Source organism: Bactrocera tryoni, chromosome 5, assembly GCF_016617805.1.
Source record: "Bactrocera tryoni isolate S06 chromosome 5, CSIRO_BtryS06_freeze2, whole genome shotgun sequence".
NCBI classification, from domain to species: Eukaryota; Metazoa; Arthropoda; class Insecta; order Diptera; family Tephritidae; genus Bactrocera; species Bactrocera tryoni.
Genome location: NC_052503.1, coordinates 55,091,425 through 55,235,603, shown reverse-complemented (window position 1 = coordinate 55,235,603; position 144,179 = coordinate 55,091,425). Strand labels below are relative to the sequence as shown.

Genomic DNA, 144,179 nt, shown 5'->3' with positions numbered 1-144,179 from the left:
ACCGAATTTTGCGTCACTCAAAATTCTCAAAATATTTGGTTTGAACTGTAGGGAATTCCTTAATTTTATCAATAACTTTATTTAAAATGTAACGACTTCCTCAAAAGGGAAGAGTATACAGAGCTTAAAATATATTTCCTTCAGAGTCTACGCGCCCTCCAAAATATTGTCGAAGACTATCTATGAGGGCATTCACTGCATCAAATGCGATTGTTGATGGGTGTTAATAATTATTAATACTATATCAGTGATACATATCTATCAGACTCAGTAATTATATTTCACTTTATTCAAAGTTAATTAATAATATACATATGTATATGGGTATAAAATAAAAGGCACATTCGTTTAGATCTAGTCAATACATTTTATGAGGCTTTGGACATCGATCTTATTGCTCATAGAGTCAGTTTTTGTTTTTAATATTCGAGATTTTATCTGAAGCTGGTTTATCAAGCATAAACGTTGTTTCAGTCGACAAAAATGCTTTGCTCGTCGATGTGGTTCATGTTTGCTTTACTGTTTAGCTTTTATTTGCGTTCTGTTCGTCCTGTTTCGATGATCAAATTTACGAATATTAAGTGCGTAACGCTGGATAAACCATTTGCTGATTTCGGCTATTGTAAGCTCAAAGCTTTGTCCCGCGATGACGTCGCTCTTTCGTTGCGCGTCAACCTCTTCGAATTGCCAGTGAATAACGTTAGCGTAAGTTTAAAATAAATAAATATTTTTGCAATCAGAATTGTAATTGGTCTTATTTCAGTTAAATGTGGAAGTGTTCAAACGATTTAATGGTTATCGACCCTTCTTATTCAACAAAACACTAAATTTTTGTGACTTTTTACGCCATAAAAAACGTGTCGGTGTCTTGGATATAGTCTTCAAATTCTTGGAAACTTATTCAAATATCAACCACACCTGTCCTTATAATGTAAGTGTAATGTATTATCTATAATAAAATTTATAGGGCGGTCCATACAAGTATATGCAAAACGAATAAGCCAAAAAGGAAATTTTCGGCATGTTACTGGATTTCATATGAGCATATCTTTCACAGCAACTATTTACGATTTCAACTTGGTTTCTTGGTTGGAATTGCAGTTTCACGATCCAGTTTTCTATAACATATTTTCACTCCAATAATAAAAAAAGACTTGTTCGAATTATGTGCATAACAGCCTGTATTCCCGTCAGCTTATGGACACTGATCACAGGATTGCTCGACGAAAGTGATCCCTAATTAAGGCGAGATACCACAACTTCCATCTCTTTCCATATCTTTTATTTCCAACGGAAACGAGATCACAACAAAACCACGAATGATGCCATCATTATTAAAATCAAGCATATATGGACCACCTTTCTTACTTATGATCAATTAATTTCAAATTTTCTTGTCATTTCAGAATGATATTATCGTCGATCGTCTTATTTTAAAACCAAACTATTTTGCCTTGTTGCCACTGCCAGCGGGGGAATATCGCATAAAAGTAACAGTTGGTGCTTATAATGATTGGAAAGCAATTGTTAATGTATTTCTACAAACTTCGGAATAACTACATACACATACACATATATTTCTTATGCTTTATGTTATATAAATATCTTTAATATATTTTCCAACATTTCATGAACTTTATAAGGTTGCTTAAAAGTTGTTTAGAGGAGGTAGACAAATTGAGAAAACTTGCAATCTTCAATGAATTATCTAAAGGGCTGAGCCCAGATGACTTTAAAGGGCACTGGTACAGCATATTTAGAAGGGATTGCTTGGGGATCGTTGTCGCACTTTAGCAACGCCTTTGTGGACAAATCTTTTCATTTTGATATTAACCTTGTGAAATCAACGAACAGCTTGAAACTTTTCTAAATATTCTACCGCAATTTATGAATAATAAATTGTGACAAAAAAGCAGCCGGAAATTGTAATTAAATTCCCTGGGTAAATGATATTTCAAAAAATGCATTTTGCTAAGTTGGTAAGACTGTCATTAATTATTATGCCAAAAAGCGTGATCTGTCGATCAGTTTGTTTACAGCAACTGCTTAAGTCGGTACACCTTGTAATGCGTTGTGATTTTTATAACAGATAAATATATCGAAGAAAAAATTTCTCACAAATTTCGTATTTCTGAACAAATTTCGTGGCGGAATTGTTGCGAATGATGGAAAAGGCTTACGGTGATTCAGTTTTATCAAAAACTGCTACAAAGCCTTCAAAGACGGTCGTTGAAGACATGTCTCATTCTAGACGACCTTTACCTCTTCAACTGATGAAAATATTAAAAAAGTGAAGGATGTGGTGCTTGAAAATCGTCAGTCAGATGTTAGAGAAATTGAAAAAGAGCTCGTCATCACTCGCGAGTCCTTTCGAATAATCTTTGTGGATGCTTGGGTGTGAAACGTGCTGTTGCTGAAAGAGCTGAATCCCAAAAAGTGCTTTAAAAAAGTGTTTTGAAGACTGGAAAAATGGTTGGCATAAGTATTATATATTACATCTGGTGGTGACTACTTTGAAGGCGACAATATACATATTGATGAATTATTAAAGATTTTTTGGTTTATTTACAACTAGAGGACCCAACCACGTTTTACTGTGGCTGATACATAGTTAGTACTACTAATACCATCTATATGATTTCTACTGTATTCGATTAATTTCTATTAAGATTATGACGATTACTTAAGAAGATATAGCATTTTTGGTGAACCAATCATTTTCAATGAATTTTGAACAAATGCTTATGATTTATTTTTTTTTTTTAATTTTTGTATTTATGATTTGTGTTGAATTTTAACATAAAGAGATAAAAATTATCCTAAGTCCTTACCCTGGTTCTAAGCTACTTCCCCACCAATTTTCAGCCAAATCGGTTCAGCCGTTCTTTGTTAAAAATGGTGTAACTAACACGACTTTCTTTTATATACATAAGATGTAGATTTGCGGGTACTTTTTGTTCAATTTATTAGGTATGTGCTTTATCAATTTTTAGTGCTAGAATACATTATTAGCAGGAAAAGAAGAGAGTCTGTCGGCAGCCATAGGAACTGGTTGGCTTAAACCGGTATTTGTAACTTGCTTAATTGTCCGATCTTTAGAGGATAGAGAGATTTATATAAAATAAAGTGAAAGAATCAAATGGAATTTAAGAAGCCTTCGGTCCGGATGGCTGTCGTACTCCTAGATAGAAAGGTTCATTCAAGAAATCTCGACGGGGAAAAGTGCTAAACGAAAGGTATAATAAAAATAGGTGTCTACGAAGCTTTAATGCTGGCTGCTGTTTTGCCCAAAAATATTTTCTTATTTTTCTTTCCCCGTTCGAGCCAAATATATTAGAGTTATTGTAATGTTTGCATTAGAACTGATGAAGACTAACATTAAGGGTTTTAACATTTTGGTTTTTAACATTTTTGGTCTTTCAGGTTATTTTTTTGTGAGCAGAATAAAATTTTTGATAAGATTATACTACTAAAGGCATTTCTTTCTTTCTATTTGATCATTAAGCGGATTCTATTGCTCTTTGAAAACCTTTGTACGGTGCATGGATTGAAAATCCAAAAAAAAAAAACAGATGCAAAAAATATGCAATGGCTGGAAAATATGCTTTAACATATGTAGTCTATGATAATTTTCGTGCAATGAGGCGTAGCAAAATAATTACAACCCACCGCTAGCTGTATACTACATACATACATATATACACAGAGAGTTCGCTGACATTTCTGTTTCTGCAATGGGGTTTTCTTGTGCTTTTGCATGTTTTTTAAGAAAGCCTTTTTCATATTTTGAAATGAGTTTGTTTATTAATTATTTATTCCTCTACTATTTGTATATATGCATCGACCTTAAATTTCCTAACGTTGTAGATTCTAGCCAAAATTCGCAAGAGGTAATCGCCAGTTGGCACCGGTAGTGATTGGAGTTGTTCAGGCTGGAGCACGAAGTCCCTGAGTGTGAAGTCATGCTAGAAATTATATGAATTATTGTAAAATGAAAGACAAACTAATTTGAATACATGATATCTTACGTTGAAAGGGCAAGAGTGGTTCATATTTGAATATAATTCCACCGCGTCCATTACCATCTTGCCAAATGGTATTCGCTTCTTGTTTTTCATAAACTGACAAAAATCTGCTGTTATATTAATCATGAAAGGACGATAGCCATTCGCCTTTCTATAAACGACCAAATTGCCACTGATGTTATTTACGGGCAATTGGAAAACTTGAATGTCAACGGTAAGAGCGACTTTGTTGCGAGACAAAGCCTTAAGCCCACATTTTCGGATATTCAGAAAGCTTTTATCGTAGTTTGCACACTTCAAATTCGTAAACTTTATATATGCGGCTGCCGATGTAAATTGCATAAGGATGTATAATCCAGTGATAAATGCACGAAAAGTTCCCAACTTCATTTCTTAAAACTCTCAAATTGGTGGTCGTGGCACGTCTAAAATTACAAGCACTATTCGTGTTTTTTTTTGGTTTTTACACGATCGTGATTATGTTTCATATGTATGTTGGTATACTTAAATCGTAATTGCATACATAATTTGAATACCGAATTCATTTGATTATATATTTTGATAAGACAATTGATTAATTTAAACAAGCCTTTATTAAGCAATTATAAAAAAGTAAGGCATACTATGTATGTGGTATGGGGACTAGACTACTCATGTTTGGAGCGCCATTCGCTAGCTTGATGGACATTTTTGACATCGTATTCATAAACCATTCATATTCATACACTCATCACCAGTAATGATGCGATTGATGAATGTAGGGTCTTCAGCTACGCTATCAAGCATCTCTTCGGCGGCCTCTACTCAAAGTCACTTTAGCAAAAGATTTAGGATATTTTGGTACGAGCCCTGCATTAGTGGCGGATTTAGAGGGGTAAATGGAGGAAATTTTCGGGATTTACGGGACTTTCAAGAGAAGTATTGGATGGTTTTTAACTGAGCTTGCTGCTTCCAGAAAAAGTATGTATGTGCTTTGAAAACCAAAGAATTGAAAATCGGGAACTAGATCACTGGCAGTGAATTTGCGGTCAAAATCAAAAGTCAAAACACAACCAGTTAAAGACTACTGCATTGTAAACGTTGAAGAACTGCGATGAAGATCTATACCCCATAGTTCATAGTTTTTTTCGCATGTTCTGCACACTTTCTGTGACGAATGCGAGCTCTGAACGCTCTTTTCGACACTTCTCCGCATGAAAACGTGGCTGAGAACGAACGTGCTTCAAGATAGACTGACCGGCTGGCTGCATAGGCATCATGACATTGAAGTAACTGAGTCTCAAAACTTAGCCCACAACTGTTTTGTTTTGTAAAATTTTTCTATTCAATGCAGTGTTATATAGTACATTGCAATAAAGTACATATGTGTTTTTTCAATTTAGTAGAATTTGATATTTAAAGATCGATTTGAAATTTTTCCACCGTGATATTAAACAGTATTTTTTAATACAATAATCATCATGTTTCAAGTAAATGTTTATTTCTACAAAAAACTCCAAACAAATTTTTCGCGTCGGAACCAAATCACAAGACATAAATAATATTGTTTTGGCCACAGCTATTATTCAAAAACAATTTTAGCAGCCTTCTTTCCTCTTGCAATAATCTCTTGAACTCAATTCGAGTTTTGTACTCGCGACATAGTTATAGTTCATAGTTTCTAGGTTAACAGAGATGAAATATATAATGTGTTGTCAAAAAAGTCTTGCGGTCTTTTTATTGCTTTTTTTTTATTGAAATTGAGATGAAGTTTTGATGACTCATGCCCAGCTCTTGACCGATGCTACGGCTGCTACTATGCCGGTCTCTTTCGACCAATTCAACGATTTTAGCGCAATTTTCGACGACAGGCCGTCCGGAGCGTGGCGCATTTTCGACCACCTCTACACCAGAACGAAAACGTTGAAACCATCGTTGTGCGGTGGAAATGGAAACTGTATCGGATCCATAAACTGCACAAATTTTATTGGCGGCTTGAGATGCACTTTTGCCTTTATCGTAGCAGTACTGTAAAATATGCCGCATTTTCTCTTTATTTTGCTCCATGTTTGCGACGCTATAACTCACGAACGACTTAAAAGAAACGACAATCAGTCAAACACGTGTTAGCGCGTGAAATGAGCTTTCCAAAAAGGTATAGCATGACCCGATGCGACGAATAAAAAAAGAACTACGCGCTTTCAGCGCCAACTAGCGAAAATACCGCAAGACTTTTTTGACAACCTAATATTACATATATTCTCTATTAGTGATAACGACTATTAGGTATTATACTCTGTGCGACATGTTGCGTGAGTATAAAACGAAGTCGTACACTGCCCTATGTTGTCGCCCGGAATAAGCCTAAAGATTGCTATCTAACGCACGTACTAGATATAAATATGTCAAAATACATCATGCGTAGAACATCATCTCTAATCATAACAAATAATAAAACAACAGTGTTATACAAAGCATTTTAAATGGATATTTAGTTATTCCCAAGTTTGCATAAATACATTGACAATTGCTTTCCAATCGTTATAAGCACCAACGGTTATCTTTATGCGATATTCCCCCGCTGGCAGTGGCAACAAAGCAAAATAGTTTGGTTTTAAAATAAGTCGATCGACGATAATATCATTCTGAAATTACAGTAAACATGAAATCTCTTTGATTATAACGGTAAGGCTAAGAAGGGTGGTCCATATACTGTTTTTTACTCAACTAAATTGGGTATCAGGAAAAAGTATAGTGGACAATTGATGGTTGTTTTGAAATGATGCAGATAATAGATGAGTACGAGTACTACAGGATCTAAGCGGAAGGTTTCGTTTTTGCTGGAAATAAAAGATATGGATGGAAGTTGTGTGATCTCGCCTCAGACGGCCAATTGACTAGGCCATTTCTTGAGATGACACTTTCACCAAACTAGGTTTTCAATGAATCGATGATGACATTCGCTGTGTGGTTTGTGGCGCCGTCCATATTTGTAATTTTTTCGGGATGTAATGGGAGGATTACTGCCTGACCAATAAGCCATTCAGCCAGAAATGAGCCTCATCGCTGAAGATGATTTATCGATGAAAATCCAGATCATTTTCAAGTTGTGGTCCAATTCACGAACATACGACGATTCTGGTGGTCAAGCGGCTTCAGCTCTTGTGTCAAACTGATCTTGTAAGGATGTAGGCCAAGATCTATTTGCCCAAGGCTTGAGAACGACGTGTAAGATACTGATTTGTGCGGTAGCAATATTCTCGTCACTACGGGCACTTCTTTGTCTTACTGTCCAGTCAAAATAAAACATGCTATAGAAAACTGGATCGCGCAACTGTAATACCAACCAAAGAACCAGTCTAAATGAAACCATGCAACATAAATAATGTGAATGATCTACTCATGCAAAAAGAAAAACAATAACAAATCTCCTATATTGTCTAGTATTTGGCCTATATAGGCCGCCCTATATTCTACTCTACAGTATTTGAATTATAACCCATACTTACGTTATATGGACAGGTGTGATTGATATTTGAATGCGGTTCCAAAAATTTAAAAATTATTTCCAAAAGGCCGATACGCTTCTTATTGCGGAGAAATTCGCAAAAATTCAATGTTTTGTTGAACAGGAAAGGTCGATATCCGTTATATTTCTTGAAAAATTCTACATTTAACTGAGAGGCATAAAACAAGAGCTGAAATTATTATTTTTTTAATGTTGCTTTTTTACTTACGCTGACATTATTTACTGGAATTTCAAAGAGTTTGACGCGCAACGAAAGTGCGACTTTATCGCGAGACAAAGCTTTAAGCTTACAATATGCGAAATCAGCAAACGGTTTATCCAGCGTTATACAGTTAACATTCGTAAATTTGACCATCGATATAAGATTGGTAGAATGAAGACAAGAGCCAAGCAACCAAGTAAAAATCAACCACAACCGCGGACAGCGCATTTTGTCGACTGAGACGAAAGTTCGGAAAAAAATTCGAAACCCTTAAGATAAAATCTCGAATATTAAAAAATATGCATATGTATGTATATCAACACAACGCTCATGTCCATGTGTCACGTTCATTTGTAGAGCATTATGAAGCGCGAAACAAATATTGGCTTGCTTTTCCGTATCTCATTTTCATTATAATTTACTTAAATAAAGCGAATTATAATTATTTTGTGAGATAATTGATTTCAAAGCCTGTTAGTTTAAACAGTAAGGTCACACGTTGTTGTTTGGAAATACTTGATAACCAAAAATATGTGTGCTTCCAGTCAAGTGATTCAGGCAGCCAGAAATTGAACAAATTCGTTGATTCCTGATAAGTGCTGTCCGGGCTCTGTGACAGGTGAAGCGGCTTTTGTTATGACCATTCCTGAATTAAGACCGGACGACAATGACCGCAAGAAACTTTGTAAAGAGACTGTTATACACGAAAGCAGTAAAAAATCAGAAAAGTTTTTGAAATGGTTGTAATTAAAGTTTGCCGAAATAGATCAAATGAGCGTCCAAATAAAAACTATGCGGTAGAATTGCTCGTGGTAAACCGAATCGGGAGCGTTGACCGTCGGAACGGTCAGCTGACAAGATTAAACCTTCTGTGTTTTGAAAAGAAAGAGTCTCATCGCTTATCTTGAAAAGAGAAAACAGCGACTATAATCTTCGAACATTTTAGAGACCAAATCGTAGAAAACTCGATCAATGATGTGCTCAATTCGCAAGGCATTGGTACTGCGTTATAAATCAAAGAAAACGTTGTAATGATTACATGAATTTTACTTCGCATTGCTTTCCTGACTACAGAATTCTCCGACTTTGAAGTTAACCTCATCGACTTTGACTGTTCTTAAATCTTAAGAAAACGCTTGTTGTAAGGCCTATAAACTACTGAAATTGCGCAGGTAATAATTTAATATCTAATGTTGTTGCAATTTTCCAGACAGGATTACTTTTACGTTTTGTACCAACCTTTTCATATTTTTTGCAGTCAAGAAACAAAATACTTTTGAAGTTTTGAAAATTAAAATTAATCAGTAAGAAAGGGCTAAGTTCAGATGCAACCGAAAACTTTGACTGTTGCAACTTGCAAGAATCGAATCCAGGAAAATACCTTAAGATGTAAAACGTCAACCAAAATATCGGAATCTAAGAAATTTTACCTGTAATGAAATTGAAATTTGAATTTTGTTATATTTTTTAAATCTTTATTTATTCTTGCAAATCCATTCCATCTCTTTCAAAGTAATCCCCTCCAATACACTACTCCTCCGTTCCAATACACTTATACCAACAAGTTTTCCAGTCATCATAGCACTTGGAAAAATCCTCCGTCGTTATGACCATCAGAGCCTTCTTCGATTCAGCAAAGCGGTGTCCTCGAAGTGGTCTTTTGAGTTTGCTGAACAGCCAGAAGTCAAATGGGGCTAAATCAGGCGATATCGATCTCGAATAACCAATGCAGTAGGAGATGATGCAAAAACCAAGAGTTTTCGGCCCACAGTTCTGACCTCTTGAGGCGAATAGCTTCACGTAAATGGCTCATAACGCTCAAATAGTATTCCTAGTTGACAGTTTGGCCCGGCGGAAGGCATTCATAATGCACCATACCACGATAATCGAAGAAAACTGTGGTTTCTTCGGTTTCGGCTTGTCTTTAGCATGATATTCGCAAACAAAATCTAATCGCACTTCTTTGTTCAATAAATTCAGACATAGTAAAAATCGAAGAATTGACTTTTATAGCCTCACAAAACGACGCGTATCTCAATTATTTTGACATGAAATTTAGCATAGATGACACTGTAGTACCAATTTACCAAAAAAAATTTTACCGATTCGAAAAACACGCGAAGTATAAATTAAAAATTCCTCTTTCAATTTGATTACAGTAATAACTCATATACTGAGCGACATTTCCGACATAAGGTTCGTTAGAAAAACGAAAATCATTATATGTAGTACATGGGAGTTGAGGTAGTTTTTGCCCAATTGTATCTATTTTAGGCACAAAGTTACACTGTTATGAGTAAAACACGCTCTGTAATTTTTCTTGAGATAACTCAAATATTAGCCGATATATTCAGCATAAAATCACCTGGAAGTTTGAAAATCTTCATATTAGTTATATGGGGATTAGGGTGGGTCGATTCCGGACTTTTTTCGATTCGGGATTTCTAATAAAGCGGAAAAGTTGCCTTAGTACTTCCTGATTCCAATACAACTTTTTGTTTTGAGATCGGATTGCATCTTCAACCCCAACTCCGGCCTTGAAATTTCGGAAATTCGCCTAAAATCGTGTAATTGTCTACCTAGCGCCTGAAATACGCATCTCATGGAAAAATGTATAAAAACAAAAGTTATTTGTCACGTCATTTGCTACCGAAATGGTGATCATGGCCGTAGGACGGACCGTTCCCGAGATACGAGCGAAAATGCGGCGCGCCACAGCGCAAGGTGAAAATCGGTGGAATCATTCGGAAACTACATAGAAGAAAGAATAGGTAGGCCATTACAGTGGGTTGTTTGTCTTCTACATTTCAACGAACTTCCATTTCGTGCTCTTTTCGAACACATAGACGGTGTCTCAAAGAGTCCAAATATATTCTCTGGCGACATAGGTAAACTGCTCCCTGATTGTGAGAAGTTGCCTGTTGTCAAATTTGAAAGTTTTCCATCCTGCCAATTACCTTCTGAGGTTACTAATCCGACCCAACTTAGCACAGACCAAGCTTATCTCTATAAAATATCAGAAGCTGTTATTTCCGGTCAATGTTCCTCAGATTTAGCGTCGATGCATCCAGGTAACATGTGCAAATCTCGCTGGCTCACCTGTGCAATAGAAATGGCTCACCTGAGATTATACATTCAGTAGAAACCAACAAAGGAAATAAAGATTTTGGTCAAGTACATACTAACAGTTTAATCACCTTTGTGGTTCTCAATAAGATTCAACAGTTCAATCAAAGATGGCTCGCGCCATCTCTGTGCTGCAATTCAAAGGTCGAGATACTTACCTGCTAAACTGCGCAAGGTTGTCGATTCATCCATTCAACAGAATGCTTTCTTTGCTCTTCCAGAAAACATTCTCTTTAGTATGATGACTGACGAACGGATAGAAGTCAGAAAGTTGGCCCTTGACCGTCTGCTGGCAGCCAAAGAAGCAGAGTCTGATACTGTAAATGGAAGGGTTAGATGTAATAAAGTGCCAAAGCTGAGTTTCAAAGCTAATAATTATTACGATATGATTAACTGGAAGACTATTACCTTGACTGTTCCACCAGTTCTTTATTCAGTTTCTAACGAAGAACTCATAAAAGGGCTGTCGGGAGACACTGCAGAGGTATGGAAATTTAGTGAATTCCCCTCTCACACCGTGGCAGTCGAGAGAACCGTCAAACTGGTGACAGAGGCATCTTCTAAAGTTATTGGCCCCCAATCTCGTGATCGTTTTATACGCTCTACACTGAAATCTAGGCAACAAGTGCCAAAGTTTAGTACAAAATCTGATTTTATCAATAAATTTGACACAGATTCAAACTAAAACAAGCCTGACATATGGTTGGTTGGTTGGGTTTGGCTTGGGAGGAACCCGAAGAGCAGCCACCTCCACGCGGTGGGTTCTGGGTGACCAATACAGGTTAGCTGAGAGCTGCAACAATGTTCACCTTGCGCTGTGGCGCGCCGCCTTTTCGCTCGGATCTCGGGAACGGTTCGTCCTACGGCCATGATCACATATACCATTTCGGTAGCAAATGACGTGACAAATAACTTTTGTTTTATACATTTTGCCATGAGATGCGTATTTCAGGTGCTAGGTAGACAATCTCACGATATTAGGCGAATTTCCGAAATTTCAAGGCCGGAGTTGGGGTTGAAGATGCAATCCGATCTCAAAAAAAAAAGTTGCATTGGAATCAGGAAGTACTAAGGCAACTTTTCCGCTTTATTAGAAATCCCGAATCGAAAAAAGTCCGGAATCGGCCCACCCTAATGGGGATTCAAGAAAGTATTGACCCGATTCACACCATTATTGATACACAGAAATATTATTGCCAAGAAAGGTTTCTGTCTGAATTATAATTGTACAAGGTGCTTTTCAAAGTAAACAGGACTTTTTGAATCTAGCGCCCCCTGGTGGCACTATCTATATGCCGACCGGTGTGTTAGAATCTGCTATCTTTATCGATTGTCCAGTGAGAATTTCATGACATTTCATAGATTGGAAGTGAAGTCATTGTGTTTTAAATCTCAGTATGTTTGTGTTATCGGTTCGAAAATGAGCTTCGAATAAAGAGCCAACATTAAATTTTGTTTAAATCGAACTGAACATCTCCAAAACATCGATTTATCGAATTTTAACCGAACATTTAGGCTTACGAAAGGTGTCTGCAAAAATTGCTCAGAATCCAACATTCGAAGGACGCTTGTGACCGATTATTTGACCAAAAATCACATTTTTACCATTAACCACTCCCCGTATTCATCTGATATGGCACCGTGCGACTTCTTCCTTTTCGGAAAAATGCATTTGCCCATGAAAGGAAAGCGTTATGCAGACGTAGAGGCCATTCAAAAGGCTTGCACCGACATACTGGCGGCCATACCGGCCAACGAGCTAAAACACTCGTTCGACATGCTTTTGGACCGTGCAAAAAGCTATATTGAAGCAGAAGAAGACTATTTTGAATAAAATAATTTGATTTTGCACCAATTGTTCTGGTTTTTTATAAGCCCTGTTTACTTTGGAAAGCGCCTTGTTTATCTCTCATATTGACCGACATTTTCGTACAACAGTCAACTAAAGATACTGGGATCCACTTATTTGGTACCTAGGGGCTTAAAACGTTTGTTTGGGATTGGGACAAGTTTTGTAGTGCAAAGTTTTAGCTCGTTATATTAATTGCTTCCTGATTTGTGAACTAGAAACTGAAAGAATCAAATGGAATTTAATATTCTGCTATTGGGGAAGCAGGCGTGGTTGTTGTTCGATTTAGTCCATTTTCGAAGTGTGACAGAGGAATCCTCCGATATGTGATTTCACAAAATGTGGGCTGTGACACGCCCATCGTCCAATTTTCACACCGGCTTCCATAAAGTCTTCTCATACAATCTCGGAGGTAAAATTTAATGTCTCTGACGTAATTAGTTATTGATTTATTACGCTTTTAGTAGTTTAACAATACCGTTATATGGGAAGTGAGCGGGTTTACTATCCGATGTAATCCATTTTCGCACTGTCGGTAGAAATTCTTATAATATTTGCCCTTAACGAATTTGTTTGTTGTAGCTTTAGTAGTTTAGGAGATGTGTACATCAAACTTGTTAGTGAGCAGGACCACGCTCACTTTTTCAAAATTTTTTACACACAGTGCTTAGTTATGACTCTTTATATGTTTTCAGATAATGGCGATTTGTGGGCGTGACAGTGGTCCGATTACGCCTATCTCCGAACTAGAACTCGCACACCAAATTTTATCAAGATATCTCAATTTTTACTCAAGTTACAGGTTACACGGAGGGACGGGCAGACAGACAGTCACCCGGATTTCAACTTTTCTCGTCATCGCAATCATTTATATAAAACTAACCCTATAGTATCTATCTTGCTTGGTTTTAGGTGACACGTACAACCGTTGGGTGAGAAAAACTATTGTACTCCGTAGCAACAGGTTGCAAGAGTATAAAAATTAATCAACTAAAATAAAATTTATTACTTACATACATATGGAAAGCCAAAATTAGTAATTGTCTAAAATTTAGTGCCCAGTTATTTAATAAAAAAAATATCCCTCTCCGACTAGTTTGGATTACTAACTATTTTGCGGAGAGAATGCAAATAGCATGGAACCATATGACGGAAGACGATTTGGAATTAGAGATATATTGGTTAAAATGTCATGTTAGCTTTAATTTGAATAATTTTTCTTAAACGAATTCCAACGATAGTAGTTTTATCTTAAGAACTCACATTTCTTAACGAGTTTTAGTATGAATATATGTTCGACAGTTTGCACGGAGATACTTTGGAACGTATTGCATTGCTTAAATATTTTAAGGGAACCAAGATACAGATGGTGGACGAAGTACCGAAGAGAACGTTAACTAAACTGGAAAAGGACTTTTTAATATCAGTAAAAGTTTTTGAACATCTTTTTTATTGCCTATTCTTGTTCCATCGCCTAAAGAAGAGTATTTCAAGCAGCATGACTGCCATTAAGTGAAGTGAGAATTCACTCTGATCGCACGAGCGGCAATATTAGCATTGAGTTCGCTAACTCTGGTCTCAAGGTTTCTCTCACTCCTCCTCCTCATAATCAAGCCATTTCATTATAAGGCTCATTTAGATGCCTAGTCATAATGTAATCGTTGGAAACTGCAGCCCTATCATACGAATAATGTGAATAAATTATACCCTTGTCTCCACTACTTTGGATTGAGAAGAAACTTGCTTTATCCTCTTGCGTTTTACCGCTGGTTCCATTGGTCTTGCGTGAATTCAAATAACTCAAAAAATCATTTGTGGTGCCAATTGTTAAAGCTAGCGAAAAAGATATGAAAACTCCACGCTAGTACTTTTCCACTGTCCACCACTTGAGTAGTCTGAAATTGATGTTTGGCCACCTAAAACCAATTTGTGACAGGCCTCAACCTTTCCATTTCTGTGAGAGTTATCTTGCTCATTCTTTAGGAGTTAAATATCACATGAATTCGTTTAAATGTGAATTACTTATTTCTAATAGAGAATATGGACAACACGTATATTATGTAAATTTACTGGAGTAAGAGTTGTTTATTAAATATTTTTTTAGTCACTGAAATAATGCAATGCAGATCCAAAAATCAACAAAAAACCTGATAAAAATTTGCGTAAATGATTAATTAAAAGCAGATTAGGAGCTTGAATATGCTTTCTCTGATATTTTAGTGGCTAAAACTAACTCTTTGCAATGAAAATTGATGATAATCCATGCTATGGAAATATTAGTATGACAAATTAATGAGGATTAATAAAATCATTTTCAAAGCTCGATATTCGACCAACTCATTGATTAATAAACTGTATGTAGTTATAAACTGGCATCTAAGTCTTGACACTCTTGAGTCATATACAATATATATATAAAAAATATACCGTCACCTAAAATGCAAAACAAAGTATGATCAAAAACATCAAAATTGAGTTTTTATTGATTACGATCTACTACTTCAAATTACATATGTATGTATATATGTTTAAGTACATAATGCCAACATTTTAAGGTTCTGCTATCAGATATAACCCAGTTTTAACCAATATTTAAATTTTGTTTCCCTCATGTTCCATTTTATATCGAGTTTCGTTTTCCCCTGTAAATTTCCGAAAATGTTGCTACGTTATTTTGAATTTTAGGTGACTTTTTTTTCGTTTCGTACTCGGAAAAATAGGTTCCTAGACACCTCTAAGAAAGCCTCTCCAAACATGAGTTTTTAATTGTAACGGGAAGGTCCTCCTACATACAGTTTTCTATTTTTTCTTATTATGAGATTGAAAAATTTATATCTCGCTTCCAACTACTGGATAAAATATCTTGTTCCTTGGATTTTGTAGGAAATTAAATGCTCTACAAAAAAGGTCCATTATGATTTTTTCGTCCTCCTTAATTTTGTTAAGATACCTTACGTTTTCGAAGATATTTCCGAAAACAAATGGTTGTAATGTAATGTAATTATCTTCTCATAATGGTCTGATTTTGATATACATACATATGTATGTATGTACATTAGAGTGATTAAAAAAAAAATTTATTTTTTTTTCGTTTCGTACTCGGAAAAATAGGTTCCTAGACACCTCTAAGAAAGCCTCTCCAAACATGAGTTTTTACTTCAAATACTATATGCATAAGTATTTTTTTTACGTGCACTGCCGCAAAATTCAACAACTGATGATTAGTGTTATTAAATCGAGATACCTAGAAAATTATTATATTTATCTCACTATAGTTATGTTCCGCTATATTTATGCTATTTTAATTTTGAATATGGGTTGGACGTGGGTTAGATCATGTAAATTATTTAGTTCGCGTTTGGTAGGTAGTCAGTCGACAAAATGGCTCGTTTGTGGTCGTGGTTATTATTCACCTTGTCGTTTGGATTTTGTTTGCACTCAACTCATCCTGTATCAATGATCAAATTTACGAATATTAAGTGCGTAGCGCTGGATAAACCATTTTCTGATTTCGCCTATTGTAAGCTCAAAGCGTTGTCTCGCAATGAAGTCGCTCTTTCGTTGCGCGTCAACCTCTTCGAATTGCCAGTGAATAACGTTAGCGTAAGTTTAAAATTATCCCAGTAATTTTATAAGGAAACATTGTAATTGGCAGTTTGTCATATGTATTCTAGTTAAATGTGGAATTATTCAAAAGATATAATGGTTATCGACCTTTCCTGATCAACATAACAGTAGATTTTTGTGAATTTCTTCGGCATAAAAAGCGTGTCGGTGCCTTGCATATAATTTACAACTTTTTAGAAAGATATTCAAATATCAACCACACCTGTCCTTATAAGGTAAGTGTAATGAAACATCTGTAACAGAATATACAGAGTGGCCCATATATGTAATGGAAGCGACTAGGCCATGTACCATGTATGTCGGCATGTTGCAAAACTACAAAAATAGAATGAACAGTAATGCGCTACTAAGCTTTGGAAATTCCTTTCGCCACAAAATACCAATAATAGGAGGTGAGATCGCGCAGCTTCTATCCATATTTTTTTTTGTTTAGCCAAAACAAAACCCTTCGTGGAGCCTATGTGTTGCTCACTCGTTTCCTGTGTCATTTTGAAATAAACAAGTTTAGTGATGCCCCCGTTCTTAATCACTTGAAGATCTATATGGATTATGCATTTTATTTCGTTCTTTTTAGAAATTGTACTGCCTTGCAAGGTATCTTTAAATCTAAAACCTACGCAATAGCTTCAAAGTAGTGTATGGACCACCCTGTTTATTTGTTATCAAATAAATTGCATAATTGTTGTCATTACAGAGTGATATTATCGTGGATCGACTTATTCTCAAACCAAACTATTTTACTTTGTTGCCACTGCCAGCGGGGGAATATCTGGTTAAGATAACTGTCGGTGCTTACAATGACTGGAAATCAATTGTCAATGTATTTTTTCAAGTTTGGGAATAAATATACCGGTCCACATGTGCATTTTGCATGTGATATCTAAAATCATTAAATAATCATTGTTCTTTCAGTATTCATAAAACGGATTGGTGATCGGTGGCACCTAGGTTGTGCTAATTTAGAAAGAAGAAGTCGTTCCAATATGTACATATGTGAGGAACTTTAAAGCCAAGCCGTACAAGCGATAACTAAATTGAGATATCGGATTAAGATTTGGTACAGTGCTCCTAGGAAAAAATGTGGAACGGGTTCGTAGATGAGCGTAATCGGACCACTGCCGATTAATAGAAAACGTATAAAAGGCCATAAGTGGTTAACCCTAACCCTTGGGAATGCCTACATTTTGATAAAAAGCTATATCTCAGGACACAAAAAATGGCGGTGGTCATCATGACTCAAAGGAGACAGAGTGTGAAATAGCGAAACCTTGTTTAGACCTCATGACATTTAGTTCTGAGTGGTCGTATCGGTTTCGTCATTGTGAGCCAATAGAATATACATATTTAATTTTCGTTTTTGTAGTTACGGTGGAAATTAGAAAAAAAAAAGTTCGATATGATAAATATATCAAAGTAATATTCTGGGCATAGATCTGTGGATAAAGGGTGCCGCGAAACCTAACAATCAGACAAAATTACAACTCTAAGCAGGGTTCGTTTAATAAAGGAAACATAGAGCGGAGTCCAAGAAACCCAAAAAAACAATATTGAATGAACTACTCCCCTTCAACCGAATCTATTGTGACACGAAATAATAATCTCCTTCTGCTCTTTTGAAATAAAAAACACAGTCATCGAATATTATAAGTGCTATTGGTTGTAATGTATTGAAAAATGACCCTAATGATCCACCAAGGAACAATATGCATTAGTCCGACGTTTAGAGCGTTCCATATCATCCGTAGGATCTCAGATTCTCAGACTTTAAATAAATACTTGCTGGAATCTTGAGGCTTAAATCGATTTTAAGCCAAATAACTAAAATATATATAAAATAAAAAAATATGGCTTCGGAACGCACTTGAAAAATGTGTATAGCATGTTGCATGCATCAGACTAATTATAATAACAATGCCCATTAAGTTTGTTGAACTGGTGTGCGTTGTTTTTAATAATTCGAGATCATATCTTATTCCGATATGCAATTTAAATATAAATAAGTTGTTCTGAAATCACTTTCCAGTAAAAAAATGTGTAGCTCACGCTTGTGGTTACTTTTTACCTAACGTCTAGCTTTTATTTGCATTCTATTTGGCTGTGTCGATGGTCAAATTTACTAATGTTAACTGTATAAGGATCAATAATGCATTCGCTGATTTCGCCCACTGTACGCGCAAATAATTGTCTCGCGTTGAAGTCACTTTTCGTTGTGCCTTAAGCCCTTTCTTCTTCTTCATTACGAGCGAAAAACGCGCTTACGCGGTTATAGCCTAGTTAACAAAATCGCGCCAGTCGTTTCCTCTTTTAGCAATGTGGCGCCAATTGGAGATTCCAAGCGAAGCCAAGTCCTACTCCACCGGTCATTCCAATTGTGTCAATTTCGTCGTATATCACATACAGATCGGAAAGCAGAACTAAAGGCGCGGTTGTTGAGACCAATGATATCAATATCAACGGTTTACGCCAGCATTTAATTCTGGAGCTCGAATTATTTTGAAGAAGTCGCACGTAAGGGAGTCGCCTTGACTGAAACTTTGTTTGGTATCAAACAGCTCGGAGAGGTCCTTCCCGATTCTGACGCAGCTTTTGGTATTGTTCAACGTGACTTTACACAACCGCATTAGTTTTGCGGGGATAAAGACAGCAGCTCATTTTCGATCAGTTTCATGATGGTGGGCTTTAATTTTTTACACATTACGATCGATAGAACCTTATAAGCGATGTTGAAGCAGCCTACATAAATTCCAATCGTCGGCATGCTTTTGTCCGACCATATTCTACAAAGAAGCTGATGCACGCTCCTTCTCAGTTCTTCGCCGTATTTGAATAACTAGGCCGGCAATCCATCGGCCATCGCCGCTTTGTCGTTCTTCAGCTGGGTAATTGCTGTTCGAACTTCTTCATGGTCGTGCAATGGAATGCCTTTTTCACAGTCATCAATTGGGGAATCTGGTTCACCATCTCCAGGTGTTATGCTTTCACAGCATTTTGTCTGCAAATGCGTCCCGCTTCCCTCTTCAATTCTCGGTATCTAGCGAGGTAGGGTTCGTTCGGGAGTCTGTTGTGATTGCAGCCTCTCGACGTCGAACCTTCCTTGTGTTTGTTGACGTGCGTTTTTTGCTGCATAGAGGAGGGTGCGTATCTTGGCTGCAACAAGATGGGAGTCCGAGACGTGTCCTCCGTTTATCGCAACATTATCGATCTTGTGGTTTTTCGATCCTTAGACAGCTAGCTGCTTGATTAATTTTCTTATGCTGAAATCTAGTACTAAAGATAACCATATTTCGGACCCCGGGCTCAACCCATTTGGGTATATTTCCTCATTGAGGCTGAATTTACCGACCGTTGTGCCAAATATACCTTTGCTCACCCTGGCGTTAAAGTCGCCAAGCACGATTTTAACATCGTGGCGGGTGCAGCTCTCATAGGTGCTCTCCATGCGCTCATAGAAGGCATCGGTGGTCACAACGTCTTTCCCCTCCGTTAGGGGGATGTTTTGCCTTCTCACTTTAGCTCGTTTTCAAACGGAGCATCAAACTATAAAGCTACATGCACTACTCAATGACAAGGAGAAAGTTTTCTGATGCCGAAATGCGATACCTTTTTTGTTAAGTGGACCCCCCTTACTTATTATCTAATAAATTTTGTCACTGTTATACGTACCAACCTAGAATGATTTTACCGTTTTTCGACTTATTCCAAAACCAAAATATTCCGCTTTCCTGCTTCTGCGAGCGGATTCTTCTGCTCTTCGTTCGAAGATTACAATTGGTGTTTATAACGGTTGGAAAGCAATTGACAATGCTTTTCAACAAGTTTGGAATTAATATTGTCAACATAAACATCTATTTAATAGTGATAAATAACATTCTTTAAGTGATCTATCATTAAGCATTAACAAAGATATAAAGATATAAGATTAACAAGAAAACAGGCAAAATGAGACGGAGTATTGTGACTTTGCGCTAACACAAATCACTTTAACCAAAGGTTAGTATTAATTTCATACGGACGTAAGTATGAATCTGCAAGCGAGAATCACGACCAATCTACGACACAGTGTTTTACTGTTCAACGTACATATGTACATATGTATGTATCTGCAATTTGAACTTCGTACATTTTTCGGCCTCATCGCCTGTTACCATGTTTTGCAAAGAGCCTGTAATGTTCAGAGCTAAAAAATAACCAAATTGAAACAGTATTAATAGGGGTAAGTACCGCAAACAATAAAAAATCGGTAATCAGAGCCTTGTAGTAATCCGACCCGCCTTCCCAAAATTTAGCGCAGTATAATTATTGGTATTGTGGTCAATAACAAAACCGGTTCTCTTTACATTTTGAGTGTTGCTCTGCATATTTTTATTGGTTTTCTTCTATATTTTCATTTAGATGTGCATCGACCTTAGGTTTCCTCTATTCCTTCCTTCCTGTTTAGCGACAGATACATTTTTCGGCCAATGTGGCCACTTTGCGCTGCACATCCGCCAGACACGCTGCTTGCTTGTTTGCCGCGCAACTGGTGTCGCTGTCCGCATGCGTAATCATTAATTCCAACGAATTCCGCCCAATTATAATCGCAAGGCGTTGACAATTGACTTGTGCACTATTAGTTAACTCATGTGACATTTCATTAAAAGAAGACGCACAAATGCTTAGCGTTGCGTGCAGACTGTTTTCTATTGCATATGCTGGCGAAACGCAGTCGACAAACAATAAAAACGAAGATTCTCCACACGCTGCGAAGCGCTGCCTGGAATACTAATTGAATAATAAAAGCCGGGGAATATGCAACAGAATAATTGTAAAAATTTTTATATGTATGCATAGTGTATACACACATGCCACAGGGAAGTACATGCGGTTTAGCAATAGCTAATAATTTTTCCACGGAATCCAGTGTGAGTACTTCCGGCTCACTTCCCACAACGTAATATTAGTCATAACTTTCATTCAGAAATTACGCACTGGTGCTACTTGTGTGGGTATTTATTTGAAATTAATGTATTTTAATTACCGCCAAGTATAAAGTAAATTTTTGTATGGAGTATACAGGTTCTATTCAGGTCAATTTTGGCATTTGTAATAATAGTAACCCACAAAATATTTTTGATTATTTTTGGTTTGTATTAAGAATCGAAATAGGTTCACACTTTCTCTTAGTTCCTACATATGCGGGTCTTACTATTCCGTGTATGCACACTTATCATATAAAAAATTATCCGATAACTCTATTTAGCTCCCATTTAACGATTCCACATATTTCCTGCCTGCCGTTGACTTAGATTTGAATATCTTGGATAACAATACGTAGAATAAATTGTTATTATTTATTATTCAGCTATATGCAATAGTGGTTCGGTCTGAACAATTTTTTCAGAGATTATACCGTTGAAGATATATGGTTAAATAAAAAGTTTTTCATACATGGACTTCGGGACAATGGTCTAGTTCGCGTATATTTCTACTTCTACTGGCATAGACACCGTTTACGCGATTATAGTCGAGTTAACACCCTCTCCTTCCCCCCGTGGGTACTGCGTCGAATAATAACTCTTGCCAACAGGTGCTACTTTCAGAGCTGGAGTGTTTTCGTCCATACGCACGACATGACCTAGCCAGCGCAGCCGCTGTCTTTTAATTCGTTGAACTTTGTCAATGGCGTCGTATATCTCATACAGCTTGTGGGATGCCCACAATAATGCCTGATTTATTTGAATAAAAAACTGATACAATGGTTTGGAGACTGAAATGGTAAGACGTGCTTGCAGCCGTGTTGATGCGCCAAGAAGAAGGAAAAATGGTGGTTCGTCAAGCTGACAGCTTATCCAGTTTTCGAGTTGCCATATTTATAATTTTTGCAGACATTACTTTGGGGTTGCGCCAGATTTTGTTTGGTACTCTTTATGTTGAATTGTTTGATTCGACGGGTTTGGCAATCCTCGGCGACGAAAGCTGATTTTAACCGGTCGATGGAAATGTTTACGTCCTTTCCTTGGATTTTGACTTTGAAGAATTTGTCGTCGCGTTCGACTACGGGAAATGGTCCCTCGTATGGTGGTTGAAGAGGCGGACGAATTGAGTCGTTGCGCATGAAGACTGGTGTTGAGCGCAAGTTCTTTTCTAAAAATGGTATGTGCGTTGAGTTGTTTGTAGTTGGTTACGGCTTTAGTGACTGCATGCGTATGCGTAAATTTTCGACGAACTCACCTTCGTTGCATTGTGTGTATATTTTTCAGAAGAGAAGTGACCAGGTAATCGAAGTGTATTTCCATAAACCATTTCTGCGGGTGTCGCTCTTAAACCATCTCTCCATGACGAACGAAAACCTAGAAGGATGAGCGGGAGAACTTCGACCCAGTTGTTTTAGCTTCTTGGCACGGGATGCGGCAATCTTTTCTGCGATCAATTTTGTTGTTTTAGCGGTGCCAGTGTGTGCCATGTTATGTATGGAGTCGAAAGCTGCTTTGCGAAACGAAGGAGTTAAGTACGGTCGGACTTGGCTGGTGTTTACGTCACACAAGATGTCTGTATCGGTGTCTGGAATTATAAAAGGTTTGATTAATAGGCTAGAATTCGAGGCTAGTAAGTTTTTGAGCTCTGAGTCAGACTTTTGACTCTCCGCAAGTTTGGCGAAGTCGATGGTGCTTGGAGTATGTATGGCATCAATACGTGACATTGCATCAGCTACTATGTTTTCTCTTCCGGGGATGTATCGGATGTCGGTTGTGAATTGTGCGATAAATTCCGAATGACGCATTTGACGAGGAGATGCCTTTTCGAGTTTTTGCGGGAACACATAATGCAATGATTTGTGGTCGGTGAGAATGAAAAATTCTCTTCCTTCTAGCATATGGCTGTACTCGCGTAGCAGTTTGAATACTAATTGTAGATGATGACGATGTTGATATCAAAATATCATCGAGGTATGGCCAGGCGAAGTCGTATTCACGGAAGATGTGATCCATGAATCTTTGGAACGTTTGGAACATGGAAATTCAAACATACCGAATGGCGTTGTAATTGCAGTCTTTGGTATGTCGTTCGGCTCTACAGGAATCTGGTGGTAGGCCCGACGTAGATCAAGTGTGGAAAAAATTTTGCAACCGTGCAGGGAATGAGTAAAATGGTGCAGGTGTGGCAGGGGATACTTGTCAGGCTCGGTGACGACGTTTAGTCGCCTGAAATCCCCACATGGTCTCCACTCGCCGTTTTTCTTCTTTGCCTTGTGCAGCGGGCTGGACCATGGGCTGCGCGATGGACGACAGATGCCTGCGTTCAGCAGCAGTTGTATCTCGGCTTTTGTGGCTTTTAACTTCTCGGGAGATAAGCGTCTCGGTTTGGAGGAGACTGGTGGTCCTTTGGTGACGATATGGTGCGTGACAAAGTGTTGTGGTTTTTTGATTGAAAATTTTTCCATCGTGATGTCTTCGGATTCCCTCAATAAATCCTGAAGCGGCTGATAATCTTTAGTATAAGATAAAGTGGAAACTACCTTTTTATTTGTTGATATTAAACACAGTCTGCTGGTGTTCGTGACGTCGTCGATGAGTTTGCGTTTTCGTAGGTTGACTGCTAAGTTGAAATGCGATAGAAAATCCGCTCCGATGATGGCTTGTGACACGTCAGCAATGATGAATGAATTCCAGGAATATTGGCGGCGTAGACCCAGATTGAGGAACATAGTTTTTTCGCCGTAAGTTTTTATAGTAGACCTGTTTGCTGCGTAGGGGTAGTTGTTGCTGTTTTTATTGTTGAGCCTGTCGTCGACTGCGATTGACCACAGACTAATTAGTTTAACTTTTTTGCGCAGGGGCTACGACATTCTTTGGCATCGTTGCCAAATTTGTGGTGATACCAGCACAAACCATTCGAATTGTTGTTTTGCATACCGGAACGTGACGGAGGACGGTTTCTGTTGCGACTTCTAAGCCAACGATTTATGTTCGCCTTTATTGAGGCTATCTCTGTCGTGATTTCGGCTAACTGCTGCTCGATGCTGGATTGATTGCGTGTTGCTGTGTTTGGAGTTTCGACCACGTGAACGTGTGAGGTGTCCTAACCTCACATATTTTGTCTGCGAGCAGGGCAACTTTGTCGAGGGGTTCGTTGCTGATGGAAATTATTAGTCGTATGTTGGAAAGTAACCGACTCATCCAAATGAACTTTAATATATTATCGTTAATCTCGCTGCCAGCTAAACTTCGCATTTCGCGCAAGAGCTGCGATGGACGCATATCACCAAGCTCTTGTTCTTGCAGTAGCTTTTTTACACGTTTCACGTTCCGAGTCCGCGAATTGCGTTATTATGCGATTTTTTAGCGTGCTATACAAATCACTGTTCGGTGGATTGAGAATTATGTTGCTTATTTGGGCTAGCACGATACTTTCGATTGCTTCCGCGGCGGTGTGGTACTTCGTTTTGCCGCTCGTTATGCCAGCCGCAATGAATTGCGACTCCACCTGTGCCATCCACAGTTCTGGCTTCGCGTGCCAGAGTGGTGGGATCCTAATTGAAACTTTGGCCACTTCCACGTTGCGAGTTTGGACGTCCTCTGCCCATTGGCCCCGATGCTGCAAATTTTGTGTTACCTGGTTTACCGCTTCTTCTTCCGTCATTTTACCTTTTGTCGGGGTCACCAATATGTGGGATGCCCACAATAACGCTTGATTTATTTGAATAAAAAACTGATACAAAGGTTTGGAGACTGAAATGGTAAGACGTGCTTGCAGCCGTGATGATGCGCCAAGAAGAAGGAAAAATGGTGGTTCGTCAAGCTGACAGCTTATCCAGTTTTCGAATTGCCATATCTACATATAATTTTTTCAGAGTAGCATTTGGGGTTGCCACTTCACTTTGGGATTGCCACAAGCTCATCGTTCCATCGAATGCGGTATTCGTCGTGGCCAACGCGCAAAGGACCATAAACTTTCGCAGAACATTTCTCTCGAAAACTCGTAACGCCGACTCATAAGATGTTGTCATCGTCCATGCATCTGCACCATATAGCAGGACGGGAATAATGAGTGACTTATAGAGTTTGGTTTTTGTTTGTCGAGAGAGGACTTTACTTCTCAATTGCCTACTCAGTCCAAAGTAGCACCTGTTGGCAAGAGTTATTGTGCGTTAGATTTCGAGGCCGACATTGTTGTTACTATTAACGCTGACTAAGATAGACGAAATGATCTACAACTTCGAAGTTATGACTATCAACAGTGACGTGGGAGCCTAGTCGCGAGTGCGACGATTGTTTTTTTGATGACAGGAGATATTTTGTCTTGCCCTTGTTCACTGCCAGACCCAGCCATGCTGTCAAAAAGAGCTTTGAAATCGATAAAGACGTTCCACATCTTCGTCGATTCTCTAAGTCTTTTCCAATATTTGGCGTATGGTGAATATCTGGTCAGTTGTTGCTTTGCCAGGTCTAAAGCCACACCGATAAGGTCAAACCAGTTTGTTGACGCTGGGCTTTAATCTTTCACACAATATGCTCGATAGGACCTTATACGCGATGTTGAGGAGGCTTATCCCATGGATCGGCACAGATTGTGGGGTCTCCCAGTTTGTGGATTGGGCAGAGCACACTTCAATTTCAATCTTTGATCATGCTTTCGTCCGACCATATTTTGCAAAGAAGCTGTTGCATGCTTCTTATCAGCCGTGTTTGAATAGCTCGGTCAGTTTTTCTTCATACAGGTAATTGCTATTCGAACTTCTTCCTGGTCGGGCAATGGAACGTCTGCTCCATCGTCATCGATTGGGGAATCAGGTTCGCCTTCTTCTGGCGTTATACTTTCACTGCCATTCAGCAGGCTGGAAAAGTGTTCCCTCCATAATTTTAGTATGCTCTTTGTGTCAGTAACTAGATCACCTCTGGGGGTTCTACAAGAGTATGCTCTGGTCTTGAAACCTTCTGTGAGTCGCCGCATTTTTTTATAGAATTTTCGAGCATTACCCCTGTCGACCAGCTTGTCAAGTTCTTCATACTCACGCATTTTGGCCTCTCTCTTTTTATGTCTGCAAATGCATCTCGCTTTCCTTTTAAACCCTCGTAATCTATCCCATCACGAACGTGTTGTGGTCGATCGTAACGTTGCGAGGTGGCAGTCTGTTTTCTCTCCGCTGCAACACTGCACTCCTCGTTGTACACTCAGAACGAAGCGTCGGAGACCCTATAAAGAATATACATATACATTATAAATGATCAGTATGTTGAGCTGAGTCGATTTAGCCATGTCCGTCTGTCTGTCTGTCTGTCCATCTGTCTGTGTATGTACGAACTAGTCCCTTAGTTTTTAAGATATCGTTTTGAAATTTTGCAAACGTCATTTTCTCTTCAAGAAGCTGGTCATTTGTCGGAACTGCCGCTATCGGACCTTTAACAATATATCTTCACAAAAGTTGGCACATGTTGTTTTCTAAGATAATAATGTGATATACAAAGAAATTGTTCAGATCGGCTTACTATAGCATATAGCTGCCATACAAACTGAACGATCGGAAAAAAAATCTTGTATGGAAAACTTTTGAATTTGACAAGATATATTTACAAAATTTGGTATAGATTATTTTCTAAGGCAACAATGTAATCTCCGGAGAAATTGTTCAGATCGGTTTACTATATCATATAGCTGCCATATAAACTGAATGATCAGAATCAAATGCTTGCATGGGAAACTTCCTCATTTGACAATATATCTTCACGAAATTTGGTATGAGTTATTGTTCATAGAAATAATGTAATACGAGTATCGGAAGAAAAATTGTTCAGATCGGATTTCTATAGCATATACATAGCTTCCGTATAAACTGAACACATACATATGTAGTTACTAAAAGAAATGCACCTGTGAAGGGTATACTAGCTTTGGTGCAGCCGAAGTTAACGTTTTTTCTTGTTTTTTTATAACTTTCGACGTGGATTAACTCAGCGAGAGTTCACCGAGCTTAATTCAATTTTTGACGATGAAGCTCCTTCAAATATCTGTGTTTATTGGTGTTATGGTGAATTTAATCGAGGTCGTAAATCACCCAAAGACGAATTTCAGGAGAGTCCTCCAATGAATATGATGAACGGTGGTTTTAGCTTTTGAATTATATATAAGCATAATTTATGAGTTTTATTTCAAGAAATCAGGAAAAATAACCACCTTGTCCTTCACAGGGACAATACTTCTCACACATCGACTGAAACAACTGCATTTTTGAACACTCAAAACATCGATTCGATGGGTTGTCCTCCGTACTGACTTGACCTTGAATTACCTCTTTTTATTCCCATTCATATATAATAAACAAAGTATGTGTCTGGTTGTGAACGAGGACAAGACGAAATATCTCCTGAAGTCTAACAAACAATCTTCGAATTAGCTTCTTGGCTCACACTTCACTGTTGACAGTCATAACTTTGAAGTCATAGATAATTGCCTCTATCATAATAGCAATATCAGCCTTGAAATCCAACATAGAATCACTCTTGCCAACAGGTGCTACTTTGGACTGAGTAGGAAATTAAAAAGTAAAATCCTCTCTCGACGAACAAAGACCAAACTCTATAAGTTCCTCATTATTCCCAAACTACTATATAGCGTAGAAGTGTGGAAATGACAACAAATGATGAGTCGGCATTACGAGTTTTCGAGAGAAAGGTTCTGCGAAAGATATATGGTCCTTTGCGCATTGAATACGGCGAATATCGCAGTCAATGGGACGATGAGCTGTACGAGATATACGGAGGCATTGACATAGGTTATGGTCATGCTGTCAGGATGGAAGAGGAAGACCTCCACTCTGTGAAGAGATCAGGTGGAGAAAGACTTGGCACCAAATAGCGACAACAGAAACGACTGGCGCACTATTGTTAAAGAGTATAATGTAAAGATAAAGGGGTTGCTATATATTATTAACAATGAAAGATACTCCCTGAGTTTCAGTGAGGTACTTGCAATCAAAAATATTTAAGGAGTGAAGTCAACCAGATGTTTGAAAACACAGCAATTTTTCATCCAATTTTATCTATTTTCAGCACAAAGATACATTAATATTAGAAAAATAAGCCGGAAACTTGAAAATTGGGCTATTGGGAATGTGGGGACTAAGAGATCAATCTGATTCAAGCTATTTTAAACATATTCTATACTACTATGTATTAGAAAAAAGCTTTGGGTGCAGGGACATTGCCATGAAACAGAATGGCTTTGCCGTTTGGTCCATATTTCGATCAATTCATTGTTCAAATTGACCATTTGTTGCCTGTAGCGATTAGTATTAACACTTTCACCAGGTCTTAGAAGCTCATGATATACCAAACCTTTCGGATCTCACCAAAACAGATCATTCTTATCGAATCGATCTTGTTGTGCAGTCGATGATAATGGTTGTCCCGAATTAACCCATGATTTTCTCCATTTAGAATTCTTAAAATAAATTCATTTTCATCACCAAGCAAAATCTTACAAATTTTCGCTTTTCCATTTGGCATTAATTCAATCAGATGCCATGCTAACCAAACAAAAAAAAGTTAGGATCGTTTACAACAAATGTTTCCTACCAATACATTTGTATCTTAACGTTAATTTCATACTAGTAGACCTGGTCAATGTTAAATCGTATTTCTTTATTGATCTCAGACTCGAATTACAAAAGTATTTCTCTGAGTCTACATCTTCATTCTTGTGATTTTTTTTTTAATTTTATTTAAGAAAAACATATACAATAGCATTTTTCCAGCTATAACAGTTTCCCATCTTTCCCACTTTGTGGATTCCATCCCAAAAAACCTGCGCTAAAATAAAAATGAGCTATTTTCTGATGGTTTCATTTTTCATGATATACAAAGTCTTAATGTCTATCTACAAAAAACATAACGGAGATAAGTAGTTCTATTGATGGCACCAAAAAGTCTGAACACAACAAAGGAACGTGATATGAAGATAAGGTCTTACGTTAGTGTAACAAAATGGCGCTGCCAGCACTAATTGAGCTCGAAGAGGCAGCGCTCTAACCTACCTACCTACTCCTACAATCCAACAAATAAATTCCTCTTCAGGCAGATTGCTTTTCGCCGCCTCCTAGGAGCATTAAAAAAACTTTCCCTGATTACGTCGACGACATTGAAAACCTTACCGACTGAATTACGGACGCTATGGACTTCAAACAAGCAGAAAGCTATTCGGCTAAGCTGTTAACACCTTCGATAAATCTTACACAGTGAATACCATCCTCGGAGTTCAATCACCACCTATAGCAGAAGAAGGGTCGAGCTGCCTCACGAATCTAGAGTCACCCCCGCACAACTTTTTCCAGGATACTATTATGTGTTAAACACCCATTTATCTAAAATTAACGCCAACATACCAAAAAATATGCCACGCATGCAAGTATGCAAATCCATTAACTCAAATTTTACATATAGGCGTCCGATATAAGTATGTATTATCAGCTTTCTTTCATTATTTTAAAGCCAATGTAAGCAAATAAAATTTTATAAAAGTCACCTCAACTTCAAAAGTTTCATTCCATTGAACTGCAACACAACATCTCTTTCCACATATTCAATCCCCTTGGCTCAATTCATTTGGCACCCAATTTCCTTGCCTTTTCTTGCCTTTAAAAGTTGTTTGAGTGGTTTCCAAAGATTATGCGAGGCCTTCTGGTACTAGGCAGTAATCAGTTCCTTATCTTCGAACTTGTTTGGTCCCCATGACTCATGGAATAATAATCAAGTTATGCCATCTTTCGACAAAACCTACTGGCTCTTTTTTTAACTTGATCAATGAAATGGCAATTTACGCGTTTGTTTTCCTATGGGGACGCCGTACTTATTTCTTGCACTTTGACTCAAATCACGTGGGTTGCATTTAGCCAAGCGACTGTTGTAACCAGCGAAAGGAGAACTAGCTCAAGTAGAGTGGAACAACTTTTGTAATCTGATTGCGGACCAAATAGGTCAATGGTACGTAATGCCATGCGCTGTTCTACGCAATATGGTCGCGATTCACTTTTACGTATTTCTTGTTGCATTGCAGCCTTGCACATTGAAATACTCAATGAAGTTTTAACATCACCCTTGCCCAGTTATTCAATCAACACGAGTATGCTTGCTACCCGTGAGCAACAGCCAGATTTAGACCAAAGGCAAACGCCTGATAGTATGCTTCGGGTATTTGCTTATGTAAAAATGTATCGCAGACACGCGTAAAGGTTCGCGTATTGACATATGTATATGTACATATATTCATATAAATATAAATAAATGCACGTGTATACGAAAACAAAGATCCATAAATATATTTTATGTATTAATTTTTTTTTGTGTTTTGCTCGAAAGTATACGCGATGATGCTGCTGCGTTTAAGTGAACTTGAACTTACGCCGTCTGCACATAAATAAACTTACACGTGTAGGCATACGCAAGCTTTTGCCAGCGCTTCTATGTGTGCGCGTGCTTGTGTGCTCGTAACGCTTGTGCGTACAGACGGTTGAAAAGAGACCGAAATCATTCATACAACCCACACGGTTCCAGGCAGAGTCATTGATCAAAGCGTGCGTGTCACATAGTCCCAGCCACACAAACACACATACTAACGGAAAGCTTTTGTTACTCGCCACCTATTACGACAGGAGGCAAGCGGTGACAGCACAGAATCCTTCTTTTGCGAAACACCAATCTGTATGTGGGTGGCATTGAGTTTGGGCACATTAGAAATCTGCTGCGAAGCCTAACAACAACTGCAATGTTGCGAAACTTGTAAAGAGGAAATAAGGGAAATATTGCAAAGCAATATTGTCCTTGAATTCGAAGTTCGGTTGCTTACAGGGCGAACTTATTTAATCGACCGTATTTATGTGGCGGGACTTTTTGCGTGGGCAGCACCCTTGCTGACGGCCAGTGGGAAAGGACAAGCCAATCTGTTAAAAATTTTATTATTTACAATGATAGAGGGAGGTGGAAATCGAGTATTCTTAAGACAATTTGCGTAATGTGGACCACTTTATGGCTGTTTTACTTTCTGTAATTATTTTCTTAGCCAAAAATTATTAAAGTATTAAAAGAATAGTTTATAACCAACTTTCATAAAACACAAGGTTACGACCACCTTGACGTCATTGAAGCAATATCGTCATACTTACAATGGGACGAATGTGAGAAACAAAAAATATTATTTATGTGATATTTATTATAAAGAGTGGCACTTGTAGGAAAAGAGCATTTTTTTAGTGGGCGTGGCCTTCCTTTAAATGGTCAAGTGTACAAATCTTTTAAATTACTGAAGTCAACTCAACCAAGCTTGCTGAGAAGAAGTCCTTTTAGCATTTCTTTATAGGCTCTGAAAATGGGTGAAATCAGATAAAAACAAAGCCCACTCCACATATTACAGTTAAGTTGAAAACTACTAAATGAGCTACAAGCATTAGATTTCACAATCAGGATGGCAAGGACGGGCTTTATGGGAACTGGTGTAAGAACTGTACAATGGGCGTGGCACCGCCCATATCTCAGGAACTACTTCAATAATTTTAACCAAACTTGGCATGTGAGGTTATCTAATGCAATGGAAATGGACGAAATCGGTTGACAACCCGCGTACTCCTACTTAAAAAACTTTTTGTTTCATCTGATTCTTTCACTTATCAGTATACAGAGTAAACATCAATAAAGTTACTAAAGTAGAACTTTGCTCAAATCGTGTCTTAAGGTATTTACTTAAGGTATATCTGATTATAAATTACGTCAAAAGGGTAAAATTGGGTCAACACTTCTTTTAGCCCCATATATATATGCCAAAATTTTAATAAAATTCCGAAAGAATGGATTAAACCACGGGAGAGTTCAATTTCAAGTGTTGCCAACACCTGAAGGTGTTTCCCAGGCCTCGATATTTGCATACACCCGAACTTGCCACTTCCTTACTTGTTTTCCCATCACTCACTCGGGCTTTATTCATATTTTTACATACAATTACCCAATGCATACTTCTTCCTCGTTTCGAATTTTTAAACGCGATATTTGAAAAATTCAAATTTTTGCCAGGGTGATCCATTTCGAGGTTCCCTACTTAAAAAAAAACAAAGAAACTGAAAATTTAACGGAGAATGTTTGTTGTCATTCGAAAGAATATTCTTTGGTATTTATATTTTGAAGATTATCTCTTTCAAATGTTGATCGCGGCTCCGTCTTAGATGGTCCATTCATTGAGTCCAATTTTCGATGACTACTTCTAGCATTTCGACTGGTAACTGGCGAATAATACGCATGATGTTTTGCTCCAAAGCCTGAATCGAAGCGGGATTGTTCGAATAGACTTTAGACTTTGCATATCCTCACAGGAAAAAGTCTAACGGTGTGATATCACACGATCTTGGTGGCCAATCGAGTGGCCACATGAGAAATTATCTGCTCACCGAAGTGCTCTCAATAAATCCATAGATTGACGCGATATGAGGAAAGTGACGCCGTTTTGTTGAAATCAAATATCGCCGAGATCACGAATTTTAATTTCAAGCACAAATATCGCCATTAACGGTTACGTTCTCACCGGCAAACCACACCAAACCGTTGTTTTTTCTGGATGTAATGGTAGCTCTTACCTATTCAGGTTGCTCTCCGTATCGAATGCGGCAATTTTGCTTATTTACATACCCATTGAGCCCGAAATGGGTCTCTTCGCTGAACAAGATTTGGCTCGAAACGGCAAAGCGATGTCGCTTGGGAAGCCACTCGGGCTTCAGTTCTTGCACAAACTGCATTTTGTATGCTTTCAATTTAAGAGCTTGAAGTAAAATGCGCCATGTCGTTCCATACGTCAGTCCGAGTTTCTGCGGAACGGCGCCTAATCGACTCTCCACGGTCTTTGTGTACGTTCTCAGCTACGACTCCTAGTTTTTCTTCCCTGCGTGCTGGACGTCTACTCGGTCAAATATTATCCAATAATGTCGCAAGATGGGTGATGGTGTTCGAATAGTACGCTCAGGAAGCCGATTATGTTGAACTGTGTAATAATGTTGAACGATTTTTAAACTTTGTTCATGCGTAAATCTTTCCATGATGAATGCCAAACAATACTGAACAAAAATAACATGACAGCTTGACACGACCCGGGCTTGATCTGTCAAAGGAAAGGCTATTGAAAAAACGACCTATATTTGGATCACCCGTAGAACTCGAGCCAGCATAGAGCCCCTAAAAATATTAATGAGGGTATATAAACAACTTCTTCTACTTCTAAGAAAAAGAGGACAGTGTAACACTCCTATTATATTTGAGATCTCTCCTTGAAGAAATAAGTAAGGTTGATTAGACAGAATGCAAAGCATGTGCTGATGATGAAACCTTTGCGTATTCCGCTATCATCATATCGGTCTAAATGAAATTCTATGCCCAGAAAATCTTACACACTTTTAAAGTCCAGCTTCAAACGATTTGTTCATTATTTCATTAATAACTTAAATATGTGTATAAATTTCTTGCATGGTTCCCAAACAGCCTTAACTGTACCCTACTAGTTAAATGTATCATATTGAGACGCCCACTTCATAAAGAGAGAGACATTTCCGCTGTCTTAGGTAAAACTTACGCACAATATTTGCTTATGAAGGTTTGGGTGTTTTGCCATTTTACTGACTTGTTCACCTAATTTTTAAACTTCGAAAGAATTTCCACAGCTACTACCAGTCTACAAGGTGTAAAAGTAGGCCCGCCCAAACATAGTGCAATACGTACCACACTCTTTATATCAAATGAAAATATACCATTGGCAGTTTATAATAATTTTAAGTTTGACTGCCACATCTATAGCAAGTACATATGTATGTATGGTATGTACTTACATAAATATCAGTGAACACACAGTAAGCATGAACGATGACTACCGTATTTGCAGGCCTAATAAGGAAATCCCAGACTATTTTAAGGTGTGGTAAATCGCAGAGGTCTGGTAACTTCCTTTTCTTCCTCTAATTTTAAAAATTCTACCTAGATGAATTTTCTTAAGCATTTTCTGCATTATGTGATGAATACAACTTTATACTCGGCTTAGACGGAGCAGAACAAAAAGAGAGAGAGGAAGGAGAAAGAGAGCAATAACTCTGTAAAATTATCTTATCAGCGGTTGCAGTCATTAATGAGATTTAATTTAAGTTACTGGTAAGGGCTTCAAAGGATGCTTATGTCCGAGCATTTGGCATGTGAAAAGTTTGCCACGAAGTTTTGTAACACCTAAAATAAAACCAAGAGTATATGACTATATATATAAATTATCAGCGGGACGAGCTGAAACGACCGCGCACTAGTCTCTCGGTTTCTCCCCAAGAGTCTGTTTTTATATCGGAACCATTATAGCCTATAGCTGACGTACAAAATGGTCGATCAAAGATCAAAGTCAAATCCTTTTATGCGAAAATGTATTATTTGATAAAATATCTTTATGCGATTCGGCGTGGAGTTTGATAAAAGAATGCTACAATCTCCGAAACTGTTCATATCGGATCACTACAGAACATAGCTTCCATATAAACTGATCAAACAAAATCAAGTTCAAGAATTTCGTAAAATATGTTTATTCCTTTGATTCGATTTGAGGGTTTTTAAGGTACATAAGTATATCAAACATTGTCACGTTGTCGACGAACTAGCAAAACGTTTTCCATTGGATTCAAACGGTAGTCTGCTTACGTTTTGAGATTAAATTCTACAAATGCTATACGCTGCAGTTGAAATTAATGTTTTTATTGGTTAATAAGAGAAGCTTAGTCTTATTTGAATTTACAAGCTCAATTGAACAGTTGGTACTCAGTTCCCAACATAATCCATATTGTTTATGTCTGATATATTCTGACTAGCGTAAATATTTGCACGAATGATAAAGTCGCATTTGAATTCGAAATATATCTACAGCAAATTATTTTACCTGTTCAATTTGTTAACTGGGATAGGCTTTGTGTACAACGCACTTCTTCTACGTGGGATGTACTGTTTTAGCATAAAAGGCCTTTATTATGCTTTGCTTAGTTGTAAAAATGTTCTTGATGTGCCTAACCGATCTTGTTCTTGTTGCGTTGGCTGAGGCAGCTTTGACTGTCTGGGGACTACTTCCATGGTTAGTGCTGTTGGTAGACAAATTTTCAATAAGAGAAGCTGTTATTAGAGACTCTTTTAGAATGTACTAGAGAACCCGTCCACGCTTCACTGTGGCTAATGGACATATATTTATAAATATACGTTCTCTGCTGATAGATAGTTAAAACTACTACTACCATCTATATGATTTCTATTAGTTGGATTATAACTATTAGTTAAAAGATATAGCATTTTCGTGAAGCAACTTGTGTTAGTTTGCAAAAAAATGGATCATAAAGCATTTCGTGTGTTAATAAAGCATTGCTTTTTTGTGTTGAATTTGGGCTCAGGAAAATCCACCGTTGAAAAGATATTTGCTAAGCTGGAAACAGGCGAATTGAGCAAAGTAGGTGCCTCGCAAATTCATAATCTAACAAAAACAACGAATAACTAATTCTGAGAAGTGCTTAAGTGCTCTCTAATCGGAATAAAGGCGAAATTTTTCGTCGGTGATAGAAACATAGCTGCATCATTTCCCACTGGAGTCCAATCGACAGTCATTCTAGCGGACTGCACCTGATGAACCGGTTCTAAGGCGTGGAAAAACGAAAAAGGCGGCTAGAAAGGTTATGACATCAATCTTTTGGGATGCACGTGGTGTAATACATACTCAACGACTTATTACTGAGCCAGTTATAATCTATTTCACTGCGTATTTTGTTGCAGTTCTTTTCTTCTATTTCAAATATTTAGCAATTGTATTGTTTTTGAGAAGACTCTGTTTAAAATTGTACGCATATATTCAAATGATTCCTACAAACATGAATTTTAAACAAATGCTTATTATTTGAAATATAATTTTTGTATTTATGAGTTGTATTAAACTTTGACATAAAGAAATAAAATGTATGCTATGTCCTTACTCTGGTTCTAAGCTACCTCTCCACCAATTTTCAGCCAACTCGGTTCAGCCGTTCTTCAGTTATAAATGGTGTAACTAACACAACTTTCTTTTATACATATAGATATGTATGTATATTCATAAATACATTGTGTTGATACCCTTCCTCTTTGAAGACATTTTATTAAGAATTTCATAGAAGTTTTTGAATATTTACATTTTTTATTAAAAATTAAATAAATACATTTTCTCTATGCGAAATATGTAAAATTTAGTTATAAAAGGTATTTCGTAATTAAAAAAAATCTAAGAAAACTCGAAAATTCACACAGCAAAAGTGTTGATCTTCTCCTTCTTTACTTGCGTAGACACCGCTTACGCGATTATAGCCGAGTTAACAACCGCGCGGCAGTCGTTTCTTCTTTTTGCTCCGTGGCGCCAATTGGATATTTCAAGCGAGGCCAGGTCCTTCTCCACCTGGTCCTTTCAACGGAGTGCAGGTCTTCCTCTTCCTCTGCTTCCCCGGCGGGTACTGCGTCGAATACTTTCAGAGCTGGAGTGTTTTCGTCCATTCGAACAACATGACCTAACCAGCGTAGCCGCTGTCTTTTAATTCGCTGAACTATGTCGATGTCGTCGTATATCTCGTACAGCTCATCGTTCCATCGAATGCGATATTCGCCATGGCCAACGCGTAAAGGACCATAAATCTTTCGCAGAACTTTTCTCTCGAAAACTCGCAACGTCGACTCATCAGTTGTTGTCATCGTCCAAGCCGTTGCATCATATAACAAGGCGGAAATTATGAGTGACTTATAGAGTTTGGTGGAGAGGACTTTACTTCTCAATTGCCTACTTGCAAAAGTGTTGACACTCCTGCAATAAAAAAAGTGAAAAGTAAGTTTACCATAAATACCTTTAATTAGACATGGCGTCAATAAATGGTTTTGTGTAATCTGAAGTGATATCTTGCTTTTCAACTTGAAGCAAGCTTTTTTGGAGTAATATGATATTTCCTTAAAACGTTTTTGCAAATTATCCAATAAATGCTCGATGGAAATGATATCTTCGCTCTGTAGAGGTGTTAATAACAAATGAAAAATCATTGAAGGCTGAACCCATTTGAACAGATTTTTATTACATGAAAGTTATGTCGCCTGGATGCAGTGGCACGCAAGTGAGGAAACTTCAGACCTGCCAGAACACTGCACTCCGGACCACGACGGGATGCCTTTTGATGTCTCCCATTGAACACCTCCACAGCGAGACGCTTATGCTCTCAGTTAAGGAGCTTAATGAACTCCTCTCCAAGCAGTTCCTGCTGGGATGCTTTCGTAGAAATCACCCTTGCAGCCATCTGCTTGGAGCGGAACCGCCTGCTAGGAGCATCAAAAGGTCTTTGCTCGACTACGTCGACGACGTCGTACAGTACGCCGACCGGACTTCGGACGCAACTAACTTCCGACAGGTACTGACCGCCCTTCACAGTGGATCCATCAACACCTTCACCGACTCCCTTCCCGTGAATGGCGTTCTTGGTGTCAAATCACCACCCATAGCAGACGAAGAGCTCCAGCTGCCGCGAGAAACGCGAGTGACCCTAGTGCAACTTCGTTCTGGGTATTGTAGCAGGTTAAACTGCTACTTATCCAGAAAAGATCCTGACATACCAAATGTATGTCCTGCATGCAACGAGTCTCCGCATGATACTGACCACCTCTTTGCATGCCCTACGAACCCTACTCATCTAACACCCTCCTCCCTCTGGTCCAACCCCGTCGAAACAGCACGTTTCTTGGGCCTTCCGTTAGATGATGTCGACGACAACACAAGAGACCCTTACCATCTTAACGGGGACTAGTAACTCCGTTAAAACAACAACAACAACAAATGAAAGTTACCCATAGCGATTTTCATATTTCTATATACCCAACAAACTACTGAAAATAATAAACCAAACTTGATGAAAACACATCAGAATACAGTGTGAGCATTGGTAAAATCGGAGAATAACCACGTACAAACCACATGCGCGTGCTATGGTTTTTTTTATTTTTTCATTATATTCCTATTGCCCGCTAAATCCTCTTTCGGGATCACGCCCAGTTAGAATTATCTACCTTCACTAGACTTCCAGAACAATATGCCTACTGTTTTAGCTTGTATTTGGGCCAGCGGGGCTGCCGTTACATTACTTCGCAGGGCCAAGCTGGACAAGAATGTCTTTTTGCAAACTTCCTGCGCTCAGCTGATCTTAATGTACCGTTATCTTATCCTCAGTTCTTGGATCGCTTATGCGGGCTACTCTTCCATTTTCGCCTATACCAGCATTGATTGCAGCAGGTGACTTATAATGTTGTTGGGGTTATTCGTTCCCTGGTAATTCTCTCCACTACATACAGTCAGCGTCATATTTCATCGTACGGCACACTAAAATAATTTTTTCCGTTTTCAGTAGACTCAAATGAAAAAAGTTCTTCCACAAATTAATTAAAATAAAAAGCAAAATATATTTCATAATTCAGTTGCGCACATTTTTTCTCAAAAAGAATGTAAACACTTGAAAGTATACTAAATGTTTAAAGTTGATGCGTCATAATTCATCGTACGGCACTTTTTACCGTTAGTTTTAGGTATTATATAGCAAAACAAAATAGCTTAAACATAGAAGTGGAATCAGTTTATCATGTGCAGTGAAGTGGACAAGTGTAAATAAGTACTATATATCCTATTTTTCCAATAATGGATAAAAGAAAAGAAACTTCCTCAGATTTTCGAAAAATAGTTATAAAATTACGAAAAGATGGAAAATCATTGGGTGAAATTGCTAAAACTACATCTAAATCTAAGTCTACTATACAGCATATAGTAAATTCGTTCGAAAAAAATAATACTTCCGAGTACAAAAAAAGATCTGGACGCCCGCGAGTACTTAATGATAGAGATGAACGGGCTGTTGTGGATATGGTACGAAAAAATCCACGCGTGAGTAGTTTGGAAATATGCAGCGAAATAGAAAGAGCTTCGGAAAAGTGTGTGAGCAAGTCTACAATTCAGAGAACATTACGACGTAACGGATATTCTTCACGAACAGCTCGTCGAAAACCGCTAATATCTGCAATAAATCAACAAAAACGCCTAGCTTTCGCAAATCAGCACTTGAAGAAGGGTCTTGACTTTTGGCAGACAGTTCTTTTCACAGAAGAAAGCAAATTCAATATTTTCGGATATGATGGACCTTCAAAAGTTTGGCGAAAACCGGGTACAACACTTGAAGCTAAAAATTTGCGATGTACTGTAAAACATGGTGGAGGCAGCGTCATGGTTTGGGGTTGTATGACAGCTTCTGGAGTTGGAAACATGGTGTTTATTAGCGGAAAAATGGACAAATTACAGTATTTAGAAATTTTTAAGCAAAATTTAAAACAGTCGGTTGAAAAATTGGGTTTACCGGATGATTATGTTTTCCAACAAGACAACGACCCAAAACATACTGCTATACAATACGCGAAAACAGCTCTACGCTCCTCCACAAAGCCCGGACTTGAATCCCATAGAACATTATTTGAAAAAGAGTCTTAAAAACCATAAAATTTCTTCAGTGGCCACTCTAAAAAAGGCCTTAATAGAAGAGTGGAACAAGATACCAACTTCCTTTACAGTTAAACTGATCTCTTCGATGCCAAATAGAATGAAAGACGTAGTAAATCTGAACGGTGGACCAACAAAGTACTAAATTTTAAGTTTTGAAACAAATGCATCGCTTATTAAATATGAATAATTGAAATTGATTACATAAATATGTAGCGTACGATGAAATATGACGCTGACTGTATGTATCTCGAGTGTGAGAAAAAGATATGATCGTAGACACTGCTGCAAAATGAGCAATTTTTGTCATGTGAAGGAACTACCTGAAACAGCCATGGACCGTCAAGAATTGCGTCAGATAAAAGTCTGTCTCCTCGTGTTGTCTTTCAATCCAGGCTGATATGATCTTAATGAGCCTATGCGCCCATTTTCCTTTTTCTGCCGCATCCCATAACCTTTGCCACTTTTCGAGACTCGCCTGTCTCTCCTTTTTTCGCTCGTCAGACGTTAGGAGCCTTTTCAAAGCTTTAGATTTTTGATATACTCTACTTTGCTCTGAGCTCATTAACTTAGCTCTGATGTCATTAAATCTGGCAGATATGATACTGGCCACTACTGGATACTTCATGTGAGATCGTTCTAAATGCACAGGCTGTTCTAATGGCATATAACCTCGACATTGCTTTTGCCTTATTGTCATTCGTTTTTTTTCGTTTGGCGCAGTGCTGTCCTCCATGAGGAATTGCGTACATCAGTGTTGACTGGCTGCCTTTGGCTAGCAGGAGCTAGTCATTATTTTTGACAAGGAGCAAAACGGTCAGGCAGATATTAAATGTTCATGGTGAGAGCTAGGTGTGACTCCAGTACGATTTTAAGAGCATATTTGAGGTCCGGTTAGATTATTGACAACCTGCATATATGTACATACCTATATATAATTATTGTATATACATATGTATGTAAATCGTTTTTGCTTTGCCTTAAGATAGGCATTGTAGCATTTATAAAGTGCTCATACAAACTACATACATTTGTATGTATATGTAACTTGGATAGTTTGTATATAGTTTATTGCACAACATTTCTCATTGTTTTTTGAATGTTCGTATTAAATTAAAACTTCTTTTTATATTTATTTTATATGTTTCTGCTAACTACTACCTTAAATTAGTTATACTCACATCATTCTGCTATTTTCATGTTGTCTTTAAAAATACATACATTTGCATGTATGTGTGTAAGTGTGTGAGCGCGGCCAATGTTATTTTTGCAGTTTGCGCAGACACCAACTTCTCTGCGTCTCCCTTACTTTGCTGTTGACCCTATTGTTTGTGTTATTCTAGAATGGTATTACTGTTATTTTTGTATTTGTCGAGTGCGTGGGCTTTTCATTCATGAAATTTTCTACTTATCTACATACATATATGTATGTACTACTCTCTCGTACTACGCTCGCATGCACAGACGCCAACTTAACGACGCACAACTGTATACATATACATATAAACTTTTGTATATGAGGCCAAATATGTGTGTATACAGTTATTTTGTTTTACACAGCTTTCTATGTGCATATGTATATGCCGTATATAGCTCTTACATAAACTAACACATCTCACTTTTCCACAAAGGCAAATGCTAACGCACAGAGAGCACCTGAACAAAACGATGTGCTGCCATTGTATGTGTAAGTGGGTGTGTGTTTGTGTGTCTGAGGTAATTTATAGAGGCAGCTTACTCGCATTGAGTCCTTACAACGAAGGCTACAAGCCAACGCCTGCGCTCCAAGACCTGTGCGTGTGTGTGTACCATCGCTCATTTGTGGTATATCCTTGAAATAGCACCCACACTGCCCTGCGCACACCCAAGGCCCCACGTACACGCGTTGGCTTTACTTTCGCCAATATCAGGGTCATGGATATAAATTTAAACTTTTCCAAGAGTCTCCACAAAAACAAATGCCTCTACAATAGTTTGTGTAAGTCAAAAAATGAAAACCCTCTCCCAACCTTGAGGTATGAACGTGAGAAAGTGTGGTACAGGTGAAAAATGCAATGAATGTTGTTGACGAAAACCTATTTTCGTACTTTACGAAATTATTTTTGAGCAGCTGCTTTCGAAATTTTTCCTAAATTACCATTTCTATGTAGAAATGAAGTTGATTTTACGTGGAATTAGGTGAGGGATCTAAAAATATGCCAATAAGATCCAAATTCTTAAAACACTGTTTCTGGTTTTAGGAAATAAATTTGATGGGCAAGAGAAGGCTACAGTTGCTGACGGTTCCTTTGCGCTAAATATGTACATTGATCCGATTCGCTGGACGTTGCAATAAATACAATTCAGGCCCGTTAAACAATTTGTCTTCAAGTTACTGGCCTCGAAATGTACATATGTACTTTCACTAGATCATACATGTAGCATGTTGTATATACTGGTACAACGCTTGGAAATTGTCCGAGATTATTACACAAATTCGTGCCATCCGAAGAGCTTACAAATATACGTTCCTCCCAAAATCACCTGCTTAGATAAGATCCATTTTTGGCTTAACGGCTTAATCAACAAACAAAATTGTCACCATTGGGGTGAGTCAAATCGTCGTGTGATTCACGAAACTCATTTGAACCCGAAAAAAATTGAATGTTTGATGCGGATTGTGGTGTGGCGGCATGATCGGGCCTTATTTCGTACGACATGGGGTAAGAAATGCAATTATCATCAAAAGCGACCATTATAACATGATGCTGATCGATTGAAAATAGACATCACCAACAAGACGATGCGCTGCCTCACGTTTCACGTCCAAACATAAACCCATTGCGTGCAAAGTTTGGCAACTCCATAATTTCCAGGCCTAGTCAAAGATCATGCGACTTAAAGCCTCTACGTTAGTTTCTCTGGGATAAATCAAAGGTATACGCCATTCAGCGACCTTTAGCCGAAGTTCCAGCCGAAATGCTGCACCGGGTCATCGAAAGTTGGCCTAAGCGGGTGGATATGTGCAAGCGAAGTCATGGTGGCTATTCAGACGACCTTTTGTTTTCAAATCATAAATGCCATAAATTATCTGCATAACAAAAAAAAAACAGAAAACAGAATTCATTTGAACTAAATTTGGGAGTCGCTCTTGTAGATAGACCCTGAATAGCATCATGCCTTCTTCTTATATCTTCATATTCTTATATCCTGTGAAAGTCCGCCAAAATATCAGATCTGCCTGCCAATCAGATGGTTGCTTATAAATAGAGGCAATTGCTAAGGGAGTAGCAAATAGACTATCAAACTTATGGGTAGCACGTTAATAAAGACTAACTCGCTCTAAAATCTTGAAAAAAAAATTAAAAAATGCTTTTACTATATTTTCAGACGTTTGGCAACTCTACTCCCACTAACGCCCCGTTGTTGACTCTGATGACTCCGACGAGTGATTTCGTACCAGCATGCTCTCATGGCACTTTGCGCTCGCGTTTACAACAGTGGAGACTTTTGAATTTGTTTCTGGGCCAATGCTTCGCTATCGTGTGAGATTCAAAAGCCTGAGTGGAGTGCATTGTTTTTGTCGACACTGTTTCGTACTGCCTCAACTACATATGTAGTAGCCACACAACATTTGCATACATCGATAAACGCCACACTCGCTACTATATGTATGTATGTATGGCGCGTTCGTGTATAGACAGAATTTTGCAGAAAAATTTCAATGAATCAAACTGCATTTCAAGGCGTGGAAATATCAATGAACTTTTTATGTATTCAGCATACATTCAACAACTTCCAAAACATTCTACTTATTTCGTGTGAATATAGTATATGTATATGTGAGTGTGTATGTATGTATGTATGTATGTAGAAAATTTATTGTGGGTGGTTGAGAGCAAAAGTAAATGTAGCTATTTGAAAATAATAGTGGTCCGTGGAATTACAATTACCATGGATTTTTTTAAATTGGAGGTGCTGATATACGATGTATGTATATACATACATATGTACATTTACGTACATACATATGTATGTATACCTGAGAGGGTTTTTCTAAATTACAATTTTATTTAGAAGACTTTGAAAAACAACTTGATTTTCAAGAAATATAGTTTTTAATCCTAACCATCGGTGTTGAAATATAAAAAATTAATTTTTAGTTTGATGTAAAAACATTTATTTCGGCAGATTAGATGTACTTGTTTGCAAAATTTATTTGAAAATTGAAAAACAAAAAACATATTATTTTTGGAGATTTATGGTTTGTAGAAAGATTACAAAATCTAGCAAAACAAGAAATCAATCGGAAGTGTGTTATATAAGATATGAGTAGGGGTTTTCTCGTTACCACCACCACCATGAAGATGATCATCGCGGTATAGTATTCTTGAACATAATATGTATGAATTTTAGGTTTTGTTAATGATCTTTAAAATATGTATATTTATGAGGTTGAGCGAAGTCACGGGTATTGCTAATTGGAAAAAAGACTAAAGAATGTGAAATTACCTTGTGTTAAAAAATAATCGTTGCAGTTTTAGTTAGTTTTGCAGTTATGATGGGCATCGACTTTCAAAATGTGAGCTGTGGTGAAAACGCTTTAAAATTTCATATAAAACGCTAAGGTTTATACAGGTATAAAAAACTCGTCACTTCGTCAATTTTGCTCCAATGGACTTGCACACTATTCAAACATATTTGTAACACATAATTGTTTAGTAAGGAAATAACTATATAAATCTATGTAAATTATCAGACTACGTACATACATACATATGTACATATGTGTAAGCCAGGGTTCAGGACCTTCGTGCTCTAAGTGAGGTTTAGAACTAATTACTAATATTTTTTATTTTAAGAGCGCTTTTCTTCAATGTGTGTATATAATTCCCATTGATTAATATTTAAAATTCAATTTCTATTAGAGAATCATAAATATAAAAAGATCGGCATCTGTTTCTCTAAATTATATAATTAGATATAAATGTATATTTATTCTTGGTATTTTGTAAGCAAATTACATTTAATTTAATTTACTTAAATTACCCACAAATTTGTTTATGCCAAATCATGTTTACACTAAATTTATCTCACTCCTTTTGTTCAAAATTAACTTATGAATTAAGAAGCAAAAGCTAGTCACTCACACGCCAACACATAAAATAATTCTCTCTCTCTTCGTTATTCAGACCAGCTCGTGCTAATTAAGCAATACAATAAAAAATAATTACAGGATGTGGAGAATTTTCAAAACAGAGTAGATAGTTAGATCGTCATTTCGAGGCTTATTAGATAAAACTATGAATCTTTATCGTAGCATACCGAGATATTCATATAAATTTATTCAGAACTAAAAATGTATGTTTTTTAAATTCAAGACAATATTCCTCTCGTAAGCTTCTAAAATTCTTATTTTTCTGAATTACTAACAAAACTATGCTAACAGACAGTTCTTATCTGAAAGTAGGTATGCTCCTTAATTGTTATTAAGTGTAAAATGAAGCCATAAATAAATATTTTGAATAAAATTACAATTATATTTTGCTTTATGGTTCTATATTTGACAAAAAAAACCGAAAACTGTTTTACTCTGCAACTAGCGTTCCACTAGCACATCACTAGCGCTCAATTAATTTCCACAATGTGTTTTTTCACTCACTTAACGCACGCTCTCATGTCACACTCTCTGACGCTCTCACAAGCAACTCAAAATCCAAGTGATAAATAGCAAAAAGGGCAATTCTCCCGCTACATGCTACTTGTGTATTCCAATACATACGAACGTACGCAACGAGATGTATGGAAGAAGAAGCAGAAAAGTGCGAGAGTTTATTAATTTTTTTTTTGTTTTTGTTCCTTATTATTCCACTGTGCAGCGTGAATCCACTTGGTGTTTCGAATGCTGTTGGCTGTGTCGTTGCTCACATTCGGAACATTTCAGTCATCGTCGCTGGTCGTGTTTTCTCGCTTAACAAAATATTGGTGTCCGTGTGTCGCGCTCCGTAGTTGCTTTTCATCTTTAGTGTTCCTCTTCAATACAATTCGTTGAAGTTGTAATCAAATATTTATTTTATAAAAACTGAAATAAGTGTACAAAATAAACGGCAAATCTGTTCAACTACATAAATTCTGCAGGTGGAATGAACGACAAGCGAGTTACAAGTGCATGAGAGTCAAACATTTCTTGGATGCAATGGAGAAAAAAGTATCATAATAAAAAGGCAAATCTCCAAAGCAAAGGTAAAGTAGGAGTGTAATAAATGCCAAGATGAACGACAAAGTGTAAAATGAGAAAAAGTGCACTTTTTTAGGCCCTTTGCAATGAACAAATATTAAATATCTTTGCAAAAAGCCGAAACGTGAAAACAATTGAAAGAGTGATTCGAGTGAATTACTGAAATTTTGTGGTGAAAAAGTGAAGAAGAAAAGTTTTAATTAAAATTTAACTAAAGGCCATACAAATAAAGCAAACACTGCATATTGCGTACAGTTTGAGAGGCACTGGCAGCGCTGTGTTCAGCAGTGGTTCGTTGTTCGTTATTGTATTAACCAAGCCATTACATGAGTTGCATGAGTAATTGTATGCGTTGCCAATAAGTTGCTGTTGTTGGCAGCAAAGTAGTAAAGTGTTGTGTTGACAATCGGCAGTGCGTCCAAAAGCAACAACTATTTTTACAACACTACTTGTGAGTGATTAGTGCGAAGTTTTCATAGCCAAATTGCAAAGTGTGTATACATTTTTGTTTAGAAATTAGAAAATGACAAATCGCTGATGAATTTCGGTGAGATAGCGAGGCTACCAAAATAAACCGCAACTTATGGGTGTATGAACAATTACATCAACAACAGCAACAAACCACATAAACGTGCAGAACATAAGTGAGGGGAGTGCAAACGTGCCTCTGCAGGCGAAATTCTTGGCATTCGCTGCAGTGCAGTGAGCAAAACGTATAGCGAGCGATCACGCGATGCGTCATTATTTTAGCGGTGCGCGGCTTTGAGTAATGTAACAGAATTAGCGCGGCGTGCAAACGAAACGCGTGTGCGCAGTGTACAAAATTAACGTTGACTATTGCTAGGTAAATTTATTAACCACAAAGCATCGTTATATCTACCATATAGAGTTTATTGAGATCAAAACCAGAACCAAAAAAGTTAATAGTTCCGTAAAAGTGACCAAACTCGTATTTAAAATTTAAAATAGGCATAATTAATTTCCATTATACAAATAAAGTGCAAAACAATTCTTCACTATGCCGGAAACACATTATGATTGCATTACAAAGGACTGCCTGCAGGCTGAATTGCGCGCCATATCCTCTTCCTCACACCACAGCCACACCCACCACCCGCATATCACATCGTTGCTAGGGCAAAAGCTAATCCTTTTAGACTGTCGCAGCTCGCACGAATTCAGCGAATCGCACATCCGTTCGGCGGTGAATTTCTTCATACCCAGCATTATGCTGCGACGTCTGGCGAATGGCAAAATCGATTTGCTATCAACAATTAAATCGACAGATCTGAAAGAGCGCATACAGAATGGTTATAAAGTGAGTCTGTTCATTTTGTACAATGATGCCGGCATGCAGGAGCAGCACCCGGCCGCAACGTCGTCCGGCGGTGGAGTTGGTGAAGTGGTGGCAGCGGATGCTCTGAATATTCTGTATCGCCGTTTGAAGCAAGACGGTTGCCGAGTGGTGGTGTTGCAAGGTAAGCCAGCAATTCGTAGACTGTTAAGTCGTCCGCAATGTATTTGATTCGCACTTCCGGCGGGAGCAGTTTAATTATGCGTTTCCGAACTAGAAAATGTTAATTTCAGCTGCAAGATTAGTTTAAGGGGGCCTTCATTTACACACAAAACATTAATTGATTAATTATATTTCTTGAGTTAAATAAAATTATATTCGAACTAAGTCTTTAGTGGTTAAAAGAAACTGTTACTAACAAGAAACGGCATAGAAAGTCAGTCTCGCATGCGGGGTCCCTAAGTTGCTGTTGAGTTCTCTTGAACCTAAGTAGTTTACATGAAAAAACAATTACTTTGAAATTACTTTGACATTTGGTTATAAAATGTTGTAAGAGAAATGATCAGCTAATCTTTAATGTACCGTTGAAACGAAAGTTGAGTGAGTTCTAACAATAAGTAAGTAATCCACCAAAAAACCTAGTCACTGTGCATTACTTACGTTTCGATATGAAATGTTGCAAGCTAAGGAGTAGCTAATCTTTAAAGTGCCGTTGGAACGACAGTTTAGTGATTTTTATAAAAAAGTATGAAACTTGTGGTTGTGTTGTTGTTATCTACATTTCTATTTAGAGGATCAGTACGCTAATTGTTACCGAAGTTATCTAACGTTGTGGAAAAGGGTGTTACATGAGTAGGGAGTGGGAGCGCAAAGATATACATAGGTGATGTCAAGTTAGTCAATTTTCACGACAATTCCTACGTTACAGAAAGAGGCCCTGATTTTAACCGTCCTGTCTGTTTTTTAGCGATCTAACCCTTTATAATATTTTATCGATGCATTTTAAACTAGAACCGAACCCATAACTCACCACTTGCTAGCAGCTCACAAAGCTCACAAGAACAATGGCCGTCATGAATAATAACTTAATGATGCTGGTAATCTCAATTGGTCATAATGCAAAATCTGAAATTAGAGATAAAGTAGCTCTCCACTAATCACTGATTTATTCAACTTGACCACTTCAGATGAATGGCCTAATTTGCATTTTAGACACCTCAAAACATTACACAAGCACACATCTCGCATTGAAAAACTTTCCATGCGGCGCATTGATTTATTAATCTGCTACTCAATGAAGAGAAAAATCTTGGCTTAACCTCAATATTCCACATATTACAAGCAGAAAGTAACAATGGAATACTTGCGCATGCGCCACTGAGAAATGGTCTCGTGGAACTTGTCAAATTGCTGCGATCTCACAAATAAAAAAAAAGACATTACAAAAAACAACACATGTTAGTAGTTCGTAAAAAAAAAATGTGAAGTGAAAGAAGAATTTACTAATATTGTCTGCACCGCTGTGTTTACATTTGCTGAATACCTGAAAAGGTTAATGACACACCGATGCACACCTTATCGCCGTCATTCCGTCCCGCTCAACACGCTGCCGCAGTGAGTGCGTAGCGTCGAATGGATGATGCAGTGCAGCACCAAAAACAACCATACACAACAATTTTAGCGTGCGTATGAGTGTATGCATATAGATAATCAGTGGAAAGCAGAGGCAAGGGTTTGACCGAAAACCAATATTCAATCACGAGCAAGAAACCAACAAAGCAAAGAAAAATGAAAACAACGTTAGACACAGCGTAATACCAATTCGTTGTGTTTTTTATGAACCAAAGTGTGGCAAGTTGGGCAGAGGTTTTTTGAAGATATTATATTCAAGCAATATATTTTTTGGTTGATAAAGCAGTGGGTATCTATTTCCTATCCAAGTCTTATCTATTGTCCAAAGCTATATAGTATATATATGGTATACGTAACCACATAACTGTTAATTAATAAATATGGTTAATATAGACTATATAATATATTATATACAACTTTCATATCGAATTGTGATTATAAATAAAAGCCTTATCTCATTATAACTATATATGTATGTATGTACGTATGTAAACGAACCAAAGCAGAAGTGATTAGTCAGGTTATGTAACTTTAAAAATATTCTATGATCATTATACTTACATACAACAACAACTAGGTATTTTCCCATCTTTGATCCTTGCAAGTTGCAATAGTATAAAATGTTCGGTTAAAGGCGGGCAATGGGGGTAGGCATATTTTATATGGGGGTTTGAACAGATACATATGTTCCGATTTATAAAATTTTTTGTGCTTGGGATCCAATTCATATTTGCATCACGACTAACACAAGTCTGTCCTTAAATATTTTTTAAGTGCTTAATTCGGATATGGTGTTGTATGGGTAGTAGGCGTGGTTTTCATCCGATTGCTTCCATTTTCACAATGCCACATAGGATCCACAAGATAATGTTATTTACCGAATATTGTTGAAATTAGGCGAGTTTTATTTTATTAGGCGAGTAGATCCGAGGAAATGCGGTTTCCCCAAAAAGTGGGCGGTGACACACCCATCGTGCAATTTTGACCAATAAAGCGCTCTTGTATCATCCTAGGAGTGAAATGTAATGCTTTTGCGCATTCTTTTGTTGATTTATTGCAAGAATGGTGTAGGGCTAATACCCGAAAACGTGATCAACTTTGGGAAATCCATGCATTATCTATACGATGATCTGGAGAGAAGCATGGTAAATAAAAGCAAAACTGCAAAAGTCTGGTGCAAAACTGGCACTTGATAGAAGAGTCTGTAAGAACATGATATCATGGTCACTGTCTGGTGGCGACACATGTCCGCGGAATAGGGCTGACAGATCGAGAACACAGCAGAAAATGTCTAGAGCAAGGCACCAGGGAAACAATGGAGCATCTATTGAGCACTTGTCCCGCATTGGCAAGACTACATTGTAAGCTTCAGGGTCCCCACGGTATGATAGACTGGAGGAGGCATCGATAGTGAGGCCGCAGAGTCTGTTAAAATTCGCGTCAAGCGCAGGCATACTAAAGGATGACTACTCTTCATAGACCTAGCACTGGAGCCATCTGGTATCGCAAAAGCTAGTATTTTCGTGGCTTATTGGTTTTCAATTAATGGCGTTTTGTGCGCGTGGTAGTGATCCGAAGAGTTTAATTAATCATAATTTTTACTCAAGTTATCGCTTGCTTAGACAGACAGACAGTCACTCGGAAGGAGAATATAATTTCGAAATTGTTATTATATTCGATTTCAGTAAAATCAACTCGAAGGCGCTTAAGTGTGAATACTTTCATTTATAATTCCCGCCTCTTCCAAGACAAGATGATTTTGTGAAACTAAAAAATTGCGATTTTAACATTATAACAGTACATAAAATGGAAATTCCTAATGCATTATATTTTGTTTGTTTGTTTCTGCCCTTAACTGTATTAAATGTACCTATGAATTTAATTATAAGTACCAATACCTAATTGAATATAGTAAGTAAAATAATATGATTACATAATACATACATTTGTATTTCATATTATTACTACTTTAATGCAGTCTTCTGTTATATTATTGGAGTAAATACTCAATTGTTACACACATATCTAACTTTTGCAAATACAATATATATAAATTAATACATGTGTTAATATAAACTTTAATTTATTTACTATTTCAATACTTGTACGTCTATAAAAGTAAGCTATATTATTGAATTATCTTTATTGTCGACTTTATTGCTACTGTTGCTTTATTTTCTTTGTTTAATTACAGTTCATTACCGTTGTATAATACAGACAATTTTTATTTAATTTTTCTTTCTTCAACTATGGGTGTCTTTATATACAGTTATTACTGAATGAATCGTGATACTTGTTAAATTGTTATCTTCCACTCACCGCCCACTTCTCGTCTCACTTTCAGTCCATTTCAGTTCTATCAATCAAATTGTTCTTACGTGTAGTTGTAAGTAAATTAACTGTGTGTATGTAGGTATGTTGTTTTTGTTCATTTCCGTCTTATCAGCCATATACCGACATTGGTTTTAATTCATATGGCATCATTCATACATATGTACCATATATCTCTATATAGACACGTATGTATGTACTAATATTTACTAACAGCAGTGTGCAAAACAAATTTATTGTATAAATCCCGACGGAAATACTATTATTGACTTTCGAACGAATGGAGTTACCTCACAGGGACTCAACTCGCATACTCCCTTCAATAGAATTTCGTTAATCAGATGGCTCAATTAACCACCGAACATTTATTAACGTGTTGTAAACTTTTCCTCTTTCTATTTCTGTTTCAACATAACAGACGATCCGTGCGATTCTGTCCTGTGAAATCTAAATTTGAGATTTTAAGTTAGGCACAATTTTTGAGACTTGAGACGGTTTTGCTATTCTGTAAGTGACAGTCACAAAATCTATTACATTTCATTATTCAGAGATGTTTTTGCACTTGAATGAAAATAAATATGTCGATAACATATATGAAATTTTTTATATTATAGTCAAAAAACATAATTATGAGTAAAAATAAAAATAAATGGTGACTTTGCTTCATAATATTTACGAAATTTATGTAAAATTTATTTATTTTTAACCCTTTCGTGTTCGAGTTGTTTACAAAATATAAAAAAACGACAATCGAGTAATACCTCTGATGATCTCTATTAAGTATATTCAAAATGGCAGACAAGAGTCCTTTTTAGTTTTGTGACCTGCTAACTACCAGGTCTCAAGTTTGAGTCAATATTTTGAGACTAACGCTAGAGACTGTTTAGTGAATAGTAACTAGTCTCAAATTGAGATTTTACCTCAAAATGTCTCAAATAGAGACTAGAGACTGGTTACAGAATCCCGCTATATGTTAATTATATCATTTTTGTGTTCTATTCGCCACTTGTCACGTTCTTCGAGTTGCAACAAACTGTTCTACCTTTAATTTTTAAATATATCCTATTAGAAATACATTCATTATGTGTGACCTGGTCTACGAAAAGGGAGCTAACGTGCGAAAACTAGTTTTCTGGGAAACAGCTGTTAAAATAAACAACTCGTTTCGTCATTTCTCGTTATCTCATTAACTATTTTTGACACCTAAGCCCCCTTTCCCTAGACCAGGTCACATATTACGCTTGTTCTCTTATAAAAACAAATCGAAGGAAAAGGGACTTTAAACTCAATATAGCAATATGAAAAAGAATATTAAAAGTTTTGATCCAAACAATGCTTTTAAGTTGCTTCAGGGATGTTTTTTGCATCTTTTCCCACTTGCAACGAAAAGTGGTCTAACTAAGTCAAAATGCGTGTTGCCGGTAATGAATACATACCATGTCCTTATCTTCAGTAAGTTGTACAGATAAGGCGTTCACTCACCATTTCTTCATATTTATTTCTATAGTATAATTGAATTATTTCGACTATTTACAAATGTTATTGGAATGAATCTGAGGACTTTTATTTTCGCAACAGTGTTGTATATTCATGTGTATATATTATACTAGTTTGTAATTAATACTCCACCTCTGACTAGATTTACATAAAAAGGTCTGATAAGGACTGTTTCAATAAAAATATATGAATATGTATGTGCCTTATATCTCTATATTAAATACTGATTTATTGCAAATAGTTTCTACCTTTTAGGTAAGTTTTAGGTATGTAAAGGCAACTGGGCAAATAACTGAACTCAATGAGCATGCCAACAAATCCACTCGCATAAGTCAATATGTTTGAGTAGAAATGGCAAATGGCGATAAGATAAACGACAGTGAACGAGTAAACAGTCGTACATCAACTCTTAACGGTCATATTTAATTTTATTTTACTTTTGTTTTACGATATGATAATTAAAGCGTTTATGAATTAACTTTTTCGCCGAATGTTAATGGTTTTCAAGGCATTTTTGCCGAGTTTACGATGCCTGCCAACAACCAACTGGTTTGCAATAACGCGTATACCCGACTGTGTACGAGAATCCAGAGTAAGAACTGGGAACACGATTGCTTTATGTAAATTATGAGCCGGGAAATGCAGCCTGAGCCAATTCTGTTGTTCTGCTCAATTTGGTAAAAGTAACCAAAGAACTCCTGATGCGGTTCAATATAGGATGTAATAAAAACCGGTTTATTTCGAAAATCGGTGAAAGATGCCGTATTTTTCGAAATAAACAAACACTTCAACATTAATTTATGATTTAGTAGTAAGCGAGTACTACCCTGTGCCGCGCTCGTTAGCTGCTTCGATGAGTAAGCTATATACAAATATTAGTAGATAAGTGAAAAGTACTAGGTGTTAGCAGGCGTTCTGTGTACGCATATTTTCATATGTATGTACATATATGAGCACAAATACTTACAGTGTCACATTCAAAGTGAATGGTTTATTGGGTGCACTCAAGGCCACTTAAATGAATGATAACGGCATTCATGCACACCAGCAGACAGAGGAAGTTTATTGTTGATATGTAAATAGTACTTTATTATCGCAAAGTTAAACTTCCGGAGAAGCTTTAGATTACGCGTGAAAAAGTAGAATTCATTCAATGTTGCATACACATATGCCACATATCCTATATTCTAGACGGATCCTTATCTTCGAAACGAACCCGGTTTTATATTCGTGTAAGAACTGTCCAGTCGGCAGCATTTCTTAACATTAATTGAAGAAGGTTTTCTCATACGACAGCAACAAAAAAATGCTTACTTTTCAAAAGATGAAACAGTTATAATGCTGAGCGTAAAACATTCAAAGACTCATATTGATCGTACATTTACCGGTAAGGTAATGTCTCGATAAGATTTTTCGAGTTTTCTAATTTTGCTGTTTTTGAGGTTGATGTAAGCCTCAAACGATCAATTTGAGAGGAAATCTAATAACTCACTTCGAGACTAACTGATTTGAAAAATAATAGTTTTCTATGTAGGTTTTTTCCAAACTTTCGCGTGAACCAGCTAAGACGAGAGTGACTGTGAGAGAAATTCATCTTTCTTTTCACTCAACAGTAGTAATCCGTCGACTAAGAACGCAATCAGCGAATTCCGCAAAACCGCAACCCGAATCAGCTGATACGACCTATCTTATGAAAGCGCAATGTAAATGATCAGCCAACACCGCTTCTAACGCCCGCTTTACCGTAGGATACCGTAGATTTCCACGGTAATTGTATTTTTCCCGTAGAAACGTGTCAGCTGATTGCTCTCTCACAACGCAGGGTTGCCAGTCTCGATATACTGTAGTAATTATAAAAATTGTCTTCAATATGTTTGAAATTTTCTTAAACTAACTCAAAATCAGAGTCGAATGCTATTGTTTATAAATATACAAACTATTTTTAAACGTTTGTTTTCAGTTTTGATATTTTATATTAATAAAATTGTAATTGAAAACTTAGATGTGTACAAAGCTACGACAAAACTAAACGACGACGACGGAATCTACCTTGTCGGTATTTAACTGAATAAAATCATAAATTAGGCATTACATAATATTTTATTGATTTGTATTATTAGTTCATATATTCTTCTTTTAAAATTAGTAAATTGTCTTACAATAGATATTGCCGATTTAAAAGGGTAATTTTTTATTGCCCGAATGACTCCCTTATCCTCTCGTTCGGTTGCTCTCCACGGCCGTCTACCTCTATGCGCTGTAACCAAAGAGCTTGATTTGCCAAATCAGCTAAATGTTCGGGAAACGTTAGTATGATTTATTCCAAACTTTTTTGCAATAGTCAAAACCGATTCTCTATTCTTAAAATCCTTATCAAATTTTTTTTCTAAAATGAACAGAATACTTATTTCGAGCCATTGAAATATCTTTCTCTTTAACATACAACCAACCGTACTGAATGACAAACTGCAACTGAATATGCATTAATATTTTTCTAATTAGGTAAAATTTTATATAATATTTTAGTAAGTTAATTTGTTTAATTTTTACTAATTTTAAAAGAAGAATACCTGAACTAATAATACAAATCAATAAAACATCACGTAATGCCTACTTTATGCTTTTATTCGGTTAAATACCGACAAGGCAGATTCCGTGCTTTAGTTTTGTCGCACACTGTATATATGCGTATTGAGCAATGACGACATTGTTCAAATGAATATAAAACAAGATGGCTGATTTATATGGGCTCAACTTTTGACTAATTTTGCTCGCTACGGTCGGCAACTGAGGAAGGGAGCTGCGGAATTCGCTGATCCAGCTATAAGGAAAGTACATTCTCAACGTTCAAAACACTCTCAGTTATATGAGAGTTGGTGTAAAGTTAGCAAAAAGTTTACTTTTTTTCTACTTTTATGCATGTAAATTGTAGATACATTGCTGCATGTTCAATAAAATTACTTTGTGTGTTCTGTAAAAGTCAAAGTGCACAAAAGTTGCTTCTAAAAATAAGAACAATAAACTATTCATTGAAAACTGCACGTCTGTCAACTGTGTCACTTCCACTTGACAATGAGTCCGTATATGGGCGCAACACACGGTTATGAAATAAGTTTATGCATATTCCATGGATGTGGATGGAGAAAATAGTGTCAACAACACTTTTAAGTGATGATACACATGTACACATGTCCACACATGAATACATACATTCACATGCACACAAACTCGATAAAGCATTGAAATTCGTGTTAAAATATACTTACACAATATCCAAGAATTGATGGGGACACATCTTTTGTTTCCAAACATACATACATACATATATCCATACATATGTGCACAAAGTTACACTTGTGTATAGAACGCACAGGCATACGTATCAGTGTGTGTGTGTGTGTGTGTGATTGCTATTAACCCAGTAGGAAAACTCTGTATTAGGAAGTTAGAACTCTTAAGGGTGCATAAAATTATTTTTAGTAAGTCAGAAATTAGATTTAAACATTTTTGGGGATAAAATGTGCACTTCTGCGTTTATTTACAGGTTTTAATTTTTTTTTAATATTATTTAAATTGCCTATTTAAATTATATTGCAGAAAATTGAATGTTGCATGAGTTCAAAGAATTGTATATATTGTCTTTTATCTGAAGGACAAACAATTAATCAGCTGATCTGCAACCAAAGGTACAACATTATATTGAAATGCTATGAATACGAAATAACCGATTGAGTGTCATACATAAAAATAGAAACTAGGAAAAATAAGAAGCCGTGGGATATCTTATCATTTTGTTTTTTTTTTTAGTTTGATGAAAACACTGATTTTTTACCAAAGAACATTTATCAAAAAAAACAAAATATTTCTAAATTAAGCTTGTATGAACCAACAAAATTAAAATTTTATTAAAACATGTTTTCAATGCTATGTTACTTCAAAATTTAAAATTTCACATAAAATTCAGGTTGTTCTATTTTAAATCAAAACATACTTGGCGATATTTTGTTAAGTTCCATACTTTTTCTAAAAATTTAATTAAAAAATATAAAATTTTGCAGCTAGAGGAAGATTGTACAATTTTTAACTGGTGATAACTCCAATTCTTAATATTTTGTGTTGTTTCACAAAGGTTTAATTTTAATGGGAAGTAAATTTATTTTACTTACATACTTTTTGTATAAACGTATGCCTCACATTTTGGCCTTAGATTTTCTTTTTTGATTGATGGAAACTCTATTTTGAAATGGAAAAAAGGAATTTTAATAATTTTTTTATTGAAACTGAAAACAATTTTAAAGTTTGTTTTAGTATGTTTTGTCTTTTGAGATTTTCTTCAATCCATTTATCATTTTTCCTACAGGGCAAATGGCTATTAGCTTTCAAGCACTCAACTCAGCACACTGAAGTTTGTTTGTGCCCTCTATGTAACGTCAGCTGTTATACTTACATATTGTTAGTAATAAAAACCGTTACGTTTTTATTGTTTTTTTTATTCTTTCAAAGTATCTACTGATAGCAAAAAAAAAGAAAACAGTGAAGTAATCTAAGATTAGAAATTTTAAAGCCAATAAATGTACAAAGAAAATCGACGCGGAAATCTTAAAGAGCACCAAAGTGGTGAAATTCTGCAATTACATACTATATGTACATATGTACACAATAACAAAATTATATGTGTGTGTGTTTTAATTATAAGCATTTCCGTTGACAAATTAATGAAGTGACACTTTAATTATTGCGTGTGACTCGCTTTATTGGTTATTTCCATAAGCAATTTAACCGCAACCCTTTGACCCGATTAATTGTACTTGTTAAAGCTCATCAAGCATGCTTGCTTACAGACAAGCCTATACATAAGTATGTATGTTTATGTATGTGCACAGTTTTGTGATACCCCAAACTGCGAATAAAGTGACGAAGTGTCTTGAAAATAAGCTGGCGTAACAGCTTTGTGGTGAAATATCAGAACTGCTAAATTCGACTGATAAATTCTGCAGATCTGCTAGGCTGCAGAGGATTTTATTTCGATTTTTACTCTTTTCCATATTTATCACAAATATTATTAGGGCAACTAAGATTAAAAACTTTTTGGAACAAAGAGTTCTTAAGTGTATAAAGTACCCGGAAATTGTATACGTATAAAACGTCAAATATTCCCAGATGTAATACGCTTATGCTAACGATTTTTCCAGTCCTCGAAACACTTTTCATAAGCACGCGATACCACCTTCAGCTCATTGAGCGAATTTTATTTTATCTCTTCGATCAACTGAAATTGCCGCAATTTTGGGGAACGAGAAAAAATCACACGGAGGCAAATCTGGTGAACATGGTGAACACATAAACAAATACACATTTTAAAATTTTGGAAAGAGACTCTTTATTAAAAATCGGATCATAAAATGCATTTATTCTATGTATTTTTTTTTCACTTAAAAGAAAATCGGTTGACCTAGTCGGAGGCTTAGCAAAGTGTTAAATATAGAGTTAATAAACGTCAAAATTTTAGTACTGCGACAGGTAGCAACTCTGGTGAATATATTGGTAGTCTTTTCGTATTTTGTCAATAGATGTCGGTGCAGCCATATATTAATTTGGGGAAGCTGAAAAAAAGTTACAGCTAATCAAAAATAATGAGGAAATTCGCTATATTTTGAAAATTTTGTATAAAAAAGGAAAGAGTGCCACGCAAACCACCAATGGAATTTGTGAAGTTTACGGAGACGATGCTGTATCAGTTCGTGTAGCAGAACAGTGATTCGCTTGCTTACCTTCCGGAAATTTCGAAATTTCGTTCTACACTGATGAAAGTTTTACACTGATGGAACAATGTCTCTAGCGAAAAAATGGCAAAAAGTGGTCGACCAAAATGGTACATATTTGTTTATTTATTTTTTAGTGTACTTATAATGTAAAAAAAATAATTTGAAGTTTGTTTAGAGATACGAAAAGACTTTTTCGACTACCCAATAGTTCACTGAAGTGTTCTTCAATATAAGTACTTTTCAATACTTTTTGTGATATGCACATTTTTATAAAGTATGTTGAAAGAAAATTGGCAACAATTCCACATTCCTAAAATTTTAATAGAAAATCCGTACAAGCTTCGATAGTAGCAAAACGCTTTTAGTGGTTTCGAAGTCTACACAAAGCATACCTATTTTTATATTATATAGTGTATGCGTTTGTATAAATTTATTTTAACTTACGGCATTTACTTTTACTATTATAAATATTACCGATTTTTTCTGAAAGCAATGGATTCTTTTGAGGCCGTTTAAACCGCTCGTCACTAGACAGTCATTTAAAAACAATTATAATTTTATTGCTTTAACGATTTTGTTTACGTCTACTATATGTAAATATTTATAGATTTTTTATTAAAAATAATACGTTGAAAATATGTAGTTTTACTTAATGAAAAAAATTAATAAATAATATTAAATAATTTCTAACTTATCAATACAAAATAAAAGCAAATACGGCGATAATATAAACAACAACAACAGAATGTCAAACATGACAGCCCACATGACAGCATGCCGGATTTCTTCATAGACAACAAATGTCGGCGCTTTTTTAGTTTTGAGCACACAAAGCAGGAAATTGGAATTGACAAAAATAAATATGAACTAACTTTTTAACACAAATCAAAAATAAATATATAATAAACATTTATATCAATCGGAAAACGTTCGGTAGTACAATGCTAAGCACAAAATTAAATCATATTAACAAGTGGCCGCTTTCGTTGACATGACAACAAATACAAAACAGGTTTTTCTTTGGTTTTGCGAGAGACACACAGAAAATCAAAAAAGTTTTACAAATTAAAAGAGAAGCTTAGGCCAGAACGGAGCCGAAGCACGAAGTGTTTAAAAAAGAATACAAAAGACCGGGGAACAGTAGCAAAATCGCGCCGATTGTGCATTGGAAGTGCAGATCACAATCTGAAAGGCAGACAAAATCAGCAAATGACCTTTGTGGCTCCATATTCTGTATATTTGTGCACATGTTCTTGTATATGCCATATTTAAGTTAGTGAGTGTACATACTTAGTTTGTTGAAGGGATTCTTATCGTGCGCTCGTAACAGATCCCGAGGGTAACTTTAGTGGGTAGTGCTCCCAACCTGTTGAAATAATTGTTAGTTTGAGTGGCGAAATTAATTTTTTATATAAAGACATATTTTATACAATATTCGATAGAGAAAAATAAAAATGGAGTTAAATATTTATTGTAAAAGATTATGTTGTTTTAGTATTTTTGAGATCCCAAAAACAAATGATTTGTCTTCGATTTGCAAAAATTTGAAGTGGCGAATTGAACAAGCGGCTGGCATGATTAAATTATAGACCGTTATAAACAATCAGACAGAGACATTTTAAAATAGCAACGTCTTATACGGAAGTAAAGATTTCGGTAATTTAGTTTTGGTCTTTTTTGGAAGAGCGTTAGATGGAAAAATGCTCTCGATACACATGTTGTATTGAACTCAAGAAGTATAGAGTACAAAAGGAGAAGAGACAAATAGTGAAATTGTAAAAAAATCGTAGTTTTATTTACTTTTTCATATGTATTTATGTAAAGAGGGCAAGACAAGACACACGAATGAAGCTCAAAGTGATGTATCGAAAACGAATTTGAGGTTATGTTTCAATGTGTAATGTAATGTTGTCTACTTTTAAAAACTAATAGTTTTTCCTCGGCCTTAGCAGGCGTACTTAAGAACTATTTATAATTTTATATAAAGCATTTATACATTTTTTTGAAATCTTATGCTTCTTCCTCTTACATAATAAATAAATGTGTATATAAATATAAAATCAGAGCTTATACGGTCTCTAGAAACAAGTTTTACCGTGCGATTCTGTACTGTGAAATCTAAATTTGAGATTTTAAGTTAGAGACAATTTTTGAGATTTGAGACGATTTTGCTATTCTGTGACAGTCACAAAATCTATTACATTTCATTATTCAGAGATGTTTTTGCACTTGAATGAAAATAAATATGTATGTCGAAACCAATTTAAAATTTTTTATAATATAGTCAAAAAACATAATTATCAATAAAAATAAAAATATATGTTGACTTTGTTTCATAACATTTACGAAATTTAGGTAAAATGGATTTATTTTTTACCTTTTCGTATTTGAGTTGCTTACAAAAGAAAAAAAACGACAATCGATTGATTAATATCTATGATGATCTCTGTTCAGTATATTCAAAATGGCAGACAAGAGCTCTTTTTAGTTTCTTGACCTGCTAACTATCAGGTCTCAAATTTGAGGACTAACGCTAGAGACTGTTTAGTGAATAGTAACTAGTCACAAATTGAGACTTTACCTCTAAAAGTCTTAAATAGTGACTAGAGACTGCTTACAGACTTCCACTATTAATTGAAAGCATGTTTCCAAATGCTATTACGATTACACAGGTAAATAACGGAACTGTGAAGTTCCCATTCTGTCACCAAAAATATCTACATACATACCTCCGCTGGAAATACCATGAGTTATGCTTTAGCAAATAGCCACTAAAGTATTTTGCATAAGAGCCGGTTTATACCTCGTGATTTGTATTAATTACAGTTACGTAGTGATTTGCTTTACATACAATTTGCATTAGTTAATGGTCGTGAAGTGGCAAAAGAAACGAGCTGACTTTACTCCCACGCTAAGCAATTGCCTAAGCAGCAAGCAACTAGCTAACAAAACAACCTCCACAGTTATGCGCACAAAAACCGGTACGAAAATTACAGAATGAAACGATTTCATGTTAAAATCTGTGTAACCAAAATATAATCATCGCCCCAAAAAAAAAAAAACAGTTAAAAGTGTAGGCTTTGAAAAATAAAAATTTCGAAATTTAATAGATATGTGCATATTTACTTATATATATATATGTATGTGTGTCTATGTTATTTAGATTTCGTACTTTTTCTTTTATTTCACGTGGGTTTGTGTGGGTAGTTGCGAAACAACGGCAGAAATTCTTATATAGACTTTGCTAGATATTCAGTTTGTTTTCAACTAGTGTTTATTTTTTATGCACTGCATGCTTATATAAACTTATATTTATATATCCACATACATATGTAAAATATATTTATTTAACAACATATATTTTCCTCTTTTCTTTTCTGCAAATTCAATTAAACATTAAAGTTTAAGAGAAACGTAAACAAACTAGATTTTATTGCAATCAAGTGTTGCCAGATGCTAGCTATGAAAATTAGCATAAGATGGAATGTGTTCCACAATTCACCTGTGAATTTATTAGAATTTTACCAAAATGTTTATCTGTGCTGAACATTCTTTTGCCTCCCTCTCTCTGCGAAAAACGCAGAAAGAAAACAAGAAAAAAGTTTAAATTTGACTGCAGCGAAAGAAGTTAAATAGTTTCCGTACACGAGCTTTTGTAGCCATTTGTATTGCCGCTCTACTCGTACGCTATAGAAGTACAAAATGAACTCTTTGTATAGAGATTGCAGCGTTGCCTTGGCCGATAGTTTGTGCCAAATTTCGTGAAGACATCTTGTCAAAAAAAAGTTGTCCTTATACCATGTTCAGACCGAAAATTTAAAAGATTAGATTACATTTAAGCATTTCATAACCCAACAGTGTTCTCACTGCCGTTAGAAAGATCAAAAAACAGCTGTTATTGACATTCAAGAATTCACATCGCTCAAAATTTATCAAAAGAAAAGATTGTCATATAGTATTTTCAAATAAAAGCCGTCTTGTTTTTAATATTTTCCATATAATAAGTAGAAATAATGGATGCATTTTTTCATTTGTTAAGTCGATTTTCAGGTGAAATTAGATTCATTGCTCTAACAAAAATTTGTTTGTTTACATTTTTTCCCCTTTGTAGTGTCTAAATCAGCTGTGATAATGTAACAGATTTCCAGTGCTGACAAGTAGATTGCGCAAAATTAGAGTCGCACAGAGAGATTTAGCGTGGATCAGTTTGAAATCATTTCAATGAAGTGATTTGAAACTGTCATTTTTGTATTGCGAAATCTTGATAAATTTTTAAGATTAGTGGGATAATCCATTCAACAGCCGAAATCGTGTGATTAAGTGTCGGTCTGAACATGGTATTACAAGGACTTTACTTAGTTCGATTCAGTTTATTTGGCTGCTTTATAAAATTGTGGTCCGAAATCGCTAGTTTCGATGAATGAGAAGCTCTTAAGAAGAAAAGAACAAATTTTTAAACTATATACCATACATGTGTATGTACATATCTTATAGGGGGACCCGGTCTGCCTGTTACATGGTTTGTGCAAACATAACATAGCCTATTTAGGGTTTGTATATAGTTTATGAAGCTCAGGGTGCTCTGAACCACATACATACATATCTACATTTTGATAACTGCAGCTTATTTTTGTTTTAACAAATTTCTAAAATATATTCGCTTCGAAGGCTTACACTGGCTTTTACTATTTTTTATTATAAAAGTTTGGTAGCCAATGTAGTTCTGTTTTAAAGGGTGATCGATTTCGAGGTGCCCCACTTTTTTAAAGAAAAAACATAATTCGAAAGAAGATTCTTTGACATTTATTCTTTGAAAATTATATACATATACGTAATAGACCATGCCACCCAACGTCTCACCTTAGAAACTGTTGTAGAAATCGATAATTTTATTGATTTTTCGGCTTGCGTAATGGCTTTATAGAGTAATAGATTCTAACTTAACCGTAAATATAATCAAATACATACTTGTGTACATATGTATGTATGGAATATACATAGTTACCACACCCAAGCGCTTCTAAACCCTCACAGATATAGAGTTTGGTACTTAATGCTGCCAGATGTTAATAATTCCAACACTTTTGCACACATTTTTTCATTAAATTCCACTTTATATTCGTGCCACGCTGTTCTCAACAATCAACAACAATTAAATATCTCATACAACTGTAAATATGAATGCACGAAATGCAAGAAAATATAATACGCACACATCTACACGCACATCTGTGCACACATATGGCATAATGGTATATACCCCGTAGGAAAATTTTGTGATTTTTGTAAACTTTCGTTTTTTTTAGCTCCGAGCGTTGCAATTTGTGCTAAATTATTGTGAGATTCTCACAGAATTTCCAAAAAAAATCACAATTCCACAAAATTTTCTCGCTGGAAATGCGAAATGATGAGAGAAAACAACAAAACAATTTCGAGTGTGTGCAATGTGATTTGAAGTTGGACTCAATGCTAAAATTTAAGTTAGCGCTGACAAAAATAAAAGCAAATGACAAACATACAGAGATCCATAGTTGCATTGTGTCGCGTCGCTGTTGCAATTGCAATTACGCATTTCAAAGTGCCCACTCACAATTCGCGTTATTTTTAAGTGTATTTAATATATGATTATGCAAATAAATTCGTTGAAACACACGCAAACAGACGTGCATGTGTTTGTGGCACCATATATAGCCAAGCGCACCACATGGCTGTTGGCGGTTAAATAAATGATTTCCGTTGCAAATGATAAATTAAATTGTGGCTAGTGGCTCAATGAGCGCTTGATTGGCTTAATGCACTGCCATGTCTGTGTGTGTGTGTGCGTGTGTGTGTGGGTTAAAGCGAATGTAGGTCTATACATTTATGAAATAAGATTTTTCTGCAGCTTTTACAACAACACCAACAATATGTGCATTGTAAATAATAGAACCACGCCCACTTACTGGAAACAAGGCGATTATTTCTAATTGATCGCACATTATGTTTTGTTTCATTGGCAGTTATTAATATTGCGGCAAAGCAAAATTACAAAAATAAATATTAATGGATTACAAACATTTGCTGAAAAAAACTTTATGGAAAATGCAACAACGATATTTAGAAATTATTTGTTTATTAATTATTATAAACATATTTACAATTATTAATTATTTTTTCCAAATATTTGTTTTGTTAAAATTTTTTTTTGTTTGCCATAAATAGTTTTAGGTCGAAAAAATAAACAATAACCGCAAGTTTTATAGAAAAAAATTTCGACATAACTGTAGCAAATTGTGAAATATGCATACCACTAATCACATGTGAAATTTCCAAAACAACCACATATACATATATACACACATATGTATATCTGTGAAATATAATAATAGCCACGTCTCCTCACATTTCATTTTTTTCGCATTCATCGAGAAATCCCACAAGAAATCCGCATTTATTTGCTTAAACATTATAAACCTTATCAGCTACCCAATTGAAACAAATAAAACCGGGTATTTTGTAGTTCTAAAAAATTGCTCAGCGACCAACAGTGAATTAGCAACATTTTTCAGAACCCACAGACTACCGCACCCCTTTCTGGCATTTCGTAGCGTCGATAAAGTGGCTGCCTGCCGTTGGTTTCAACACACATTGCAGAGAAGTCAACAACCGACACAGTAGCCCTTCCTTGTGCTTCGGGTGCAATGGCGCCCCACTCCGCCACCCATAACTAACGCGCGTGACAAAGCAGCGCAGCACAGAACAGTGTTGCCAATTAAGAATTTTGCAAAAATATTTGTCTGATATGTACATACTTACATATGTAAGGCTAATAGTAATTATTCGGTAATACAATATCAAAAAGATAATAACTGTAAATTAAACGGCCTCTTTATAACGACGATACAGTCACATTTTCTGTGAGAAGCTTCGCTACGCGTCCGACATAAATGAAATACTAAGAATGTTACTTAAACCTCTCAGCAAGATCAAATCAAGTTACACAGTAAATATTGTGATTCATTTTCCAGAAATCCCAATCTAGAAATATCAAGTCTACGGCAGTATCTTTGGCAATAAATCTTTGCTAAAATATACTCTCCTTATGAAACTTGACAATTTCTTTTAGCTCCAACAAACAAAGGCGAAAGTCTTTGGATATCTATATTAACCCAAAATAAAGGGTCAACAAATATCTATATAACAAATTTTAAGAACTGAAATGTCAGTCAGCGTCTTCTCTCCATAGTAAGAAATTGTTCCAGATAGGCTATTCACTGTTAAGCTAAAAATCTATACCATAAGAAGCTATCATCTAAAAAGTTAGGGTAAAAAGTTCGTATTTTTTTAAAGGTTAGCATGTTTTGTCATATGTAACTTGATTTTCTTATTGAACATAGTTATCAGCGAATGCATTGCACCGAATATATCGATCTGTGAACCTTTCGATAACATTTTCCAAGGAGGCTTAGACTTTGGCTTCAAAACATCATTAAGTCTTGGCGATTGCTTTCCTGCGATCCTCTGAAGTTTAAGAAAAAAAAGGGGCCAGTTGCGGAAAATATTTTATTCAGAGCTTACGCAGGCCTGAATATTCTTCATAAATGATATGCCCAAACCATTCCACTGACATCGTTAGAGTACGAGCGTTAGTAACTTCGATTAACATTTTTTAAAGTCATCCAAAATCAGTTTGTTGATATTTTAATGTTTTCGTATACCTTATTTTGGGTAGTTCGTATTATTCAGTTTTCATACGGTCTGTAAATCATGAATGCCTGCCCCAATAAAACTCATCTGGACACTTTTTTCTTTTCAAAGTAGCACAGTTGATTTACTGAAATCACTTTATCTCAGAAACCAATTATTCGACACAACGAAAACCAAATACATCAAACAAACGATGACTGCCCGTTAAAGATTGAGCCTGTGTAAACTTAGAAGCGATATGTACGAGTATAACTTCATTCATTCCCAAACCACTTAGCTCTATATTGTCACTGACTACTGCAGGTATTGTGTCGATACACACAAATCCATTCCTTTACCTTAATGTGGGTCGGAAGTCTCGTCCTTGGTAATAGACACACATTTTTATATCTTCAAGACCCTTAGAATAGCTTGACTGACAATGATTGCCGAAGTTATGTCAAATGATTATTTAAAATGACTCCACAACGGCAACACTGTGCACGAGGCATTACGCTGCAGTGCATGGACTGCATTTCAACGCCGCTGGCCTCGCAAGTCGCTAAATAAGAATTTCCTTTCTTATGCTCTCTCCACTCTTCGCTTTATGTTGCATTTTTACTGCACTTTTGTTTTGTCGGCATTTGTCAGCCGTCATTGTTGTTGTTGTAGCACACGCACATAACCTCGCTGCATAGTTTACGGATATCAAGTTGACGTTTACGCATCAACAGCTCAAGTTTTTGAAGCGCGGCCGCTTGGTAGGTCGTTGGGCTGAATGCTGTTCGTGGGCTCAGTTGTGTGACGGTGAGTTGCGCGTGCAACGACGCTTTCCTTTTGTTCAAGCTTCTTTCACAGCTGCTTACATACTATGTATGTATGTATGTGTGTATATATCTGCAGATGTGTGTATGTGTGTTGGTTGGCGCTCGTCTTCGGTGTCTCAAACGGTGCGTCCATAAATGTCGTTGGCTGCTGCTGCTGCTGTTGTTGTTTTTGTTGTCAACGTCCTCCCATTTACAGAAATTGAACCCAACATGCTCCGTCAAAGGCCATTGGAATTTCAATGCTACTTCTTGACTTCTTCTGCTTCTCATTCCGGTTCTTCCCTTCTCACTTTTTTATTAGCAGTGCTTTGTTGTTTGTTGGTTTTTTCTCCACTCTTTTCATTTTTGTTACTGTTAGTTTTAGTCATTGCCGCCGCCGTTGCTTTATTTAACTCTTTCTTGTAGTTGTTTTTGTTGTTTTCTTTGCTCACCTCTTTCTCATCTTCCTGCAGCTCGTGTTCGTTGGAAGTTTTATGCGTCTTCGCGGCCTTTGGCTCACGCGATTTTTCAAGGCAACACGTCCAAACAGACCCACATACATACATATGTGCCCCCATACATATTTATGTTTATTTCTTCATACGTGTATGTGAATTTGTTTGTGTGCCGCTTTCATCAGTTTTATTTCACTGATTGCTGTTGTTACTGCATTTTCATTTGGCTTACCTTATCGGCGCACAGCCGAACACCTTTTACGCCGAGTCGTTGATACTATTGGCGATAAGTTGGTCGCCGCTTAGCTGCCATTTCGGGTTGCTCCACTAAGCGCTCGAGTATTTGGTTGTTTACGGCCAAACCTCCATCCGGTAGCCACATTTCATTGACTACATTTCTCCGACTTGCTTTCTTTACACCTTGCAGATTTCTATTTCTGCCAAATTTAGTTCTTTGTAGCATTCCCCTTTTGAATGCTATTTGCTTATTTGTGTTAGTGGCGATATTTTTTGTAGCGTGCCAAAAACAGAAAGTACTTTTCGGGCTTTAAGCAAAAATTTTTAATTTGGCGCGATATTGAGGAAGTACTTTTACGGCGTCTTAATGTCTTCTTAGCTTAAAGACACCATCGTTGCGGCGTACGGCGTCTTTTCAAGTAGAAAACGCATTGAAGAAGCACCATTTTGAATGTTTTCAAATTAATTGCTTGGGTAATTCAATTTACACCGCAAAAAACGCTTGACACTTAAGTTCTTCAAATTTTATTGTTTTCGACTTACTACATACATACATGTGTATTTGTAGTGTTATGTGCAAAACATTATTAAACTAGTATTTTTGGCATGTTGCTACAACAAAAGTCGCTCTAATCAGCAATAACAAAGACTTTAAGTTTTGTCAGCCGCTTTCGGAAGATTTCATTAGCAGCCATGCTGTAGTTCAGGCCGAAGCATATTATATTCCAATTTGACATGTTTTCAATAGCCAATACGAACTCAGCTGCAAAATTTAAAAACACCAACAAAAGAGGAACGAACCTTATCACCTTGAACCTTACGGTCATCAAAATCAACACGTCAATAAATAAAGGAATTGGAGCTCGAGAATCTACGATTAACAGTGAGTTGGAATTGAAAGGATCAGTGAAAACCATTTTGCAAGATCACTGGGTCAAAGAAAAATGAAAACACGATTGCTTCCAAAATCGCTAAATTTTTTCGAAACACAAAGCCGCGTTAACGTCTGTGCAATGCTTTCAGAGTTCCAGTATGTCATGAAACGTGGCGATGAGTCCCGGATCTATGCTTACGCGCCGCAAACAGGCGATCAATCGGCCGAATATCATGACAAAAGTAAGCCCAAGTCGAAAAAACACGTCAATGTAGGTCAAAAAATAAGGTTATGTTGACATTTTTCTTCGATTATGGAGGTGTGTTCCTTCTGACCGGCCAAACTGTCAACAATGAGTACGCAACCATTAAATGTTTTCTCAATATGCTTGCAGATATCAGAAAAGTAGTATATTACCATATTTCATATTCACGTTTATAACACTTTACTGCAGATAACTATTTTTGACATAAGCTTTCAGGTATTCTATGTCACAACTCGTCCTAACTTCTTTGTTGACTCTCAAGCGCCCTCTAAATGCTAAGAGAAAAATAGATTAAAAAATATCAATTTCAGAAACTGGAAAATATGTCTCGTTCTTTTGTTCTAAGCAGATTTTTGCAAATGCATTTTACTCAAAACGACTCTTTTGAACTTGAGTACACTTTAGTTTGGAAAGTTTTCAACCAAGCATTTTGAAAATTAGCAGAAAACCGCTAAGAATACGCTGTTCTCATTTATCTCGTCTGAGTTCGTCCCTAAATATTAACTAAGAATGCTTGAAAATCAAGATATCCCAAAAAAGTAATAAATATTTTTTATGTCTCGGTATCTCTCTAAAGCTTGTGTTCATACACCTACTTCTAGATTCTAGTGCTAATAACTTTAATAATCTTACGTACATTTGAAAACATTAATAATTTCTTGTCACTTTTGTATTTCAGTCGACAGGTTTTCTATATGACAGAGTTCAAACTAACCTCTTTGCTGTCTCCAATTCACTCATCTGAATTTTAATTCTGATCACTTTGTCATTTTTTAGTTACACGCTAAAACTTATTAAGAAGACAGTAATGAAGTATACTCAACCGACAACAATATTAGATTTTTTATGTCTTTATTTTCAAGTGAAAACTATATAAGAAAGAGATTTAATTATTTGACACGAAAAAGCGAGAAGAAAAGTATTATATCTTTTATTTTCAACCAAATCTGACTAAGCATTTATGGCAAGTGAAATGAAAACTATTTTTTTCAACTGTCTTAAACCATACTTATTTTACATATTCCTATACATTTTTTATTGCTGTCTAGCACAAGTTTTAAAATATTTTTGCTGTGCTTAGCACGTGTTGGTCGAGTCAGCTGTACTTTTTATGAGCGTGGCTCTACAATTCGGTGCTGATTTTTTACTTGTTGCTCATACATGCATTCATACATGTACATATGTATGTGAGTGTGGAATTTGATAACGAAGCTGGGGTTTTATCAAACTTATACGCTACAAAAATATTAACAGTAATGTATGTGTTTCATCTTTTTGAAAAAGTAAATTATTGCGCAAAATAATGCTGAATAAAAGGGTTCTGCATGACTCAAAGCACGTGCTAACTACACTTGTGCTGATAAGAAATTATAATATATTCGCAACTATATTTTTAAAATGAGATGAATTATAAATTTATAAAGTTTGTAAAAATATAAACTTGATTTTTATTGACCGCAAACGATGAATTGAAGAAAACACGAGATATTGCAATGATTCTCGGAAAAATATGAATACAATAATTTCGTTGACGCAATACCGACCACAGGTGGACACCTAGTGAAGCAGTTAATAGAATATAAGAATTGAGCGACTAATTGTTCTCTATTTTCTACACACCAGGTCAATTAACTAATTGCCTAATTAGAGCAGTGACAAATTAATTTAAAATTCGCTATGTATTAGGTTCTCAAATATCTCCTTTTCGCCGCTTTGTCTTTTGAATTTCGCGGCTATGTATAAGGCGCTACAGAGCTCGTATCTGGCAATATTATACATCTTTGAAAGGTCTTGACGTAACCTACAAAACGACGCTATGCATGATTAGTTTGGATATTGCGTTCAACAGTTATGTACGTGTAAACATCGAGTTCTCTAAGATAAGATAAGATTAAGAAATGAGGAATGCACCGCGGCCTTAAGTCTATTGTGCCCTATCCTAAATCACAACGACTCACGTAGCCCCAGCATATTGATAAAGTCCAATATGCTGCTGGGTACTAGTGAGGCGATGTGATCCAAGGGCCTTAATCCTGCGTCTATAGACTGCTGTGAAGTCGATTAGCAGGTGTTCTGGTGTTTCAGGCTCCCTGTCGCAGAACCGGCAGTTAGCGCAAGAGGATAGGCCCATGTTATATAAATGCGTATTTAGCTTGCAGTGGCCGCTGTAGAATGCGACCAGTGGCCTGAGTTTGTCCCTAAGGAAGTTAATTACAAATTTAAACTTGCTGTGGTTGTACCCCGCAGTTAGCAACTTGGCATGTCGCATGCCATGCATTTGTTGCCAATGCCTTTCTCTGCCTACTCCTTATTCCTTGCGGAGCAACTTCTTCGTGGAGTCAACCTTTTTAGTAATGCTGTCCCTAGGGTGGAGGGCTAATGGTATAGTGCCACTTATCTCTTTCATCCTCTGGGACGATATTACCTTACCTTTGCCACACCCCTCTGCCGTTTTCTGCAGAAGTGTGTGCTTTGCTACTTGACCGATCACTAAATGAAGCGGTGTAAGTTCAAGCAAGACTTCCAGAGCTGCCATCGGACAAGTGCGCATTGCACCCGATATGCAGACACATGCTAGTCGTTGAAGCCCTACCGAAGTCTGCGATGCTTTTAAGGCCCAGGCCACCGCCCCATACGTGATTATCGGTCGCACAATCAAGACTTTCCCGCCAGCCGATTGCACACCATTAATGCTTTTGTCGCTTTGACCAAGGTCAGATCAACATGCTGCTTCTACCGCAAAGTGGAATCCAGCTTGAGACCAAGATATTTGACCTTGTTGGTCATCTCTATCACTCTAACCCCAAGTGTAAGGTTCCTGAGACCGGATAGGGACCTACGTCTCATGAACGGGACGACGGTCGTCTTGGAGGGATTGATGTTCAACTCAACCCCACTACATCACTCTTTTGCCAGGTTTAAACCTCTTTGTAGTAGGTCGCAGAGAGTGTCCTTAAATTTGCCTCTGGCTATAATCACAATGTCGTCCGCGTACCCTTGGCAGCGGATCCCATGGTCGGTTAGCAGTGCTAAAAGGTCGTCCACGACAAGACTCCATAGCAGGAGCATAGCACACCCCCCTGTGGGCAGCCCCTTGTTGTGCCAAGGCGAATCCTTGTATCTTCTACTGTGGTTTCAGTAATTCTGGTGCGCAGTACGGCCTCTATCCATCTGCGCACCGGTGCTGCCACATTCCTTTTCTCCAGTGCCCTGGCTACACCCCTGTGAGGTGTGTTGTCAAAGGCACCTTCGATCTCTAAGAAGGCGCAAAGCATCAATTCCCCTCTCTCCAGGGAACTCTCTATCTCAGAGGTAAACTGGTACAGAGCAGTATACTCTTCAGCGCCTTCGACCTTATTTCATGGGCTACGATATTTTCCATAGTTTTTAGTAAGAAAGAAGTTAGAATAATTGGCCTGAAGGATTTAGCCAGTGAATAGTCCTTCCTTCCTTCTTTGGGTATGAAGATCACCTTAGCAGTCCTCCATAATTCAGGGATGTACGCCATTGCGAGGCTATTCCTAGTTGGAAACTACTGCTTTTCAGATTAGTTCGATTCTAGTTCAGAACTAGTGAAAACTTGTCTAAAATTGCGCTTGAATTCTTCAACTTGTACCAGCGTGTAATTTGAGCGTTTTCGTTAAGCGAAACTTTTCTATGAGCTCAACCGATATGGTTGAAAAATGTCAGCTTGTTTGACTGTTAATGGGCCAACACTGAATGAATGCGTCCATATTTGGAACCTCGTAGCACAACAAGTCGTAATAGTGTTCATTTCAATAGGTTAACGAGTTGAAAAACTGCGTTTCTCTCGGAATAACACACCTTAGAATGTTGATTCGTGCAGTTATCAGCGTTGATATGTCAAATGAAAATCAGTATTTCAAATATTCAGATATTCAGATCGTTCCCTGAAGTTTTGAGTTGAAAAAATACAATTTTTATCTAAAGAATTCAGAAACATCATTTTGAACACATTTTTGTATATTATTTTGTATTTAAACTTTTACTATTGTATGCACTTAAACAACAACAAGTTTACTCAATGAATCTGTGTATGGTATTTATGATGCAATTAGTAATCAAGTCATACTAAGTTAGCCCATATTTGGAATACAAAAACAATTTGTGTTCAACTTGTGAGAGTGTGAGTGCCTAACGCTTTGGCACTTGCATAAATGAGTAGCATTAATTCCGAATAATGTTCACTATTATTCTTTGTTAAAACGTTCGCTACTTTTAAAACAGCAAATAGTACATAGATTCCCTGTAGGGAAAATGCAGTTAGGTATCAACGTTTCCCAACAAAGTTAAATACGAAATATTCCCAGAATGAATTGTCAAATTTATTCCTTAAAATCTCTAAACCGACCTGATCACTCAAACCTAATTTTAATTCTGAATTCTAGACATTTCAAATTGATAGGGGGTTAAAATCAAAGTCTTCTTCTTCTCTATTCTATTGGCGCTATTACACCGCCTTCGCAGTTCTAGCCGAGTTTACAACCGCGCGCCAGTCGTTTTTCCTTATCGCTGTTTGGCGCCTCCTAATTCGCTGAACTATGTTAATGTCGTCGTATATCTCGTCCACTCCCTTGGAAGGACCAGGTGGAGAAGGACCTGGCTTCGCTTGGAATCTCCAACTGGCGCTACGTAGAAGAAACGACTGACGCGGTGTCGTTAACTCGGCAATAACCGCGTAAGCGGTTTCTACACCAGTAAAGAAGAAGATATCTCTTACTGTTCATCGTTCCATCGACTGCGGTGTTCTCCGTCGCCAATGCGCAAAGACCATAAATCTTCCGCAGAACCTTTCTCTTGAAAACTCGTAACGCCGACTCATCAGATGCTTCATTGTCCTTGCTTCTGCATCATATAGCAGGACGGAAATGATGAGTGACTTGTAGAATTTGGTCTTTGTTCGTCGAGAGAGAACCTTACTTCTCAATTGCCTACTCAGTCCGAACTAGCGTCCGTTAGCAAGAGTTATTTTGGGTTGGATTTCGATGCTGACGTTTTTGTGAGTGTTAATACTGGTTCCAAGATAGACGAAATTATCTACGACTTGGACGTTATGACTTCCAAAAATCTTGTAGAGGATTGCACCTTCTCTATTCAGATTTGCAGCTCAAAAAAATTTCGGCAGGAGTAGATTGAAGAAGTCGCTCGGTAAAGAGTCGTCTTGTATGAAACCTCGTTTGGTATCGAACGGTTCGGAGAGGTCTTCCCCGTTCCTGACGGAGCTGTTGGTATTGCTCAAGGTCAGCTTACAGCCGTATTAGTTTTGCGGGGATACCAAATTCAGACATCGCGGCATAAAGGCAGCTTCATTTCGTGTTGTCAAAAACAGGTTTGAAATTGGTCTTTTCCGAGATTTGGCGCATGGTGTATATCTGGTCAGTTGTTGATTTTTCAAGCCCGAAGCCACACTGATAAGAGCCAATCAATTTGTTGGCGATGGGCTTTAATCTTTCATACAGTACCTGCGATAGAACCTTATACGAGATGTCCAATCGTCGCGCATGCTTTTGTCCGACCATATTCTACAAAGAAGCTAATTCATACTCCTTATCACTTCTTCGCCACCGCTTCGTATTTGAATAGCTCGACGGACAATGCATCGGCCCCTGCCGCTTTGTTGTTCTTCAGACGGGTAATTTATATTCGAACTTCTTCATTGTCGGGTAATGGAATGTCCGCACCATCGCCATCGATTGGGAATCGGGTTCACCATCTCCATAAATAAGGAAATTTATTTAAAATTTTCACAAAATGCATCGGTTTTTTCGCATCTATTACACTGTGCTACCAGCACTAATTAGAATGTTTCTTTGAATGATGCTTTTGTTAATAACCAAATAAATATATCCTCGTAAGGTTCAAAAAATGTATATTTCATGCATATCTAAATTTGTTGTACTTTCGTATCCGTCTCTACTGCAGGAATATAGGCGTATGTTTATACATACATACAAATGTCCGTCAGTATTAAAAATTCCAATTCGAAATATTTACATGTTTAAACTTGTTTCGCACGCACAGTGTTTAGCACAAGTTGTGCCACAAATGAGACAGGAAATTCGCAACAATCGACGACTTTGTTGGCGATTTCCGGTGTCGAGGTCGCTGCATTGTGGTCGCGTCACGCATTCTTACGCGACACAACATCGCTGCTACATACACATACATGCCTAAGTATGTACATATATATGGAAATGTATGCTTTCATTGATAGCGTCGCGTTTAATGTGGCGTCCGAACTATCCTATGCCTCGGCGGTCGCTCAAACGAAGCGCGCGCACAATTGTTGCCTCTGTTTTCGAACGCAAATTCGAGAATTTCACATTTACTCACTTCGCGGCGCTGCATACAACTTCTATCATAAAAGCAAGTCGCACTAGAAGAGGAAAAAGTTATACAACCACTCCAATGGAGCATGGTTAGGGCGCGCGGCTTGTTGGCGTTGCAGCAAGGGCGACTGCATTGATTAGCAGGCACATTTCGCGTTTCCTGTGGCGCGCGCACCGACGCCATCTATATTTGTACGTTTGTGTGTGTGCCTTCCGCCTGTCTTTTAGTTGTTGGAGTTTTGTTTTTCGCCAGCAGTTCCCCAGTAGTCCCTTTAAGTGTTCATACTTTACTTTTCAACTCGGCGCTGGTTTTGTTGTTATTGTTGCATGGTGTTGTGTTCCTCGGAATCAGCAATAAAGTATAAAATGAAAGTGTGCATACATAAATTTACAACAACAACAGCAGTGCATTCATTGGCCGAACGCGGTTGTCTTGTGCTCCTGCTGGCCATTAAACGCTGCATAGTTGTACCCACGAGAACGGCCGCGACAGTGCACTTCGCCCGCTAAACATGCTACGAAGAAGACGAAGACTGTCGTAACGGTCGGAAAGACGATGCGCACCATTTTATGAGATTTACAAGAAGTGATCTACATCGACTACCAAGAGAAGGGCCACCTAGTCACAAAGGCTCTACTATGTCGAAACTTCGGTCCACTCGATGTTGAGAAAAAACGGCGCGAAGAAGTTGGATCTCCTACCAAGACAACACACTTGTTCAAACTTGCAATAGGTCGAATGGGGCTGCGTACTTCTACTCTATCCACAGTATTCTACAGATTTAGCCAGCGACTTGAAAAATGCGCTGCACAGAAATTTGGGTCAAATGAGTATGTTGTCGTCAGCTGGGAGGCCCAGTCCGCAGACTACTAGAAAGCGTATTTTTGAGACGGATTGCAGAAGTTAGAATATGGCTAAGTTCATCGAGCTATTTGGAAATTATATTGGGAAATAAATCGCAATTTTTCCAAAATTTTCATCTTTATTTTGTAGCCTAAATATTTATCGGACCGCCCTCGTATTTGTGTATAAGTATGTATAGCGCACGCAATAAGTGCAAATTAAAGTGAAGTCCACACTCCGTCGTTTGATACTTTGCAATTCTCCGTCTGCATCTACTCAATTTTTCGCACACTACCATGTGTTCTATACACGCTTATGAGTCCAACTCCTTCTTTTCCCTTGCTTTACGCAGGTCGCTCTGCCCAGCCGCGTTCCTTGCTTGCCGCCGCCAACCGTTCGTAGTACCAACCAAGAGTCGTGAATTTAAAGATTTCCTGTAGTTTCTACAATATCGCCTGAGTTGTTCTTTGTGTGTTTGTTTTATGTTTGTCCTTCTTGCCTCTTCTTGCGCTTACCTTCGCAGTGTTACAAGTTTACGAGCAATTTAACTTTTGCTCTTTCCTCGCTGGTCATAATCTTGTTGATTGTTGACTCGGCAACGTCGCATCTTTGCAGCAATCTTGGCGAACTTTTGTTTTTCTTAGTCCAGCTATGTTGTTGTTGATCTGTATTTGCTGGCAAGTCACTTTTGTTTTTATATCGGTTGTTCTCTAACATTATACATTTTATCTCGTTTGAGTTCTAGTTTTTGCTGTTCATTTGTTCACTTTCAATTTCGCGTCGACTGCACTTTATCTGTGTGTTTTTGCTTTGAAATAACGCAAAAAATATCGAGAGGATAGACAGGTGTTTCTTCCCTTCAGATCTGCACAGCACCCAAGCGTATGCTACCTAATTACGGGAAAAGAAATGATCAGATTTAGTTAAGCATTGGCTAAGGAGAGAATATCTTATGAATATGATATCAGAGGACCAAAGTCGAGGTCCCTTATACTATTTAGGCAACAAAATGTTTAGCTCAATACAGCACACAGTATAGAAATGAAAATTCTTGATTCACCTGACTACCAAAAATATGCAAGCGATCAAAAAGAACTACCAATCAATTAAATTAGAGCATCAAAACTATCTACAGTTAACAGATTCCATTAGGTCAGCTTCGAGCTTCGATTTATCCTTTTGAATACTTTCATAAAGGTGAGAAATTTCTCGCCGATTAAGATGATGTTCATAAGCGTAAATAATTTTCAGTGACTCTTTTGTTCTAATCAAAAAAATCTCTATTCTCTGTCAAAAATGTCAAAAAGTTGTATTCAGTACCTACTTAACAATAACAAAGTGCATACATATATCTTATTTGCGTACAAATGACAGATTATTGTAATAAAAGAGTCACTAGACCCTCTGGGCTATCTTTCGCTATAGTACGCTAAATGTTAGATTCGAGCTCCTCGAGCATTGCTGGTTGATTTGCGTAAACCTTTGATTTACCCTCAGGGAAACTAATTTAAAGCGGTAAAATCGCATGATCTTTGACCAGGCCATTTCTCGAAATTACGGAGTCGCCAATCTTTGCAGGAAATATATCCAGCCATGAAACGTGAGGCGGCGCATTGTCTTGTTGGGAATAGATCACAATATGCACCAAATTTTTGCGGATGCAATTGCGTTTTCTGAACCTCATGGCGATTTGACTCATCCTAATTTTGTTTGTTGACGAAGCCATTAGAAATTGGCCTCATCCGAGAAGACGATTGTTCGATGAATGTGAATTTTTCGTAGAACCTGAATTTGCCTAATAATCTCGGAGAATTTCCAAGCGATCATGATGAAATTGCAAACCTGACTTGATTTTACACAAATTCGTAAACCAATATGGGCGCCACGAGCTGTTAAAATCACGGCTTCTCTATTGTTAGACGCTGTACTTTAAACCTTTGAGGATTTAGAGGTATCAGATCAGACATGATCCCTATACCCGATGCTATTTAGATCCGTTCATGTTAAACTTAAACATACTCAAACATTTATATTCATACATACATACATATGTATGTGTGTATGCATAAAACTTCCTAATCTGGTTTCTGAATCTTTGCTTACTTCATTTTCTAGTGATGCTACGCCTCCATTCAGTGGCCATGACTTTTGATGCTCAGCTCATTGACATTGACATTTGTTTATTTGCAATTCAATTCTATTTTGCTATGTTTTCGCTTTGAAATTAAAATTTGCGCATGCGAAAATGCAAAAAAATTATATACTATGTACGTACATACATATATGCATGCGATAACTCTATGGGTATCTAATATCCAACCCCATACTTAAATGCACTATTATGAGCGTGTTTGTTTGGTTGCGTTATGTAAATTTGTATAAGAAATTCGCAACTTTTGTCGCTGAATCGCACTTGATAGCACGTGACTTACATAACAACGAACGAAATTTGCGTCTATATTTTGCGATCTAACGTGACGAATTAATTTTTATAATGGTTTCTGTTTTTGGTTCCAGTATTTTTGTATTTTCCCATTTTTTATATTATGTACCGTTACAGTGCATTTCTAAATAAATGTCTTATTTATTGGAGAATCAAATAGTTAAAAGCTAATTTACAACTAGGAAGAACCGCAAAATACATAATTGCCTGGTTAAGTTCATTCAAACATCCGTTGAGAAGAAGTTTTTTAAAGAATATTTATAAAAATACTGTATATAATCAAAAAATTGGTATAAGTCTGGTATTTTTCTGACTAGCTTGAGGAAGAAATTTTTAATTTTAAACTGAAATATTTCCCGACTGATTAGTTCGTTCACTTCAGAGATGATAGTGCATATTCAGAGAGCCCTTCCGTTATCAAAATAAAAACGATTGTTGAATAATTAATCACAGATGAATGTAAACTAACTAACTTTCGCTTATCTCGACAATATGTTATTTTTTATTATCAAGAGAAGCATTCTATGTATTACTTTCTCTACTTTTACTCCCCTTGCCGGAACATAATTACTTCACCATCAACATTAATGATCAGTTGATAGTTAGCTAATTGCCTAACAGCCATCTGATCTCTTTTTAGACTTGCAATGAGAGAGAGAGAGAGAGAGAGAGCGCCACTATTGCATTTACTTGTGATATTGCTGAAAGATAAAAGAAGTTCCAGTTTCCTTGTGCGTTTTAGTTACATTATAACATGATAGATAGATATCTCTGCCGAATTATTACATCTGTGAGCAACTGATATACAACTCACTAAATAACGACTAGCGTATGAGTCCGTCAGATGGTAAAAAACAAAGCTTACAGTTGACAAATTGCTTAACATATTTCTAAATCAACAGTTTATAATGGAAAATCAAAATTGTCTCGAGATCGAGTGAAAATAATAATCTCGACGGGAATTTCGATAGTTTGTATTCCGTTGAGATCTAAAAACAGGAGAAACTCGCTGGAGGCCAGATCCGGATAATATGGCGGGTGTTAATTAAACTCGTAAAGGTAGGCTATAGTTTTCATTTCTCTAAGGCAGGGTGAGTCAGCCGATTCACTGTGCATTAACTACCCAAATTTTCATTTACGATATTCCAAACGATGTTTGAAATCTTTCGAGTGTCTGCTCTCTGGATCGATCTCATTTTACGGTCTTTCAAAATCATTATGAATTCGTTTGATAGGGCAACAGTTTCTTCCGGATGTCCACTGCGTTAATCGCCTTAGGACCTAAGGCTTAAGTTTTGATGCTGGAAAAATGATGGCTTCCCTTGGTGTAGAGCCCGCATAACACCCAAGCCGCTTTTTGGTACATCAGCATTTTTTTTATCGAAAAATAGTGTATAATTAAGGAAAAATTGATTATCTCACAATCCCGAGAGCTCTGAAATTGTGCTTCGTAAGTTAGGTCTACTGCTAGAAATTAGTCAATTCAGAGCAGGATGGGCTTAGATTGAATCGCAAACATACATATGTAGAACATGCAACATAATCATATCAGAGTTTCATTTTAAACGATAAATTAACAATCAAAAACACAATCTTCTTGTAATAACAAAAATCGAGGTGTTTTTAAAGTTTTTAAAATAGCTGCATTCAAATATTGCAATAAATATTTAAGATTTTTTTAACATTTGACACTGTTATGCAATATATTATACACGGTGTAAACGCACTAATAGTAAACATGCAGTGATAATTTGGCATCGCGCGGTGTGAACAGGAAATGGCTATTAAACTTGACCTCATTCAATTTAAATTCTGCGCGACACTCTTTCCACAAAAAATAAACAAAAACACACACGCAGAGAAATGTTTGCACACATTCGCACATATTTTTATATAACACATATGTGCATGCATATACATACGAAGGCTATGTACAAAGTATGTATGAATGATGAAAATGTTTTTCAATTGTAAAGCTCGTGGTCGCTGCAAAAGCACGACCATTTGCTTAAAACGACAAAATGATTATTTAAAATTTTAAAATATTCACCCAAATGCAATTCGCTTACTTTTAATATGCTCCAAAGAACCAGCTACAAAAAGCATACACAAAAACATAGAGTTTAGTGTACTTGTAGAACTTTCGAATTACATAAACGAATTTCAATGAACTTCACTTTGATGGCCAATAATGGGTTGCTCATTCCGAACAGCTTCACTACATTTCACAGTGCGCGAGGTAGAGGCGTTCTCTTTTGACTCTAAGCATAGAAAATGTTCGAGCATGCGCAGTGTGTTTTATTTTATATAGATATTATGTGCATACATACATACATATAAAGTTACACAATATGTATCCTGTTTATGCTGAGTATTCGACCATATCCAAAAAATCTGTGTACTCTCGCCTCCTCACGCTCCCTTTCTGTATTGCCAGCTACATCCTTGAATTCTCTGTGATTTTCGGTATAAGTTGTATGTATGTAAGTATTTGTGTAGCCATCGAATCAAAATAAAACGACTATTCATTCACGAATGCTCCACATGCCCGCAGCGAGCGAAGCGTTGCTTTTATCCTTTGTTGGTATAATGATCGTTGTTGTTCTTGCACGTTTGGAGTTCGGCACAACGTTCGTTAGCTTTTTTCCGTTACTGCGCCAGCCAGCAGTTACCAATAAATCCGGTTGGCTGTTGTATAAATGAATGAGCGGATTAACGAATGCATATCTGGCAGCCGGCGTCTCTTTGGTGTGTATCCAACATAAGTATCTTTGCTTCTTCCTCCATTCCTTCTGTTGCTCACACCATGCCAACAACATCACTTTCGTTCTTTTCTGTTTCATGCTGATGCTGCTGCAATTGTGTTGTTATGAAATAAGTAAGGTTCAAAGTCACACTGCATTGATTGCATGTAACTGGCATCCCTTGGCCGATGGTACTGTTGGAGAAAAATAATTTTGGAAACAGTTTTTAAAGTACTAATCAATAGTCTAATCACATAATGTCTAACTTTATTACTAATTCACTTTTATAGATAAATGGTCGAATTTTTTCTGCATTGCTGAATAGGAAAAGAATATTTTAAGCATTCAAAATGTGTTCACAAGAATTTAAGAAATATTAGAACCCTTTATATTTCTAACAATAACACCACAAAAAGTGACGAAAGTGACAGATGGTTCTACCTCGCATTCCTACCTACAGCTTTAGCGAAGGTCGTCCAACAAAATATTTAGCCGCACTGCGTGTAAACGATTGGACCATGTCCAGTCAGAAAACCTACCATTGCGGCGAGATTGACTTGGGTAAAAGCCAGCAGCTCGGAGCACTTCCTACGGTTCACTCTGGGTCAGCAGCATCACGCAGTGTTGGTTGTTACTGGCGCCTGCCGAGTTCACTGAAGATCCAACTGTTCAATGCCAGAACGCAAGAAGGCAACGGAAAAGCGATTCACTTCCAATTTCTTAGAAACTCATTTCGGATGAACTGATTAAAATATTTTTATACAATAACTTATGTTACATGCGAAATATTTTGTTGAAAACGATTTCCAGAAAAAAATAATTTATCGTAACTAAAACAATCAAAGAATATGAGTTTTCTTGTATGTATGTATATAGAGGAGGAGCCCGCACGAAGGCTGCTCTTTGAAAATTATAGAGAAAACGCTTAATCACATGCATATAATTTATATGATTATTTTTTATTGTACATAACTTTAATAAGGCTTCTTATTAATTGAATTCTGACAAATTTTTTTTCAAATGATTCTTAATCCCCCGAAAGAGGGTTAAAATTATGCTTATGAAAAGAGTGCACATTCACTCCCTGATGCTGATACGCATGTACCATGTGTTTCCTCGAAAATGCATTATTCATCTTTGCAAAAATTTCCATCGCTTCATTATTTCAATGCTGCAAATTGTTTTTGCTTTGCAAACAAGCAAAAAAATATATTAAAAAGAAAGACGAAAAAAGTCTTCGCACTTGGCATTGAAAATAAAATTGGCGTCCTGACTATGGAGTTTAATTTAACTGGAAATGTGCTTTGATTCTATTCTTATGAAAATAAATTGATAAACGCCCACAAACGCCGTCACCGCAAAGCGCACAGCATTCGCATATAAACGCTGGCAAACACCTACGGCACAGCGCTTGGCGTTTGTACTTTCAAGTCTCATATTTATGTTTAAGAGTGTTTAAGAGAAGTTTTTGCATTCCAAAAGCAAAAAAGCACAGCGCTGGATAAATAAAATCAAAGGCGAGAAAACAAAACAAAAAATTAAAGTCGAAGCAAAACGCTGCAGCCGCCAGCAGCAGCTACCAAATATTTACACAAACACACACAAAACAACATTTTACTTAATTCAGCAACACCCCCTCGCCTTGACATTGTTTAGGCGTACGTTTAGTATTCGCAATGATTTTTTTGTTTTTGTTGTTTACCACTGGCTTGCAAATAATTCTGTGCGCGGCGCCTACACACGGCCGCTCGCCGTGGGGCTGAAACACGCTCAGATTGTTTGAAACAGTTCATATGAAATGTTTTTTTATGCAAAAACAAGCAGCAAAAATGCGTGTTTTGTTAGCGAAACCATTATTGAAAAATTAAAACAGAGTAAAACAAAAAACAAAATGTAAAAAGCAAAAAAAAAGAAATAAAAAATCACACTTTGAAACATAAACTTTTTGCTATTTTTACATTTAAGCATGAATTTAAATATTTAATTTTTCATTCAACTTTGCTTTTGCTTTTTCCCCCTAGAAAATGCTCCGACTTAAATGAAAATATGCCCGTACAATCGGTGGCGAATCAGCTGCTTCTTAAAACGCAAGCCAATTTAATCAAATATCTTTTCTCTAATAACTTTTGCTTATGCACATATTTATGTGTGTGTGTGTGTGTGTGTGGTAAATACCTCAAGCACATAGCAGAACTTGACACTCAATTTTAATTAAATACCCATTACTTTGGTATCTAAGCTGAATACTTAATATTTTTCGCCACAAAGCTATGATGTTTCGGATGAAACTGTATTTTGGACTGTGGGCTCCAGCGGGACGCAACGCACCACTGTTACATCGTGGGAGGCGAACAGTTTTTAATTAGACTAATTTAAACTAGCTCAATGTGTGTACGGTTGTATATGGATTAAAAATTAGGTTCGAGCTAACAAGCCTTTTCCAATTACGAAAACATTTTAAAATTGTATATGCCATACATTCATACAAGTATGTATGTATGTACATGTAATTACAGATTTAATTAAGCTTCATTCTCGTTAAGTACTAAGAGTTTTGCAGCTAAATAACTTTGTCCAACAACAACAACAACAACAACAACAACCTTTGAGGGAGTTTACAGTCTAAAACGCTTTTTAGCGAACTTGCTACTTTTTTGTAATTTTTAGTTTACTGATAAAATAAATAAATTATTAGAATATAAAAATTAACTCAAAGAGTTTTCAGAAAGTAAGCAAAAATTAGTAAGACTTTGTCAAAAATTTTAAAATTCTTAATTTATTCTTCAAAATCTATGTCGTCCCCTTAAATTAATCACCCTTGGTCCAATGCACTTTTGTCAAAGTTTTTAAAATCCTCGAAACAGTTGCTAAAGTCGATTTCCGGAATAGTCTTCAATGCACGTAATGTCGTCATTTGACTAAAAACGGTTTCCCCGGAGAGGTCGTTTGAGAGTGCACTACAACTCGATAATCGAAGAAAATTGTCAACATAGCCTGAATTGATTTGCTTTGACGTGCTTTTTAACGTGACGATGACGATGTATTTCGAAAAAAATTTAGTGATTTTGGAAGCAATCGAGCTTTTACTTTTCTTAAGCCCAAACGATCTTTGAAAATGATTTGCACTGATCCCTCGGATATTCCAATGATGCCAGATAATTGCCGTTTTTCAAGCACCAATACCTTTATTTAATTGACGTGTTGAACATCAGTTGATGTTGACGGCTATTCTGAATGTGGTTCATTGTCAACGCTTTCTCGCACCCTTTTGAATAATTTGTACCAATAAAAAACACTTGCTTGCGATAAGCAATTATCACCGAAGGTCTTTTCCAACATTCTCAACGTTGCGGCACTAGAAATGTGATTCCGCGCACAAAATTTAATGGAACTTCTTTGTTGAATAATTTTACTCATCGTAAAAATTGCCAAATGCACTTTATGTACTTCAGAAAGAGAGGCGTTTACTAAACATTAATGATTATTTTGATGAGACGCTCGGGACAAAAGTCACTGACAGCAATACCCACCTAAAAATAAAAATATTTCGACGACTGGGTTTTCGTGCGAAATTTAAATCAAAAAGTCTTCCTATTTTATGCTCACAGTTTATTAGGGTAACTAACCTGTCCCTACAAAGGAAATTTTTAACTGAATTTTAAAGAGTGTCGGCTCCCATAAGTTAAAAAATCTGTTTTCATTAAAAATAGCATAACTTTTGAACGGGTTTTTGCAACAATTTTTACATCGCGGATTCTTGTAGAAATTAAATGTTCTAAAAAACCTCATTACGATTTGAAAAATTAAAAATTGAATACTTTGTATATTTGGATTAAAAGTGTTCATTTATAACCTATATTCAAATAAAGTAAAATAGTTAAAAAAGGATATTTTTACTGTATATTAAGTTAGTTTTAACCTATGAATTCGATGGGTTAGTTTTGTGGCTCACCATAATATGTTTGTGTTCGCTTAAATGTTTGATTTTATTGTTGGTGATATGACGGAGAAACATCAATCATTAAGCCATCAATCAAATCGGAAAGGTTTACGGGCCTAAAATTTTCGCAGAAACAAAATCGCCTACATTGTATACATAGTGTTCGCCTGGCATCCTTTCGCGGAAACAAGACTGAGTGGCTTTCTCTGTTTGATTAGTGCGTTACGCCAACATTTTCACGCTATCAATACTTTAGCGAATTTTCTGCGAAGTCGAAATACACGTTCTTATTCGTGGAAATCAGGTGCGTCAAACATGAAAAAACTTTAAAAATAATGATTATGCTGACGACATTCCTTTGTGGGTGATGTCGGAAATATTTTAGAGGTGAATTGGAATTATGGTATGACTAAAGTTAGGAAAATAGTTCGAATCACATTAGATTAATGTTATTGTATATGTATATGTCTAAAAATTAAGAATGATTTAATTCATCATTCTCTATAATTTCATGTTATTAATCGAATAATGTTTTATTTTTTCAGGTAAGCATCTATTAGCATTCGTTAGTTGGGTTGAATGTTTGGTGAGTTTTTTCTATACATGTGTATATCTAAAGTATAAATATTTCAACTAATTTCCGTTCATTGTGATAATCTAGTAACATCGGATTTTAAAAGGGTAGAAAGCAGTCAGCCACTGTCACCAAATAAGCTGAAAACTATTCGGACTCGTACTATCTGTACAGCGCATTTTCCAAATATTCCTCCAAAAATAAAGCGATGATATAACGAATATTGAGAATACCAAAAGGTGATAAGAACCTATTCCATAGACACCCAGGTTTTTATGCCGTTAACGCATTAAATAAGTTCAGTACCTTGGCTGATCCGCAATATGGAGCGAGATCGCCCATCCACTACTATGTTCATTTCTATGTGAAGCCAGAAAACTAATGCCTGTAATTAGATCTTCAGAGTCGAGAAAACACCTTGAAACCAGTCAGCTGGAGGCTTAAAGATATGAGGTATGATGTATTTTAGCCTTGACGTCGCCAATGCACTACAGTCAATAATAAAGTTTAGAGATGCTTGCTATCTCGCCTTCTTCCATACACCTCCTCCAGCTGACATTCGTTAGGAATTTACCTACATAGACGAGAATAGGACTTTTTGAGGATGAAAAGTTTGTTGGTCCTCTTGCAATTTGTGTACACAAAGCCTAATGGATCTTGCGATCTCGCCAGCACACAGCACTCAGCAAATGCCCGCAATACCCAACTTTCTAGCAGAGATTCGTAAAAGAACAGTGGAGCTCCGACCTGTTCCAACTCTAACGTCTGCGATACTGAGGTACCTTCCCTTTCCAATTACTCAGTTTTACAGTTGTCTGCTATTCAGCTATGACCTAGTAATCACACCTGCAATATTCAGTAATAACTTGATGCCGTTGATAATAAGATTAGGCACTCCTGGTGAGGTTCTGAAGGTTTATAAATGAACCCTCAAACCAAAAGCCGCTTTGATAAACATTTTTCGCTTTATTTAATTCTTGTTGGAAATAGTTGTAGCTCACCCTCCGATTTGTCACATTTTTGTTGCACAGTGTAATGCATCGCATCGGAGTCGACAAGTGTCAATAGAACTAGCAAAAGTTCAATGAAATATCTATGAAAAGCTATTATACTGCATTTATGTATATGTGTGTGTATATAATACGTGTATCTACATACATACATACATATGTACATAGTTTGTTGCTCAATTAAAAAATTCATTCCAAAGCATGCAAAATACGTCGGCCTGAGCAGCAGCCAGCTGACAAAAGATAAAAGACGAAGCTGTAAGCTGGTGCAGCGGCATCACGGGCGTGACAGAGCATACAAAGTATTAATGATTGAAAATATTTAGAAGCGAGACGAGGCCATCTCGTGACAAAAAAGCAAAACAGCGGACTTGTGTAAAACAATGCACAATGCCTGCGAAGCTAAGTGGGAAAAAGTGCAAAGCAAAACGGTGCATAGAACAATGAATGCGCTGCAGCGAAGCAGGGGAAAACAACTGTAATATTTATATGAATGTGTGAGTGTATATACATACATATTTATGTATATACTTCACATGCACATATATGCACATACCCATAGCACATAATTTCCTTTGTAAATCTTCCGAAATGCGTTTATTGTTGCATAAATTTCTTTGTATACCTTGCAGTTGCATATGATATGTTTTAATATACATATGTATGTACATATGTGTTTATGTATAGCACTATCTACTATGTGCACAATGCATTCTGTCATTCAGTAAAATTAAAATGAAAGCAGCAACAGCAGCGGAACTGCGCAAGGTATGCACATTTCCATACTCATAATTACACAGCTGAACAAGTAAACTCGGGCAAACACATAGTACATGTGAAAATGTGTGTGAGAAGGCACAGCAAAAAATGAAAACAAACAACCATTCCATAGAAAAATGAAACAATATGGCATTTCGCTGCTTTCCAACTTTTCGACGTTGACTCATAATAGAAACGCTGAAACGCACAGACAGACAGTCGAGCAGTACATACAAACGCATACACCTTATTCACATACCACCGAAGCATATTTCCATCTGTTTGTATGTTTACTGTACTTGTGCGCTCGCTATGTCGGTGGCTGCGTGTGGCGTTCTTCATTACCGCCCACCGCCCAGCGCCGACGGCCAATCCGCACGTCATTAGGCATTCACTAGAATCGACAGCCAAAAGTTGCCATGGCAAATACCGCAGATCTGCAGCTAACCTAAAAAACGGCGGCGTAAGATACTGTTTATTTTGATATTCCGCTTTTTTGTTGTTGTTTCGAAATTAAACAACAGTGCTTCTGGATATAGCTTCTTTATGACAGAAGATGAATTTTCGCTTAAAACAAAGCTATTCAAATGCGCGCACCGACTCATTCGTGGTTGTGTTTATTTGTGCGGTGTGAAAACATCAACAAAACATGCAGGAATAAACAGCTAAATAATCAGCAGCGAGAAAGCAGCGATTACAACAACACAGCCACAAGAAAACAGCGGAAAAAGTGAAAATTTCGTTTAAAAAACAAGTCAAAACACATGTGCTTTCCCTACGGATATGCGCTGGCAATAATTAAAACAATAACAACAACAACAACAGCAAAAGTTCAGCTAACAAAGCATATCATAGCATTTTTGTTTATATTTCGTAATTTAAGCAAATCAAAGCAGCTGTAAAATTTTACTACCACAACATCTGAATACAACGGCGAAATTGTGGGGGAGAACGACAACAACAACAACAACAACAACATAGTAGAATGAATTGTGTTGAGGAAAAACGAATAAATTATCAGCACCCTTGCCGGAAAGAGCTGCACACTTAATTTATACAGACAACCTTACAAATATGCACACATCTGCATACTTGCATAGGCACATGCACAGATACTCGCATGCGCATATTTATACATTTGTGCTAGATATTTTCGTCTGATCGAGTGTATGGCATTGCGCCAATACGGCTCTGCAACACCTTTTCAGCCGGCGCAATATTGGATAATTCTTAATCTCGAAATGCTCGGTATATTACGCACACACATACATACACAGTGTGTGCACAACGTTAATGACTTGCCGCTTCTTCCACATTATTTGCCGATACTGTGCGATATTAAAATTTTATTGCAACATCTTGCAACACAAATTAGATAATGACTAACAAGCGCATACATAATTTCTAACACAGTCCAGGTCTTAACAACATTCTAGTATGTACATGTATACATACATGTACTATATACATACATACATATGTATTAAAGCGACCGGTATTCAACCAAAGTGTTTAGTCCAGCTGGAAGGGAGATTGAGAGCCACGCTAATCCCTCAATGCTAAGATTTTGATGCATATTTTCTGGCATTATCGTTTTAGATAATTATCGTTAAGATAGTAGAAACCCCCCTTTTATAATCGCCGGACCCTCACTGAACTTACCATAAGATATCCAAACAAATTGTGTGAGTAATCCTTAATGAGAATACACGCGGATTACTTTCAATAGATTACAAACGGGAATGAATCAGTATCCGACATACAATAAAATTAGGCTACAATTATGTATGCCTTTTCGCACAGGAGTTAATTGATCAATTAACCGGCCTTTGCTCCATTAAAACGCTAATTTAGATCGATTTGCGTTACAAAATAAAAAATTTTATTTAACTAAATTAATTCTTTATCGAATTCGAATAGCGTTGAAACCGGTATGCAACTCCGCCGGTTGTTGCCCAAGCTATAAATTTGGTTGCGGGCATTGATAAAATAGCAATTAGCCGATGAATTTTAATAATCAGATAAATACAAAATGAAGAACACAATCAAGTATAACAGCTGATCCTTAACCGAGCATATCGTTTATCGAGTAGCCGACTGTGTGAAAGACAAAAACTAACTAGTTTCTCAATAATAATCTAAATGTACTAAATTAATTTGGCTGTGCGAAAAGGCTATTAGTCTCTAATGAATTTCTTTAAGGTATATTTATGTATATTATAGTATACTCCAAATATTTAAGGTATATTACTTTCAATAGATTACAAATATATACCTTAAATATTTGGAGTTGAACCTTTATTTACACATCTCTTGGATGTTACCAGTGAAATTTTAAAAAACGTTCTTTTCTCCTCAAGCAGCTGTCAGAAGCTTGTTGGAAGCGCTGCTTTTTTATCACTCACCGATCCAAACGGGGTTAGATTGCCGAAAAAACAGCGTTTGGTCGGATAAAATCTGAGTCAATACCGGTACGTAGAACCGGCTGTCGTGGGAACCGTTGGAAGCGCTGCTATCGGACTGCTATAAGATAAGATATAGCTGCCGAACAAACTGCTTAGATCAGACGACTATAGCATATAGCTGCCAAATTGAACTAAATTTAGTTGCTATTCAAATTCAAATTCAGCTTCGCTGTAGCCGAAGTTGATGTTTTTATACTTTTGCAACATGTTGCTACAAAGTGTAACAGTTTGGTTCACCTAAAACTCATTAAGATATGTATATATAGGGTTATATACATAAATGATCACGTATCGGCTTAGTCTCGAATAGTGAACTCAACTCAACCACACAGGCGTAAAAGAGCTTTTTCGGATTACTTCTATAAATATTTTGTCAAGACTTGCAACCTTGAAGCAGTTGATTTCGTTGCACAGCTTCGAATAATACCTACTTTGAAATTTTTGAGTGCAATTTTATTTAACATTATTTTTTTATATTTAATTTTTTACTTAATACAATATTAAGTAAAGAATGGATTTGAAGAGATTGTGGATGATATGCATACCTTCTAGGATTTAGTCTAAATTACCGAACAAGTTTTTTCATCGAAAGCCTGTGTTGCCATATGTTACTTACATATATATTTGTTTTATTCTTATTATTTGTCTTAACATTTAATACTTCTCTCCTACTATAGACAAAATCAGCGTTCTCATTGTTACTATTTTTTAAATGAATATAACGGTTAGTTTTAATTATCGTAGATCTGCATTGGCTTTATATTGTGTTCATGTATACTTCCTTTAAGGCAAATTAATCAATTAAAATCTCATCACACTTTTCTCCACTCATAGAAGAATTGGAGAAATCAAATGAGATGAGATGAAAAAAGATAAAATATATGAAAACATTAAATGTTCTAGCAAAAACTTAAGTTGGCATAAGTGGCGTTAGGTTAAAACACCAAAGGGGTTCAGAAAAAATCTAATAGCTTAGATGACAAACGAAAATGATTAATAGCGCTTTTGCATACAATTTCGCTCTGTGCGATCTCATTAATTTTGCATATCAACTTTCAACTAGCCAAATTATAGCCCGGCTCCATATGTGGGTTACATGAAGTCACTTATGAATAAGCGTATGTTGATATGCATGTGTGTGCGATGTTTACGCGAACATATCATTAGACTACGCCACAGCGCAGCGGCACACGCAGATATCGTTCCTAATTAGTTAATATGTTGATGTAGATGTTGTCGTTGGAGCAAAGTTTGCTTGCCATAATTTCTCTTTGCATTGTTGTTGTAGAATTTGCAATTTGTTAGCATCATTTAAGTTGTTGATACGCGGTTGGAAACTTTGAAAACAGCCAACAGCAAAACCAACAACAAGCACAACAGTGCAAAGGCAAAACACACGATTAACTTATCGATGTTACGTATACGCACACGCATCTATGTAGCAGTGCTAGTGCTAAGGCAAGACCGAATTCGGTCAGGTTCTGAAAATCGAATGAAATCGAATGCGGATGTTTAAAGACAATAAACGTTATTATTATGCTAGCTATAATTAGAATTTATTACTTATTTTAATTTTTTCTTTTGGGAAACCAATATTTTCAACTTTTTTTACTTAAAAAAATATTAAAACTATTTTTATTTGTTTAAAGTCGGTCGTCTGGAGATTTGTTGAAACTGAGTTTTTTGAGAGCCTGAATTGGATATAAACATTTTCCAGGTTGGCTCCGTTGCGCTTTTTTTCAACTCGCAGTACTTGTTTTATTGTTTTTTTCGAATGCGCTGAACTGTTTTAGAAATTTGGTATGATCAAAGCCACTAGGCAGCACAAGTTTGATTTTATATTTCAAAATTTCGCAGCCCTAGTATTGCAATGTGGCAACTGACAACTTTATCGAAAAGTTTAATATTTTTGATGTTAACATACTCGGAACGTTTTGACATACGACCGCTTTTTGTGTTGCTTACAGTAATTTGAAATATTCATCTCAGTAAAAGAATGGAATTATATTGCGAATATTTTCGCGCGATAATTTTTTGCAACTCTCGACATGAATTAACTCACCAATAGTTCATAGATCAATTTAATTCAATTTTTAACGATAAAACTTCATGAAGGACCAGTGCTTACCGATGGTATGGAGAATTCAATCGAGATCGTAAATCACTCTGTGACGAATACCGTGAAGGACGACCAAAATTAGTTGTTGTTCTGGAAATTATTGATGGAGCACGCAAACTGAAATTATAAGATCGTCATGCGACCTATCGTGATATAGAGACAAGTACAGGAACAAGAATTCATTCTGTAATTAATTGACATTTGACAATAAAAACGTTGGAGCTCACACAATTTGTCGATCGCTCAAAAAAAGTGTTAAAAGATGCGATAACGGTGCTTCAAAACACGTCTATGAAATCGTGACCGATGATGAAACGTGGATTGACGCGTGTGCGCCCGAAAGTTGACTGTGTGTTTCAAGCTGAGCCGAATCCAACAAAAGTTTTTCACGCACGAAGCACTACCAAGCCAACGGTTGCCAGTTTTCTTGGAACAACTGGACCACTAGAACAACGCAGAACAGTAAATTCTGAGTCGTGCACAACCATTTGTATGCCAGCTGCTTTTCAAGAAATTAGGAAAACCAACCGGCGAAGATAGATCACTTTTCACCACGATAATCCGAGCTCTCAAACATCGGCTGAAAAAACTGCATTTTTGAGCACTCAAAATAACGATTTGATGAGTCATCTTCCTGATTTGGCAAAGAATGATATTTTTTTATTCCCGTTCGTAAAAAATAAACTAAAAGGTCGATGTTATCTCGACATCTGAAGAGGCTGTTGATGCATTCAAAAGGCATGTTTTGGAGATACCCTAATCAGAGAAGCAAAAGTGCTTCGAAAATTGGTGCAAACTCACGCAAAAGTGTATAGGTTTTAATGATTTCGATAATCAAATTGTGTTTTTGTTCTCCAACCGCGAGATATAAAGTGCAACCGACGTACAAGGCCATTAAAAGGTATCAAATATGTATCTAGGAAATAATTTTAGTTGCCTTTTATACGTTTTAATGGAGATGGGTTCCTAGAAATTAAGTAGTCAATCCTATCGCTATTGATATTAAGAATTTTTAAAAACTTTGAAAAACAGGCTTATTGAAAAAGAAAAACGATATCAATTTTGAGTTTAAAATAATGTTAATTTATGAATAAACATTAGTCTACATATACAATAGTTTCCCGTAGGGTCTGGTACTAGGAATAGTGTTATATTTTGACTTGAAAAGAAAACCCCGAAACTAATTAATCGAATACATCGGATAGTAAATATGGTTCTTAAAAGTATTTTGATGAAAGTATTAAGAGATGACGGTATTTATCGGGCAGATTTTTGATTCCAATATATTTTTTTTTTTTGTATTGATGGCTTAAAAGGATATTTCCATATATTGATAGTTATGTTTAATTATTTAATCAGACCTCCAACATAACTCCCGACCAATTCAATGCCTTCCTTATATACTATACATGCTAAACTTAAAATTTCCTAAGATTTCTGAAAAATCAAGTCAGCAATGTCGCATAAATGTTTGCAAAAATAATTTAGACGAATATAAAAACGTTATGCTATAACTTGATAAACAAAAAATTCAAAAAAAGCACAAGCACTCACATCCACAGGAACACCTATAAATATATGTGCGTACATATGTATGTATATCCATCTACATGATACAGATAAGCCTGCGGATTTTCGCAGAAAATCGTGTAACCGATATCAGAAATGAAACATGTGGCTGACGCACCGCTCAACAACCGAAACCACATTATTCAGCCGAATTCGGCAGCACAATCAAACTTTTATTTTGCATAACACTCATACTAATTCATGGCACATAACACATTAGAAGCTATTTTGTATACATATGAACACATGTATGTACAGAGGTATTATGTTTATTTCTGTGGCAACAGAATTAATTTTTAATGAAATCTTAACATCTTTGGAATTATTGATTTCTAGCCGGCGGACAGGCATGTAGCAGAGTAGTCAAGAGTGTTGAGTGTTGAGTGCTGAGTGACTGTCAGGCTGACTTGGATGAATATACGCACTTTTGTAGTTTGTATGCATAAATATATTCCAGCAAGTGGTAGCTGCCTGGTGTGAGCCGCTGCTGTTGAGCATATTGAGCCCTTGATGAAGGTCGATGTCAGCTTTTTGTTTGTTTAAACTTTGCATTCAAGTTGAAGCCATGCTTCCATTAAAATAAGCAATTTTCTATGCTAAATATACATAAATGGCTGCCCCAAAGGAAGTAAGAATCCAAATCGGCTGCTGTTGGCACTTAGCTTTACAAGCAATTTCGTCAAATGGTCATATTTTTTTACTTATGTTTTGAGGTGGTTCTTTAATGCTTAAGCGCTATGTTGACAAAGTGTGTTAATTCAAAAGTGGCGACCCATTCCAGCGACGGGTATAAATCGAATAGACCCGAGAGTCAAATCGAGGCTTCTATGTGGCAAATCTGAAGCTATCAAATAATTGGTGTAAATAAAATAAAGTAACGTAACAAAAACAGACGGATGTGTAGATATAAACTGGTATAAATAAATTAGACTGGCATAAAGAAAGAGAAACTTGGTACGGGACGAATCGAAGAAACTGGCATAAAAAAGACTGTTATATTCAATAGTGGAAATCATAAAGACTGGCATAACCAACAGAGAGAGACGGATGTGTAGAAATTAAAGGTAGGGGAATCGAGCAAGCGTCAGGTACATATACATATTTCCATTTTGAAGAGCTCAATTGACAAACTACTGTAACACACAAACATTTTAAACTTAAAATTTGAAATAAAATTTAAATGGGTATTGAAAATGTGAGCCATGAATATTGCTCGAAAACAAGGAGTTACGAAAGCAAGCATAACCAAACTAAAGACAGAAGAGAAACACAATTTTGTGTGCTTCAGAGTACCAGTTAATGTAAAGCTGCATTGGAAGGCCGTCTGTTTAAACAACTGGTATAATTTGCTCGACTCGCTACTCTCTAACTCTTGGGCAATCGAAAAGGGCTAGTGAATATATTATTCAACTGTTGGACTAAGTATAGCACTTTTGACAAAAATTTTTAATATTCTGTCTACAAAATCTCAAAATCCCTGGCAGATAACATCCCAGACACATACACATACCTTATATAAAATCGCTTTTCATAAAACACATGGGCGGCGATCGAATGCCAATTCGCCGTATTAATACCGAAATATAACGCTTAATACATAAGTGATATCTCACGGAAATAGTTTCATTCAATCTGGTATTCATTTCCCATTTTCCTTTCCCTTTGCAATGCATGGCACCTAAAATCCGTTACAATTGAGAAAAGGTCCACAGCGGAAGTGCACAATTTCCTCAACAAGGCAAAACTAAAATAATAGTAATGGATATGAGCGGCGATAGAAATAGCAGAGGAAATGTGCAAAAAATATGCATGCACATCGGTGGATTAGCGCATTGCCGGGAAAGTGTTAAGCTGATAGGCGTAAAGTGTAACCGCATTCACTGCTTCGACAAGCATTCTTTATTTTTAGCTGCATTAAGTACAGCCTTCAAACGGCTGATAATGTCTAAAAATATGAAAGTGCATGTTAACGGAAATGCCTTTTGAAGTAGCTTGGAAACTGCTCTACCAAAGATAAATTAATCATTGCAGTTTAGCGAAAATAGAAATAACAAGAAAAAACGTTAACTTCGGTTGCACCGAAGCTAAATACCCTTCACAGGGGCATTTCTGTTAGTAACTATGTGTTCAGTTTGTATGGAAGCTATATGCTATAGTTAACCGATCTGATCCATTTCTTAGGAGATTACATTGTCGCTTTAGAAAATAATATATACCAAATTTCGTGAATATATCTTGTCAAATGTGAAAGTTTTCCATACAAGCATTTGATTCCGATCGTTTAGTTTGTATGGCAGCTATATGTTATAGTGGTCCGATATCGGCCGTTCCGACAAATGAGCAGCTTCTTGAAGAGAAAATGACGTTTGCAAAATTTCAAAACGATATCTTAAAAACTGAGGGACTAGTTCGTATATATACAGACAGACAGACGGACAAACGGACAGACAGACGGACATGGCTAAATCGACTCAGCTCGACATACTGATCATTTAATATATACTTTATAGGGTCTCCGACGATTCCTTCTGGGTGTTACAAACTTTGTGATAAACTTAATATACCCTGTTCAGGGTATAAAATCATCAGTAGCACTTACTTTTAATATAAGACCGGACTTTACATTTTATTTAAACTTTAGCACTTTACCTTTTTACTGTAATTAGCAAAATTAAAAAAAAAACCCACTTTTAAGGGTTGAGAATTACTGGCAGTGGAGAGAAACAGGTAATTTTTGCTAGTTTTTTAAGTATTCACACTGAAGACTAGCTAAATAGAAACGAATTTGGCTTACAAGATTCGGCATTTAGTACCATTTTATGAATTCAATTATTTTAAATCTCTTACAAAATTTAAAACTTTAGTAACTATTTCTCTGGCCACTGGTATTTTTATGGTGACAGACGGCAGACTTGTGCATTTAGACAGCTGATAGTGAAATTTCTTTATTTATTTAAAAAAAAGTGAAATGAAAATAAATAAGATAAATTATTAATAGAAATTTTGGTATTTTTGGAAAATCAATATAAATTTTGCCAAAAAATTCGTTTATTATTAACTACGTTAAAAGAGCAACAATTGATTGTAATGCGGAAAAAGTGTGCGAAAAAGTTAAGAATAAAGGAAAAATGGATAGCAAACCGTGCGTTGTTTATTTTCTGCCATCTAAATATATTAAAATTTGGTATTGTTAATATACTTGCGCATAATTTAATTAGCAATATAAAACTGCTTACCTCTGATGCTGCAAACGTAAAGAAGGCGGCAGACTTCAAGCGACATCTGTCAAAAAATAGCAAAAATCGCCCATTTTTGAGCAGTGTTGCCTACTCAAATTTGGTAAATTCAGCTAAATGCACGAAATTCTTGTGCATTACAAACTTGCATTAACATGGGTCAAATGCGCAAGTAAATGTAAATTAAGCCCGCTAATGCATATTAGCGCTGTCGTTTGTCAGGGCTATAAGACAAATGGCGGTCTTACAAGTCCGAAGAGAGTCCCAGTTTTCGACCGATATAGATTTTTTATTTTTAAAAAGCTGTCTTATGCTTTATGTTATTATATTTCTTGGTGTTAGTCGCGCCAGTTATCGAGACTGATTCTGCATTGTGTTAAGAAGCACTTTTATAAACTAATATACTTAAGGATTTCCCTCATAAAAAAAAAAAACAAAATAACGGCTCTGCGAGTGATCTTTATTACAAAAGTAAAATATGCGTTTGGATCCGTTTTTCCAATATTTGGTATAAGTGAAGAAACTGTAGTGGTAAATTGGTATTTTTCCTAATCTGTTGTTGTTTTTTCACTGCAGTGTAAATAGATATTTGTACCAATATACCGTATGCACTCTTATATTTACAATAGAATTGGCTTCCGTAGGCGTTGCCCAAGGTTTGACATGATTTTCGCTTGCATGCTTGGCAGTGAGCACTTGAAAGTGCCCAGCAGATATTTCATTCCTTCCTTCCGTTAGCATTTTTTATAACACCGGACATACGTGCACACATACATACATATGTACACATTTGGCATAATTACGTATCACTCGTGTTTCGGTCATTTTATTACATTTCCTATTTGTATTTGTGTGTGTGTGTATCTGCTTGCCAACTGTTTTATTGTCTCACTGATTCGCAAACCTACAAATGTACACTAAAGTACACATGCTCGTATGCTATTACATACATACTATATATGTATGTACATATTAATACATTTCATCATTCGTGCATTCATTTATTTTTCGCTGTCCATTCATTTCACTTCCAGTGCTTTGTGTGCTGAAAACAAACGAATCGAATTTAGTGCGCCTCATTCATTCATTCACAAATAACACTGTTGTTGTTGTATACACACATGTATATATTATATATGCATACCAATTTACATTTGCCTTATGTATGAATGTGCGGTGTAGAAGCGATCGTACAACCAACAAAGCGATCAGCTTTATTGTTTGTGCATTTAGCGGTGATCTAACGGAAGTGGTAGGTTTTCCTAAGTGGCTCTTATATCCATACTTAGTTACTAATTTTGAAGAATATATGTACATATGTAGATATAAATGTATTTCTCCATACTTAAAATTTTTAAAGAAGGAAGTTCTCTATTATATAACTTTTTAATTGTAATGAAATCGTAAACAATTTTAGAAGTGTATTTATTTAAGAGGAATTGTATAGTTATTTTGATGTAGTTAAATTTCTTTTGACTGCGAACTTTTTAAATAAATAAACATTGTCTGATCTTGAATTACGTACGAATGCGTAGGAGAGTGATCAAGATAATGTAAAGTGTTTCTAGAAAATAGTGGGTTTTTCAATATGGACGCTACAAAAGTAGACCGATAGGGACAGCAAACGACGCCATATTTTTCTCCGCTCTTTTGACATTTTTCTGCAGTAAGTTTTGTCATTTCATTACGGAAAGATATACGATCCGAAAGTGAGTTGAAATTATAAAAATTTACTACCGAAATTCGGAGTCAGTGGCCTTAACTTTAAGAGCTATATTAAAGGGTTTGATTCTTCTACTTTTGACACCAACTAAGATATGCCACAGAAGCTATTTCCAAATTAATTTAATTATTATAACTCACGTATTGAGCGATATGTTCGACATAGAGTCAAATGCAATAACTAAAATCATTATACATATTTGCGTCTGGAGCTTGCAGAATAGCAAGCACGAATTTCACCCGATTTGTGCGAGAAACTACGCCGTATCAGAAATAATATGCTCTCGTAAATTAGCTAAAATATCTTACTTGAACATATATAGTAAATTTTTACCATTTTTAAAGCATTACTTATGGCAAGTTCTATATCTTCATTGTAGATTAAAATGCGTATTTAATGGAAAAGAATCTTTAAAATGGTTTCACATGAAAAGTAGGTCTTGTTGTAGGCTGATTTCGTTTATTTTCAAACATTAACAATAAAATGACAATAAATGCGAAATTCTGTTTAAATCTATGTGGTCTAGTTTTGGATATATATTACATCAAGAAATGAGCGCAGTCCGTCCATTGTCCAACTTTTATATTGATTCACATGTAAACTTGCTGTAAATCGGACGTTTTTCTTTGTCGAATTAAAGCTCTTTCAGTAGTTCGAAAAGTTAATTTGAGAAATGGGTGTGGTTATCCGATTTCATCCATATTTACGCTGTATGAAAAGGTGCAAGAGAAAAATGTTGTACATTTGGATATAAGATAAAGCCACTTTCTACTCAGATCCTCTGAACCTAATTTGTAACGTAGTTATATCAATTGATATTTGTATGCCCTTCATAGGATGGTTTTATTAAATTTGGCTTTTTTATTTACATTTTTTGTGTAGCTTTTGACATTTACGAGATAAATACAATTTCTTACAAGTTTGTCATTTACATTTTTTGTGTAGCTTTTGTCATTTACGAGATAAATACAAAAAAATCAGGTTTAGAGGCATGTACTACCTCGCCGGTGTGAGTTACGACTTTGTCACAATGGGCACTTTTGTAGAGTATTCAATTCTGAGGCATACGTTTCTAAAGTCAAAACGATGCCATAAGAATCACAATTTTTGTATATTTTCATAGGAAAATCTTTACATGCCTTGGTTGAGTACTTAATGTTAATACTAAGGGCTCAAATTTTCAGGGAATATTTTTAGGGTATTTCCAAGGGAATTTCATGAGGGGATTTAAAAAAAGTTAAAAGAAACATCCTAATAGCTACCATACAAACTACACGATCATAATCAAGTTCTAGTTTTGTGGCAAAATTTTTTTGAAAAGATATGTGCGAGAAACTCGGCATATTCGATTTCAAAATCGTTGGCCAGTTACGTTTTCAGATTTAGTTGTACATATATTTGCTATATATAACAAGTGCGCCTGTGAGGGAGTAAAAACAAACATCCATCATTCAACAATCAGAAGAAATATCTTATGAGAATTGCTTGCACTGGAAGTAATGTGAAATTAAAATTATGTAATTGTAATGCTGGGAGCCCACGTTGCAACTAGCAGGCACGTACGTATGCGTGTGTGCAAGTATGAAAATCAAAACAGGAAAAATTAAATAAAAATCGCACACAATACCTCTTCGTAATACAAAAACAATTTCATATGGCAGTAGTGCATATTTCCGCTGTTGTGTGCTTTTGTTTTTTATTTTTAGTTGTGATACTGTTGTCTCACAAGCAGATGTGTATTGTATTACGGTTTTACACACCCACACATAAATAGAAAATGTCACGCAACGAAATAGCTAGCAAGCATTCGCTTCCCACTTCCTCCCAATTGTTGCATTTACCTCAGCGGATAACTCATACGCCGCTGCGGACGTAGTGTTAGTAAATTTGTGTACATTTTGTGTGTGTGTGTATGTGTGCCATGTAGTTCATTGAAGAAGTTGTGCTGAAAATTACACGGAGAAACCCAGTTTGGAATTTGTAACGGGAAAGTGGCGACAGTATATATGTATGTATGTATTATATGTAAATATATAATATCGGGGAAAACAAATTGAATTTGCCAGCGCTCGAAAATATGTGAATGATACAATAACTACCAGCTCAGCTGCCCAACTAACAGTTTGGGCGGGTCATAATGGTCGTCAGGGGGGCGAATGGCACTCGCTCGACTTAAAAAAAGCACAAAAGTGAAAAAATAAACTTGTAATATGCAAGTGAGGCAATGATAAAGCTGACAGTACCCCCACACGCTGTCATGAGCAATCACCCATGTGATAATGTAAATATATACATATGTACAAATATATACAAATAGTTGGACTTTTATCAAGTCAAGCGTTCACTGCAATAGTTAACGTATTTATTTTTGTTTTTATTTTATTTTTCAACTTTTTATTTAATGTGGGTTTCAATATTGTCTGTTTTCTGTGCTTCGTTAGTTTATTTTTGCGGCCCTACATTTCTCGAGTCAAAGTTTCGTTGGTTCTGTAGGTGTTGCTGTTTGTCGTTTATGGCATATATTTATTTTTTATTCGCTTTTTTGTTGTTTAGAGCGTAATTTTGTTGGCGTTGAACTGGAAATCCGGTTTGGTGACTGCGTGTCTCCGAGGCAGCGAGTACTTTGCCGCTGCGCGACTCGCAGACGCGCGTCTTTTTGACATTGTGCAAATGTTATCGATCTAAGTGAATGTGTTTTGGTTATTTTTTGAGGTTCCTATTTTGTTCTTTTGGTTGAAGAAGCTGTATGAATGAACTAACTACTCATGAATCTCATTGAAGCTCAATACTTCCAATATAATAGTCACATATGTACTTCATTCTTTTTCTTTTATTGATTTTGTTAATTGAGATTTTGTATTTACGATTTGCTTGCTGTTTTCTACGATAGCGCTACTTGGCATGCTGTTTATGAAGTCATCAATTGAGGGCTAGCAAGCTATAATCACTTAAAATTTCTATTATTTATATGTTTCTGTTACTTTCTTCTGAAAGCTATACATTATTGTACATATAAGTATGTATGTACTCGTTCAGTTTAGGCAACTATTAAATAACGATGACATATACGCTTAACGTGTTCGATTCGCCATGTGTTGGAGACTTGTACATCGAAGAAACTCTACCTCTTACCTGCAGCCTAATGTTTTCTGCAAATAGCCATTGTTTATAAAGTTTTGAAATAAAAAAATATATTTTATTCTCATTTGTGAATATAATTTTTATATGAGCCTCTCACAATTGTCCAAGTGATATTTCTAAAATAAGAAACTAGTAGCATTGAAGACATGGTTTATTACAGGTCGAATTGCTAATTGAAGTCTTCCATTATTCAATATGAACCTTTGAAAGGTGGAAGTCTATACGGGACGATATTATATATAATTATAAAGATTAATTATAAGATTAATTTCAAAATTCAAACAATAATATCACAATTTATCGTTGAAGAACTAATCTACATAGATTAAAAAATTTGCTGAGTTTTGAGTTTTAGAAAAATTTAAAATTTGGTCATCAGAATTGTTGGAGTTGTACTGATGTAAATTCTAAATCAATCCTTACATACATAAAATATCAGTTATATCTACATTCCATACCTTTTCAGGGAAAAAATATTATATAGAATAAGAATCACCTTCAGAAACTATACCAATGGCACCCGTAATCTCATTCATGTAATCTAATACCCTTGAATTCAGTCTTCAGCATTAGCCCTGCTATTTTTTGTAATTTGGGAAAATTTAAGAAACAACAACATGCAGGAAAGTTCGCTCAAAAATTTTAAGAAACTCAAAGTTGAGTTATGAGACCTTGTTTTAAAATCAAAACTTCCATAAACAGAAAAACTGTTTTCACATATAAAATTGTTACACCAATTATGACCATTATTTTCACACCAGCTTATGAAATAGTGCCAAATACATACAATAAAATTGAGAATATCTCGTTTCCAAATCTCATGCTACGAGTATTATAAGTACTTTCAGATGAAATAAAAACCAGTTAAGTATTATTATTGATGAATCAAAATTATGGAAAAAGTTGTTTTGTTAATGTTTGCCGGCAGTGTCATACCTTTACGCTTCTCTTAAGCCATCCACTTTTAATTTCTTCAAAATCGAGACACTACCATCAAAAACAGCAAGAATGGAGCTTCCAAACAACCAACCAAGGCGTAAGCGCCAATTAAAAATAAACATACATACATACCTATGTGCGGTTATTGATATATAATTATGTTCGGCCATGATGATGACGAGCAACTTTTAGGCAAAAGTGTCTACGCACCGTCTCTCAGATGTGTTTAAATTTCTATTTTGCCGCTTTTTGAGTGACAGCGCAGTAAATAAATAAACACGCCGCTCAACTTTGCCGCCACTGCAAAAATATATTTACTGGCGTATCAAAAAATTCCATTCGCATACCAAAGAACTATTTCGAAATACGAACGCATAACAAACGTACACACATACATGTATAGAGATATGCGTGGATTGTATTTATGAGCTCAAAAATCTATCTCTTAACATACTCACATACATACCTGTTTATTTAGAAATGTGTTTAAAAACATTGCAAAAATAGCAAATGTCACTCAAATTTGAACTTTTAAAATTTCTAAATATAGATCAGAAGCGCTCACAAAGTGTTTTGCAGTAAATATAAAAACAGCATTAGACTTGATTTTCATTATACCTAAGAAATACCCGAATTTATGTTTAATTTTTTGGATTAGCAGTATTCTTAAGCGTTTTGTGGCTAGAAATTATTACTCCCCGAGATCCGATAAATTAAGTAAAACAAACTGGACAATTATTATTGAAATGATCACAAACACTTACGTACTTCCAACAAAGTACTCTAATTTTTCTACTATTTCTCCTATCTTTACTTATTGTGGGCAAATAAGATACACGAAAAACAGCAAACTCGAGCAATCCCAATATCTGGTTCAGAAAATATTTAAGTCAATAGAATAACAACATAAATGTAACTTCGTGCCTCACACATGAAATAAGAGAGTGGCCATTAAAGCACTTTATACATAAAGGGTGCTTTTAGAGATCTAGAAATTTAATTTTATATTAAATAGAGAAATGTAAATACAATTTTTAAGGGGTTTTCTCGGGTAAAAATAGCCATTTTTCAACAATTTTTTTCACGTATAAAAAATGAAATATTTTATTAGAATTTTTATTGTTACAAACATATACTATTAACAAAGAAATTCTGAAATTTGTGGAAAAAAATATTTTCAACTCGGCCATTGCGACGCTATTTCTGGTGAACCCTGGGGAAAAGGATGTACCCACGTTGGCATTATAACTCCTTACAGGATCATTTAAAATGAAAAAATACGTATTTTTGGCAGACATTTTTATAAAAAAAAAATTAATATTTCAGTAAGAATTTCGCTGGAGCGCATAAGTTGAAAATGAAAATAAATGACAATATTCCAGAGGTGTTGTCGAATTTAATAAGATAATAAAAAAATAGATATTTTTGAGCCCGTAAATAGTATAAACATGATATAGTTTATAGCCTCCCTTACCATCTCATCGGTACTATTTTTCAGCACCATTGCCAGTATATTCGGTCTTTTTTGTTTTAGCCGAATTTTGGTTCTAGCTGGCTTATGAACAAGGTTAGGTTAATTTGTCGTAACCCCTCAAAATGTGATGGTCTAACAGAATCAAATAACATACCTTAAGTGGCATTTCATAGTCCCATTCTTGACACGCTTCGTTTACCAAAGCGCGCGGTAAATATCGGTAGTATCGTAAGCTTTGTCCAGGTGGAACCATTTATTTTAAAGACCTACCGCGTCTTTGACATTCAAACCACTCTAAGAAGTAACTTTTTCTGACTGCAAAGGAGTCTGCTCTTCAGTATAGTTCGCATTTCAAATATGGCAATTCGGATTACTTATCTTATCTTAAAAACACATAAATATCAAAAACATAACTAAACTTTGGCAGCTGTTTTGATCTATCTGTATAAGAAATTAAATAGCTCTAAAAAGTAAGTCTCTATTTATACATAAGTACATGTGTATGTAGTACACGTTTAGTAAGCAGAAACCTTATTCTACTTAATTGTTCTGTGGGAGCCTGTCCTGGCTTTTGTGGAAATCATAGATATGCAAATGCCCATTTGCAAACAGAAATTCAATTATGAAAATGACCTACGCACCAATATAAAAGTACCAAGTATAAATGAATTTAATTATATATAAATGCTCACATACACATATATCCAAATACATATACATAGGTACATGTATATGTATGTGTGTACTTTATTTGCATTTAAACAATTAGTCACAATGTTGGGAAAGTGCTTGCGACGGGAGTGTGCAAAGGCTTACCATAAAGAGTCACACGAGCCCCGAATGCTGTCGGTTATATAGCTTCTATATGAATATATACATAAATATGTGTATACATATATATGTATATATTGTTGTTATTTCCGGCAAATGAATGTTGTTCATATTAATTTGTTGTTATTATGCATACATACACTTTTATGTACATCCTCTGTATGCATAACAACACCTATCTGTTTGTATACAGGGTGCTGGGCACCTTTTAATGCAAATAAGATAATTGTGTGGCGTTATCTTAAAGGTTCGTTGAACAAATTGTGGAATATTAATTTGTTTTTTTTTTTTTTTTATTCTAAGGTGGCACCAAAGGTTTTCCGAATGACTCCACTCTTTTATTATTTAAGTGATTCAAAGTTCCAACTCCTCTTTTGGTTAATTTGGCGTATTTTTAGGGAATTATGTTAAATTGAGTAAAAAGATATTTTGTTTTCATAGTCATCTATGCTTTCCCAATTTATGTTCATTTTGGACCCAATATATATTCTTTTCCTAATTTGAAACTTTGCCAAGCTAATTTTCTTCAAGGTGTATTGACTAACCAGGGATGGGATTACCACCAATATTGAATTGAGGTATTTTGTTAGATTACAAAGGCTTCGAAATGTTATCAAATCCAACGAGTTGTTAAATTATTCTTATTGGGTCAGTCTAACTTGGGTGCGGTCACTGGCGATCAGCAGGCATTCTTCCGGAAAGTAATCGGTTTTGATCGAAATGTTTATGTTATGAAACTGGTGAGGAATATGTAAAACGCTAGCAAGACCTACCCTTCAAAACAAAACTATATCAAGCATATACATATACAACATACATACAATTTCGAGTGGAAACATTTAGTTTAAAGGCATCTTTGCTAATTTAGAAGGACACTTTTTGGATCACTATCCAACCTATGTGGGTCCACTACTCACCGTAAATATATATATATATATATATATGTGTGTGGTATATTTATATATAACGCGTGATCCAAGTAGAGGTACTTTTTTCCAATATCCTTTTTTGACAGAACACGCATAGTCGTGCCAAGCTTTCATGTTATTTTTGTTTAATATTATTTGGCATTTCATTATGGAAAGACTAAGGACTGAACAACGTTTATAAATTGCCAGCCTTATTGCGAAAATTCGCGTTCTGTAAAGAATTTGTTTCGCATGCTTCTCTCAACTTACTGAGCGTTCTATTCGCAACACCAACACTCATTTAGAGATCCAGCATTCATTATTAGATAATATTCGACCGAATAGACCACGTCCACTAGCAGCCGTATAGCAGCCTTTGCTAAGAGTGTACACGAAGACGGTAGAGAGTCGATTCGGGGCCGTCCGCAGCAACTGGGGCTGACGTATGGAACAACTTGGCACATTTTACGTCGAGATCTAAAATTGAAAGCGTACAAGATACATCTCGTACAAGAACTAAAGCCGCTCGTTTTCGAGCCAAATTTTTTTCAGCTATAAGTCCCATTTCTGGCTCAATGAAAGTAAACAAGCACTTGGGACGAAGAGCAAGAGATTCAAGAGCTGCCATTTCACCCAGAAAAAAACAAACGATGTTATGCGGCTTGTGGGTCGGGGAATCATCGGTCCATATTTCTTTAAAAATTATGCCGGTAAGAACATAACCGTCAATGGTGACCGTTATCGCGCTATGACAACCAACTATTTCATGCTTGAAATTGACGCTCGTGATCTCGGCGACATTTAGTTTCAACAAGGCGGCGCCACTGCTCACACATCGCACCTATCAACAATAACACTTGGAAGTTTCGATAATTTTACGTTTTGGGCCGGTCCTCCAAGACCGTGTAAAGCATAAAGTCTTCGATTCATGCCTTAGAGTAAAATCTCACGGGTGTCATTCGCCAGTTACCAGCCGAAAGGCTCGAAAAAGTCACCGAAAATTGGACTCAACAGATAGAACATCTAGGACAACATTTGAAAAAGATAATTTTCAAAAAATAACTGCCAAAGAATGTTCTTTCGAATGATAATAAATATTTCACAATAAATTTGAAGTTTATATGTTGTTTCTTTGAAAAAGTAGGGAACTCAGAAATGGTTCACCCTTTATATATAGATACAATCAATTAATTCAGCTGTCAGCAACAAAGTAGTGTTCGAATAAAATAGCTTGAAAAGCGCCACCTTTGAAGCTATAAAAGTATGGACTTGTTTGTTTGTACCTATATATGTCCATATGTACATTTCCTCGAATAGATAAACAAATGAGTTTCTGACCCACAACAAAACACGTGTGTTTTCAATGTGTATTCCCATTGGGCACATTTGTGCGGGTGGCGCACACTTCCGGCCCGAGCGGAAGTGCAAGCAAAACTATATTTTTGCCCTACACCGATATGCCACAGAAATAAATATGATTGCATAAACGTAAATGAACGGTTGACGAAAGCGCTTGAAAAAATGGTGGAATAAAGAGCGAGTCTTCAATGAAACCCGCTTATGACGCATTATCAATGCGAAATGATACAATGTAAAAATAAAGCTGAGAAATAATGAATGCAAAGTGTAAACGGCAAAACAGCAGAACAGAACAACTGTGAATTTCACGCTACAACGTGATCCGTAATATGTGATTTGTGAATGACTGCTGTACGCAGTAAGCTGGGTGGCAGGTAGTTCAGCAGATAGCCGATCCACCGACTAACTGCTTGTATATACAAGGGCGGTCCGATAAAGACGATTTATTTCACGGTATATTCTCCATTTAGCTCGTGACACTTAATCTAGTGAAACTCCTTTTATCCGTATTCGTCCACAAAGCAATTTCGTGACTGCAAGTTTACCAATCTTGGAAACAGTCTTCGTCTTCTTTTTGAAAGTACATAGAAATGTATGACTACGTTTGCACTACTCCTCAATACTAAATATTTCATGGAAAATATGACCCACGCACTCTTTTCAGATGCATAAATGCGTTCTCGCGTATTTTCATTTGGCGTTCCGTCAATGCGAAATCATGAACTTTTGTCACATTATAGTCCGTGTTATTCAAAATAAAAGCCGTGAAATTAAGTTTTGATGATACCATCGAATATGCAATATCACGATATAATACAGCGTCGAAGCAGTCTTCAATTTCATTGCGCGCTTTCCCTCCCAAAATCAAGAATAATATGACCGACCCGTATTTTCTAAAATTCGCTAACATGACCCTTTCCAAATGCCGTCGAAACAGAAAAACGATTTCAATACGGCTGACATTTGAACACTAGCCGTCTACGAGAATGAACTGCAGGATAATGCCTTTCTCTTGGGTTAGTGGCGCCAAGGTACGCTGAAGCTAAGCACTTATCGGGCAGCCCTCGCGCTTTATGTATGTTCCCCTATGTGTGTCGGAGCACAATACATGCCGGTCAGTCATCGGTTTGTGGCTAAAATTACTTTGAATGTGCCAATGAATGAATTAGCATTTGTCTGGAACACACACACACACACACATGCACGCGTGCTCACCGACATCTGGTACATGTTCTAGCGCACTTGCGCACGAGCTTGAATGAATGCGCGCGTTCATGGCTCACAGCAAACGCGTTATTTGCACGCTTTATTCTCAAAAACAATACTCGTCATACAATTAAATAAATAAGCAGCAACAACAACCCAATTGTTCGCAATTTTATTTACGCTAATTTAGCATCGCATTTCAATTGCATGTTGCATATGTGTGCGTCTGAGTTTGTGGATTTGACGTGATTTTATTCGAATTCGGTTTTGAAGCCAGCGAAACTGCGGCGGCACACAAGCGCATCCGAGTAGCGAAAAAGCGCGCAAATGCTAAAAAGAATTCTGCAAACTAAATATTCTTGTATGTATGTATATATGTACACCCATTCGTTCATGTGCATGTTTGAAGCACGAAACTGGCGTGCAGTTTGTAGCTGCTGCCTGTTCCACTTAAAAACATGCAAATGATGTCAGCGCAGCCGTCTCAATGGCGAGCGCTTGCCAGCAGTTTCCCGCTCCAAATATACATATATACATAGTTTGTATGTGAGAAATCGCATAATATATTTAATGAAAACATGCTTGGCAATTTTTATTTGAATATACATATATCATGCATTTGTGGCGGTTTGAGTTACATAGAGATTAATTGAAATAAAATGCGACTTTTATGTTGTCACAGAGTTGCAATTTAAGCCACAGTATACTCTAGATATATGTAAGTGTGCGCTTTCAAAAATGCAGGCAAGAAAGTTCAAGTTACTGGCAATTGTTATACCAAAATTTTATTGCCAATATACATAATTATAATTTTCTAACAATTTCGCAAGCCACAGTCTCAAGTTTCAAAACAATAACTATTTATAGAGTAAAATATGCATATAACATCAAAATTTGGCAAGATACAGTGTGCGACAAAACTAAAGCACGCAATGGTTTTATGATTGAAATATTTGTGTATTTTAGTATTTGGTTGCGTATCCATTAATTTTCAATACAGCTGCACATTGGCGAGGCATGGACTCAATTAATTTATATAGTACATATGTCGCACCAAATGCTTGTCCATGCTTCCTTAACTTGTATGAATAAAGCGTCCTTATTTACGACTCACGTCTGATTTTTCAATCTACAATTTCCCATAGCTTATCTATGAGATTGAGATCTGGCCACTTCAAAACCTCATTCCTGTTATCAACAAATCACTGCTTTACACAAAAGCAGTGAGTTTCGGGTCGTTGTCATGTTGATAACTCCATTTTAAAGGCATTTGTTCTTCAGCGTGCGGCAGCATAATATTCTGAAGAATATTTTTATACATAAATTTGTCCATTATACCATAGATATGATGGATTAGCCCTATGCTATGCCCCGAAAAAGAACCCCACACTAAAATAAATTCAAATTCAAGAAATATTTGAAATCGTATAAGTAATAACTGAGAGAATAGTCTTTCTTGAGGCTATTCATTTCAAATTAAATATTTGTCATCTCGCATTATAAGGTGGAATCGAATCGAGAGAGAACAAAGGAAGTTAGGCAAGTCGAACAAAATTTTGTTTATTTTCATTCTAACCTGATAATACGACACGTAAAAAAATATATCCGTATATAGTGGATTCCATAAATACTCCATCTGAGTCTATATCAATATATTATTCCTTCAATAAAAATGTTTTAAGAGACTCTCTTTAAGTTAGGGCTAGTGCTTGAATAACCGGGCGCTAATACAAATAATATCAATTAGTTATACTACCGATAAAGCCTAAATGTGAATGGCAGACTGCAAGTTTTAATCTATCATCTTCTACCTTAATTTCTCCGAACTGGATTTCGCGCAAAAGTGCTTGCTGGGTAAACATTCAGAAATTTACTTACGGTCGTACAGACATACCGACATACAAACAGATGGGTGGCTACAAACCGACGATGCTCGCAGCAAGTGGGCATTGTTTTCGCTCGTGGGTGTATAATAAGTGAGTTTTCACGTTGGCGGAAATGCAAATATAAAAACTCAAAAGGTCAGTGGGTTGAACAAAACACACACAAAGCAACAATGACGTCAACTGCAGTTATTCCCTTAATTAATTATAAAGCACGATACATATTTTTCGGAACTCTGCGAATTACAGTCGCAATGACGGCTTATTATTCTTATAAAGCGGTGTTTAGTAAAAATGAAGTGTTCGTGTGCAATCGATTTCGCCTCCGGTCCCTGAAATAACCGTAATGTCAATCGCAATTTCTTAACTCAAATGTATTGTTTATTTTTCCTCCTAAAATTCATTAATTAGAGTTATGTTTTTTTTTCTTATAATCCATTACAGATGGTTTTTCAAGCTTCCGTCAGGCATTTCCCGAGTGGTGTGAGGATGACAGCGCACAAAACAAAGAAATGGAATCTAGTCACAGCACACAGGCCGATCAATTAATGGGACTGAGGTATGTTTTGCCAGTTTAATGCTGAAGTTGCGCAATGTTTTCAAGTGAAAGTCAATAATATGCCTTCTGTTTTGCTCTTTCACAGATCTTTGCGAATATCAACACCGCATTCAGACTCCACCTGCAGTAGTTCCACGGAATCTTCCGATTGTGAGAGCTCCACACATCACAATATCAATGAGGCACCTGTGGAGATCATTCCAGGCCTATTTCTCGGCAATGAGTCGCATAGTTGTGATTCACGTGCATTACAAAAGTACAATATTAAGGTGAGTGCAGATGCAAGAATGATGTGAGTAACGAAATTTTCAGGCATAAACTATTAGACAAATAGGTAAGGGCTAAGTTCGGGTGTCACTGAAAATTTCATACTCTCGCAATTTGAAAATAAGAAAAGCGGGAAAAAACTTTCAGGCATTGCTCTTTTAAGAAATGTTGTAAACCAATTCAACACGCATTATTCCAAGAAACCGAATGAATTACAATCACTTAGTTTCATTACTACATTTTGCGTTTCAGAAATGTTAATATTAAGACTAAGATTTTTAAATCAAATGAAATAATTCGTGCATCGATATCGCACATCTTCTTCTTCTTACGAATTAGCAAAAGCTCGCCAGTCGTTTCAAATGTTGCTATTTTTTTTCTCGGACACCCTTTAGGCCGACTCATCAAATTTTGTCATCGTATATACCTCTGCACCATATAGCTGGACGGGAATGATGAGGGACTTTTAGAGTTTGGTCTTTGTTCATCCGGAGAGAACTTTAAATTTCAATTGCCTACTCAGTCCAAAGACTGCAAGAGTGGTTCTCCGATGGATTTCAAGGCTGTTATTTTTGTTGGTGTTGATGATGGTTCCAAGACGAAATTATCTCCGACTTCAAAGTTATGACTTTCACCAGTGATTTCGCACATTTTCGCCATTAAACCATAGTATATCCAATATTATGCTTTCCCTTTATATTTACCGAAAAGTGCGATATAAAGCCAACCGGAAATTTGATATTTTTATTTCATTCTATTCCATTTTCTGCAAGAAGACTATTATTAGAAAGTTTTTTTCTGTGTTGTCAAATTTACTGCTTATGTTTTCAACATAACCGTTATATAGTATGCCGAGTGGAAGCTATTATCATTTTCATAGCGTAAGAAGACGTAGGTAGGTAGGTAGGTAGGAGTGCAGCCCTATCGGGCTCAATTAGCACTTGATGTGCCATTTTGATACACTATTCGTAGAACCTCCTGTAACTGCTATTACGTTTCACCTTCTCTCTCAAACCATTTTGAGGTTTCGATGAAACTACTTATGTCCGATATGCTTTTGGTGGAAATCCATTCAAGGTTTGGTGCTTGGTGGATTCCGAGTGTTTTGTGTCGGATCTGTGCTAGAGCTGGGCATTCGCAGAGAAAGTGGAAGGTTGTTTCCTTCTTCCCTGCTACTCCGCAGCCACGGCAGATGTCGTTGTAGGGCAATCCCATTTTGGACGCATGTTCCCCAAATGGCTAGTGACCTGTTGTGGTAGCTGTTATCCTGTAAATACTTTTTCTTGACGTATTTAATAAGTCATTGGTTCTTTTCCTGTCATATGTTGGCCATAATTGTTTAGTTATGACGCATTTTGTAGTGTTTTTCCACCTGTTGTTTGCAATTTGCTGAAATTGTCTATTGATCTGTCCTTTTATCGATCCTAGCGGGCTTGGTATTAGCTCCGCCTTGGATTCATTGAGGAAAGCTCCCGCCTTTGCCAACTCGTCTGCTTTTTTCGTTACCGAAAATGTTCCTGTGGCCGGGAACCCAGATCAAGTTTAGCTGGAGCTTGTCTTTTATTGAGCTTAGTGCTCTCTTGCAGTTGTGAACTGTACTGGAATTTGTCATGGGTGAAGACAATGCCAGGAGGGCCGCCTGGCTGTCCGTAAATATAGTTGCTTTATGTATATTCCCGTGGTTTTCTAATATAACTTCGCAGGCTTTTTCTATGCCTAGTACTTCTGCTTGGAAGATGCTAGCCGAGTTCGGTAGACGTATAGAGAGAGATATGCCTAGATCAGCGGAGAATACGCCCGTGCCTACTCCACAGTCCATTTTGGACCCGTCGGTATAGATTGAAGTGGTATCTTCCTCTACCATTGAACCTCTTCTCCATTCTCGTCTAGATGGTATCCTCACCTGGAAGTGTCTATTGACATCCAGCTTTGGGAGAATGTAGTCTGATTTGTTAATAGTGAACTTGTTTAGAATTACACTATGTCCGTAGTTCTGCTGATTCCAACCTCCCAATTCTTTTATTCTTGTCGCCGCAATAGCTGCTGTTTTGTGAATAAAAATGTCCATTGGTAGTTGATGCAGGATCACATTGAGCGCACCAGTCGGACATGACCTGATTGCACCCCTAACACCCGCACATGCTGCTCTTTGTATTCCATTTAATTTTGTAATATTGTATTGTTTGTTTAGCGCTGGCCACCATACCAGAGCTCCATATGTAAGTATAGGTCTTATGACAGCCGTATACATCCACATGATTATACTTGGTTTAAGGCCCCAATTCTTGTTGACGATTTTCTTACAAGTATAGTAGGCCATGTATGCTTTGTTTAAGACGTACTGAAAAGATTTTTTCTCAGCAAGCTTCACCGATTATGCTTCAGCAGGTTGGAAGACATGAACATTAAACAATTTAGGGGCGGGGCCACGTCTACTTTAAAAACGTTTTTGTCCGAAGGCGCCCCTGGCTAATACGATCTCCTGCACCCAATTACACTTTTGTATATTAATAAACAATCAATCAGTTCCAAGAAAAATCTTCATGCTCTTACTCTGCAAACAAGAATTCGTTTGAATACCCTCAACTCATGAGGAAGATATCATTTAGATTTCAAATTTTATTAAAATTATGCATGATTTGACAATATCGGCACTATTTGCGCGGCCTTTGCTTTCGTATCTAATATATTCTAAATAAACTCTGTTGTGATTTAGTTAATAATAAACTGTGCTTTCTTTTCAGTATGTCTTAAACGTCACACCGGATCTTCCAAACGTCTTCGAGTCCTCCGGCGATATTCAGTATTTACAAATTCCAATAACTGATCACTATTCTCAAGATCTGGCCATGCATTTTCCAGCTGCCATCCGATTTATAGGTAAGTATACGCGACCCATTCCTCATAAATATGTTTTGACAATTACTTGAATTTCCCTTGCAGAAGAAGCACGCTCCAATAACGCCGCCGTGCTTGTACACTGCCTTGCCGGTGTCTCCCGCTCGGTCACTGTGACGCTCGCCTATCTCATGAAGACGCGCACACTCAGCCTGAACGACGCATTCACGCTGGTGCGCGACCGCAAACCAGACGTCGCACCCAACTTCCATTTCATGGAGCAGTTGCATTCATTCGAACGTAAACTGCGTCCAGCTGGCGACGTTAGCGGCGGCAATGGTGACAATGAGTGCACTGCCATGGATGAGAGTGGCGGTGGCAGTAGCGGCGTTAGTGTGCCCTCATGCACCGCCCAGGCGAGTTTAGGCAGCACTTTGATGGCCGGCCGCTGTGCTGGCGATATGGGTTCGAAATTCGCATGCAATTGCATAGCAACGGACTGCAAGTGTATGCAGACGGGCGGCTATATGGCGCAACTGGCTAAGGCGGCGACCGGTGTGTCACCCGATTCGGGTATTGAATTCGATCGGTGGACGCCGACTAGCGATACGGGCCTGAAATGAGATCAACTTGTGGGAAAAAGTTTCGTGTTGCCGCCGAGCATTGTGGAGCCGCCAGTGGCGCACAACGCCGACAATGTGTCACCAGCTTCGACTACCTCCTCCTCCACATCGACAACAACCACGGCAGAGGCGGTGTCGGTGGTCGAAGTGGTGCCGAGCGTCGACGAACGATAAAAGGCAGCGACGAGGCGTGCAGAAAGGGACACAGAGGCGGACACACTGCTATTGGTCGTTGAGATGGTGTGTCGTAAGCACGCGAAACTTTTTTCCTACAGGTCTGGTGGTGGAGCCAACAACAACAACAAATGAAACTACAAAAGCAGCACAAACGCTGAGCCGAAGGCGGCTAAATCGCATAAACCATACAAACAAACATTTATCACAAAGCAGCGACATAAATCTTGACAATGTGAATGAAAACAATCGTGTCATTTCAGTGAAGCTGCGACAAAATATATACATACCTATGTTGTTTGCTAACCTTTTTTTATAAAAATTAGTCTAAATAATGAATATCGTTTTGTATTTAAATATAAAATTAAATTTTAAAAAATATTTGCTTCCTTTTATATGTAAGTCGTATAACTTTTTAGATGGAAATCAAAGAAAATAGCACAAATAACGGTTATTTAGAGTTTAGCTGTACAAGTATTTATAAAATACCAGCTTCGCACGCATTACATAACATATGCCAACAAAAATCATCGCAAACATATTAAATATAAATATAAGGTGATCAACTGCAGAAGAAACAAATATTCGAAGATAAAAATAATAATGCAAGAGTAATCTGTACCAAAAGCATTCAAGCATAAATTTACAAATGTTTAATATTTTCATTTTTTTTTATAATTTTGTATTCAAATGAACTGTAACACAAATCCCACAATCTAGCTTAAGCCAGTAATGTACGTATATACATTGTTATGTTAAGTTTTGTACGTAATGTAGGCAAAAACTTCATGCTAATTAACGTCAGTAAGACACACAAATTACAACAACAAAACAGAATTCCTGATTTATGTCAAAGCTCAAGGAGCTGCATTCACAAAAACACACACACACATACATATATATATAACCACACCTACAAATCTACCCAATATTCATACAAAGTAATTAACAGTTAAGGAAGTTACAAATTTACATATTGTAAAGTGTATTTTATATATACATATATATGTATAAATTGTATATGTATATATATGTGTAAGCAATACAACAAATGTTTGTAGCATAAAGTCACGGCGCCAAGGCGAATGAAAAAGCGTAATTTAGGTTCAGCAAGTAAACAATGAATTGAACTAATTAATTTATTAATTAATTAATGCATAACGATTCAAATTAAAACTTATATTAAACATTGTTAAATAATAAAAATTCTTTTTGAAAGAAAATGCAAACAATTTGCCAAAATAATATAACATAAATTTACTGAATTTTATTTCGTTTGACTTTTTTGTTTTAATTTAATTGTATTTCTTTCAGCTTTCACTTAGCTATTACATATTATATGGTAGAATATTAACGGTTTGCCAGCAACTGAGAATTAAAGGGCCATTGAAAAAGGCAATTCGATTCTTAGGAACGATCCCTCAGGTGGTTAATATGATTTTTTTCGGGCTCATGGAAGTAAATACAACCATTACCGCTATTAAAAGTGACTTTTAGGAGTTAATTATACTAAAGAATCTTACCGATTCCATACTTTGAAGTACATAAATATTTGGTCAGCTATAGTTTACAAATTATAACAGTGCTGTTGGATATTTTCCATAGGTGGTATTGTCTCTTAAATGGTGTTATGTACAGTAATACTTGCCACCTGAGCCTTAAGTTCATTTAAACTCAAAATGAATGCCCAGTAAGAGAATGACATTTAAAAAACAATAACATAGAATTCTTTCATATCCAAGTCGACATTTGTGTTATCTGAAAGTACCATTCAATATCAGCTTTGGAAAAAATATCATACTTCATTGAAATGTTTTACAGAACCATTTCATACACTCGACAGGTCTTGAGCATTCTCCCGATTTTAGCATTTCTGTATATCCTGCAGCGAATTTTTTCTATGGTTGCCTGGCAGAGGATATCATATTCGCGCTAATAGACATACAGAATATGGGTATTCAAAAATGATTTCTGATACTAAGGCAATTTTAGTTTAGTTCAATTCTTTTAAAATTAGATTGCGGAATTGATTTAAGGACTTCTTTCTTTAGCTTTTTTATAACTTAGAACCTTGTTTAACTGTTAATATTATTGCAAATAATAAAACGTCCTCCCAGAGGGATATTGGTCTAATGTTGTACGCCGAAACACTGATATCAAATTGTTTATATAAAACATTCAATTGTGTGCCATGATATGATTTTTTATGGTTTTCAAAGAAATTATTCATTATAAACCTGGTTTTCGTTTAAAATTTACCGGTCGCCTTTCAGAAAAGCGAATCAATCTGGACCCTGTTACTACGCTGCAGGAAATTAGCAAACTGGTCAGAATAAATACCGGTTACCACTAGAATTTATTGACTAAAGCTAAACTAGCTAGAACAAAGGATATAATATCTAACTTTTGGAAATGTAGTTCAAGAAGAGCCTAATTATGTCAAAGAAATATACATTTTTAATGAAAACGTGAAAGGTCTAATTATAATTCGAATCCTAACCGTTCCTGAGTGTATAAAAAGTGCCAGAGAACTGATATCTGTTTTGAACTAGTATAAAATTGAATACTCGCTGACCACCAAATCATAACGAATATCCGCTGTTTGCAAGAAAAAGGGGCAGTGAAGTTACTAGTTACTTTACAGCTTGTATTGGTTGTAGTATATTTTGTAACTAGTTTATTTCACAGGTTTCAGCGTTGTAGCTGAGATGGTGGATTAGTGGTTCGACTAGTCTAATGCAAAAAATGGAAATAAATGGAGGACACAGTCTACTGCAGACTTTGCTGGGGTGTTGAAACGGTTAATTTTTCATCAATTATTTTTTGTTAATTATAATCAAATTAAATATTTTTTCTTTTCAATTTCTTCTTCTTGTTTAAATTAATTTCAATTTATCATAAATATTTACACATACATATATGTATATACCGTTGTACTGACAATTACAAAAATAGATTAATCCATATATACTTTCATACATATTTATAGATGTATGTATGTATGACATGATCGTATCATAAAATGTACAAATTAAAAATTAACTACAAAAAAATTACTCGAAGCCGTTAAATACATATGCGATTTAGGTGTGTGTACCAACACAAGGGTTAAGCTTATGAAAATTTTGTAATTTTATGCGGCATGGTTTGAGTTAAAGGGTGCTGCGTACAAATAATTCAGGTGAATGATACATGTAGAACGAAAATGAAGGCTGTGCATAAATACAAAACAAACAAAAAACACAAGTAAAATTAAATTGAAATTTCAAAAATTTAATTGACATCAAATAACGTAATTTATACATAATTATGAAAAAGCATGTAAAATAAATATAAAAACCTAAGCTACAAAAAAATAATAATAAAATATTCTTTTTTAAATTTATTACCTTGAAGATTGCGTAAAAATAAAAGTAAATAAATTATTATATTAGAAAATACCGTTACAAATTATGTATAATAGTATGCTTTGTAATTACCACGCAAATCGTAAATATAATTTGTGATTTGGCCGAAAGTCGCGACGTTTAGCCAAAAACCAAAATAAAATAATTACAAAACGTAAAAGTTGAGTCGATGAAAATTATGCCTATCTAACGGTTGTATGCATTGTCGTGCACCTAAGCAAGCACGGTGTAAACAGGTCATAAGTTTATTAAAAGAACCACTTTTGGCATAATTGGAAATCGTTTGATAAAAACCATACGAAAAAATTATTTAAACAAGTATATAAACATATATTTAATGCATAAAGGCCTAAGTCTATGGATATAATGTTCATATTGTTAAAAAAAAAATACTGGCAAAAAATGTATTATAAGTAAGTAATGACGTACCTAATATTGCAGCAATGCAGTTTTGAAATTGTCCATCGCCAAATTTGTTTATAAACCATTGATGAATAACTTAATAAAAGTAAGCTGTTTCTCATATACAAAACGTTGAATACATACACACATTTCTACATACATACACCTGTACATATACACATATAAAAGAATCACGGATTTTGGTGGTGAAACTCAAACTTAATAACTCAACGTGGGGGTAATAATATTTGGAATTGCTAACAAGTCCACCTCTCAAGTCTTGCTTGAGAGCGAGTGAGAGAGAGAGAGGGTGAAAAAGCTGTTTTCTTTTTCCTGCATAACCCCAAGGGCGCTGAAGTATTATTTTGTTTAAATTATGATATTTGAATTTGATTTCAATCTTTAAATTTCTCATCTACAAATTTTGACTTCGCTGAACTTCTTAAAACGCATTCGAAAATTCGATTTTCCAAGAAAGTCCCATTCAAAATTTTTTATGGTTTTTTTAAAGGTTTCGAAACCGGTAACATACAAAAATACGTTCCTCTGGAACAATCTCATTGACGAGGCTCCAATGACTTATTAATGCTTATCACATCAGAAGCGAAGATATAAAGAAGCAAGGAAGAGCTTAGTTCGGTTATAACCGAACATATGTACATACCTATGGGCTTGAACATTTTTGGTTGGATTTGAACAATTTTTGGTTATTACCGCAAAATTTTATTCCGTTTTATCAATTACTTCTTAATTTGTGTACTGGAAAGTGAAAAATTAAATGGAATTTTAAGGGGGTATTCTGGTTTAGAAATTCGAAAAAAATCGATTTTTTTTCATACTTTTGTAGTATAACCCTTCAAGAAAATGATCCTAAGAGGATTTTTCGAAATTCAAATTATTTTCCGAGTTATAGCTCATTTTGTGATTCCGACTCCGACTGCGTGCGACTAGTTCTCAAACTTTAAACTCGTTTTTCTCATAACTACCTTTCTTGAAACGGTGTGCATGATATCTCATGTTCTACTCAACCGATCCACATGAAATTTTACACAGAGCTTTCTTATACATTATAGTATTGCACTACGATGAGCTTTCGAAAGATTTTTTTTTATTTTTTAAAAAATTCCGAACCACAAAAAACGAAAAATACGAAACTTTTTTTTCAAACCTCCACCATTTTGTAAAATTTTTTTTTTTAAACGTGTCGTAGTGCGATAATTACACTTTTACTCTCCACGGAGTTCGCATACATTTTCATTTTAGTTCATGGAAAGGATTTATATCCTGCACACCAGGACAAGCCATTGTTTCATCAGTCTCTACTTCGCCGACCTGCAGTTTTTTTAATTTAATTTTTTTCTTATATTATTTATGTTTTGTATTCTTAGAATATCAATGAAAAGCATGTAAAAAAATGGATAGTCAAAATAACTTTTTATTTTTTTTATCGCGTAAAAAAAATACCTAAAATTCGATCTTCTAAACCAGAATACCCCCTTAAATTGTGTTATATGGGAAGTAGTTGTGATTGTAGTCCGATGTCGCTGATTTTCACACTGGCCACGGAGCCACGTCCACTTTTTCAAAATTTTTTGCCCCCACAGATGCTCTTTGCTACTGTATATGTATATAATCCTATAACTATCTCGATTAGTTTTTGGTGATCCAGCAACCAGGTGAACAAAACTATTACACTCTATGGCAGCATGTTGCAAGAGTATAAAAATCTTTTCGAAAACGCCACAAATGTTGTGTGATTACAGCTGTCATCAATTCGTTCAACGTTGGAGAGTAGCGAATCGAGCAAACAACAACCATATAATGAGACAATAACAATCGATTGAAGCACGTTGATAAGATGTTCATATACATACATACATATGTACATACTTGTACTTGTATAACGGATTTTCCATTATGAATGATATGATTTCTAAGTGTCGTTTCGGCCATTTTTTAATATGTCCCGATCTGTAATTTTTTTTCATTGTATTCAATAATTTTTGCAATTTCATCATGGACAGATATACACAGACAACGTTTACAAATTATTCAGTTTTACTATCAAAATAATTGTTTTCCAACTGCAACTTTTCGTGCGCTTTTGTCATTTGATGGTCGTAATAATCGTCCACCTGTGCTAGATACTGGTCGAATTGTTGAAAATTTCGTGCGTTCAATTTCTTTACATAATATTCAAGTGCCAATGAGACGATGAAACGCTCGAAATATGAGTCGATTTCAAGACGTTCTTAATTTGGGAATATCTCAAACCACAAGCTGGCGGATTTTGAGAAAGGATTTGGGTTTGCATTCGTATAAAATTATTCTCACTCATGAAATGAAGCCATTGGAAACGATAACGATTTTTTAAGAAAATCATCTTCTCCGGTGCGGCTTACTTTCATTTGAGCGGTGCGGTAGATAAACAAAACAGGCGATTTCGGTGCGAAGAAAATCTACAAATTATTCAAGAACAACCATTACATTCACCTCATTGACAGTTTGGTGTGGCTTTTAGTCTGTTGGGATCATGGCCCGTACTTCTTTCTAAATTAAGCTGGTGACCCCATTACTATCAATGGAGACCAGTATAGATCGATGATAACCAACTTCTTATGACCGCAATTGGAAGAAGCTGATCTTGGCAACATCTGGTTAAAATAAAATGAGGTTACGTGCAAACCCGAATTATTGCGATCAAAGTTTGGATATTCGATTATTTCACGATATTGTGACATTGAATATAATTCAAGAAGTTGTGATTTAACACCATTAGGCTACTTCTTCTGTATATAAACTCTCACATTTTCCTGAAAAGTATTGTTGGCCCCGAATGAAGACTACTTATTCAAATATGTTAGTATATTGTTAAAGATAGACCAAGGAAAACCAGGATTTCGTTATTCAGTAGAAGTAGTTGCCACTGGTGCTATAAACCGATTGTAGTGCTCTTCCAACTTTTCAAAAGACGGTACGTTGTCATTATGAAATATCACTTTCTCCTTATTCAATCGATCGAGATGAATCTTTCCTTTCCAAGATAGCCAGTAATAATTACAACCCAATATATAGAGGGCATAACTTACTTGAACTTACTCCGCTTCATTTGGTTATCGGTCAGGTAGCCAAGCACACACTTCTGCAAATAACGGCAGGGGGGTGTGACAAAGGCAAGGTAATCTCGTCCCAGAGGATGGAAAAGATGTCCTCCCGAAGGACAGCACTACCAAAACAGCTAACTTCAAGAAAAAGTTGAAGGTCATCCTCGGCAGCAAGGACGAGTGGATCGACTCCAATCTCGAGATGATGTTGAGGAATAGCACGTTGAGGTGGTACACCGATGACTCTAAAATGTCGGAGGGAATCGGTGCAGGGCTCCTGGGCCCACGCACAAAGCTCTCCATACCCATGGGAGAGTTCCCGAGCATCTTCCAGCAGAAGTTTTTGCCATAAGTCGGTGTATAGAAATAAACCTCCATCGCAACTATCGCAATGAGCGAATAATCATTCTCAGCGATAGTCAAGCGGCGCTAAAAGCAATCTCCTCTTACGAGATCAAATCACTACTGCGGAACGAAACCAGGTACACCTAATCTGTGTGCCTGGTCACAGTGGTATAGCCGGTAACGAACTGGCGGACGAGCTCGTCCGCTCCGCAGCCTCCACCAAGATGGTAGGACCCGAACCCTTTACTGGGGTAGGTCCCCATACCATAAAGAAGCTACTCCGCAAGGAAGAAGGAGTGGGCAGGGAAGAGCATTGGCAACAAACACATGAGACATGCCAAGTTGCTAATTGGAGGATACAACTTGAGTAGGCTACTGGTCGCATTGTATACTGGCCACTGCAATCTGAATAGGCATCTGTATAACATGGACCTATCCTCTTGCGCTAACTGCCGGTTCTGCGACAGGGAGCCTGAAACCCCGGAGCACCTGCTGATCGACTGCACGACAGTCTGTAGACGCAGGATTAAGGCCATTGGATCCACGTTTCCGGATAAGTATCGTATCGCCTCACTAGCACCCGGTTGTCTATTGGACTTCATCAATGCGCTGGGGCTAAGTGACTCTATGTGATTTAGGAGAGGGCACAATAGACCAAAGGTCGCGGTGCATTCCTCATCTTTCAATCTAAACTTACTTTTGCGTATTTCCACGCTACAGAATCGGTTAACACATACAATCCGCTGTCGATTGTATGAGCGATGGAACCATGAATAAAATCAGTTCGCTGTTGGCTTAGGTTTCGCGTTTTCCACTTTGCATATAGCTTTCGCAAATCTTAATATATTGCCGAACGATATGTCCAACGCATTCCTCGTTCAGATATATTTTACGATCAACCAAAATGATCAAACTTTCGTTCACCAAATAGCCATATTTATCAATAATTATCAATCAATTTTCCAATAACTCTGAAACTTATTTATTTTAGAGGTAGAACACTGCACTGTTGTATGCTCCTATACACAAAAGTATCACACGAAATGTAAGTCTGATGTTTACCTGTATTACATCATCAATTCTCGGGATAGGGATTTTAGTCTATCAAAGTATGGTACGGTTAGGCATAGGGTCCTTGAATTGTTAGTTTATAATTTTATTGCAGTTAATAAAATGAAAAATGTGGGAGGTGCGTTTTAAGTAGAAATTGATGTGTTTGCACCCATGGCACCAAAACGATAATTGTGGGAAATTAGTGATCGTGAGATAATTTTTCCCATATCAAATAAGTAACCGATATCTTTAATATGATAACAACCTTAACAATCATAACATTATAACATCTGTCTTCACAATATCATTCCTCATAACTATTGGTTGGTGCTGTTACAACATAACTCTCCTTCGGACCGTTCACACAAAAGACCGGGCGAGGACCGTCAACTCGACACAATCTCTGTCCATGTAAGAACAAGAACTAATTATTTCCCTTTTGGAAACAGCTAGTACTCTCGTCAAAATCATTCACCATAGACGGGAACATATAATATTCACTTGACGCCAGGTCCGGACTATAATGTAAATGTATAAGAACCTACCAACGAAACTCCCGGAGCTTTTGGCGAGTCACTATAGCTGTGTCTATTCATTTACTTTTGGGCAAACACTTTCTTCAGACGGTGCAATTATTGACAGTACGATGCGAGGACGGCCGATATTGGGAAACTATAACATAAAGCTGCCATACAAAGTGGCTAATTCCAAATTCAAATCCTTACGTGGATTAAGAAGTTACCAAAATTTAGCACATATTACCATCTAAGGCATCACTACGTTTTCCGAACTTATTGTTCAGATCGGAGCGCTATAACATATAACTGCAATTCAAACGGACCGATTAAAATCAGGATAGCGATCTTTTTATGTCCTTTTATGCTATAAAAAATAACCGTTCTAGGTTTTATAGCTTCCGTGCAGCCGAAGTTAGCGTATTTTCGCTTGATGTTATCATTACTGAACGACTTTTATTCACCAGCAATCATCCGCCTCACAAATAGATAAATTTTGCTGTGATTCAGTAATGTAAATTCGGTCCAGGTTTTTTGGATTATTGATTGATTCAATATGAGGAATGCACCGCGACCTTTGGTCTATTGTGCCCTCTCGTAACTTACATAGACTCACCTAGCCCCAGCGCATTGATGAAGTTCAATAGACTTCCGGGCGCTAGTGACGCTATGCGATCCCTATCTGGAAACATTGATCCAAGGGCCTTAGTCCTGTGTCTACAGGCTGCTGTGCAGTCAATCAGCAGCTGCCCCGGGGTTTCAGGCTCCAAGTCGCAAAACCGGCAGTTAACGCAAGACGATAAGCCCATGTTGTACAGGTGCCTATTCAACTTGCAGTGGCCGGTATACCATGCGACTAGTAGCCTGAGTTTGTTCCTGGGGAGGTTTATTATAACCTTGAACCTACTCAAATTGTATCCTCCCATTAGCAACTTGGCATGTCTCATACCGCGCGTTTGCCGCCAATGCTCCTCCCTGTCCACTCCTTATTCCTTGCGAAATAGCTCCTTTATGGTGTGTGGACCTACCCCAAAAAAGGGTTCTGGTCCCACCATCTTGGTGGAGGCTGCGGAGCGTTTTTTTTTGGATTAACTCATGCGGCTTCCAAAATGTTGCAATATTAGTAACACTATTCACAATTTCTTTGGTTTTGGTCTTTATGGAAAAAAAACTATAAAATTCATCTTTGCGCGTGTTCAAACAGTTCTGAGTCAAACAACCACAATCACTAAACGGTTTGAGAAGTTTTTTGGTACGAAATCTAATAATTTTGACGCCTGGCTGCATATTTATAACGTTAGTTAAAATATTTTTTGATTTTACTTGAAAAGCCGCCTGCACGAATAACAACCGACAGTCTTTATTTTTTTTACTTTTATTTCAGAATAATGACTTTATGTAAAGAGTACACATTTTACGCTTAATTTCATAAACAAACAGCGTACAAAATATGGCGGCAATGCTTGAAATCCATTAAACTGCACACAGTGATAAATTTAATAACACAAACACACTAATAGTTTACAGTAACAAAAACGTGAAAAGGAGCCAATGCCATAAAAATATACATAGATTTAAGAAACGAAGAAAACAAAAAATTAAAACTAAATCACATCTACAAATGCGCAGTTACTTAGACTTAAATTTTACAGATTTAACATTTCTAGCCTATTTGCGGCATGTTTAGCAGTAGTAATTCCCGGTTATTGAATACGATTTTCTTGTAAATGCCGTTCCAGGTGAGTGGAGACACTTTCGTTACGCGTCAGCAACTCGTTTAATTAATATTGTCTATTGTGCATAATTAATTTGAATTATGCGACACATTTATAAGCCCTTATTGAAGTATACACGCTGTGGTACGCGACCTTTAGTCTTGGACTCTATTTCCGCATACTGATCGGCTTCAAGTAATTTGATTGTGGACGTTTTCAACGAACTGTAAAGCATAAAATACAATAAATAACTAATTTTATTAATTTAAATGCGTAAATGCGAATTGCACATTACCAATTTTGTGGAAAAATTGCGCAAGCCGTGGGAACCATGAACAGCAAACTGAAAAATATTTCATATTAGAAGCAATTGAAAAACGAAAGTGTTATTTATGCTCACAAGCAGCCCACCATAGCCGTTTGGAAAGGCGCGTCTATCCAACGTATGCGTCGATAAGCCGGTATTTTCTCCAAACGTTGCATAATAAACGGCAATATCAACATGCCTGGTGCTGCCATAGTAATACGGGAAACCGCCACTTGGGTAATACCCTTTACAGCAGCTAAGCGGCTGTGTCCCACAATGTTACCATTCTCATCCTTCACTTCGACACCGTTGATTATCTCATTTTGCCGCATAAGTGGAATGTTGACAAAATTGGCAGCGGTAACGGCAGCAAACGGCACAAAACGCTGTGACGTATAGAACAAATTTAGACAGACTCACAAAGGGAATAAAAAATAAATAGTTTACTACCTGAAATAGGGGGCTGGCACGCTTGGACCAATAGCTTTTGCAACCAAGTGCCGCTACCAATGCCGAGGTAGTTGCCGACACATACGCGACGCCCAACTGTGTGACTGTTGTCGGTGAATTCGCATTACGATTTGTATAGTTGACTATAGCGTTGAATGACTGATTGATGAATTGCCAGAGCACCACGGCGGGAACGGTACGATAAAAGGCTAGCATGCCGCCTGTTATAAGCATGCCACCAGGCACCTAAAAAAATATTTTGAATGTGATAATAAAGAACAAACCAAAATACATACATATATACAAACTATTTATGGAAATATTAAAAAAAAAGTAATTAATTGATAATGTATGTATGCATGCAAGATATTTCGGATCTTATCAGCAAATGACCGCCGGCAAATTAAAGCATAATCACAAAACACATGTGTACATACTTTGTGCCGATGACTAAACTGCGATACAATTTTTTTGGCAACCAAACGAAACTACGTCACATACTTATGTAGTTGCCCAGCTGCACGCGCTGTTATTGCGCATATAGGGCACGAGCGTAGCGGCAAACTTTTAGCTGCTGGCAGCAAGTCAGCAGACTATTTACAAGCAATAAGATAAAGCACATACATACATATATACATGCACTTAATTTTATAAATATACGAGCACAAAAGCCAATAAAAGCGCACTGAATTACTTTTAATTGAGCACATAAAAAAAAAAGTTGTGAAACAGATGTGAATGTGACTTTGAAATAAATGCAGCACGAGACTAACATATTCTTTGCGTTGTTGTTACAACAATGATTTAAAATACAATGAAAGTAAAAAAGTAATTTTTACATTATCTAATGCCTTAGTTTTCGTTAAATATAGACAATTTAAAATTATCAGAAACTACAAACCTGAAAACTCATGCGCCCGGTGACATTTTGAAGCTCGCCTGTATCCGGATGGAAGGCAGATGAATAAAGTTTCATTGCATATTTGACTTGTTCCTGTGTAGTGGTTTCTGGCTCCTTGCCGACACGATAACTCTCCACCAGCGTTTTTGCTTGCAATAAACGGTCGTTGGAAACAATGACAGTGCGGGGGTCCGTCATCCAAGCAAAATAGCGAAAGCGCCCGGCAAAAGTGCTTAGATCATATAGGGGCTCGTCTACATTGATGCGTCCTATGTGTGTTTTTAAAAAACAAATATTAATTTGTATCAAAGCAAACATACGAAGCATAAACTTGTTTATTTACCAAGTGTTAAAGCCATTTTTGCTTATTTTAAATCCCACAATTGACACACGGAATTTTAATGGAATTGCGTAATCACTTCGTCCGTTTCTATCTGCTGATGCTGACAATCTAATAAGAAACAGTGACCCAGTAAATATTGCAGAAATAATGAGATTGCTTACAAACAACTTTAAAACATAATAGAACAACAACTGCAATCGAATGCAAACACTTCTGAATTTCAAATTTTCTATCAGATTTTTCGCGTGTAATTTGGCAGCCGGCCAAGTGTGTATTAAATGCATACACATTTTGGCAAATATGATTTATATAATTTTTAAAAAGACATAAAGCATTTTTGAATTTTAAGTAATATTTATTACATAGCAATTAATTAGCACCACTAATTAGCATCAACCTTAAAATAGAAATCACTCACATCAGAGACACTTACAAGAATTATGAATGAATACTATTTACAAGTATGCAATATGCGCCGATCATTTGTTGTTTACCTTTCTATTTTATTTGTTTATGGCGCAAGTCAGTCGGAAGCAGCTGAAATGCAGACGTTTCGAAGTTCGAAAATTCGTAAATCGTACAGCGCTGCCACTTTGTAAATAATATGTAGGCGGATAGTCAGAAGTAAGATTATCTAATAAATTCCCAAATAGAAATAAATGCTAAATTAAACGATCTGAAGATTCCACAGCCGAGAAAGGAACAACGTGCCTTAGGAACTAATGGAATAAAAGTCGGACTACATTCACAGTGTTACAATAAATTTCAATTGGAATTAGATGAAGAAACAGAGAAGATAAGCGGAAAGGAAGAGGCACAATGTTCATCGTAGGCTATGGCCACGAACGGGATTTTGCCATATATCGACAAGGTTTAAAGAGTAGGATGCCTGTATATCGCAGAAGACGTGCGATATATCAGGACTGATGTCCTCACAGTTAGAAGAGCAAGAAGCTGGTATATCACATGAGTCCTCACTGTTGGAAAAACAGGAAGCGTGTATACCAGTACAATCGGAAGAACAAGAGGTGAGTATATCAGTACCGATCTCCTCGCAGTCGGAAGAGCAGAATAAAGTTAAGGCTGAGGTGAATGAGCCTTTGCAAGAAGAGCCAGATTTACGAAATATAATGGATGATATGGAGTTGACCAAATGCACCACGAGTGAAGAAATTGCTGCAGAAAGCTCGGTCGGAAAAGCGTGTTGGGCTGATCAGATCAGTCTAAAGTTGGTGTGTTGCTGCTTCATCGAGTATGGAAAACCGAAGATGGGCAAAGATCCTCAGCATTTGTGGTTGTTCCGAAAGCGAGAATTCCTGAATTTCCCGACGAACTGTTCAACGGTCCAAGTGGATTGTAATTGAGAATCACAACGACCTTTAAGAAGTTAATCCAAAACTTTCATTGGGTTGATTGTCATCAATCGGCTACGAAAAGGATTGCCAAATATTCTGAGTGCGTCGTGGCCTAAATGTCTAGCACCACGAGATTAGGTGTTCAAATGAAATTATGTTCTGACAAACATTGGAATCTCGAGTGAACTGTGTGTCAACGGATGTACTGGAACCTGGGGTGGAAAATGGATATAACGAATGCCTATAAGATTAGGACTATTCGAGAAGTCAACAGTATCTTAGAAGACAACATGGGAGACATAAATGCTATGCGTTTGCTATCGCAACTACATATAGTCTAATATGTCTAATTAAACAATCCAGTGAACGGACTCAAAAGTGTGCACCAAAATAGACGCTTTTTTGAGAAATCCGTTAAATTACGTATATTATCACGATACAGTTTTTAATTATAGTTTATATCACCAGTAATAGCTTTTTGGCCAATGATTTTTTCGAACATTAAATATATAGAAGATTATATACTTAAATTTGGAAAATATTAAATTGCTATATACATATGTTGGAACACAGTTATAAAAATAGGTTTTTATGTATGAATGAAAGTGATTTTTGTCTGTAATTTCAGGCAAAATTTAGTAGTCTTTTCAAATTATCAACTTGGGGTTTGCGCAAACTAGTTTTAACAACCGCTCAAATCTCTCATCATGGCTGTATAAATATGGTGGCTTCTGCACATATGATTTTGACAGTTGATTTTTGTTGCTTTGACTTTTGTTTACAGAACGCTATGGGCTGTTGCCAATTTCTGCGTTTATGTTTTTTATCTAGTTTAATACACTTTTGCTTTCGTCGCGTTTTTTCCGTGCACACTGCCGTCTCTATGTCATTAAATATAAATTCCTGAATAAAATGAATATATTTAAGCACAATTACTAATTGAATGCAAATTTAAAAAGAAAGAATGACTTGTGGAAAATGAAAACAAAAATGTTTCTGACGTGAAATAAAGTAACGCGAAGTTACAAAAACTAATGTACGCTTGCAAAACTTACGTATATACAACTTGCCAAACGAGAGTATTTGTTGGAAATTGTATATCAAGCAGGACGAGCTAATGAATCCGCATAACCGGAATTTAAACACCCACATTTGAGTGGTATATCACAGCTATAGTTTCTTTTAACAGAACGAACAAGAGAGCAATTTCGCCAATCTGGATATATCGATAATTTTATTACGAAAAATTAACAACAGCAAGTTAGTCAAACTTTGGCATTTACCTATAGTGATTACTAGGTACTAAGGTCAAACGGGCGATAACCCAATGTACTGCAGCGTCGTTAAGTAAAGCAAATAATTTAATTAATGGCGAAGGTAATCACTACCGTAGCCTTGTTGTCTATGCTCGGTGTGCCGTTGCAATTTGTGTATGGCGTAAATGTGCTGGCGGTGCTGCCAAGCGTTTGGAAGTCACATTATCTCTTTGGGAAACGCTTGCTGCAGCAATTGGTGGAAATACAGCCCAACTATTCGGTTACATTGATAAGCCCACATGCTGAAGAGTACCCAGTACAGCAGAAAATACGCGAAATACGCATTGAGGGCTTACGGGAGAATTGGGAGGAGATGGGGCTGCCCTTCGATGTGGAACAATCACGGCAACGTTCAATTATGGAACATTTCACCCGCTTAATGTATGCCGGTGCGACAAATGTTGATTTATTGCTTGGCGATGGAAAGGTGCGAAAATTAGTACGCAGTGGTGAACAGTTCGATTTGTTGGTGGTTGATCTCTTTCTCAGCGATTCGCTATTAGGGTGAGCAATTTTTTTAATTGTTCGTGTGTAAGTTTAATAATATAATTTTAAATATTTATAGCTTAGCGCATTACTATCAAATACCCACCGTTGTAATTAGTCCCACCGGCGCAAATACATGGCTTAATCAGATGACCGGAAATCCACAGAGCTCAGCACTCGATCCCAGTATTTTTTTACCCTTCTCGGAGCGCATGGGCTTGTGGCAGCGCAGCGTGAATACCCTAATGGGTCTTTTTGAAAAGTTGACCTACAAGTGCGTACTAAAACCATTTTATTCATTTATGTATACATCAATTTATTATATGTATGTCCCTACTTTCAGCTTTTTTTACATGATCTCCCAAGAAGCCGTTTACACGAAACACTTTCACACACTATGCCAGCTTGCCAACACCACTCTACCACATCACCGCGATCTAACCAAAAACCTTAGCCTTGTTTTAATTAACTCACATCCTGTTGTGCAATATCCGCGCGCTTACTTGCCAAATATGCTGGAGATCGCTGGCGCACACTTGCGTGGCCCACAAAAGCAAATCGAACTGCCAACGGTATGAGTATGTAGACATTTGTGCTTTAATAATTAATTCTAACAATTTTCTTTGTAGCACATCACTTACTTTATAGAATCTGCACCAAAAGGCACGGTTTACATAAGTCTGGGAGCCGATGCGCGCACTGCAGATTTAGCTCGTGAAAAAGTGGACATTCTCTTGGACGTAATTACAGACCTGCAAGACTACAATTTCCTAATCAAATGGGAGGATCCAAAGTTTTATACATCACTACCGAAGAATGCAATGATTGCTGAATGGTGGCCACAGGAAACCGTTTTAGGTAAGTAATTAATAAAATAATTGTATGCCTGCTTTTAAACTAATTGCTCTACTCTGCTCACGTCATAGCGCATGCCAATGTCAAAGTGTTCATTAGCACCTGTGGGCTAATGAGTATTATTGAATCCATAAATGGTCTCACACCAATACTTGCCATACCGATCTTTCCCGAGCAGGAGGTCAGCGCTAGACGTTTACAGCAGCTGGGTATCGGGCAAACGGTCTCCTTCGATGCATTTACCTATGATGCACTCTCAATGAATATACAAAAGCTGGCTTCACACCGCGGCTATGCGTTGCAAGTAGCTGAAATGCGCCTCCTGCTGAACTCTACATATGGCACTCCAATTGCCAGAAGCATACATTACATTGAGTTGATTTTAAGTAGCGCTGGCGGCGGCGATTTTCTCAAATCCCACGCCAATGAGTTGAACTTTATGCGCTCCGAATTGGTGGATGTGCTTGCCATAATTTTTTTGGGCCTATTTGTGATTATAGCAGTGCCATTTTTAGTTACGTGTTGCATACTACGACGGTCGTACATAAATCAGACAGCGCTACAAGCTGCGACTGGCGGTGGGCATCGTGCGACCTTGAAAGTGATCGGACGCACAAATTCGACCAGCGGTGTGGCGGCAGTCAACGATTTGCCGATTTTGGACTGGCGTCGGCGGAGCAGTGCAGCGCAGGCTACTGGTGTTCTCAAACCGCCATCGTCACCATCCGCTTCGTCAACCACTTCGAGCATTTCAGCGGTATCAACCGCCTCGTCAGCTGCATCTTCAGTAGGTGGCTCGCCGCAGGCACGATACGATGTGGGTGGCAGTGGCGAAGGCGTCACGAAGCGTGAGAAATTCGCACGACAAGCGGCCTTGAAATCATTATCGCAAAAAATCGATTAAAATGTCAAACAACGCAAAAAGCTACCGCGTTCACGCCCGCATGCCCGCATGCATTCACATAGACTTAGTATATTTAAGTGTAAAGTGTAAAGTGCTCCGTGCATTTCATTATATTTTATTTCGCTTTAGTTGGTACTTAACGCAGTATACACATTCGTTGAAAGTCACATAAGCTCGTTGTTGCAGTTAGGCAGATTTTTAAGCTCGCTTTTTGGTTTTACGTGGTGTTTGTAAGGCAGATTTTAAAGTGTTTTATGTATAAGGTTCGGTTTATGTATGTATGTATGTATATTTATATATTATTATTGTTACTATTTTGATTTTTACCCTGCTTTCAATATCACAAATATACACAATTCTATGTTTAAAATGTTTAAATATATACGTACTCGTATTTATTGTTGTTGCATATACAATTAATTTAAGATAATTAAATACATACATATATCTTCAAGTTCACAAAGTTTGTGTTAATTTACCCAAAAAATAATCGCCTCAAAACAAGCATCACAAATAAATTTGATGTTAAATAAAATAGCGGTAAATTTTAAGACTTTACATTCTTATTGTTATTGTAATGGAAAAAAATAACACCCCAAGAGAAATGTTGTTGTGGGTGTTGTCTTCAACCTTTTTTGGGGGAATTTTAAGAATTTGGCCAAGTAATAACGGGTGATCCAAGTAGAGTTGCTTTTTTCAATACTCGTTTTTTGACAGTTCACGCTTGAGTCGTGTCATATTATTTTTTTAGTATTGTTTGGAATCGAATCGGCGCTGTTATGGAACGACTTGGCACATTTTACGTCGAAATCTTAAATTGAAATACGACTTGTGCAAGAATAGAAGCCGCTGGACCTTCCCGAGCGACATCGCTTCGCTCTATGAACTCTTGAAAAGTTCCAAGAAGATCCGTCGTTTTCGAGCCAAACTTTGTTCAATGATGAGGCACACTTTTGGCTCAGTAAGTATATAAACAAGCAAAATTGCTGCAGTTGGGACGAAGAGCAAACTGAAGAGCTGTAATTTTATTCCGAAAAAATAACGTTTGGTGTGGTTAGAGGGCCGGTAGAATCTTCGGTCTATATTTCTTCAAAATTATGCCGGTGAGAACGTAACCGTAAATGGCGACCGTTATCGCGGCATGATAACCGACTTTTTGATGCCTGAATTTGAAGCTCGTGATCTCGGCGACTTATGGTTTCAACAAGACGGCGGCATTTCCCATACCCCGGAACAAAACATCATGCGTGTCATTCGCCAGTTACCAGACGAAATGCTGGTAGCTATGTTCTTAAAAAAAGTAAGGAAACTCGAAATGGGTCACCCTTTATAACTAAATGTACCCGAGTAGTCAGTGTTTCATAGGTTATACACTCAAGATCAAATTTGACTCAGACGGGTCTATTTAAACTGCAAACCAAATTTGTGTGAAGTTTGATCTCAATCCGTCAAAGTGCTAGTTTAAGGCGCAAAGTTCTACATTTTTTACCAAGGAAAACGAGTTTTCTTGAAATTTTGTGTGTTTCCTTGGAATCACAGCAGGGAATCATTGAGCATTCTATGAAGTTCGTGAAGTCGTTGACAACTTGCCTCATGCGAGCCGGTCCAGCCACCTCTTTTAATGACAATATGTTACATCGAAAAAGTTGAAGAAGCAGAGCTTGAAAATCGCCGAGTAGGCATCATAGAAATAGCGGAGGATCTCAGCTAGATTCGTACCTAAAAATCTAAATGACCCGCCACATTCTAGCATAATTTTGACTTTTCTATTTTCGAAGCTGAAAAATTTGCTTCGGTGGAACGCCGCCTTGACCCAAGATATATAAATCGTGTTGTAAGCAAATAGCTGCTAAACATCCATTAGTTGACACACAGAAATCAAACTTCAGACGAATATAAAAAAGGTTGTATCGAATCAGCTTGCGCATGCAGTTTAAATGGACCCGTCTAAGTCACATTGATCTTGCACCGTTTGCAATGTGTTACTCGATACTCCAGTCCAAAATATAAATTGGGAAATCATTAAGATAGTATTCTAAAATTTCTACATAAATACAAATTCCCTTACTCCCAGAGTATCCATAATACTAATACTATTAAGCTCAGTTTTCGGCTTTTCGTAGATTTGCGGATGCTACCTTTGCATGTTAGGGCTTTACTTGAAGAAACTTCATCCTACAGGCTCTCCCCAAATGCGCTTGTTCAGCGTCGTGCTTCTTCGCTGCCAGATCCTCCTCGAACAGGGACCCTAACTAAAGAAGGATTCGCAGTTTCACGGTACGCCTTCATAGTAGTTGCGTCCTATACTACCGGGTCTATCGCAATGGTCGCATCTTCTCCTTGAACTCTTTGAGAGCCCGAAGTCGTAATAAAAGATTCGCTTTGTCCACTGTCTTCAGTCTGGCTCCCTTCCTCTCAGAACTGCCCCACTAGAGACACTGCCTCATTGTAAAGAGTTGCCGATCGCTTTACCTCTAAGCCAAGATGAATATTGCTGCGAACTAGCAGAAGTCCCATGTACTTTTTTATGAGCTGGAGTTGTGACTCGTTTATAGTCTGCTGATATTGGGAGAAAAGTGCAGAAAAATAGAAGTAGAAATGCCACGAGTTTAATATTAATATATAACGGAAATCCTAGAGGAAACTTCTTCGTCTTCTTCTTTATTGGCGTAGACACCGCTTATGCGATTATAGCCGAGTTAACAACAGCGCGCCAGTCGTTTCTTCTTTTCCCTACTTGGCGCCAATTGGATATTCCAAGCGAAGCCAGCTGCTTCTCCACTTGGTCCTTCCAACGGAGTGGAGGTCTTCCTCTTCCTCTGCTTCCCCCGGCGGGTACGGCGTCGAATACTTTCATATGTGTATGCCAATACTTAATTGACTATACAACCGAACAGAACACACACTTACATGCATTAAAGATGTTACAAGCTTGCGTAATTTTTCGCTTTTTGATCAGCGGAACCGTCAAACGACTTGTCTTTCATCATCGAGACAACAACTGGTGCTGCCGTCGCCCTTGCTAAAGATTTGTTCCTCATTCTCGTTGCAACCCCATTTTCCAATGCTCCATTTCAAAGCTCCAACCTCCGCTAATAAAGACGTAATTATTCGCCTTTAAGCGGCCGCATCCACCTTTTCCAGGCAGCAGGCGCACAAAGGAGACAAAGGATGTTTCCCCCGTTTTTGAATTTGCTTTGTGAATTGCCTTTGCCTGCAATGAGTGAAGCCAGTCGCGTTGCACTTAATTTTCCTCAATACGGCAAACCGGATGCGCGACATGTTTGTTGCCACATATGGACTTGTATGTGGGTGAATTTGTGATTTGGTTGGAAGAGCTTGCGATTACGTTTAAATTGCCTGCTTTTAGGAGCTGGAGTTAATTACGAATCACTGGCAGACAATGCACAAATGAAAATGTTATGAAACACAGTGAACAAATGAAAAATTGTCTGTTGAAAAGGGGGCTTGGAAAAGAAGAAATTAAGTGTGTTTCTGAGCCACATTCAAAACTGGAATTAAGTATTATCTATACGCTTTAGCTTGGCACTATAGATAGAATAAATATAGTTTTGTTTAATTTTTATCTTCTATTTTTAACGAATCATTTTTCTACTAATAACAACTAATGTTTCAGCTTTTTATTTCCATATTTTTCAAAAAATATTTTTAAACTAATGTAGTATCGAAATATTTGTATACTATTTTAATAATGAGTTGATCCCACCTTTGTCTGTCTCAAAATGAAAAAAAATGTCTCAAAGATCCGTTTGGGTAGCGTTTCGTAAAATTGTCTGATATAATCTACGGAAATTGATGACCAAGATTTGTTAATACCTTAACTAATTTCTCTTTAGTGGAATACTTCCGGCCAGATACAAAAACTTTGTGAGCAAACCATCCCCCACCTTTTCTAATACAATGATGTTAAGTGAGTAAGATGTAAGGTAATCGCATTGTATCGACGTTTCGTTCTTCAATTTCAGACTTAAACCATCGAGCAGAGTGAGTCGGTGCTTTTTCGTGTCCTGCATAGTTCCAAACAAACTTTTTAATAAAAAAAAAACAATTTCCAATACATATTAGCATTCAAAAATTGGAGTTCGCACATACCATCTTAGAAGATGGCTCCTCACACCGCTCATACGACTATGTAATTATTCCAACTGATGTTCCTCCTTCCGAAGGGAACAATACATATATACACATATATCTCCTAAACCACTTAAGCTAAAACAACCAAATTTGCTGCGTGCAAATCTTATATATATTTCTACCGACAGTGTGAAAATGAAAGATAACCTCGCTCACTCCCCATATAACGGTACTGTTAAAAACGACTAAAAGCGCGCTAAATCAATAATTAAATGCGCCAGAAACGTAAAAATTTGCCGAAGGGATGGTACGACAAGGCTTTATAGGGGCCGCTGTAAAAGTTGGACGATGGGCGTGGCACCACCGATTTTTTGGTGAAATTCCATGGCTCCGGACCCGTCTAACCGATATCGACAAAAATTGGAACATGGCTTTCTTTTTATATTGCTATGTCACTCTGTGTAAATGAGTGAAATCTTTATTGTCCAAATATGTACATAGCTCAATTCCAAATTCCACTGATAGTCGAAGAGGAAAGTGAGTCAAATATACAGACACAAGAAGAAAGAGGGCCGCCAGGGGTAATGCTTGAAAATTCTACGATAAGATGTGACAACTAAGGAAGGTTTTAACACCGGAGCGTACTCTTGTTGGACCCTAAGAGTTGATCTAGTGTTTGATGGTCAGAGCATACTGAATTCATGGAGTGAACACTTTTCCAGACTGCTGAACGGCAGTGAAAACGTAACATCTCGATGGCGATGCATGCATCAGCTTCTCTGCAAGATATGTTCGGATGGAAGCAAGCCCGTTGATTGGAACCTGAGTATGCTCTGCACAATCCACAAAACGGTAAACCACACAATCTGCGTCAACTACCATGGGATAAGCCTGCTCTGCATCCCATATACGGCTCTATCGAGCGTACTGTGTGAAAGATTAAAGCTCACCGTCAACAAACTAATTGGACCTTATCAGTGTGGCTTTAGACCTGGAAAATCTACTATCAACCACATTTTCACTATGCGTAAAGCCTTGCAAAAGACCCGTGAAAGGAAAGTCGACACACACCACCTCTTGGTCGATTTTAAAGCCGCCTTCGGCTGCACTAAAAGGAACTGCCTCCATGCCGCTATGTTTGAATTTCAAGATCGGGGAGAATTTCATGGATTGGATGTGAAGTTATTGTGTTTTAAGTCTCATTATGTTTGTGTTATCGGTGCGAAAATGAGCTTCGAACAATGAGCCAACATCATATTTTGCTTTAAAATTGGTAAAACTTTTACCGAAACGTTTCAATTGATGAAACAAGTTTATGGCAACGTTTTCAAAGTGATCGTGAGGACATAAATGACGATCAACCGGAAATTTCATCGAAACTGTGCGTGAATTCATCAAAAATCAGCCGAACTAATTTTTCAAATTCATGGAAATGGGATTGAACATCTCCAAAACATCGATTTATTACATTTTGACCGAACATTTGGGCTTACAAAAGGTGTCTGCACGGTTTGTTCAGCACAAATTGACTGACGTCCAAAAATTGCTCAGTATCCAACATTCGAAGGACGATTATTTGACCAAAAATCACATTTTAACCATTAACCACTCCCCGTATTCACCTAAAATGGCACCGTTCGACTTCTTTTTTTCGGGAAAATGCATTTGCCCAAGAAAGGGAAGAGTTATGCAGACGTAGGAGCCATTCAAAAGGCTTCCATCGACATACTGGCGGCCATACTGGCCAGCGAGCTAAGACACTCGTTCGACATGCTTTTGGACAGTGCAAAAAGCTGTATTGAAGCAAAATGAGACTATTTTGAATAAATTAAATTGATTTTGCCGAAAAAAACATTTGTTCTGTTTTTTTAAGTCCGTACCTTGTATATGAGTTATACTAATTGTTGCTCCTGAACCAGACGGTTTGTTTTAGGACGAACCCGTCAGATATACTTATTCTCACTACAAAAAAGGGCATTGACATATTCGTCATCAAGGCTAGCGGCTACTTTGCTAGATTATGGACGAAGGACGCAAAAGCCTTGATAACAAATCAAACGCGACATCTAACATGAAAATATAGCGGAATAACTGGAGTGTTGATAAAAAGGTCCATTATAATTTGAGATATACAGAAATCATTTCGACACATTGCACAGAGCAGTCAAATATTTAAACGGAAACGATGAAGTATATGCGTACAACTGATCCTTCCTAAAAAAAGAAAATTGCTAAATATTGGGAATGGTACAAATGAACTGCAGCCAAATTAGCAGTGCAATGGATTACAACTGGCTCAATAATCATTCAATGAAAAATATACCACGTGCATCCCAAAAGACTGATGCCATAACCTTGCCAGCCGACTTTTTGTTGTCTTTCCACACTTGAGAACCGGTATATAATATGCAGTCCACTAAGCTGACTGTCGATTGGACTCGGTTGATTTCGATGTTGCACAGCCCAAATTCAACAGTATTTTTCTAAACTAACACAAGTTGCTTCACCAAAAATGCTACATATATCTCCTTAACTAATAGAAATCATATAGATGGTGTTAGTATTACTATTGTTATTCGTAAAAAAATTATTACGACATATACTTATAATTATATATGACATATACACATGTATATAGGCATGGCCACTTGTTCCGATAGGAAATTGAGATGAAAAGGAGTCAGTACTAGATAATTACCTTAGTACGAAAAATTTTTCTCACTGGCATTTATTTGTTGCATCTACTCCAGGAAAACTTACTTTCCACATATACCTATAATATAGCTGCTTATACTTGCAAGGCATTCACAACCTGAACTGTCAGTTTTAAAACCGCAAAGATCTGCGACATTCCTGTGACGCATCTCTCACAGTCTTATCTCAGCTCAGCTCCACTCAGGTGGTCCGGGTCAGTTTGAGTTGATGTGACATTGCGACACCGCAGAGTGGTCAAAGTATGCCGCCAACACCACACAGTGGCAACTTTTGCTGATTATCAAAGTGACAGAGACGTGCAGCCGCTTATTCACACAGTTACTCGCTTGCTGGTCGAATAGTTCTCACGCAGTTTCAAAGGTGGGTACAGTAGGAGCACATATTCATACATATACATATGTATAGTATGTACGATATCTGCATTCTTTATGCGGCGTAGTGTTTCTTCATGTGATCCGATTTTTCACAGAGTTGTTGGTTGGACTATAAGACTGGGCTGATGGCAACGAGGTGGTCTTTTGTAGCATAATATTATATTTTGAAATTGCCAGCTTAATGAGCTGACACTGTAATTGGTTAATAATCAACGTTTGCGTTTAGTTACTTGTTTATTACCGTCTTATATTTTTTTGTAGGTCCACGATTTGAGATCTTAATTTTCTAATTAATATTGCCAAAGAGATGAAACTTCTTCTTTTTAAAGTAGTGAAGTATGGATACATATCTTTCTAAATGTCAATGACTTATTATGCCGATTTTGTCGAGCTGATGAGAAATTGTAAAACAAATAGTTTTCTCACTTCGCTAGATATGAGCTCTAAAAGATCTTCAATAGGAAACAGCTTCATATAAATCAATCAAGACTCCGTGGGGCCATCTAATTTCTATGTTAAAATTTGGTAATAGAAGTGGCTCGTCCACTTTCAGATGAAATTTCATTATTTAGGACCAACTATTTTATCAATTTTTATACCCTGAACAAGGTATATTAAGTTTGTCACGAAGTTTGTAACACATTGAAGGAAGCGTCGGAGACCCTATAAAGTGTATATACATATAAATGATCAGTATGTTGAGCTGAATCGATTTAGCCATGTCCCTCTGTATGTCTGTCCGTCTGTATATATACGAACTAGTTCCTCAGTTTTTAAGATTTCGTGTTGAAATTTTGCAAACCTCATTTTCTCTTCAAGAAGCTGCTCATTTGTCCGAACTGCCGATATCGGACTACTATAACATATAGCTGCCATACAAGCTGAACGATTGGAATCTAGTGCTTGCAAGGGAAATTTCGTCATCTTTACGAAATTTGGTATGAGTTATTGTTCATAGAAATAATGTAATATCGTAAGAAATTGTTCAGATCGGGTGACTATAGCATATAGTTGCCATACAAACCGAACAATCGCAATCAAGGGCTTGTATGGAAAACTTTCGCATTTGACGTTGTATCTTCACGAAATTTGACATGGATGCTTAAGGTAATAAAATAATCTCCGAAAAAATTGTTCAGATCAGATTACTATAGCATGTAGCTTCCATATAAACTGCACACATAGTTACTAAAAGAAATGCACCTGTGAAGGGAATATTAGTTTCGGTGCAGCCGAAGTTAACGTTTTTTCTTGTTTTCCTTCTGTTTGCTACAACAAATCGGCGAAATCCAACCCATTTTCAATGTATTTTAATTCCATTAGCTCAATGCATCAAAATGTATACAAATTTAATTTTTATAGCACATAGGGTGGCCTCGATATGTGGCAACTCTTATTAAATAATGGTTGGAATTGTCCCAAATGTATAAAAAGGAATTTCACCTGTTGATAAAATATTACTTTTTGAAGAGAAAAAAGTACATTTGAAATAAAAACTTGGCTTAATGACGAGTTTCCGGACACTGCCCCAGGAAAATCCACCATCAAGGATTGATACGCTATGTTTATACATATGTACATCATATCATTCAAGAAGTTTTTAGTATGAGAAAGTGTGCGTGGCGCGAGCTCACTTTTGTCTCACTCCGAAATCCAATCGACAGTTATTTGAGTGGACTGCCGACGAGGAGCCCGCTCCAAAGCGTGGAAACACACAACAGTCGGCTGATAAGGTTATGGCGTCTGTATTTTGCGATACATATGGAATAAGTATGGAACAATTTGTATTGACTACTTTGAAAAAGTAAAGATCATCAGCAGAAATCGCCTAAAACGGCCGCATTTGAGAAAAAAAAGTCCTATTTCATGAAACCAATCCTGTCACTAGTCAGTGAAACCGATTGAAAAAATCCATAAATTCGGTGTCGAATTGCTTTCGCTTCTACCGTATTCTCTAGATTTGGCTCCCATATCTCAAAAGAATACTCTCTGCGAAGAAATCGTAACTACAAAAATGGTATCAAAAAGGTGGAGGTCGTTATAATCAGTTCTCTTTAAGGGAATTATGTTGAAAAAAAATGTGTTTTGACATACGGGCGTTATTTGTGTTGTTTACAGGCCGAAAAGTGTAACTCAATCGCGAACATTTTCGCACCATTATTTTCAACAACTTTTGACGTGGATTAACTAAGAACCAGAGCAACGATGAACTTAATTCAATCGAAGTCGTAATCAGTAGTTGTACTAGAAACTAGACTACTAGAAAGATCGTCATGTGACAGCAGTCAACGCAACTATACCACACCATAACAGTGCTAAGTACCTAGGTATCACCTTAGATGCTAAGCTACGCTGGAAAGAGCATGTAAAAAAAAGGAGCGAGCTTGATTTGAAATGCTCCTTGGTAAATTAGATCTGCTGACCTACGCCGTGATCTAGGCGTGAATTCAGTGGTAACTGAAATCTCCAAATTAGCAAAATCTCACGAACTGAGGCTTAGACAGCACGTTAATGAGGAAGCCTCTAGACTCATCGAAACTGCTGGGCGAGAATTCCGGTTGAAACGCAAGAAGCCTTCCGACCTAGTAAGACAACAGTAGCAGCAAATGTATTTCTTAACATTTAGCTTTTAAGTATCTCTTCTAATTATTTAGACAAGAATTGTTGTTAGTATTTTAGTTTTATATACTAGGTACAATGTAAAATAAAAATAATAATAATATTATTATTACTAAAAAAAAAATGTGACTTATCGTGAGATAGAGACAACTACAGTATAGTCCGCATATAAGAAACTTTAAAAATGCCACTAACATGTTTCTTATATCCGGTTTTTTCTTTTAGGCGGAGTCCGTATATAAGAAATAGTTTCTTATATGCGGATATCTTACAAATTTCATGCACAAACAAACAATAAACATTAACGAAAATTAACAAAACTCTAAATTCATAGAAAATTGAATACTGTAATGTGAAAATTCATATTACATGTATTGAAATCCAATTTGTGGCATGAAGCGATGTCAATAAGGAGTAGAACCTTTTTATTTTTTGCTGCCAGTTTATCATCAAACTCTTTTATAATTTCTCTCCAGATGCAACTAGTCATCCACGCTTTTTGTACACATGGGATAGGAATGATCTTTCCTCGAAAACACCTTGGGTTTTTATATTTTCAGATGGCATACGCATATTTGTCTGTACCAGTCGCATTGGTTATAAAGAGCAATGTGATTCTCTCTTTTGATGTCTTGAACCAGTCGGAAGAGCTTTATAAAATAGGCCTGTCTCGTCGGCGTTATAAATATCTTCTAATGAATACTTCTGTAGTAAAACTGGAAGAAGTTTAAAACCGATTGAAGTTTAAAACCGATTGAAGTTTAAAACCGATTGATTATCCGCGGAAGCAGCTTCGCCGTGATGTTTTTTGAAACGCACATTTTCCTTTTTCTTCCATCTTTGCAGCCATCCTGGGCTACTCTTAAAATCAAGGATACCTAATTTGATTGCAAATTGCTGCGCTTTTTCAAAGATCAATGGGCCGGTTACACGAGCGTTTGCCTCCATCAGTTGCCTGAACCAAATGGATTTGCATTTGTTCAGCGCTTAATGTTTTGATGTGCGTGTCATCTTTTGCTCTAAGTTCCGGCAGTTCACTGAGTTCTTTCGATTTTTTCAAAATTTTCGAAATCCTGCTGCTTGCAATATTATATTTTTTGGAGATTTTGCTTCGGCCTTTGCCGCTTTTTGCTTCTTCCACAATTTTGATTTTTGTTTTAATTGGCAAAGCGTTTTTTATTTTTTTCCATTTTTATTTCTTGCTTTTTCGATTATTTTCTTTTTTTAAAAACAGCTGTGATGCAAATTTTAGCGTTGCCAGATACATTTAAGATATAAACCTTGCCAGCACAAAGTTTTGAAAATTATTTCTTTTAAGAGGTTTTTTTTTGTATGGGCAGATAAATTTCGTGAGGGAAAAAAATTTCTTTTATCCGGGTTTTTCTTGTAAGCGGTCTTATTTAGATGAAAATACTTAAGTGGTCCAAGGTGTTTCAAAATTGTTTCTTATAAACGGACTTTTCTTATAAGCGGGTTTCTTATACGCGGAGCGTACTGTATACGGTCAGCCAAGTGAAACGTTAAAAAATACGATAACGGTGCTTCGAAACACATCGTGAAACATGATGAATGGTGGACTTACACTTATGAGTCCGCAAATAAAGAGCAGTCGACTGTATGGGTGTTTCAAAATGAGCCGCATAGAACAAAAGTTTTTCGATTGATGCTCTTCCTAGCTATTGTTTGCCTGTTTTTTTTTGTTTTTGGTAAAAATGAATATGGTGCAACCATATAAAAACGTAGAACAGAAAACTGTGAGTGGTACAAAATAATTCTTTTGCCAGTTGTCTTTAAAGAATTCAGGATCACTCTTCACTACGACAATACGAGCTCTAACACATCGACTGAAACAACTGCTACCCTACAGGCGGTTCAGAACGCATGTCAGTGTGGAGATACGGTTCCCTAATCCATCAATTGTTGCCGAAACAAGCTGTATCAGAGCACTTGGCCGCCCTGAGAACACCGGGCATGGGAAGAAGATATAACGGCCACTGAAGATATCTCAATACAAT

General features: G+C 36.7%; 7 protein-coding genes across 10 annotated transcripts; 4 read left to right on the top strand and 3 right to left on the bottom strand.

The window, feature by feature from the left end:
* Positions 1-483: 483 nt before the first annotated feature.
* Positions 484-1,556, top strand: LOC120776483. The gene is made up of 3 exons (XM_040107160.1): positions 484-705; positions 764-931; positions 1,407-1,556. The coding sequence occupies exons 1-3, from the start codon at positions 484-486 to the stop codon at positions 1,554-1,556; spliced, it is 540 nt and encodes a 179-aa protein (XP_039963094.1).
* Positions 1,557-3,812: 2,256 nt separating this feature from the next.
* On the bottom strand, positions 3,813-4,415 carry LOC120776451. Its single transcript, XM_040107108.1, has 2 exons — positions 4,029-4,415; positions 3,813-3,965 (listed from the first exon to the last, which is right to left on the bottom strand). Exons 1-2 carry the CDS (start codon positions 4,413-4,415, stop codon positions 3,813-3,815), a joined length of 540 nt encoding a protein of 179 aa, XP_039963042.1.
* A 2,084-nt stretch (positions 4,416-6,499) lies between these two features.
* LOC120776612 lies at positions 6,500-7,963 on the bottom strand. Its single transcript, XM_040107402.1, has 3 exons — positions 7,742-7,963; positions 7,514-7,681; positions 6,500-6,649 (listed from the first exon to the last, which is right to left on the bottom strand). Exons 1-3 carry the CDS (start codon positions 7,961-7,963, stop codon positions 6,500-6,502), a joined length of 540 nt encoding a protein of 179 aa, XP_039963336.1.
* An 8,128-nt stretch (positions 7,964-16,091) lies between these two features.
* On the top strand, positions 16,092-17,181 carry LOC120778368. The gene is made up of 3 exons (XM_040110155.1): positions 16,092-16,313; positions 16,385-16,552; positions 17,032-17,181. The coding sequence occupies exons 1-3, from the start codon at positions 16,092-16,094 to the stop codon at positions 17,179-17,181; spliced, it is 540 nt and encodes a 179-aa protein (XP_039966089.1).
* Positions 17,182-45,772: 28,591 nt separating this feature from the next.
* On the top strand, positions 45,773-115,810 carry LOC120777176 (dual specificity protein phosphatase Mpk3). Its single transcript, XM_040108335.1, has 5 exons — positions 45,773-47,582; positions 110,887-111,001; positions 111,087-111,270; positions 114,013-114,148; positions 114,212-115,810. The coding sequence occupies exons 1-5, from the start codon at positions 47,123-47,125 to the stop codon at positions 114,727-114,729; spliced, it is 1,413 nt and encodes a 470-aa protein (XP_039964269.1). The 5' UTR covers positions 45,773-47,122; the 3' UTR covers positions 114,730-115,810.
* A 9,275-nt stretch (positions 115,811-125,085) lies between these two features.
* LOC120778483 (sideroflexin-2) lies at positions 125,086-127,966 on the bottom strand. 4 transcript variants are annotated; one of them, XM_040110300.1, is made up of 7 exons: positions 127,879-127,966; positions 127,446-127,553; positions 127,103-127,371; positions 126,202-126,447; positions 125,845-126,137; positions 125,740-125,787; positions 125,086-125,668 (listed from the first exon to the last, which is right to left on the bottom strand). In XM_040110300.1, exons 2-7 carry the CDS (start codon positions 127,459-127,461, stop codon positions 125,557-125,559), a joined length of 984 nt encoding a protein of 327 aa, XP_039966234.1. In that variant the 5' UTR covers positions 127,462-127,553; positions 127,879-127,966; the 3' UTR covers positions 125,086-125,556. The 4 variants fall into 4 exon arrangements, with proteins under 4 accessions (XP_039966234.1, XP_039966235.1, XP_039966236.1 ...); XM_040110301.1 differs by having other exon boundaries at positions 127,864-127,957; XM_040110302.1 differs by lacking the exon at positions 127,879-127,966 and adding an exon at positions 127,808-127,866.
* Positions 127,967-129,588: 1,622 nt separating this feature from the next.
* On the top strand, positions 129,589-132,912 carry LOC120777816 (UDP-glycosyltransferase UGT4). Its single transcript, XM_040109354.1, has 5 exons — positions 129,589-130,620; positions 130,682-130,876; positions 130,946-131,174; positions 131,232-131,460; positions 131,529-132,912. Exons 1-5 carry the CDS (start codon positions 130,169-130,171, stop codon positions 132,359-132,361), a joined length of 1,938 nt encoding a protein of 645 aa, XP_039965288.1. The 5' UTR covers positions 129,589-130,168; the 3' UTR covers positions 132,362-132,912.
* Positions 132,913-144,179: the final 11,267 nt, after the last annotated feature.

Bases quoted from the DNA above. Each gene is read 5' to 3' on its own strand.
- LOC120776483 (XM_040107160.1), top strand. From the start codon at position 484: ATGCTTTGCTCGTCGATGTGGTTCATGTTTGCTTTACTGTTTAGCTTT. The intron at 706-763 runs GTAAGTTTAAAA...GTCTTATTTCAG, and splicing joins TGCCAGTGAATAACGTTAGC to TTAAATGTGGAAGTGTTCAA. The intron at 932-1,406 runs GTAAGTGTAATG...TTGTCATTTCAG, and splicing joins ACCACACCTGTCCTTATAAT to AATGATATTATCGTCGATCG.
- LOC120776451 (XM_040107108.1), bottom strand. From the start codon at position 4,415: ATGAAGTTGGGAACTTTTCGTGCATTTATCACTGGATTATACATCCTT. The intron at 3,966-4,028 runs GTAAGATATCAT...TATAATTTCTAG, and splicing joins ACCACTCTTGCCCTTTCAAC to CATGACTTCACACTCAGGGA.
- LOC120776612 (XM_040107402.1), bottom strand. From the start codon at position 7,963: ATGCGCTGTCCGCGGTTGTGGTTGATTTTTACTTGGTTGCTTGGCTCT. The intron at 7,682-7,741 runs GTAAGTAAAAAA...TATGCCTCTCAG, and splicing joins TTCCAGTAAATAATGTCAGC to TTAAATGTAGAATTTTTCAA. The intron at 6,650-7,513 runs GTAAGTATGGGT...CTGTAATTTCAG, and splicing joins ATCACACCTGTCCATATAAC to AATGATATTATCGTCGATCG.
- LOC120778368 (XM_040110155.1), top strand. From the start codon at position 16,092: ATGGCTCGTTTGTGGTCGTGGTTATTATTCACCTTGTCGTTTGGATTT. The intron at 16,314-16,384 runs GTAAGTTTAAAA...TATGTATTCTAG, and splicing joins TGCCAGTGAATAACGTTAGC to TTAAATGTGGAATTATTCAA. The intron at 16,553-17,031 runs GTAAGTGTAATG...TTGTCATTACAG, and splicing joins ACCACACCTGTCCTTATAAG to AGTGATATTATCGTGGATCG.
- LOC120777176 (XM_040108335.1), top strand. From the start codon at position 47,123: ATGCCGGAAACACATTATGATTGCATTACAAAGGACTGCCTGCAGGCT. The intron at 47,583-110,886 runs GTAAGCCAGCAA...AATCCATTACAG, and splicing joins CCGAGTGGTGGTGTTGCAAG to ATGGTTTTTCAAGCTTCCGT. The intron at 111,271-114,012 runs GTGAGTGCAGAT...CTTTCTTTTCAG, and splicing joins TACAAAAGTACAATATTAAG to TATGTCTTAAACGTCACACC.
- LOC120778483 (XM_040110300.1), bottom strand. The intron at 125,788-125,844 runs GTGAGCATAAAT...AATATTTTTCAG, and splicing joins ACGGCTATGGTGGGCTGCTT to TTTGCTGTTCATGGTTCCCA. The intron at 125,669-125,739 runs GTAATGTGCAAT...TATGCTTTACAG, and splicing joins GCAATTTTTCCACAAAATTG to TTCGTTGAAAACGTCCACAA.
- LOC120777816 (XM_040109354.1), top strand. From the start codon at position 130,169: ATGGCGAAGGTAATCACTACCGTAGCCTTGTTGTCTATGCTCGGTGTG. The intron at 130,877-130,945 runs GTGCGTACTAAA...CCCTACTTTCAG, and splicing joins TTTGAAAAGTTGACCTACAA to CTTTTTTTACATGATCTCCC. The intron at 131,461-131,528 runs GTAAGTAATTAA...CTCACGTCATAG, and splicing joins GCCACAGGAAACCGTTTTAG to CGCATGCCAATGTCAAAGTG.